General features: G+C 40.0%; 7 protein-coding genes and 1 pseudogene across 9 annotated transcripts; 4 read left to right on the top strand and 4 right to left on the bottom strand.

Moving 5' to 3' along the window:
• The first annotated feature begins 1,863 nt into the window (after window positions 1-1,863).
• Window positions 1,864-16,557, top strand: lifra (LIF receptor subunit alpha a). Its single transcript, XM_040050461.1, is given in 19 exon segments — window positions 1,864-2,383; window positions 6,211-6,430; window positions 6,596-6,732; window positions 7,050-7,203; window positions 7,418-7,696; window positions 7,853-7,982; window positions 8,888-9,030; window positions 9,164-9,312; window positions 9,468-9,621; window positions 9,872-9,936; window positions 10,239-10,286; window positions 10,288-10,471; window positions 10,706-10,891; window positions 11,823-11,924; window positions 12,082-12,228; window positions 12,407-12,544; window positions 12,738-12,831; window positions 12,965-13,031; window positions 13,180-16,557. Coding segments are annotated over 18 exon segments (2,976 nt in total). The 5' UTR covers window positions 1,864-2,383; window positions 6,211-6,321; the 3' UTR covers window positions 13,870-16,557.
• Window positions 16,558-16,823: 266 nt separating this feature from the next.
• spef2 (sperm flagellar 2) lies at window positions 16,824-30,851 on the top strand. The gene is made up of 39 exons (XM_040050460.1): window positions 16,824-17,230; window positions 17,488-17,590; window positions 17,690-17,942; window positions 18,132-18,290; window positions 18,473-18,616; window positions 18,719-18,795; window positions 18,935-19,145; window positions 19,328-19,516; window positions 20,523-20,710; window positions 21,591-21,762; window positions 21,988-22,210; window positions 22,349-22,422; window positions 22,566-22,629; window positions 22,749-22,789; window positions 23,009-23,112; window positions 23,247-23,494; window positions 23,611-23,680; window positions 23,769-23,923; window positions 24,080-24,265; window positions 24,420-24,553; window positions 24,806-24,933; window positions 25,078-25,216; window positions 25,343-25,480; window positions 25,570-25,715; window positions 25,830-25,895; window positions 25,980-26,058; window positions 26,298-26,357; window positions 26,455-26,578; window positions 26,654-26,779; window positions 26,951-27,089; window positions 27,422-27,494; window positions 27,600-27,756; window positions 27,857-27,963; window positions 28,097-28,279; window positions 28,528-28,620; window positions 28,975-29,145; window positions 29,224-29,433; window positions 29,890-30,012; window positions 30,596-30,851. The coding sequence occupies exons 1-39, from the start codon at window positions 17,173-17,175 to the stop codon at window positions 30,659-30,661; spliced, it is 5,181 nt and encodes a 1,726-aa protein (XP_039906394.1). The 5' UTR covers window positions 16,824-17,172; the 3' UTR covers window positions 30,662-30,851.
• A 3,998-nt stretch (window positions 30,852-34,849) lies between these two features.
• LOC120745710 (pyridoxal (pyridoxine, vitamin B6) phosphatase) lies at window positions 34,850-37,304 on the top strand. The gene is made up of 2 exons (XM_040050779.1): window positions 34,850-35,653; window positions 36,505-37,304. The coding sequence occupies exons 1-2, from the start codon at window positions 35,056-35,058 to the stop codon at window positions 36,849-36,851; spliced, it is 945 nt and encodes a 314-aa protein (XP_039906713.1). The 5' UTR covers window positions 34,850-35,055; the 3' UTR covers window positions 36,852-37,304.
• Window positions 37,305-37,990: 686 nt separating this feature from the next.
• Window positions 37,991-42,524, bottom strand: mrps36 (mitochondrial ribosomal protein S36). Its single transcript, XM_040050780.1, has 5 exons — window positions 42,221-42,524; window positions 41,875-41,960; window positions 38,912-38,975; window positions 38,579-38,781; window positions 37,991-38,228 (listed from the first exon to the last, which is right to left on the bottom strand). Exons 2-5 carry the CDS (start codon window positions 41,926-41,928, stop codon window positions 38,211-38,213), a joined length of 339 nt encoding a protein of 112 aa, XP_039906714.1. The 5' UTR covers window positions 41,929-41,960; window positions 42,221-42,524; the 3' UTR covers window positions 37,991-38,210.
• A 1,218-nt stretch (window positions 42,525-43,742) lies between these two features.
• On the bottom strand, window positions 43,743-47,594 carry LOC120745709 (betaine--homocysteine S-methyltransferase 1-like). 2 transcript variants are annotated; one of them, XR_005698694.1, is made up of 9 exons: window positions 47,467-47,594; window positions 46,317-46,449; window positions 46,038-46,150; window positions 45,729-45,920; window positions 45,438-45,585; window positions 44,737-44,919; window positions 44,309-44,537; window positions 43,961-44,193; window positions 43,743-43,895 (listed from the first exon to the last, which is right to left on the bottom strand). XR_005698694.1 is itself a non-coding variant. In XM_040050778.1 (8 exons), the coding sequence occupies exons 1-8, from the start codon at window positions 47,482-47,484 to the stop codon at window positions 44,016-44,018; spliced, it is 1,194 nt and encodes a 397-aa protein (XP_039906712.1). In that variant the 5' UTR covers window positions 47,485-47,594; the 3' UTR covers window positions 43,869-44,015. The 2 variants fall into 2 exon arrangements, 1 of the variants encoding a protein (XP_039906712.1); XM_040050778.1 differs by having other exon boundaries at window positions 43,869-44,193.
• A 119-nt stretch (window positions 47,595-47,713) lies between these two features.
• On the bottom strand, window positions 47,714-50,065 carry LOC120745896 (annotated as a pseudogene).
• An 11,032-nt stretch (window positions 50,066-61,097) lies between these two features.
• Window positions 61,098-73,167, top strand: LOC120745700 (LHFPL tetraspan subfamily member 2a protein-like). The gene is made up of 3 exons (XM_040050767.1): window positions 61,098-61,224; window positions 68,872-69,571; window positions 71,483-73,167. Exons 2-3 carry the CDS (start codon window positions 69,169-69,171, stop codon window positions 71,737-71,739), a joined length of 660 nt encoding a protein of 219 aa, XP_039906701.1. The 5' UTR covers window positions 61,098-61,224; window positions 68,872-69,168; the 3' UTR covers window positions 71,740-73,167.
• A 905-nt stretch (window positions 73,168-74,072) lies between these two features.
• On the bottom strand, window positions 74,073-83,748 carry LOC120745699 (secretory carrier-associated membrane protein 1-like). 2 transcript variants are annotated; one of them, XM_040050764.1, is made up of 9 exons: window positions 83,497-83,746; window positions 82,574-82,654; window positions 82,243-82,353; window positions 80,277-80,388; window positions 79,395-79,523; window positions 79,053-79,212; window positions 78,289-78,390; window positions 78,077-78,194; window positions 74,073-76,907 (listed from the first exon to the last, which is right to left on the bottom strand). In XM_040050764.1, exons 1-9 carry the CDS (start codon window positions 83,551-83,553, stop codon window positions 76,746-76,748), a joined length of 1,032 nt encoding a protein of 343 aa, XP_039906698.1. In that variant the 5' UTR covers window positions 83,554-83,746; the 3' UTR covers window positions 74,073-76,745. The 2 variants fall into 2 exon arrangements, with proteins under 2 accessions (XP_039906698.1, XP_039906699.1); XM_040050765.1 differs by lacking the exon at window positions 82,574-82,654 and having other exon boundaries at window positions 83,497-83,748.
• Window positions 83,749-123,271: the final 39,523 nt, after the last annotated feature.

The following is a 123,271-nucleotide window of genomic DNA, read 5'->3' as shown; positions in this document are numbered from 1 at the left end:
ATTCTCTAACAAGCATCCGGTCTTCCCCTCTTCCCATTTAAAGGTCGGACATAAGTAGCTGAAGCTTTAGCTCGTGTTTCAAAATGTCACCTCAGCTACATAGAGCCACTCAGTGCTTACTTCTTTGGTCACAGTGGTCACTGTATGACAGAGTAATGGCAGCTTTGCTGAGCGTAGGCTGAGAACAGGCAGACAACTGTTTCCCTGGATTCGGCAAAGGAAAATCTTATCAAAGGTTTTGATTGCCTTTTGTTCAAATAGTATGCATCTGTATGTACATATGAGCAGACATAAAAATGATAAGCTCATGCAATATAGTCTGCTACCTGGGGCAAAATGCTTACTGACAAAACATTGCAGCATATAAAAGGTTTATCAAACAAAGTTACATCTATTTAGGTAGGTGTGGTATTTTTCTAAGCTTTTTGTAATGTTTTGCTTGAGTAGTTGCTTTTTAGCTTAAAGCAGTGGTGGTTTGGTGTAATTTTGGCTTTGGCTCTCATTCATTTTTATTTTCGTCCTGGTCTCAGTTCTAGTGGGAACAACGATCCCTTTATATGATCTTTAAACGTCAGGATGTCTTTTGGTACATTTACAGGAGACAGATTAATAACTGTTACTCTTACTGTGAAAAGCATTTCTCATGTTCTGTTGGTGTGGGGAAAAATATTGTTGGAATCTGGAAACTTGTAACTATAATAATCTTATTCTTACTTTGTGTCATATAAAATAAAAACAAGGTTTAATTATTAACTCCCCTGGGCAAAGGACAAGTGCACTAGCCAAGACACATACAAACAAACCCTTGGGAGAAAACAAGCACCTAACTTTGCGTCTGTCAGTAACTGTTTGTATTATTTGTGACTTGTGAAATCCCTGAAGCACTAGACATGGGAAATGGGTGTTTGAATATTAATTGACATTTTAACAATTTGATGTACGACATGTTGGAGAAATAGTTGCATCACATCAGCAGCCAGTCCTGCATGATGTATGGAAGTACACTTGGATATTTTCCATGGCTTTCCCCTAAACGTGGCTTTACACAGCTGCACAGTGTGGTGGTGTGGATAGAGGCGCAGGCTCAAATACAATGGCTTGTGTTTCACTGATTGTTCATTTCTTTGGTCCCGCTGTATTAAAAAGCAATGACAGCTCTGCTGACTGCAGGCTGGAACACACGCAAAGATTGCCTCCACATTTGGCTAAAGATAATACTATCAGTCACAGGGCCTCGTTGCTCTTTCCAGTCTGTATTTGTAAGGTCATTTGTGCAAATGAACAAGGGCAGAAATCACACAACCACAAAGTATCTCCCATCGCCTGAGGCAGATTAAAGTGTAATTCATCATAATATTTATGTATATAGACAATAAGATTTTTGTAATATTTTGAGGTGTTTCTGTCCAAGCACAGGTAATTCTGTCTCTGTCTTCTTTTTCAGTTTAGTTTTCAGTTTTTGTTCAGTTTTATTTTGTCTTCTGGCCTTGATTGTAGCATCAATAAGAATCCACATAGCAATAACAGTTTATCTTCATACTTTTCTCAGTTCTTGTGTTTTAGTTTGACACTAGAGTTAAGAGTCAGTTATGGTGGCCCTGAAAGATCAAACACACTGCAACTTAGAAAAACACCAGCAAATAGAAAAATGCTGCAAAATACACAAAAAAAGAATGGAAATTAGCAGAAGTATGTTTTGGGCTGTGAGGGAGAAAATGATGCAAGTTAATTTGTGTTTTATTTGCATGGTTCATATAATACTGTAGATCCATGTTTGCTATGACTGCTAGCTTATCTCCCCAAAAACACTTCCTTTGTGTTTTGTGAGGCTTTTTATGAGCTTTTCTATGTTTTTTTTCTCTTTCTGTTGTGTTTTAATCAGTTCTGTTTTCCTTGCTTTTGCAGCAGTTTTCTTTTTTTGTGTGTGTTTTTTGTGCTTTTGACCTATCAAGGCCACTACAGTTAGTAGTATCAGTTAGTAATTGCCAAGTTTTAATAGGTCTCTGTGGACAAACATTTGTCATTTACTATAATCACAGATCAGTTACAATCTACAGCTTGTCAGACGCCGCATGTAAATTCCCAGATGGGCTCTCATGTATACATAGATGTACTGATTCTTGCCATGGACATGCCAGTAACTGTGTTTATGGCGCAGTCCCTAAAGTACCAGTAACTGGAGTACATCTCTCCTGTACTTTGGATTCTTAGAAATGGTAGCTTCATTTGACAGTCAGTCCTGCCTGTGGTATTTTGCGTGGGAGTATACCTGGACAATCTTCATGGCTTTTCAGAGCCTCTTTACGCAGCTGCATATACAGCCGGGAGCAAACTGTGGTGTGGAAAGAGGTGGCAAGCTTGAAGTCACGGTGTTGTCTTTGAGGTGAGTCTGTGCTTTCCTAAAATAGGGTTACTGCAGGCATACAGATGAGGTTTAGGCTTAGTTTTTAAGTAACAACATCCTTGTGGTTTTTGTTGTTTGTGGTCACATTCATCACTGCTCCAAAGACAAGAGCCAGAGCTCAGCAGAGAGGTATTGATTTGTGTGCTGATGTGCATTTTTAGCTATCAGTTTCTTGGATGAGATTTCCCAGAATGTACAGACCCCCCCCAAATGCCCTCACTTCCCATCAGTGCAGCCTGTTTAAAAAGAGAAATTGTTGTTGTTTTTGTCTTGTACCCTGAGGCTCAAAGAATTGTGTTGGGGCTTGTAAAACATTTCAACGTGGTGTGAAAATTTGGAAAAATAATCCTCAAAGAAAGGAGAATGCCCTCTCACGTGGGAAACCACAAAACATGGAATAAAACTGTTGTTTTGGTGCAAGCACAAAAATGTGTAATAGACTGACTCCACTCAGCTGTATTTATATTGAACAGTTCCTCTGAATTTCATGTGAAGTGCACTTTAATGGCAGGAACAAAACAGAAGATTTTTCAACTGCTATAGCCAGCTCTGCAGAAAGTCCCATTAAATAAATCACATTAATACTGCTGGGTTTAGTGTGCTTTTTGAATGCAGAAGAAGCAGCTGCTTAGAAAGGAAAATGCAATTGCTATGCATGCAGAAAGAGCTAGATTGATGACCGCGAGGTTTATTTATTCACGTGTCATGTCTAAATCACAGCCAACAAACAAACATGAAGATATCTGTAACTGCTTTAGGAGTCAAAAGAAAAAAACTGATGTTTAAATCCACTGACTGCTGGTCTACTGTGTAGATTGATGTTCCAGTTAATGACTGCCATAGCCTATAGCTTTAACAAAGAACTGTAGTGTTAAGAAACAAACACAAGGCTTTCAAGATTTGAAGCAGATTATAAATTTGTTCTAATTTATTCCCTCTGCCAGGATAAATAGAATCTTTTTCTTATCTTATTTTGAATCTGTCCTTGACACAAAAGAGTTATGAAATCCAGTAGCTCTCGTACTCTTGTTGTATTTGTTTGCAGTGGGCCACGTCATGAATTAATGAAACAGCCATCTAAAAATATATCAGCATGATGCTGCACGGTCATACTCAATGTCACTATGGAGTACTGATAGGATCACTTATTTGGCAACGAGGCTTAAGGTTTTGGCAGGAATTGTTTGCTCATCTATTTGAAACATGTTACGTTATTGCTGCAAAGGGCTTGGTTGTTTTTCAGAGGCGTATTTTTGTCAAGCTAGAGAGACGTTTGAGGCCTGCCCCAGCCTGTCTCGAGGGAAACCAGATGCACTGCAAATGTCAGTGATGGTTCAACACACAAGAACTGAGATTTATATGCGTACACAACCACATGCAGGTTCATCGGGGTTAAGACTCGATTATTCCGTCCCTGTGCACTGCGACACATTTTGTGTTAAATTATCTAACTTTAAGAAGAAAATCAGGCACCCAATGTACATCATACATGAGTCACGACTTAAAGTTTATGTTTGCAAATATTTTTATGTATTTAATCATATTTTAAAGGGGGTGCAAAAAATATTTTTGTTCTCACATGTTGTGAAATGATAAATGCCTGTCTCATTCTTCTTAAGCTGCTTCTGCCAGACAAACTGGCGGTTTTATCTAGCAGAATGAAGAAGCTGTTTGCTGTAGAGCTATCTAGAATACCAATTTATGTACTTGCATATTTGATAGCAATCTACAATAAGCTTTGGTCAGTGGGTGGAAAGATTCATGTCTGATTAGCTGAGAAAAAGAAAATCGTCACTCAAAGACAAATTTAGAAGCAGCAGAATGTGTCATACTCTGCAGCGCAGGCCTGTGTCTGCTCTGAGCCTGGTAGAGTGCAATGGGGATGTGAACATCACTCTTGATGACAGCACTGCTGTCAATTTTTCAATAGGGACTAGGAACGCTTGCCAGATCTATTAACAAAGCTGCTAAGTTGGCAACAGTGAAGTCCTATAAGTTACAGGGAGGTCAGGGGTCAAACTGAAATGTAATGTATTACACAATTTAACAAAAAAATAAAAAAGTAGAATTCAAAATCCCAAAAAGTTGCAGAGTATTTGAGTGCAGCTGTGGTTTACCATAACAGCTGTGAACGATTTGTGTGGTTTTAGAGGGCAGCCAAACAGACGGTGAGCAGGCCGAGGTGGTACAGATTTTTGACTGGCAGTACCTGTGGAAGGAGTTTTGTTGACATTAGAATTGAATACACTCTGACATTCCATTTAGTGAAAATAAATGTTTGGGTTGATATTTCCTTGGAAAAGAAAGCTCTGCGTGGTTGTACAAGTTATCTTCAGCTCGATCTACATTGCTGCCAGCTGCCTTTACATGCAAGTGTGTCTACTCAGCTTACATTACTTTCAATTAACCCAAGTCCTGGTAGGAATAGTTAAATGTGCTCGTCTATCATAGACTGTATATAAAAGTTGGACATAGGTTGGAGGTCTGTCTGTTTGTATAGAGATGAATGGAAAAATGACCCGTTGGCTCATTTTATCCATGATCTCAGTAAATACCTCCCCAGTGGTTTTATAGTCTCAGCCCCTAGTTTAAAGTTTTATTTAATACAACCTAAAGATCATTTATTAAATTGTTAGAATAAAAAAGGGGATAAAGCAGGGCGTACTTTAGGGTGGACCTGCTTTCTGATTCATAACTCACTTTGTGTGAGCACACATTGGCCCACAGTGGCTAAGTCGTAATGCCCACAAAGCTCAGCTCAAAGCCTCAAGACAGGACTAACTGGTAATGTTGCCATAGCTACATCAATCTTTTATATTGCACAATGATTTTAGTCAATGGCTTTAATCTGTAGGGTCAAGCAATGCAAGATTATATGTAGAGCACCTGTTAAATGCACAGAAAGTTCCAGCTGCATGGCATACATGTTCTTGTCTTGTCTGACCCACAGCTGTGGGGCTGTATGGTGCTGTGGATAACGTGTGCAAAAGATCCTCATTTCGAAACCGGGAGGAGACACAGAGTCAGCCTTGGGGCGTTCAAAGCTAGTATACTGGTAGTGCCGGTTCCAAGCCTGGGTAAGTGGGAGGTTTGTGTCAGGAAGGGCGTCAGGCATAAAGTCTGTGCCAAATCAAACATGCAGATACGTCCGGCAGCCAAAAGAACCTGCAATGCTGGTGCCACAGTTGTCTTTGTATCCAGTTTGCCTGTATCTTTCTGATTGTTCATAAGTCCGGTTGATAGGAGCAGTGTTAAATCAAAACCCTCCAAAACGGCTTAGAAAAAATAAAAAACTAGGACCTTTAAGAGGAGGACAAGTACAGGATAACCCAAATACCAGGAACAGGAGGATTTTCATAACCAGTGTGTGTGATGTGTGTGCTTAAACAGCTGCCACGGCGAAGTTTTTGGGGTTTTTTTTCTCCTTACGGTTGACTTTTCTTGGCAGTTGTACATCTGGCTTTGGCAAGAAGTAACATAAGAATGGCAGCTTGCAGTGAGGTATTGCAAAAATTGAAGTCAGTTCAACACATTGGTCCCCAGTGAACCCAGCAGTGACAGAAACAAACCTAAAGAACATTTCTTAAAAACACTGTGCGTGCCAGAATATTTTCATGGAAAAAACATTATGTTTACATGACTTCAACCCAGACAGCTTCACAGTGTCCCCAAGTAACTCCCGGTCATTAGCATTATTTTTTTTTTTCACAGCCAGGCTGTTATTTTCTTTTTTTTAATAATATCTATGTTTTTACATGATATATTTATCGTTGTTTTGAACTCTGTGCTTCTGGGTTTTTCCACAGGCCTTCCTCTGTATAGGTTTTGCCTCTCAGGATGTTTTAACACGGTAGTGTAGTGAAGAGGACCATCACTTCATCAGGATCTGTAAGCGGACGCTTGGCCAGTAGATAAAAATGGCTCACTTAAGTCTCACTCCCACCTCAAAGCTTATTAGCAGTGGCTTTGTCTGGCTCCTGTGGATTGTCCTGGGGTTTTCGACTTCACACACTCATGCAGATACTGGTAAGAACTGAAACACGTGAAGGAAACCTTAACTTTAATAAATCGGATATTCTGCTCTGCTGAATTCATCTAATGTTGAAGGTTTCTTTAATTCTAAGAAGCCATTTAGAGTTAAACTGTGTGTCCTATAATCACTAAACCCTGATGGAATTTTTTCCCCCCCAGGCCTTACAGTACCTCAGCGGGTGACGCTGTCTCCTAACTGGTACACACAGGAACTCTCCATATCCTGGTTGGGAGGAGGCGCGACGACCTTTGACCTCATCATTCTAAGAACTGAATTCAATGAAACTGTCTTCTATGTAAGAGCACTTCATTTTCTATGAACTTGTTTTGTCATGGGATTTTAAAGCAATTGTAGTAATTATGAGTGTAGGAAGATGTGCTGTACTGGTAACATTGTTTTGAAAATCATCTTTGGTATTTGTATAGTATTTTTTTTTTTTTCTTTTCAAAAGGGAATCGTTATCTTGTGCTGCATATTTTCCTGTAGTGATTGCTTTGATTTTACGTAAACTTTAGGTTTTGTGGGCACTAAGTAGGTGATTTCTTCTCTATGACAGTCGCAATATTTCACCAGTTACTTGTTTTAACTGTGCATTCTGTGTATGTTCTGTAGGAGACAGTCTCTCCGACAGTGAATAAGGTGAGTGGTCTGCACCAGTGGACGTGGACTTCAGTTAACCCCCTGGAGTGTACCTCCCTGTCAGTCAAAATCCGCTCAAGAGATGGGCACACTACAAGCGGATGGAGTCAGACTGAGACACTTCAAGGTCAGTGGCACGGATGTATATTATAGACCATCAGTAATTAGTTAAAACCTAAGTACCCAGTTAGTATCCTGTTGGCATGTTCTCATTAAGGCCTCATTCTTTTAAAATGTATACCTCCTGAAATATTTGCCTTGTGCATATCCGTGTCTTTTTACACCTTACTACTCTCTTAACTCAATTTTTTTATTCTCTCTCGATCTGTTTTCTATTTCAGGAAATGATCACCCCAATAGTGAGCAGAGAGTTAAGGTACTTCCCCAGGACAAAGTTTTACCTGTGGGGGCCAACATCACCTTCTGTTGCATTTTGGATGAAAGGATGGTCTTGGATAAGATAAAGTACGACGGGAACACCACGAGCGTGACACGACTGAGCAGGCGGACCTATTCCACTACAGTGTTTAATCTGGTGGCCTCTCGCCAGTCAGGGAGCAACATGCTTTGTTTGCCAGAAGACAGGGAAAAACTGTATGGAGCAGTTGTGTTTGTTGGATGTAAGATAAACACGTTTGAAATATGTTTAGATCTAATCTGGGTTAATGTTTTGGGCATGGCAGAAAAATGCATTCATTTATATCTTTTAATATTTACGACTCTAAAAATGTGACTGAGATTTTTTTTTTTTTTTATTTTTTTGCCCATATCCCCAGATCCACCACTGCCCACTGATTTTAAATGTGAGACTCATGACTTAAGATCAGCTGTGTGCCAGTGGGGTAAAGGACGAGACACTCACTTGTATGGCAGTCAACGAGGAACTCGCTACTTTGTGAACAACAGGTACGCAGTCTCACTCACAAAAGGGAACAGTAGAACTGTACAATCACTCATTCACAGAAAACATCTGCAGGTTCTAGAATACATGGACATTACAGGGAACCTTTACCTGTATTTTTCAAACAATCCTACATCCGTCCAAACCTGTCCAAACCGCATGTTGGATGTTTCTTTTTTGCCACCTAAAGCTTTTTATCCAGTGTGAGCACAAAAATGATTTGTCCGGTAGGTCACAGAAGCAAAAGGGTCCAACTGCAGTGCCTTAAACCTCTCTCCTCAGGCAAGAATAACATATATATAAAATGTACATGTGTGCTGCTCATCAACTAGCATTACCTGCATGATTATAGGCAGAACTTTTTCAGTGAAGAGCTGCGATGATGCTCTCCACAGTACCGTGCCAGCAGTTTTCTTCCAGATAAAAATGCTATGAACCCAGGATGGAAAGAAAACAGAAGATTGTTTTAAAAAATTAGATGTGAAAGCCCTTTCAGCTTTTATGTCCAAGACTTTGCTTTTAGCCATCATCGGGTCACACTTAGTTTGTATTTGAACAATGTGTTTATATTATTTATGACAGTTCCTCTGCCTTTCTCTAAAAATCCTGTTTTTTGTACGGGAAAAAAAAAAACTACTGGGAGAGGAAGACGAGAAATATAAAACACTTAGGCAAAGAGACCACTTGCCTCTGTGAGTCCATTTGATAGCAGATTGGCACACTTCCAAGCCTTTTACAGGAATAGCTTGAACGCTGGCCAAAATGTTTTTCATCCTGTGCCTTTTCTATATGTTAGAAAGACAATTTGAAGTGATTACATTTTATTGTGAATTGCTATACTTACAGCAAATCTAATTTTTTGTGCCTTTTTTTTGTGTGTGTTTTTTTTTTTTTTTTTTTTTTTTTTTAGGGACTGCAGTGAGGTCAACCAAGATGTGGGACAGAAAGAAGCAACCTGTACTTTAGACACATGGGAGGGTAACTGGACACTGGTAGCTAAGAATCTTCTCGGTCAGTACAGCCTCACGGACACTGCTGAACTCAGTCACAGAGGTAGGTGGCTCAACCTTAGCTTCTCACCATCACTGCATATACTCTTCTGGTAAAACAGACATATAGAAATCAAAAATATATAAAAAATACTTTTTTCCTTTTCTGATGTTGTTGAATCTTTCTTCCTCCTCAGTGTGTCCAGTGGCGCCAGATCTGCTGAGCATCGTTGCCGATGCCTGGAATGCCTCTTTGTCGTGGCGTTGGAAGTACGACAGTTATTCTTCCTTGGCACTTGTCTGCCAGGTTGAGATCACTGCAACAGAGGACGAAAAACTAATAAAGGTGAGAAGTCTGCGCTTGTGTATGTTGTGCAATATGCCAGACATCATCACTTTGATTCTTCTAGGACTGCTTCCTACCACATTGCCCTCAAGAAATGCGAGGTCATGTAGGATGTTTTCTCATTCGTACTTATAAAATCGAATGTCTGTTTCCAGCGTGTTTTCTCTGGTGTGGGTCTGAGGTCTGTGTTTCTGTCGGACCTGTATCCTGATGAGCACTACAGTGTTAAAGTCTGCTGCGGTGCCCAGCAGAATTTCTGGAAGTGGGGAAACTGGAGCAAACTGTCTTCCTTCAAAACTAAAACCTATGGTAAATTATTTATTTGTGGTATTGCTTATTTTGGCAGAATTAGGGATGCAAGTGTTTATTATTTCCTAATTTTATCAATCAGTAATTTTTTAGTGATTAATTGTTGGGTGTCTGCCTGAATTAATTCAACTTTAAGGAAATCTAGGAAGTAAATTTGTTGCTAAATACTGGATATTTGAAGTCTTCATTTCTATAGGACTAGAGTCTCTGAAATGTAACATAACGTTTGTATGTTTTTGACTTTTCTCAGTTCCCGATACCCCAGATGCTTGGATATGGTTGAACACAGATAACACCGGGAAGGTTGTTTGGAAGGTAATGTGTTGTTTGTTTTTTTTTTTTTTTTTTTTGTTTTTTTCTTCTTCATCTTTGACTTGAGCTGTTTTACATTTACATGGTCATTTTAGACAATTTGCTTTATGCATGTATAATTGGGAAGAGCACAGATTCATCATGTTGACTACAGCTATAATTCACAGACAAGTAACATGTGCATTTTCATTCGTTATCCCGTTTCGTTTTACCACTTTGACACAGGTCACTGTTTAACGTACCATGAAATGTACCCCAATAAGAAGAAAGCGATTTAATATAATTTCTTTCCTGATCTCCTTTAGCCTCTAACACGAAGACAGAGCCACGGTAAACTGACACAATATGAAGTTTTCCTTTGGAGTCCCTGAAGAAAATCGAGCACTTGCGCCGGCTGTAACCTTGCCACCGAATAATTGGTCCATGCCAGTCAACCTCACAGAAATCGCTTTCTTCAGCAATAACGGCAGCGTCGTAGCAAAAGTCACTGCAAGGAATGATGCGGGATCTTCTCCACCTGCAAGAGTACATTTGACAAGTATGTGAAAGTGGAGGGAGAGTGTGTGTGAGATGTTTATCTTATATTTCAACAGCACACTTGACCTAATGTGACATTGCTGGCAGCTTCTAAGGAGAACTTTCTGGTGTTTTAGCATCTGCTTTCACTCGTATAACATGCGTCGTTGTTGAAACCCTAAAGTAGCACTCTGTTGTGTAGAAACAGTGAATAGATGTGGCTTCTACATTGCTAAGCTTGTTTTCATCCTTCCAGGTGTGGAACCTCTTGCTGCGCCCAGGATAGTTTATACAGACCAAGGTTTTCCCCTGTTCTGGGAAAACAATGCCAATGCCACCTGTGGATATGTGGTAGAGTGGCTTGATGCCTTCTGCCCACAAGACTGCCCTGTAGAGTGGATTAAGTTGCCTGCTGGAACCACTAATGTTTCCATTGAGTCAGGTATGCAACAACTGTCAGTCTGTGAAAACGGAGCATTGATTTCAGTGGATTTTAGCACTGTGCTGTATGTGTTTTGATTGTTGGTACAAACTTTGTTGTCTTTCTGTTAGTATTATTCTTGACTGTGTATAGTAATTTCAGGTCTTTTCAGACACGGAATAGATAATATTGCTGTTTTCTAGTTTTCAGAGATGAGCCATTTTTATACTAACGTTCCTCATAGCTCCATTCAAAACAGCCAACAGCATTGATTGAAGGAGGCAAAATTACTAACAGTATTACTACAGTGTTACTACAGTATTATGTGTTGGCAATTATTAAAGTCTAACTGTATGTAATTGCTCACCTGATTGAAGTGAATTACACATCAAGTGTTTGCTTGCAATCAATCTCGTCTCTGTGTCTCTTGCAGGATAATTTGTTAAAGTTACTGCTCTTGTGCTAGATACACAACTCTCAATGTTTGTTACTGATGGATTCAGGAAGCTGCAACTATGTGATGAATTGTTAACTTGCTAATCTGACCTGTCACTGGTACTGTGACTGAAAGCATGTATCTCGTGGCAAAGGTTTGTTTAGGCATTCTCCAAAACATTGATATGTTTTAATGAGCTGGGAAACTCAAGATGTTGGAGGGACACCCGTGCAGTTGCAGTCTTGTGACTGCAAGTAGTCACTCTTGTGCTAAAAATGTTTGCGTAAAATGTGCTTGGCTCGAGGTTTATGGAAAAGTGGTCAGAGCGTGCATTCTGATATGGAGCGGTCACATTCAGATTAACAGGAGAGAGTACGCGTCAGAAAGAGGTTTAAGATATTAATACGATTTTCAGCTTACAACAACCTCAGTTACCTCAAATAACTCCACTGAAAAGGGCTGTCGAATTTTAAATTGTGTTGCATAACACACAATAATCTGTTTCTCTGTCATCAGCTACGTTCCAGCCAGGTGTGAGATACAACTTGTCCTTGTACAGCTGCTCCTCAGATGCCAGGGAACTGTTGAAGCGCTGGCAGGGATACACGCAGGAGCTGGGTAGGGATACCGCTGCACACTGAAAGCTTATCTTTAAAAAAACAAACAAACAAGCAAATAAACAAAAAAAATGGCGCTGTGTGTTTTAATCGCGGACAACTTTTCTCCTTCTCGCCATGCTCCTCCAACCTTTTCCCGCCTTTTGTGGTTTCCACAGTCCCTTCTGTTGCTTTGACTCTGTCAGCCAGTCAGCAGAACGCTGATATTCTTCTCACCTGGAAAGAGATTCCACTGGTGAACAGAAGAGGCTTCCTCCTGGGCTACAATATTTACAACAGCACTAGTTACCAGTTCAAACTACTAGGTATATTTATGATTCTCCTCCTGTTTAACCAATAAAACTGTTACAGTACGATACTTTAAAAGGACAAAGATCATGAATAATTATGATTTTGCAGTTCATCACAATGTGTGCATTTTGCTTCTGGTTAATACTTTTCTTCTTCTTTTCTCTCCTTACTCGTTCATTACCCTTTGAACAGAGAATGTGTCTGATCCAGAAACGATGAGCTACACAGCAAAGGGTTTCACTAAGGGGACCTTCAAATTTACTGTCAAGGCCTACACTGCAGCAGGGGAGAACACAGGCACCACTGCCACTGTAACAATAGAGCCCTACAGTACGTAAATATCTAGTTTTATTTATTATGTCAGTCTGTCAGCATTATTAAAGATTCTCATGTATGATGCATGCATTTATGTGTGTATGTGTGTATGTATGTATATATGTATCGATAGATAGCGTAATTTGTACTTAGATGTAGGTAAATTGGTAGTGTAGCATTTCTAATACTCTTTGTCCTATCCTGACAGCTGATTGGCTCATCTTGGAGATCTTGACTTCTTTGGGGCTTGTAACTTTATTACTGGCCATCGTCACTTTCACTTGCTACAAGAAAAGGAAGTGGTAAGACTGTTGTGCTGCTATTTTTGCTAGTCTTTGCAGAGCATCTTTTTTTTTTTTTTTTTTTTTTTTTTTTTAATTATTATTCGGGCACTTGATATTCTAAATGTTAAAATTAAAATTCTGCTCCTACCAGGGTAAAGAAGGCATTCTATCCAGATATTCCAGAGCCCAAGCTTCCCAGTGATTGGCCCAGGACACGGGTACAGTATTAGCTTAATCCAGTATGATCCTTAGAAACTTCCTTGTGCTTCCTTTGTGATTACAAAAGCTCATTCCCTGTTTTTTACGTGTTATTTTTTTTATGCTGTCTTGTGAAACAATATTTAACTGACTCTTTGTCTCTTTCAGGGTCCGTTGGACGTGAAGCCATCTCCCCACAGCATGGTGTGTGTTGTAGAAACACCTGAGTATGATTGTATTAAAGATATGCTTGTTGCCATTCCTGAGGAAGATGAGGATGATGCAGGGCAGGGAATAGGAGATGAATCAGTTGACACAGATGAACCAACGTCATTACGCTACTATAACCAAATGGTAGACGAGCGTCCCATAAGGCCACGTTTCCCAGACTCGTCTGCTTCTTCTATATCGTCTATGAGTTCAGCTCACACCGATGTGACATACACAGGGATCCAGACCTCAGGGTCTTCTTTGGTCCTCCAGCTGGATCCACAGGGTTCTTCCGAGTGCCACCAACCCCAGCTTGATCGGTCGGTCAGCTATGGAGGAGGAGGCTATCGACCTCAGATGCAACCTAGAGCCCCAAGTGATGACATGGACCTGCCTTCACCCGAGTCTTTCCTAGAGCCACAGGCTGCCTGTTCTGGGGGCTACAAGCCCCAGGGCTCCTGGCAGTTGGACTCCCCCGTGGATGCTGCAGAAATGGGCAGCCTGGCACCTTCACTGGGATCCCCTACCTCTGTTGCTTCCACTCAATTCCTTCTCCCGGATGGAGAGGAGAATACAGGGGAGAAACGACAGCTGTCGTCTTCAGCAGCATCCTGGCTCACAAACCTGCTGTCATCAACAAAACCATGAGATCATCTCTCTCTCAGTACTAGTCGCCAGGTCAGGGGGTTTAATGTGAAACTATTTTCATCATTACTGTTACCAGTGTCATGTATCGCAAGGCTAAGCCACATAGTCTAGCTAAATATCCCTTCTGATGTAGCACTACATGATTGTTGCATTTCGACAGCAGCAGTTAATAAGTCATTTTTTGACGTTTATGCCAAACACGTAGAAATGTGTCTTGTTATTTTCTCGTCCTTGGATTATGAATATAAATCTGTATATTTATAAATCAAAACATTTCTATCATGGCAGCAAAACTCCTCAAATGATTTGTTCATACCTCTCCTCTTTCTACCATACTATATATGCACCCTCTGGAGACCCGGTGTCTGATCTGTGACTTTGTGTGATGGGCATTTCCAAATGGCATTTCCTGTGTTTAGTGTGCTTACCTTTCTTTCTTCCTTTCTTTCTTTTGGTGATGTAAGCTTTACTACACTACAGAGAAAAACTGAATGCAACACAGCTTCAAACTTTATAATGGCACCTGAAAATACTTTATAAATACCTTTAGAAAAGGAGCAGTTTTAATTGTTCATGTCTTCTGCTGTTCCACCATTGGTTTAATCTTACCTGCTTTGAGACAGCTACAGGACTGAAGCTCAAGTCCTCTCACATGTGATTTACAGTTCACAAATAACTGTTGAAACAGGGAGATATCAGTGGAACTATGCACTTATTGATGAGAATCATCTTTAGTTTACACAGATGTGGGTGTGGTGCTTTGTATTATGGTCTGGAAATATATGGGTGATAAACCCATCGGATATACACTGTTATAAGCTAAAAACATGAATACAAAGTGATGTATTATAATGAACAAACACACTAATATGTAATGTTTTCTTGCCTTCTGTTTTGACTTCATTACCAGTAGAATTTATTTTTATTTTTTTATTTGGTTTTTTTGGGGGTTTTTTTGCCACGAAACGGATTTCACGGTCAGGCTGATACTTGTATTATCCTCCGAGATGATGATTGATATTATACATTTTTAACTGATGCGAGTTAGTTGGGTGGGTAATCAACGTTTTCAAAATTCAACGCTTCCAATGATTTGCACCATCAAATTTCACACATTGCCTTATTACTCCTAAATGTTGCTGTTAACAATGTCTTACGCTAATGTGATTCAGAATTGACTGAAAGTGCACTGTATTTCAGTATCTGGATCCCACCCACACTTTAGTTTAATGTACAGGAGATGTCATTTGTCATCAGTTTTAGTGAGTGCTATGGCTTCTCGGTGTGTCGGTGTGGATTGCGAAGATTTCTTTGGTTTCTTTAGAGAGTTCTGCACAAGAACTTGATATCATTTTGGTAGGCTGTGTTTATGTGTTTACTGTCTTTTGGTCTGCAGTACATTTAAACAAATGTTTTATAATAATATATATATATGCTGCCTTTTAAATTCTATGGTTAGATAAAGGGACCAAAGGAGAGAAATGATAGATAATGACTAGAAATGGTCATTGAATACAAATGAGTATAGAAAGCTTATAATTTGACACAATAAGCAAGATGTATTGTTTTCTTTTCTTCTTTTAGAGTCAGGCCAGGGCTTGCCCGCACGGCAGATGTGGTCTGTTGTTTCTCAGTGCCTCCAGCCAACAAGCTTTAAGCAAACCTACTGTGATGTGAATCATGACGTAAACGAACTTTAACTCTGTCTTCACAGACGAACTGATAACAGGCAGGCAGTCAGTCCTCTTTGACTACTGAGAAAATTGTATCCCCCCTTTCTTTCTCTCGGAAAACTGCTCTGAATTTTGATTTATGAGGCGACAGCTTGCATCAGTACTGAATAAGCCACTTTCAGTATAGGAGATCATAATCTTCCAAGATTATTTTAAAGAGGGGATGTAACTCTGAGTATTTAAACATGGCTGCATATTCTGTTCCTTCGAAGCTTGCTTTTTTTTTTTTTTTTTTAAACAAGCAGTGCTTCGAAGGTTATAAGTTACAGTGTGTTACAGGATTTATGTTGATTTTGATCAACAGACTGGCACCTTTTTATTGTCCTGGAAATCTTATTATTAATGCAACAAACTGTACATAAGTGTGATTTTCTGTTTTCCCCTTACTTTCTTGCAATACAAAATCTCCTGATGTTTTATATAAAATGGCATTATATTCCCTCTATTTAGTTAATGAGAGGAAAATTCAAACAGAGTCAGATTTGAAATATATATTTGTTGTATATAAAGTGAATAAGAATTGTGATCCTGTTTTTTCTTTTTCTTTTCTTTTCTTTTTTTTAAGCTTACTCCGCTTTGCATTGCTATCTTACCATAGGAGATTCGCTTTGCCAGACAAAGTGTATGTGAGGCTAGAGATCTCTTCATTGCAGCTGCAGACGAGCAATTTTTCTTTAAAGTTTCCGCTGTTTTCTGAGGTTCATCTTCATTTTTAATGAGTGTTTACACTGTAGAATTTTTGAATATGTGCTTTGTATACCAGTGTAAACTTGCTGCTTTACACATCTTCCTCGCTGGCCTCGGATGTCTTTGTGAAATTGATGCATGCTATCTAAAATATCACAACAAAACAGTGGCTTGTAAACTCCTCGTTTATGTTGCCATATGGCTTGGAAACTAACACTTAGTGTTCTGCATGACAACAGGACTGAAAGTATTGTGCATTTAAAAAAAGTACCTTATTTCAGGAAATTGTTCTTAAATTCGTGATATCTAGCAGATTATTTTATCCGTTCATTTTATTGAATGAAAACACTACATTTTGTCCGAGTGGAAAAAATAAATGTTAACACTACTAACACAAAATGGTATACTATTTGTTTCAATGCAATAAAATGACTTGTCTGGCTGTTAGTTTGTCGGCGTGGTTCTTTTTTTCCATATTTTTTTTTTTAATAAACATTTTAACCATAATCAACGTGCCCAGTGTGCTACTATTAAGTCCCCATTACAAGTTATTATTTTCCTTTAATGTCTGATGATGGTCGTGTAGCTAAAAATACTTTTGTCACTTTAGTATTAAGTAGCACAGGTTCTGGATCGGTTAGCAGTTATTAATTCTAGTTTTTAATTACACTTGTTTGTGAAATAAAAACTGATCCAGGGTAAGCTGTACTGAGGCGTTCTAATAACGCCACCGGTAATGTTGATAGGGCGCCATGGCAACGGTGTACCAGTGGGATATGCTCCGCTGTTTTTTCTGACGTTATCCTGGGGCTAAAATGTCATAGTCTTAGTAGCGTTAGGTGGTGTGTTGTCTGAGTATAAATGTAAGAGCTGAAAAAGTACGATGTCGGATATATTGTGCCGGTGGCTGAACCAGGAGCTCCAGCTGTCAAAGGCTGTAGGTAAGTTTGTCCAACGAACTAGCTGCTAGCTTAATGAAGCTAAAGTTCGGTATAGATGTTGTTATTAGCTCCTGGACGCTAAAAAGACAAAGGGCTAGTCCATCTATAAAGTCAACAATCCAAGGGATATTATTTCAAAGTTAATACACAATACTCATCAACACGTTAACTCATTAAGCCAATAGTTTGTCTGGACTGCTCAAAATATATTATACCAGTCTTTGTTTGGGTAAATGACTAAATGTTCATCTCTACAGAGCCAAAGACCATTGCCAAAGATTTCGCCAGTGGTTACCTAATGGGGGAAGTTTTGCATAAATATCAGCTGCAAAACGATTTCAATATGTTTATGAAGAAAGAGTAAGTTGCCCCTTTTTTCTGTCTCTTAGCTACAGGTGCTTAATTCTGCAGTTCATTTAAGGTGTTCATAATAAGTGTAAATCACACCTTTCGTTTTAGCACCTCTGTCTCCAAACTGAATAATTTTACCCGCCTTGAGCCTACTCTCCAATTACTTGGGATCTCCTTCGACATAAACACAGCCCAAGACCTAATTCAGGAGAAGCAGGGGGCTGCCACACGCCTCCTATACCAACTCTATGTCTCACTTGAGAAGAACAGGAAAGCAGAAATTAGTGGGACAATGATGGAAATTATGCAGCCAGCAGGATGTGCAAGCCTGCACAAAAAGGAGCATCAGATCTATTCTGACGTAAGAGGGCTGTTTGTTGAGTTTTGTATGTGGTTATTAGAGGCTTTTTTCCTTTTGAAGCAGGCTTGTTTTGATCGGTAAGAAACATATTTAGAGTTTAAAAATGTTTTGCTTTTTACGAATAATGAAAAATGAAATCATGATTTGGGCCCTTAGGTGTATTTTCAAGTGTTTTTTCCTTTCACATAGCGACTGCATCAGGTGGTGAAACGTGATACAGAATTGAAACTTCAGAAAATTTCCCAGCACTATGAGGAGAAATTCCAGCAGTTTGTGGTGACCCCTCCGATCGAGCAGAAGAGACAAGTCAAAGTCCAGGATGAGAAAAGACTGAAGAATATTGACAAGGTGCTGGAAGATTAAATAGAATATTAGCTTACTTAAATTGGTCTATAACTAAAACCCCTTTCCAAATTCTTTCTCATTCTCAGATGGCACACAGTATTTTCCTTTTGTACATTATCTTATATTATGCTATTGCAATAAATAAAGTTTGAGATACTTACTACTCTGAACTGTGTATGTTGCAGTTGCAGGCATTTCATCAGAAGCACAAAGGCATGACTTTTAACCAGACCACTTATATGCAGGTGCCTAAGCCACCTCCATACATTTCACAGCTCAGCCTAAAGAAGAGACAGCAGCAGCAGAAGCGCAAAGAACAGCAAGCACAGGTGTGATAGAGCTAAAAATACTGTAATAATTTCCTAACCCATAGAGGAAATTTCATTTTTGGTCTGTTGTCTCTTGGGTGTTATTGTGTTTTGTTCACATAGATAGTCCAGACTGAAATAGCCCAGTTTGAGACAAACAGGAACAGGAAGATGGTAATTACTGCTGGCTTATCATCAAGGTAAGAGAAAAGGAAAATATTTTATTTACGAACTAAGCATATTTTTAAATGTCTGTTTTAATGGACATTTGTTCCACTCTTAAATCTTTGCTACCATATAACTTTTTACATATGTTTTTTTTTTTTTTTCTATTTTTAGTGGTCAGTCCCCCATAGATTTTTCCCTTGGTAGCAGCAGTCAGGGCCGTGATTTGCTTGGACGTGGAAATAAGGTGATGTTACAGTCCAGCAACAGATACATACAAGAAATCCGAAAGAGGCTGGAGGAAAATGCTGTAGCTTGCAAGGAGAGAGAGAAAAGACAAGACAGATTCCTGGTGGAGCAGCTCAAGGTCCATGAAGCTCAGGAGGTGAAACATCTCGCTGAGAAATATTAATAGCCTTTGTTAGATATACTTAAAAAATCCAGTGGTTCTCAAATGTTTTTCCATCCCTCCTATTTTCTTTGACCTCAAATAGTCTGTTATTTGACTGTCATTTGTCATTTTAACCCCCAAATCAGCTAATTAGCCTCCTCTTCCCCACCCTTCAGGAGGCACGACGAGAGGAGCAACTGGTGAAGCGACTGACACGTCAGACTCAGCAGGAGCAGCGTTTGGCAACCCAGCTACTTCAGATACGTATGCAGAAGGAGGTCATCCGAGAGAACCGCCTGTTCAGAGAACAGCAGTACCAGCAGCGGAGAGAGAGAGACTTCCAGGAAGCTCTGGACAGGGAGGCGGTGAGATAGGATGATATATGAGGACGGATGTCTCACTGCTTTTGCTTTGTATTAGGCTTGGTCAGTAATAGTATTAATTGTCGAGTAGGGATAAAAATAAGAGGCCAGATTTACACAGGTTGTATTGCATCAATAGAATTTGTCATCTTGAAGAGAAACAGATGGACTTGAGAGGTATAGATAAAGGATATACTAAGAGTGTATGAATCATGTCCATTCAGTGGTCACAGATACACTACAGATGACAGATTTAGTGGAAAACAAATTAGTGATGTTCATGGTTCACTATGGTTTCAGTGTGAAAATATAGCTTTTTTGTTAATAGCGTATAATTATTAGCAGTGGTATAGATTTACAGGTTAACTGTTATCACTTTATAACATTATAAGTTTAATTGTCAACAAATCCCAATAAAAGACAAAAAGCAAATATGATGAAACAGTATGGGGGTGGAGCACTGTGGCACAGACGAATAAACGAAACCAGGCTTTGAATACATGAATACACAACAATGCTAAGTACTTTAATTACTGTTTTTTTTTTAATAGTTTTTATGGGATTTGATGACAGTGGCACGAACATAGAGTCACTTAACTAAATGTCAAATATTTTGTATGTTCTCACCATTTTGCGCTGGTTTTATCACTAATTTAATTTCTCAGCGAACATCAGAGGAGAATTTTGTGAAAACATTTTTCAAATTCAGCTGTTATTTACAGAAGAAATGTAGAAAATCATATAATTAAATGTACACAGAATCTCTTATAGGGTCTTTTTGTGCCTTTTTGTACACTAGGCAGTAGTAGTGATAAAATTCTCCTTTTTGTTATTTTTTGTCTTTGTCTTCAGAACTCTTTGTGAATAAAACTTAGTACTAAATTTTATGCAGTAAATGATGAAATGTAATATTTAGCATCTTCCCTAATTTCTTAAAAACACTGGTGATTAGCAGGAACCTTTATACCTTCTCCATTGATTCCCTCTTTCTGACTGGGGTCTCATATAGGCTCTGGCTCAGCAGGCTAAGTTGGATCGTGCAGAAGAGATCAAAAAGGAGCTTGAATTCTGTAACAGGATTGCTGTTGAGAGAACTCAAAGGAAATATAAGAAGCATTTTGAGAACTGCAGGGGCATTTTGGAGCAGATAATGGACTTGGCCACAAAGGTTGGAGAATATCGACTGCTCAATGGAAAGTACGTAACATAGTTGCTTTGTAAAGATGAAGTATAAATGCAGCAAATGGTGTTTGGTTTCAAAACAGACCTCTTGGTCATTTGATAAATGTGTGAAAATTCAAAAATGTGTTATGTATGTTTTCAGAGGGTACCACTAATAAGTTGCAGAAATATTTTTACATTGGCAACTTCATGATGTGAATAATTGGACTAAGGGTGAAAAGAGCACGTACTCTGCTCTATATACAGATTTAATTTGTTTAAATTAGAACACATTTTTTTTCTGAAAAAGTAACTGAAATAATTTGGGCACTTTTTAAAATATAGATTATATTTTATTTTAGTTTCTTTTTACTCAAAAACAATATAGAAAGTATTTTAGGAAAGTACTGACAAACTGAAATCTAACTGGAATTTTGAAGTTGTTTTTAATGTTAATGCTAAAGCACTGCACAGTATGGTGCAAATGCTGATGTGAGTTCAAACCTGTGAAAAAATACCAATATTGGAAACTGTCATTGTACAACTGACCAGTGGTCAAATAAAATCGGGCCATGTAAATGTCCAGACTGTCTTTTCTCATGCTCATCATGCCCCATATTTGCTTTTTTGATCTATCCGTCTATCTGCAATGCTGTATGTATGTTATACTAGGTTTTACATGTCTCATGTCCTGTGTCAGCGCTCCTACTCATGACCAGATTAAGCATCCCTGCAGAGTTTATTTACAGCATTTTCCACCTCAGTGAACATTGATTGACTAAATGAATACATTTAGACAACATTAAGAAACGTATTACGGTTGAATTAAGAGACTGGAGATTGTTCAGATTTATAGTCCATATCCAACCTCAGAATTCAAGCTTTGCCTCCTGTCATTTTCTGCTATGATGTCCAGTCGGATTCCAGAGAAGCTGATGAGAGAGTGGAAGGCATTGCTGTTCAGTGGTCTTCCACTTTACGAGCCAATAAAGGACCGCCAGCCAGGGTTTGGGTTCCGTGAACCACTAGACACTATAGAGCTTCAGAAGCAGGAGATACTCAACAACCAGGACTATGATGAATACACTGTGAGTTTGAAATATGAATGCAGTGTTTCAAACATATTTTGTATGCACATTTGCCTGCCCTTAGCTAACTTTTGTTGACGAGGTAACTTTATTTAGAATAAAAAGTGGCATTGTTTGAGCGATTGAGCTACATTTTTGACATTGAAGAAGTGTGTATCTAAATTCAAGTACCCGATGCTATCTGAATGCCTAAGGTCCTCTTTGTCTTTGACATACGTTTGTCAGAATATGATGGGTGAGTGGGGATGGCCAGAGGAAGCTGTGGAAGTGAAATTACCCGTGACCAACAATGATATTCTTGGGTACATTGTCCAACGACTGAGGAACGTTGTTGATCCACCCATCACTGAACCATCATCATCCCTGTTTCCACACTTTATCCTTAAGGCCTGTGTCCTTGGAAAGTTTTGCTCTGGCAAGACCACCTGCCTGTCCAAGATTGCTGAAGGCATGATATAAGAAATGCATATACAAACACAAAGTTAATCTCCACTTAAATCTTTACTTATATTATACTTGTATTATAAATGGATATTGGATATAATTGCATGGTTAGTTGTCACTGTATGTATTGTTTCTGCTTCAGCACATGGCATCTACGTCTTATCGACTGATACTTTGATTGAAGAGGCACTGAATGCTCACAAGAACGGAGAGAAGGTTAGTTAGAGACAGTAAAATGAGTACTGTAACTTTAGTAGCATCCATTGTTATTATAAATAGACTTTAAAAGATTTTTCACGGCAAACATTTCAGTTATTTCTGCTGTCATTTCAAACAATTATTTTGGACAAAATTAACAGGGCACAGCGCAGCAGCGTGAGGAAGACAATGAGCAACCTCTCGCAAACACATCAGTGAAATCTGGTGGGTTACTGAAGGTCTAATGATTTTATTCTACTCTGTTTTGTATTATACACGATGGTGTGTTTCTTTGCTTAGTATACAAAGCTGTTATCATCACTTCTTTTTTCATCTTTTTCCAGATCTTGAAAACCAAGAAGAAAATAGAGCTGGTAATGCAACAGTAAGTGCTGTTTGTGTACTGTATGTGTTGTATTTATCATCTTTGAATTTACTTATCATTTTTCTATTTACTTATACTACGTAACAGCCTATATCCATTTTATAACACCAATCTGCCTGAGGGAAATTGTTTTTGATCTTTGTTGTTAAAAAAAACAAATATATATTTGGAAAATCGAATGATTTGGAATTTGGGTAAAAGCTTTTCTTACTTTTCCAGCTTTCGAAGCGAGCCATACAAGGAGCTGCTGTGGAAAAAGAGCTGAGGAAAGGGAACACTATCCCTAATGAGCTGTTAGTGGACATTATAGTAGAGGCGATCAGGTGAGAAATGTTGAGGCCATTGTCTTAATTTTACCAGTAAATGTCACGTTGGTAATAGAAATCCAAATATTCATATACAAAATGAACAACAAATCACGCTCTACATAGTGAAATAATTATTGTATCTGCATTAGTCAGCTTCCATCTCAGTCAGGTTGGATTCTGGATGGATTCCCATATGACATCGCTCAGGCACATCTTCTAGAGAAAGCCCTTGGTGGAGATGTATCCTTAGAAAAGGAAGTTGTAAATAGCAGCAAGAACCTTGCTAAAGATCCCAATCCACCAAAACCTCCACCACCCCCTGCACCTGTGCTGGACCTGGTTTTGCTCCTGGATATCCCTGATGAGCATGCAATCAGTCGTGGATACACTAAAATGGGTTTGATAAACTCTTAGGAGCTTAAAAATGTATATTAAGATTCACCCAGAATTTAACTGTTAGGCTGTGTTTACATGAAACAAGTTAAATCTTAGTGTAATGTTTATATTGTGCAGATCTGGACGATGCTCCTAGAACCTCCCAGCATGCAGACAAGAATGTGTATTTGGCACAGATTGGACACAGGTACAAAAGAAGAAAATAGGGAGCTTAATTTGAAGGAATAACCTTTGTTCTGTGTCTGTTAATATCCAACATGATTTCTTCCCTTCAGGATAACAGCTTTTCAGGATACCTGGCCAAAACTGGAGAAATGGTTTGGCGAAAAGCAAAACATTTTGGTCCGTGTTGATGCAGATGTAGACGTTCAGGAGCTTTACAGTAGGGTGGAGTCTATCCTGCATCAAGCTATGTTGAAAACACAGGGAGGTGAGTGGTTGGTGTTTTGTAATTCAGCTCAATTTAGTGAACTTGGATTGTCATCGTCCTTGCCTATGCTTCCAGGATATTTATATAGTAAACTAAGTGTTGTAGATCACTTCTTCATAGCATTTACTTTCAAATTATGACATATTCTCTTATCAGCTTTTTCCAGTCCTCCTGTTGAAGATGCTGTACTAGACAGTGCAAAAGCTCCCAAGTTGTCCTCTTCAAGTGTACCTTCAAGTGTACCTTCAGGTGTAGACCAGCCTACAACTCTCACTGAAGAAACTATTGAGCCCACAGAGTCCTGCTCCAGCCTTAAAGAGGAAGAGGTCCAAAGTCTCAGAGGTGACTTGCTCAGTATTCTGCTAATTTAAACAATTGTGTGTGTCTTTTCACTGACTTGTTTTAGGTCATTTGATATTTTTGACAAATAAGTATTTTAGGGTGGTTTGGCACTAATTTGTGATTATTTACGTATTTTTTCTTGCTTTCTCAAAAGGGCCCAGTAGGAGTGCATCAGTATCCTCAGTGTGCAGTGTTAGCTGTCAAGGAGCCCCCAAAAACTCACCTAAGTCTAAGTCTTTCTGCCCCCGATCATCTGTCCAGCTCTATGTGAATGAGCCACTTCCTCCAGTATGATACGACCCTGTATACATTTGTTGTCTTCCCTGAAAGATTTAGTTTTGTTAGTTAGCGGATATGACTCCCTGGAGGTAACTATAGGGAGGCTTTATTACACAATTTAGTCCATGAGCAGTTTCAGAGTTAATGAGATTTATTAGATGAAATTCGTTGCTATATATCTTCTGCTGCATTAAAGAGTATTTTGTTTGGTTTTGTCTTTTTTTACTCTGTCCTCTCATACTTCCATTTGATCCTGTCTAGGAGATCCCAGAGTACCTGTGCTCATACTGGGGCACATTGTGCGATTCTTATGTAGACGGTGTAAAGACGGTGATGCAAGAGCTGCGCTTGCAACGCTCTGTTATCAACCATCACCTGTTTAATATTAGGTATTCTGCCAAGCCTTTGTTTAAACCTATAGGTCAGAAATGTTTTACAAATAAAAGATGAATTTTCATTGAAAACAATCATTTATGAAAACTGGTGCTATATTAATTTATTAATGTGCATTCTTTGGTTTTTGGTGTCTGCAGAGAGCATTACAAACATTATTTGGGGCGCCCAGACTTAAAGCAGGAGTTAGTGTCTCAATGGCAGAAGAACTTCAACAGCATACCCGATGATATGAAAGAAGATGAGGATACCAAAGAAGAGCTACATCTGAGATTGGATGTAAGACTTTACAATACAAAACAAAACAAATATTCCTAAAATCATGAAATTTGTATTAAAAACCAATAAAATAAACTTAAAATAAAAAAACATATATTTATGATTTAATGATTTGCGGGCATACAGGAGCTACGTGAACGTTTGTGGGACATTACTGACAAGCGTAAGGAGCAGGATGAGCAAGAGAGGGCTTCTCTCATGAGTGATGGTTGGTTGGAGGAGCACATTGTTGTTCTCGTCAACCACCACTCTATACTTACGCAGGTAACATTGTAGTTTTTGTTTTGGCTATGTCTCTTACATAAAATGTTTCTTAAATATCACCATAATCTTTGATTGTTAATGCTGTGTAGGTGGAGTTGAACCGCTTCCAGGAGACGCTCTGTATTCTCAGGGTCTACTATTTAAGCATGTGTGGACAGATGCTTCCCAAACCACTCTCAACTTTTTTTTATGTTCCTTTAATGGAAAACACAGAAAATAAGGATCAGGATGAGAGGCAAGATGTATATTATTATTAGCCACTCAGACATATTAATACATATTAATTAGTGAAATGATAGGATGCTAAATATTTACACATAATGAGCACAGAAAGTTTTTGTTTCATCAGAAGTGAACCACCAGGATCAAGTTTGTGCAATCTGGATGAAGGAGAGGACAAGAAGAAGTTACATTTGTAAGGGAGAAGCACACTTGCACTAGTTTTCATTGTTTGTTGTTCAGTCATAGAAACACTTCCCTGTTTTGTTTTTTTCTTTAGTACTCCACTCACCAGACATCCTGACGCCTCTGGAAGGGTGTCCAAGACAAAAGGCCAAGATCAGCCAGAACCTGTTCAAGTCAGATTTCCTGTCTCTCTTTATGTGCCCTTTATTTTTCAGCGTACACACACACACACACACACACACACACACACACACACACACACACACACACACACACACACACATAGACACATCTTGCTAATGTTAATGGATTTTAGATGCGGTTTGTGAATTTGTACCTTAACTTACATAAAAATGTTGATGTTATTGACCATTTCACTTTTTAAAAAATTTTTTTTTTTTTTTTATAATAGCCACCACACGAAAAACTGATATCTGGCTATGAGGAAGCACTCACAGCTATCAGCAATCTGGTAATGGTCTATGTATATTTCTAAAAAAATTCATGGAGGTATTTTTATGGAAGCATATACTTGATTTCTGAATGGAATGGATTATATATTTCTATAGGTGTCAGGAGAAACAGACCGGTCGGAGATAAAAGAGCAGGACGAGAAACTACCAGAGAAAGAAAAGGAGAAAGCCTCCACAAGTGAAAATAAAACCAACAAACAAAAGGAGTCATCCAAAAAAGGCATGTCTCATGTAGATTATTAATAAAGTCATAGTGGTGCCCACACAACTTTCACTGTTCATTTTGTTGCTCCAGATCAGTCATCCCTACCACAGACACCCAGCCAGGCAACAGCCGAGGAGAGAAACTCAGAGAAGCCTTATAATCCTAAAGTTAGAGAAAAATTGCACGGAGAATATTCAGCTGCAGTAACTCATGAGGGTATACACACACACACACACACACACACACACTAAGAGAGGCAGTGGTTTCTCTCTCTGTCTCTTATATCCATCTATTTATGCATTTTGAGTTGTGCACATACATGCAGATGTGTTGATGTATATATGGTTGTTGTGTCCCTCTGTTTGTGTGCATGTGCCTGCTTTCTAGAGGATGCGGTAAAGGCCCGCATTGCACTGGTGAAAGCTCATGGTCTGGTGATGGTACAGTCTCTGCAAAGCACAGCAGAAGAGATTTTTGGCAACATGGAGAAGTGGCTACACGAACGCTATCTTGCAGAAATGAAGAGGTATGGTACAGTGTGAGCATCAGCTTGAAACAGTCTTCAGATCTAGTAACCTGTCAGTGTAATTGCATTATCTAAGCCTCACAATTTGCAAAGGGTATCACCACACGTTTGCCCCTTGATGTAATTTTTATTTATTGTGCGACAAATGATTTTAGTATGTCATTGTTACCATAATGCTATACATGTATGTCAATAGGTGCTTTTGCCACTAAGATAAATGTTATACTAATGGTCAACTTTTTATACACTATTTTTGAATCAGAGAGATTTTCTGTCATAAATGGCATAAAAGAAATTCTTCATATTTTATGAGTCTTTCTTCTTTTCTTTAGCATTGACCAATTAACAGAAGTGGTTCACCACCATATAGAGACTGGTGCTAAGTTGAAGAATGAGCTGGTGTTGGTAAGTAATGACTTCTTTCTTATATATATATATATATATCACATTTTAATAAATTATTCCAGAAGAATCTGACACTTCCATCATTTTCCATATTCTATTCATCAGGAGTGTTCTGACTTCTATCTGAATGGAGACTGCCGTGTGGTTGCTAGCCCACTTCCCCCTCCCCGTCCACCTCCTTTGGAGAAACCCATGAGGTCCACCCCAACCATAGCTCAGCTAGAGTTACTGTACCAGCAGCTATACAGCATTTCTCCATCAGGTGCAAATTGGAGAGACAAGCTCTGGTGTGGAGCAATTAATTCTACAGTAATGTCTGTCAGTTAATCCATTATTTACTTCTCCTCCCTGCTGACTTTAAGGCTTCATGTCTACGTCTGGGTTCTTCAGTTTGCTCAAAGATATCATAACTACTAACATGGGCAAAGACACCTTGCCTGAGCCCTGGATGGACAAAAGTGAATCGCAGGTACAGAAACTTTTAGAGTTGAGTAATAATATGTGACAGTGTGGTTTAAAGACTGCAAAACATTTCTGCCTCATGTTGTTCTGTCATATTATGCAGATTTTGCAAACAGTGTTATTGTCTGTTCTGTTCCCAGTTGATGGAGATTGTGTCTTCATTGACGGACAGCTATGAGCTGGTAGACTGGCGTCGGTTTCTGCTCAGTGCTGCTCTTCCTTGGCCATTTCCTTTGTTAAGTCAGCTGCTGGATGTGCTACAACAGTTCAAGGCAGCAGATACTGGTGACACAGGCTATATAAATGAGGAGAACTACTTGAGAGTAAGTCCATTTGTTGCTTTGTTAACTGTAACATTTTAACTGATTTTTTAAAAGTCACATTAAATCATTCTACTCTAGATAAAGCTACCCTCACACTTTCTATGACCCTTCTTGTTCCGTGATCAGGCCTTGGTTTGAGTTATAATATCGCATTTAGACTGTATTATGTATTTGGTAGAGTATAAAATGAAATACATACCTCCCTAAAAGGAAGTGATTAAGTAGCTTTTCTGCCTCTTTGTCATCAGACAGAGTTGTGGTTCTCCACTGAAAGTGTCCAGACTGTTCCCGAGGACCCCTCTGAGCCTGTACCTTATGTGCGTCTGGCCAACCTTCGCAAGGTGACTTCCTATCAAGCCTAAAAACTTGGTTGGGTTGTTTCACTGCCACAGTGGTAAATTTAGATGGGCGTAGTGCACGATCAACATAAATGAAAAAAAAAAGACAAAAAACCCCCACAAAGTGTAAAAACATCAATGGTGCTATAGAGCATTTTCCAGCTTTTGAAATGTTACAATAAAAAATGCCATTTTGTTCATTTCCATATTGTAAAAATCATTAACCTACAACACAAAAGGGAGTGGATCCAGTCATTCTGATCATTTTCTAATTCTCCATCATCTTTTTTTCAGGTTAAATGAGCTGCAGTTAATAAATGAATTAACTGTAAAATGTGGTCTTTTTTCTTTCCTCAGTTCTTTTTCCACATGTTTGCAGACCACTCCTTCTCTCCCTCTCGATTGGATTATGTGTCCATGCTGAAGTACTTTGCTGCAGACCCCAACCCCACACAGGGCTTCATCCGAGCACTTAGCGTGGTCCTTGGTCAAAAACTCACGCATTCCTCACTGAGCCATCTTGTCAAAGTGAGTATGTAAAAGGAAAAGTATCATGCAAAATCACTGCATTACATTTCACATTATCATTGTGGGTTGTGTATTCAGTCTATGCCCATCATAGAAGAGAATGCAGACTTCTCCTCCTCTGAACTTGACTACAAGGAAGAAGGGGCTCTCAGTGCTTCAAGCATTTTGGGGGATGAGCAGGAAGTGTCGATTCCTGCTCTCCTTTCTGTCATCTGCCACAAAATCACTAAGATGGAAGACAAAAGCCACGTTCCCTCCGGCAGCCCGAATCAGAAGGAGCACACTGCGGTATGGATGCCTATGAGAGCTCAAACTGAGCATTTAGTAAATTTAATAAATAAAAATTACAACTAAAATAAATGAAGGATTAGATTAATTTGGAAAATGAATAAATGTAGAAAAATAGGTGAGGTCTTATCTCAGCAAGGCTTTATAATTTTTGTAAGTCCTACAAGATCACACACTTGTTACCTTCCAGGCACTATGTTTAGTCTTTTAATGGTACTATGATTGAGGTGCTGTCAAAATAAGATGGACCCCTGAAGAAAATCTCCAGTATAACAAACTGTCAGTTGTTGTATGTGTGTAATAGCAGAACTGAAGAACAGATGCATTTCCAAGGACAGGATTAGGAGCCATTAGGAGCAATGATAACAAAGCGTATCATGACCATGAGCATAAATAATAACCATAACACTAAGCACTTCTCTAATGATAATACTATTACTGTCTGCTGGCCTGCAGAACCTGGTGGAAGTATTCAGAGAGCTGGGATATGATCCTGAGGACCATGTCCCTTTTTCCATTCTCTCTCAGCATCCTTCTGTTCTGTCGCTGATGGAGAGTTGTACACACCACCAGCTTGTGGTAAGTTTCTACTTACTGACTCACCAGTATTGATCATAGTTTGTTTTTTACTCTGACCCATGGCTTCAGTGAGAGTCCAACATTGCATAACCTTTGTCCTCTCCTACACTGATCAGTCATGCCTACTTATCTACAGTTGTGGTTTACGTGCGCTCATCATGAGTTATTTAGAGCTCTTGATGATTTCTTTGAATTGTTCTTTTGCACAGTATACATCTTTAATTACTTTAAAAAAATGCAGTGCAAATACTTGGATTTTTAAAAAATTATTATTTTCTCTAATCACACAATTTCAAAAGTATGCAAACAGGCATACTCATATACGATATTTGCCTATTTTTCGCTTAGCAAGTTGCACCTTGACCAAATGACCAAATGCTTTTGATTACCATCAACAAGCTTCTGACATAATTCTGGCTGGATATTTGACAACTTTTCTTGGCAGAAACTTCATCCGCCCTGGAAAAAGAACACTTTAAAGAAATCATTAAATGCCCAAAATGATGATGGCTGTAAACTCAACTGTATATTTAACATAATGTGCAAATGTATTCTCACTGAGTATTCTCTCACTGTCCTTCAGAACATTCATGGAGTGTTACTGGACAGTCAGCATGGAGGAGAGACTAACAGCTCAAGACTTTCATAAAGGATAAGATAAAGACATAATTCTGGCCGCACTGTGAAGAACTCTAACTTGGGAAATGCACATGTGGATGCTTTTGAAGTGTTCTAATTACTTTAATGTTTAAAATGCTATGTTAATAGGTGTGCATCCATACACTGGTGTTGTACTACATATTTGAGATGGGAACAATAACATATGGTGGTGGATTGAACTTTCATGACTGAGGTGCTTCTTTTTTAATGAACTCTGTGCATTGTCCAGGATAATTCAGATGTCAAGCCTGACTTGTCCGTCACTTCCTACTGTGGCACCAACAACCCTATCATAGTTCATTCAGGATGTATAGGTTATGGTAGCAGCTTTCCACTTTTTTCATAAACGGAGAAGTATGAATAAATGATATTTCAACAAATAATGTAGATTGTTAGACAATTTGTTTTACTAAAGGCAAAAAAACATGTTATTATACCAATACTATGTTCTAATAATAGGACCTCTCTTTGTAAAAGGATGATTTTGCCAAGCATGAGGCATTTCTTGGTTTTATGGTGATAATCCATTTTGTTCTGCTGATATCTTCTGGAAATTTGTCCACTTGTCTTGATCATTACTCAGTTTAATAAGCTGCCTGGCTCATTAAATTGAACTTTTCCATAAGAAACTGTTTTAGCAGGAAGGTTTTTATTATCTGTTTCTAATGAAGGGGAATAATTTTGTTACCACATAATACAAACAGCACGGGTAATGTATTTTGGACTTTTTTTGCTTCTGGCTATCTCAGTCCTTTAGTCTGCCAAGATCCTGTTTGTCTGATTGGTGAGTAATGGCGTGTCCATCCATCCCTTTTCTTCCACAAATCCAATTCAGGCTGAAGCTTTTCCCAGCTGCCACAGAACAAGGCTTTTGGTACACCCTGTACAGGTCATCAGTCTGTCGCAGGGCTAACACATAGAGACATATTCACACCTACAGGCAATTTAAAATTACCAATTAACCTGACTCCATGCATGTCTTTGGACTGTGAGAGGAAGACAGAGTGCTTACACAGAGACAGGGAGAACATACACACTCCATACAGAAAGGCTTCAGGCTGGATTTAAACCCAGGACCTTCTTGCTGTAAGGTTAACTACCGTGCCACCAGAGTACACACACCAATATTTTGTTAAAAAATTGCATTACAGTATATTATATATAAGTTTATATATATATATATCTATATATAGATATATATATATAGATATATATATAGATATGTATGTACACTATTAGGTAAACCTTACGTTGATATAAAAACAGTGAAAGCACTGTTTTTTCCAAACAACAAACAAGATTTTTACTGAGCAGGTATTACACAAATTTTAGACGACTTGTTTACATATACAAAAATGACAGGAGACACTGCTGATAAAGTCTCAGGGATCTTAAAAATAAAACAAAAATGTATGCCCATTTAGTCTCTGTTAGACTTTCTTTGAGCATTCTTGAGTTAATGGTACTGTAAAATAGAAAGTCGTTGTAGCTTCCTCTCTCTTTGTCTCAGGGACAACTTTAATGACCTCTCAAACTTCAGGAGGTTCCTGTCCATCCGGTATGAAAGGCTGCTGGAGAGAGCAGGAGATAATAACTTTCCTTCAAGAGGAACACTGTGATATTACTGACCTTGATGCTTGTAACCCCTGTTCCTTCATCCTGGAACACAAACCCAGTACATCAGGGTTATTGTCATCCATTCAACCTTTACATTACCTCAGTAATATATCATAACAGTATATAGGTACTCTCCCAATAGCTCAATATAAATAAATCAGAGGCTCAAAAGGTTTTGTGACTTTTTATATGGTTTCTTGATTCTCTCCAGGTGTCCATTATATAACTTTCTATCCTGGCACTCTGAAGGGTCAGGATCCATCCAGTATCCTACATTCCAGTGATCAGTTCCCAACTTTCTGACCACTCAAACATCTGGGCTCAGGCAATGAACCTTTTTTATTCTTCACTGACTTCTACAATAAAGGTAATATCTGCACATCATCCCTGAACACTTAGTTGTCAGTAGCACTTTAGAAATACTAATATTATAATATCTAAGCATCGGATTTCAATAATACTTACTCTGTAGTAGTACTTTTAACTTACCTCAATTATCTCTTGATTTACTGAGATTTCTTTGTTATCTAAGATCAAAAACTGTTTCCATTAACAGACAGTCTAAATACTGTGCTGGTGGGAGGTCTTTTTCGTCCTTTCACTAATAACCAATTAGGACAGCTTTTACTGTCCATTCAGTGCTTTGTTGCCTTTTCTCTTTGTTGTCTAGCAGTTAAATTGCATTCATTTAAACAAGGAATATACAAGAAAATTAGAAAGCTGCTTTGGATTGTAGATGAACAAAGCAGAATCCTGGAATTTCAAAGTGCAGAGAAGAAAAACAAAACATAATAGTGATCAGAGTACATGGAACAAACATTAGTAATATATGTCCAAAATAATGTAATAAAAAAAAAAACCTTCTACTTTATCTTAAATTTTATGTTTTTCATTGCTGATTTAAGATGGAATTTCTGTATTTTGTACATTTTTACAGCAATTATTATGAAACCAAACCAAATTTACTACAGGTCACCTGCAGTGATAAAGAAACCAGCAAACATATAATGATTTTTAAACAGTAAAATTGTACAACAGAGGGAGTGGAAGTTAAACAATGATTAAAACATTGGAGAAGTTTAATCTCTGAAATCTAAATGTATGTATTTATTTTTCTTTAACTTATTAGAGGTCAAAAGATTAAGCTAGTTTGGACCTTTCTGCCGGCTCATGGTCTGTGAGAGAAAGGATGGACAGCGAGGCAGAAAGCAGCAGTCTCTGTGCATGAATCTGTTGTTGACTTTTAAGCAATCGTGAAGTTCAAATCTGGGATGTTTTTGTGTTAGAGCCCCACCTAGTGACGTGAGGTGAAGACTGCACTGAGAGTGAGCCACCTCTAGCAACTCATTAACAGAAATCTTATAACCACGTGTTGTTAAAATTATGTCTTTTAGGAGGTTTCTGCCATCTCATTATTAACGTTATTGCTGTTAGGAATACCTGTAACATTTTTCGTTCTCTGTTAATAATCATGAAGTTTCTTTTACGTCATAAGGATTATTTTGCTACTTTGTTTTTACTCTGGTATATTTCAGAGAGATATTATTATTGGCGTTATGAACAATTGGCCATGGCTTGGATACTTATCAGTAAAGAATAGAAGTTTCGTCCTCCTGGGTAAAGGCATCCAAAGTGTAGAACAGCACAAAAAATATAAAGAGCTTTATTAAATTTGCAGCGTTTGATTTGGTGTTGATTAGATATTTATTTATTAAGCTGCATTACACATTGTTTTTTTTTCTGTGTTTGTTGAAAAAAAATGGTAAAAAATAAAGGTAAAAATGAAGCAACACCCACTGGACACTTCATTAATTACACTTTGCTAGTACTAGATTGGACCCCCTTTTGAGACGACTTTAGCTTTGTGGCATGGTGCATTAACCTGCTGGAAGAAGTCATTATAAGGTGGGTGCACTTTAGGCATAAAAGGATAGACGTGGTAAGCAACAATACTCAGATAGGCTGTGGTGCTTGGATGATGCTTAATTTGTTTTAAGGGGCCCAAAGTGTACCAAGAAAATATCCCCCACACTGTGACACAACCAGTACCAGCCTGAACTGATGATACAAGGCAGACTGGAACCATGCTTTCATGCTGTTTATACCAAATTCTGACACTACCATCTGAATGCCATTAAGAAATAAAGGTTCATCAGACCAGGCAACTTATTTTAAACCACTTTTCATCCAATTTTGGAGGACCTGGGTGAATTTCAGCCTCAGTTTCCTGCAATTACCTGAGAGCAGTGGCAGCTGCAGTGGTCCTCAGATGCTGTGGCCCATTTTCTTCAAGGTTCAGTATGTTACCTTGGTTTTAATGAGTGATTATATAAAATGAAAAATAGGACCATTGTGCACAATGGATACTCCTTTAAAGTATTTTAATTGTGGTGCTCTATTTTCTCCCATAGTGATCTTTTGGTTTGGACTTTTTTTTTTAAATTTAATGCCATGTTTTGTCCATCAGCCGCCACGGGGGCGCAATTAAATTTTTAGAAGGCACTATTCTTATAATCGACGAATCCAATTGGCTCAACTTTTACAGTTTGATTGGTCAGTCTTGACAGCGTGGGCGTGGTTAGGTGTCAATGTTTTTGTGGCTCGCTCCGTGTATGTAACCGCACCAAGGACTCTGCAATGTGATTTCCTGACATTGATTTGTTTTCGTATCATTTAACACGCCGTCTTCACCGCATGATGTACCAGCTTTCGACGTGGGGGATCACTAGAAGGTGAAAGACGGAAGTAACCGAGGAAAAAGCCGGAATGGCAGGCGCCTTTGGCTTTAAAGGCTGCCAGAAAATTCGAGGACCTCAGATTAGAAATCTGCTTGAGGCGAAGGACTTCTTTCTCTTCGACTGCGACGGGGTCATATGGCACGGAGAGAACGCGATAACGGGCGCCGCGAAGGTGGTGAGCTCGCTGATCCGGCGCGGCAAAAACGTGGTGTTCGTCACCAACAATTGCACCAGGCCGCGGGAGAATTATGTGCACAAGTTCTACCGGCTGGGCTTTACCGACGTGATGCTGGAGCAGATCTTTAGCTCGTCGTACTGCTCGGCTCTCTACTTGAGAGACGTCGTCAAGGTCCCCGGCCAGGTGTTTGTCATCGGCTGCGACGGACTGCGCAGAGAGCTGCAAGAGGCAGGCATCCCCTGCGTGGAGGAGGCGGATGATCCGGACGCCACCATCTACGACTGCGCCCTGGCTCCGGACGTCAAGGCAGTGCTGGTTGGACATGATGACAAACTGACTTTTCTGAAACTGGCCAAAGCCTCCTGCTACCTGAAGGACCCGGAGTGTCTGTTCCTGGCCACCGACAACGACCCCTGGCACCCTCTGTCAGGTGGAAGGATACTACCAGGTATAATGGGGATGAGGTTTAATTACCACATAGTGTTGCTCATTCACGTCACGTTAAGATATTCGTTTTTCTGCCAGACATGGATAGATTGCTAAAATGGCTTAGCGGTCAAGGGACCAGGATGTCAAGAGGTCAGAGGGCCCTAAAATTACTTATTCTGCAAAAATAGCTGGGCTTGTGCATCACAGGTTTCTTTTCACATGTTCATCAGCATGAATATGCAGTGTCAGGACAGGTCTGCAGAGAACAAATGGCTAAAACAACAAGAGCTCCGGCTTGTTGCGTTATTTAAACTTTTTTTTTTGTTCACTGCACCACTCTTCAGGGGCCCACCACTGCACAGATACACACAGAATACACCTGGAAGCTTCACTGCAGTATATCTAACCCACAACCTGAGGCACAGCTACCTCCTGGCCTCAGGCTTGTATCAGTTTATCATAACTAGTTTGCAGAGTTTTAAGATAAGGTAGTAATTGGGTTACCCAGAGACCATAGGGTAAAAGATGCTGGTTCAACTCAAGCTCAGGGCTCTGGTGCATGTCATCAGTCCTCTCTGCCCTCATTTCCTCCTGATATGTTTAAGATTAAAAAAAAAAAGCCCAAAAAACATGTGAGAGCAGTTGTCAGTTTAGCTCACTCAGTAATCCATTTTAGATTCCACAAATCTGAAGGGTGATTTTTTTTATTTTTTTTCCCCAAAACAAGTGGCCCTCTGGAAAATATTTATGGCTTGTACCTACTGACTGAGCAGCTTATATGAGATGCGCAGAACTATTAATAGCATGCAGCTGGAAATGAAAGTGGTTGGTGGTGATTCAGTCATCTTTACTCCGCCTCTCCCCCTGCAGGTTCTGGCTCCCTCACAGCAGCCTTGGAGGTGGCCTCAGGACGCAAGGCCACTGTGATCGGAAAGCCCAGCCGCTTCATGTTCGAATGCATCTCCAGTCAGTTCAGAGGGGTGGATCCCGCCCAGTGCCTGATGGTCGGGGACCGCCTCGAGACGGACATGCTGTTCGGGTCCAACTGCGGCCTCGACACCATGCTCACTCTCACTGGTGTGTCTCAGATTGAGGAGGCCCAGGAGTACAGGAATAGTGACCAAACCACCAACCACAGCTTGGTGCCCGACTACGTGGTGGACACCATTGCTGATTTCTTACCGGCTTTTGAGGAACTGGACGAACAGAGCAACTGAAGAGTCTGTTGTCTCCTGTACAGAGCACAGATTGCTTCAAGTGCAATGTTGAGTCTTTAGTTTCTTAATAAATAAGAAGGCGCTGTTTATGTTGTGACCAAGACTGATTTAGGGCAAATAATTTCCATAATCACAGTAATCCAGTGCATACTTCAGTGTTTCTTCAAGTGTTGTGCTCATTTTGTGACTTGACAGTTTCTGTAGCTTTACGTGTTTATTATAATCTATGAATATACTGCAGTTTTGTGTTCACACAGATCATACCGTGTTTGATATTGAGTTTTAAACATCCAGAGGTATTTTTGTAAAGCCATGAATTGTTCTGAATTCATGTGTTTAGAAGCTGGCTGTTTAAAGTTTGTTGCCAAACAGGAGACATGTACTTACTAATGCTGAGTTATCTTCAAGTGTGCTTGCCTAGGTGTCACTTCTAATTATAATCACGAGAAGATTTTAAAAAAACTAACAGTGTGAGCTTTTCTCAGCTCTGGTAGAGACTAAGCTGACAATCTGCCAGGCAGACAGGTAAAGTGTTCATTCACTTCCGGCCTTTCTGTCATGTCTGTGCTACTTGTGCCAATATTCATCGGAGTAAACGGCTGAAACTCATAGCTAGAAAGCCAATAATGGTTGCCTATCATACTGCACTGTTGTGAACTTTCAGTGTTCTTAATGTTTACTATATAGAGCATGCCAGCAATGGTAACAATAAATACCTTAAATTAATTTTTTCTTGAAAAGAGTGGTGGCCTGTTACTAGAATTCCCTTTATGGTCTGCTTGTTTAGAATCTGCACAATCAAATTCCAACAATAAAATAATCCAACATTATTTTAATCCTTTAAATCCAGCCGTTCACATGAACTCAATGTACTTTCATGCAGCATTGTTGCCTCAACTACCTCACCAGCCTTTTAGCTCCAAAAACCATCAGTTCAAGTGCAGCGAGAGACATGGAAAGTCTGATTTCCTTCTGTATACTAGAGCCTCCTGCTTGGATTTTAGTCAGCAGGTAAAATTAGATAAATTGGACGAATAAAAAAGATGAGTTGATGATTTTGTTTTTAAACTAAAATTGATTAAAAACAAATCTTTGAGAAAAATATGCAATGCCAGGTGAATAAAGACAAACCAAGGAGCTAGTGTGCCTTTGCAGCGTGTTTTACAGTGAACATCTGTTTGTATGGAGTTCATATACACTTAAACAACTAACAATCAACATATATACATTTTAACAGGATCCATGTAATACTTTATTCTACATGTGGCATCGGGTTCTCTTGTGCTGAGGAACAGGATTAAAGACATACTGATCTTCAACATATAAGGACTTTGGCTGCAGTGATGGCATCACTTCATGTCACTCTGGTCCACCGCGCTGTGGCAAAGAAATGATATAGAATACAAATAAACACAAATACCAGCCAAAATATATACTTAAATACTCAAAACTTTTAGATTCTACTTGCAGTTTCTATAGCTAGTTATGCACCAGCAACAAGTTACAGTAAGTTTTCCTAAGTTCTCAATCAGTCCATACACTTAACCTTTGTACTTTTGAATCCTACTGCTACGAGTTTATGATCAGTCAAAGGTGGGTCATATACTGTTGCCAACTTTGCTTGACATTTGACATTTTTCCGTCTCTTTTGTTATTCCACTCTGCTCAATTTTAAAGAACCAAGTAGTTCTGTGTAAAAACTCTGGGTACAGTTAAGATTGCCTCACCTGGATGTAATCCATCTCATCTGCTGTTAACGGTCTCCTGCGGTACCTTGCAGGAAGTAGCTGAATAGAGGCCAGTGTGTCTGGCGTGCCTGGGATTGGTGTTAAAGGTGCATGCGGTCTTGATAACTGAGGCGATGCTGCAGCTGAAGTGGGAGCATTATGTTGAGGAAGGTTTAGTGCTAATGTTTTCAATGCCTCCTGGGCTAGAGGACGAAAAGAAAAAGAGTAACGTAATGAAATAATCACCAGGGAAGGCATTGTTAACGATTATATTTCTGATAAATGTGAACCTAAAAGAACACGTTCTTTCAGCTGGGAAAAACAAAGACTCACCATTAGGTCTGGGCAGGCCTTGTCTGTTGGGGAATTTGATCAGGGGAGTATGAGGCCGTATTGCCTGAGAAAACACAAAATCAAACAGCAGTCAGTTAAAGGGTAGGCATCCTGACATGACAACAAATTGACAGTAGTTTTTTTTGTCTCCCACACGTGCTAAAACAGAGTGAATGAGCTTTAAAACAAACACAACTGTTAGAAAAATATGATGAACAACACTAGGGTGAATTAAATTTTTTATTTATGTATGGTATGACTTGTGACAGTATTTTTGTAAAATCAGGCGCTCAACGTTAAGTTAATGTAGCCTTCTAACAGCAGTTGATAGGAATATACCACAAAACATGCAACAGAGCAAACATTATACAAAATACAAGTGCATCTAACACAGTGGTTCCCAAACTTTTTTTGCTGGGCCCCCCTTTGTTTTACAAGAAAAATGTTTGCTCCCCCCCCCACAAACACATCCTCCAACCATACACACCCATATTTTGTTTTCAAACTCCATTGCGGTTTATTTCACACCTCAATCAATCAGTAAACAAATAGGCAAATACAAGTAATCTGCAATAAATTACAGGTAGTAATAAAATAATCTCCAAACTCTTACGCTACGTCCACACCTACACTGGTATTTTTGAAAATGCAGCTGTTTCTATGCGTTTGGACCTATTCGTCCACACGTAAACGCCGTTTCGAATCACCGAAAATCTCTGTTTTCGGTGATTCGAAAATCTCCGCCTCTGCCTATGGTGTGATTATTTTACGTGTGGTTGTTTTTTTCCTGTGTAATAATATTCAACATTGCTATCAATACATTTCTCAAAAAAATCCTCTCTGTGCAAAATGGGTTCAAAAACATAAACAACTTTGAGATACTGTTAGTCTGTGATTTGAACCAGGGAAACAAATCGTGGCAGGATCGCTCTAACTTTACTGTATAAAGAGCTAATATCTCCAAAATGTCAGGAGTAGTTATTTATTACAAGAAGTGTTTGTGAACTAAAAATCAAGAATGTGGGATACTGTTTGTCCATGATTTGAAGAGCCCAGCACGTGCTCCCAACGCAAGGGAAACTAATTCTGTCGCAGAGACCTACCTCGGCACTTGTGCAGGTGAAGCCAAAGGCAGGGCTCTTGGAATGAAATTGGAATGAAGTTGGTTTGGAAACATATTTGGCGATGCTTCATCTCTTGCTTTGCATTTGTGTGGGAGCCCCGTCAAAAACCTGTCAATTATGCTAGCAGTGTCCAAGCGTTCTTTTTTTCTTTTCATACCGCGCCCCCCCCTGCAATGGCTCAGCGCCCCCCTCAGGAGGCAGGCCCCACACTTTGGGAGCCTCTGATCTAACAGATCAACCCATTAAAGTAGTGTACTGTATCAGTATACCCATCTTTTAAGTGCTTTTTGGTACAAACAACAGTCTATAGTGACAGAGTCTCAGTTGTTTGTTATAATCAGACAAATTAGCATTATAGTAACAATGACAATAATAATAATAATAACAATAAATGGATATATTATAAATATAAATAATATAATAATCAAATACTTTGTTAAGATACCTTCACAGGGAATCATTATGTATTCTGCCTATAGTTTTGTCTTCAACAAGTCAAATATAACTAAACTGTGTTGAGGTCAAATGACTGACTTGTCCACAGCAGTTTATTTTGCGACATGGTTTGGTTATCTGTGCACTCGTACTGTGAACTGCTGTCCAGTCAACAACAGCATAAATCTGATTTTCTGCCTCATGGCACTGGATTTCATGATTGAGTGCCACTGAGTCTCAGTACCTGTGTTTCATGTGTCTCTTCTCTTTAGTGTTATCTTGCGTTTCTGTTCTCCACAGTGGCAAATGATTTGGACTTTGGAGTGAACCCTCTGTACAGGCTCTAGATGTTGGATGTTGTGAAGAGGTTTTTCCTCACCGTTAACAAATCATCCACCTCGTCCATACAAGTCAAGACCTTACTCATGTTGCTAACAGTTTATTGTGCTGAATCATTGACTTAGACTGGATTTGTTTTGTTTCTGCAGATGGTAAGGGTGGCCTGCTTCCCTTGCACTGAGAGCTCCTTTGACAGCAAGTTGCAGGTTCACAACAACAACTTTGAAACTTTTTAAGTTTCACACATGAAATCAACTCTGAATTTTTTTAATTTATGAATAAATTAAAAAGGTATAGTCCACACTTGTCCAAGAAACAGCTTTTGAATGAACTGCGCAGTTACTTATGATTGTTATATATGTTATATAACTATAACTCCAATCTGTGAAAGATATTTCCTGACATCGGGAGTTAGGCATTTTAGCGGCCTAACTGCAGCTAAAATGCAGTAATTCTGATCCGCATTAGTTATGAAAGAACAGACAAGCAGTCATCACAAACGTACTGTTACAAACATTTATTCGGTACAAAGAGCATAAATTTAGTGGCTAAATGCAAATTAAAAATTTGTAAAGACTATTTCTGTTTTCCTGACATCACAGATCGCTCATATCCTCCAGTAATTGAAAAACGATTAAAATTAGTCTATTAGTAGGAAATAAGCACTGCTGGTACATTTCCTTAATACTCTGCTGGGCTACTGTGGTACAAAGATCTGTCTTTAACCGACATATAGGCCTCCCTGTGCACCGTTTTATGCCATACTCAGCCATAGCAAGACTGACAACTAAAACAACTAATATTACACCTACCTTAAGTTTTAATTAATTGATTAAAAGGCCGCTCTCACAACGTGACTAAACGATATTGATGTGTCCTGTGCGGTTTATGAACAAGGACACTAACAAGGGTATGACGGGTCTTTGCCACCTCAAGAGGCCGCAAGATATAAAGTAGTTTACTGTTCGGAACAGCGGGAAAAGCAGCGTTTTACTTTATAAGCTCTAAATCAGGAGGCAACACAAACAAACCCGGAGAAATTAACATTTAAGTAGTTAACGTTACCTGAACAACTCGAGCGACGGGAGCTGCCATTTTGGAGCTGACTTTACTCCCCATGACGACCTCTCGGGTTTACTTCCGGTTTGAAGCTGCAGAAAGAAAGAAAAACACGCAAAAACACCACATGATGGCGCTATCGACGGCGAGCCCGTAAGACAGAAAGGGTTCAGCGAATGACATTATAACAACGGCGCAGGAGGTAATGTGAAAGTCATAGTAGACAAATAGCAATACATGTTTATGGGAAGAGTGTTTAATTTTTAGGTAAGATTTGGTCGTTAACATACATTTTGAGTGGAAGGTTGAAGTGCATTAGCGATAAATGCACTGTTATCATGCTACACCTTACCTCTAGCTGTGTCTTTAACCCTCTGTCTATGATAGCAGGTGGCCGGTAGATGTGTTGTCAGCGACTGTCCTGTTAGGTCAGGCCATGTTACAGTCTTCGTTAGCCGTCTCCTGTAAAAGAACATGAAAAACTGTATCACTAAAAACCTCCAGCCCGCTCTAAAGTAAAATTATCCGATCTCTGATAAGGCCCAGAACACCATTACTGTTGTCAAAGCGACAAAATTGATTGAATATTGTCGTATGATAAGGGAAATGTCAACACAAGGCTCCTGTTAGGTAACGGCAAAAATATCTATCTTTAATTTCACACTCCCTTGAAGAAAACGGATAACCTCGTCACGTGGGCTGTGCTCGCTCAATCACAAGCGAGATAAGGAACAGAGCTCTTTTATTTGTGAAAATATGTCACCAGGAGCAATATCGCTTTTTCCTTCGTGCCGCGTTGCACATACTGTAGTATTTGTAGTATAATATCTATATAAAAGCCAGATTACACAGCAATTAGGTTATTAATATTGCTGTTCCTTAATAGTTGGTGCTCATAAGAGAGGAAAACCCAGCACATATTGGGTATCTGACTTTTTTTCTCTCTCTTCTCATAGTTTATATGTCTCAGCAGTTCTCTTAATAAAACGTATTAACATCTTTCATTACAGGCCTTCTGGAAAACAATGTGCAAATGCTGTTAAAACCACAGGCATCTGGTTTAGAATGCAGACTTTCTGATGATGGGAAAACATAAATAATAGCTTGTAATGGGGTAAATAGACAAATTCATGTTGATTAAATCTCAGTAGATTGTTGATATGTTTCTTCTTTTTCTTTTGACTGCAACCTTTAGGGGTCACAACAGCAGATTATCTCACTCCATATGACCCTATCCCTAGCATTCTCCTCTGTTGCGCTTACCCTCTGCATAACATCCTTCATTATAGTCAGAAACTTTCTCTATGGGCTGCCTCTTTTCCTCGTGCCTGGCAGCTCCATATTCAACATCCTTTTTCCATGTCTATATATAAATATATATTTATATATATATATAAAGAAAATAACACTGTCAGATCCTATTTTCCAATTAAGCTTTGTCAAATTAATTAATGGGAAAGATGAGAACAGTTTAATGATGGGTAATAAAAACCATGACCAACCGTGAGACTAGGAAGTTTCCAATCCTTTCTGGTATGTTCTAAAGTCATCTTGTGCTTACTGTAGACATATACTCAGGTGTTATGTTGGTAAACATTAACTATGCTTTGAGTAACAGGCCTACAGTTAATCAGAGAGTTCAACTGAGTTCACTGTTTATTCTCATTGCAGGAATAAACCATAGATAGCATAAATCTCACTAATTTTAGCCTCATTATTTAATGACAGGTCTTATAGCATTGAACAATGACTCTATTATAACACTTTTAACTCTGCTTTGCAGATTATTTGTGGATGCATAGACACAAGTAGTAGACACAGAATATATGTGTACACCGCCCATCATCAGAAAGAAACTGAGAAGAAACAAACGATTTGTATTTTATCTTTTTTATTAGATATTAAACAAAGTGGTCCAGGGTCGGAGAAACCAAACTGGTCACTTTTACTGGGTTTACTGGGTCAGCTCCCACTTTTGAGATGCTGTGGCCCCAGTTTTACAGTCTAAAGATACACATAACAGTGCTAATGTCATGACAACTGACACTATGTTTGTTAGATGAAGCACTGTATATAGATACTATGGACTGCTGCACATCAGTAGCTCTGTACACAGCTGTCGGCTGCTGAGTCTGAAACAGACTGACTCAGTGGGTTTTTGATTTGTCGAACAGCTGTTCGAGTTCTTCTTTAGAGGTTGCCTCTTTCTGCTGCATCAGATCAGCATGGCCCTTGGTAACACCCCAAGAATCAGGAAGAGACATGGAGGGACACTGGGGACGACCGGAGGCTGGCTTCAGGTTCTCCCAGTAATCCCGTCGGGCTCTAAAAGTCAACAGACATAAAAAAACAAGAGTGATTACTGGTAGTAAACAGCGAATATGTCATATTTCACAAAGTATTTTTAAGTATTAGAATTAATAGTTGCTTCTGTTCTGACCTGGCTCTAACCCAAGGCTTGGTGTGCATTTCCAGACCAGCACCCCAGGAGCCATGTTTCTCTGATGCACTTGGAAGGAAGCCTCTCTCAGGTGCCAGTTCCTCTGCTATAGCCCTAATGTGATAAGCCTCAAAGCCACAGCAGCCACCAATGAAGCGAATGCCAGCATTGTAAGCTTCTCTGGCATACTTGTGCATGTCCCAGCGAGTCAGAATCCTGGGCTCCAGGCCTGAAAGAGAGAAAAAAAATTATGCGCATTTAAATTACAGTTTTGTAGTTTGTGGTGAAAGTTTGCTGTTCTGTGTTGGCTGGCTGAACTTTCTGCAATGCAGTGTAGCATATTCACCAGCAGAGGGCATATATAAGGACAGTGCGTATCCAGAACAGTTGGAATGGCAGATTTATAATACAAGACAGTATCTCGTTACCGAAGGGGAACTCTGGCAGGTCGATAAATCCCTGGCAGTTGCAGTCAGGAGTGTGGTATGCCAGCGGCTGAACCATGTAGTGAGCCTTCAGACCAGCCTTCTCCACTCCCTCCTTCATCTGCTTCACGGTCTCCACACAGGTCATGGGGTCAAAGTGACAGTTGACTCCCACAATCTGGGCACCTGTAGAACAAAATACACCACATGCAGTAACATGAACTGTGTGTGAGAGTGTAAGAAAATACATGGCTGACACCTAATCAACTGTGGTTTGCAGTTGTGGGTATAAGGTCTTTGAATGTATTTGTGTTTAGTGGGAACATTTTTGTGCATGTTACTGAATAAAATAAATCGGCCACTGTACAGGCTCATCCCAGAAAAAAAAAGGAAATCCTAACAGAAGAAAACCAAGTACAGGTATCATATGCCATTTTTATTCCTTATAAATTAGTTACACTATGGTGGCACAGATGCTGAAGTTTTGTTCATTTTTACTGTTCAATAAATTGCTGTCGGGCCAATAGTCACTCACCCTTGTCGTAGAAATACACCAAGTGACCTCACATGAATGTAAAGTTATATAAACCTCAGTTGAAAAGAAGTCTTGAACTTTTTAGTGTCTGATAAGGCTCACAGGGAGACAGTCTGTAATTCTTTTCTGCTGAAACAACATAAAAATTGACAAAGATAACTGTACTCACCGGCTTTGACCAGTCTGACTGCACACTCTCCGGGTGAGACACCGTGCATGTCCCCCTTTGGTCCAATACACAGAGAAGCAGCCACAGGCTTCCCTGTCTCCTTCATCACCTCCACAGCCCACACGGCCTCTTCAACATGCTCAAAGTACTAAAGGACAAAAGCATTGAAGCTCAAACAAAACTTCTCTCAGCAAGTAAGAAACACTCAAAACTGGTTCAATGGCAGTTTTACACCTTTGGAATCCTCCAGAAAAAGTTTTTAAAAAATGCCAAAGCGTTCGGTGTAGCTACCTCAGCAATCAGGAAGTCCACATTTTTCTTGATGAACACATCCAACTGTTTTCTGAAGATGGCCTTCACATCTGCCTTGCTCTTGCAGCTCAGGTAAGATGGAGTTTGGGACACTCCTCCAGCAACAAGAGCATCACCCTCATTGGCAACCTCACGGGCTAAATCACAGGCAGCCTCATTGATCTGAGCTCCCTGTAGAATGAAGCAAAAAAAACCAACTAATAATCAAAGAGACTCTTCAAATACACATTTAAAATATTTTTGTTTTGATAAAGAATGAAACTTGCTGTAATTTCCCTTTTAACTTACAGTCAGTTTGAGGTTGTTGCCTCTGTTCTCAAGTTTGTCATCACTGGCGTAGAATGTAAAGGTCTGCATAACGTTGGACCCGGCTCTCAGGAACTCCCTGTGCAGCTGTCGCACTGAAAATCATCAAGTGGTTGCATCATAGGACAAACGCTGTGCCAAAGCAATCTAAAATGTAACATACACTGCCAGGTATTTACAGGCAGACCCAGCAATGGATAATGGAAATCCCATTTTAAGATGTAACGGAGTGGCAGTTTTGGTACAGCACTATGTTCTTACCTGCATCAGGGTACTGTACAGAAGCTTCAGGCGTCCATGGTCCGGCCTTTACGTACCCCCTCTTCTCCAGAGCAAACACAAATCCTCCATCACCAATCACCACCTCACCAGCATTGAGACGTTCAAGGATGCCCTGTGGAAACAGAGGGATCCATGGACACGCTTAACCTGTGCTCAGTGGATCATTTTGCAAATATCACTGTGGAGCCAGTAAAGCCAAAGAAATTGCAAACTGTATATTTTAAAGAAACTTGTAATCGATATCAGCTTATACACAGTTAAATCAATTGTCTGGCCTTGTGGATTGCAGATTCTTATATCCTGTACCACATCTGTCTTCCCACGCTGAAAGTTTGTTTTTAAAGGTTTGTTCCTTTAAAAAAGCTCAAAAAATCCTGTAAGAGTTGCAAAAATCAAAATCAAATAATATTTTGAAGTAAGTCTTGTTATTTTTAATCTACAGGAAAAAGTCAAAACCTAGGGTAATATCAAAGGAGACTGCAAGTGAACTGAGCAAACACATTGAGTGTTCCCAATATAAGATGAATGCTTAATGAAGAAAATGTTTTTTATAATCCACATTTTATGAAATCTTATTTTTAAATGGCAAAAAATCCAAACTATCTCATTAATTATGTGCTACTTTGCATAAATCCCTGCTACAGATTGAATAAACACCTAACTGTGTGTTTTGCACACATCTTTAGTGTAGCAATAGAAGCAAAATCGGCTAAAATATTAAAACTGACCAGTGGATAATATAAATATAAACATGCTTGCAGTGTGACACTCTAAGATTTTTTTTTAAAGCTACCATTATTCCGTATACAAATTAAAAATGGAATAAATAAAATGAGCTTCATTGGTCTTTCTGTATGCCTAATAGCATCAAGAAGGTTCAGTGGTCTGAGAAATGACCTGATATTCTACACAGAATACACACCACTCAAAAAGACTACCATAAACATGCAGTATGATACCCCAGCCTCACAACCTTTCACCCACATTTAACTTACAGCGTGAGATGGGCGCAGAAATCTCAGACAGAAATACTAACCCCACCGTGGATCATTATGATTGCTATAATAATTTCACAAAACTAACTTTTCACAGCATAACCCTACCTCTGGACAAAAAAGTCTGCACATACCTTTTTTGCTGGTGCCATAATTTCACAGCTGTGTGGACCCCTGACTGCTCAGACCTCGAGATGCTGAAGTGACAGTAGAGTGGGGCAGAGGGCCAGATTAAATCTCTCTGAAGAAGGGGAGTGTTCTAAGTAAGAGCTGCTCTGATTGGCAAGGGAAAGGTTATGCAACTCTTTGAATGAGAGTATTGTGAATGTGCGATACTAGTTTGGTCCGGATTAGATGGTTCTTGGTGTTGTTGTTGGATTCCCTCCCAGTTTTTGGCCTTTTGTTTTCAACCTGATAGCAGGCAGGCATTAAAAGAAAAACAAAAAAACAGTCAAACACTAGATCACTTCACATATGTCTGCATGGGTGAAATTTGTAACAGACATTTTTGAGTAGTTTGATTTGTTGCAGCAGTCCAAGCACATGCTTCACAAAAACAACACGAAGCCATAAAGTGAAGTAAAAAACTCAGGTTTATTGTTTTGGGGGTTTTACAGTTTAACACTCTACAGTCGGAGCATTGCTGTTACAAGTGCTTTTCATCGTCTAACTGAACTGGGAAAGACCTCACTCATCTCCCCCCCCCTGTCTCTCTGTTGTTGACTGACTGGAGGGAAAGGTGCATTGATTTTCTTTATAATCTCATCCTCATGCAGTGGACTTGGACTTCTGCACCTCCAGCACATGCCTCATTTCCTGGCTGGTGGTGGCCTCTTTGTGCTGAAGCAGTTCAGCATCACCCTTGGTCACACCCCAGCCTTCTGGTGTGGACATCGATGCGGATTTGGGGCGACCGGATGCAGGCAAGATCTTCTCCCAGTATTCACGACGGGACCTAGAAAAAAAAGGGCAGGTTAGGAGACAGACACTAAAGAATTTTATTGCTACAATTGTATGAATCTGTCTAATCGTTTAAAATCCTTTACCTGGCTCTGACCCAAGGTTTGGTGTGCATCTCCAGACCACTACCCCACATTCCATGTTTCTCGGATCCAGCGGGTATTATGCCTCTTTCAGGGGCCAGTTCCTGTGCCAAAGCCCTGATGTGATAGGGCTCAAAACCACAGCAGCCACCAATGAATCGGATGCCAGCCTTGTATGCCTCCCTGGCATACTTATGCACGTCCCAGCAGGTTAGGATTCTGGGTTCCAGGGCTGAGAGGAGAGGGGATAAGAGGATGTGAAATGATGGCCACTGCAAGATAGCCTGCTTTTTTCTTTTTTAAATATGCACAAAAAATATTTTACCGAAGGGGAACTCTGGCAGATCAATGAATCCCTGACGGTTGCAGTCAGGAGTGTGGAATGCCAGCGGCTGAACCATGTAGTGAGCCTTCAGACCAGCCTTGTCCACTCCCTCTTTCATCAGCTTCACGGTCTCCACGCAGGTCATGGGGTCAAAGTGGCAGTTGACTCCCACAATTTGGGCACCTGCAAAACAAGGGGGGATTTGATTATTTTTGCCTTTAAGTAAAAGGAAGAAAAAGAAAACTTATGACTATAAATTTGCGTACCAGCCTTCACCACATTAAAAAAATATTTGTGTTTTGTTGCTAGTTCCTTTTGAACTTACAGTCAATTTGAGGTTGTTGCCTCTGTTCTTAAGTTTGTCATCACTGGCGTAGAATTAAAGGTCTGCATAACGTTGGACCCGGCTCTCAGGAACTCCCTGTGCAGCTGTCGCACTGAAAGCATACATTGTCGCGTTAAAGTTAAAACTTTAGTGAGTTTAGGTGTGGATGATGCATAGGAGACTCAGCATGTAGGAGTGTTGGCTGTCTTACTGGCATCGGGGTATGTGACATTAGCCTCGGGTGTCAATGGTCAAACCTTCACGTACCCCCTTTTCTTTGGGGGTACAATGAAGGCCATTGGAAATCCCATTTTAAGATGCAACAGAGTTGCAGTTTTGGTACAGTAGTATGTTCTTACCTGCATCGGGGTACTGTACAGTAGCTTCGGGGGACCATGGTCCGGCCTTCACGTACCCCCTCTTCTCCAGAGCAAACACAAATCCTCCATCACCAATCACCACCTCACCAGCATTGAGACGTTCAAGGATGCCCTGTGGAAACGGTGGGATCCATGGACACACTTAACCTGTGCTCAGTGGATCATTTTGTCTATGGATTTTTGTACATTTATGAATGTGGAGTAGCTTATTCTACATTTTTAAAAATAATGACAAAGAACACACAAAGATGGTTCCATATATAATGTACTGTGGTTGAGAAATTAGTTATCTCTGTGTGCAATGACAATTTTATGATTCTGTAAGTATTGCTGTTTAAGTACAAAGGTGTAAAGATAAAAAAGCAATTTTTAGCTTGAGATTCTCCAGCACTGAGTGCTCCAGTCTGGATATTTCACAGACCACATGCTCACACATGCATGAAACATGCACTGGCAACATTTCCTTTACAGCACCACAGTCCACTAACCAGCTCTGCATATTGCACTTGGTGTGTAAAACAACACACAGTGGAGCATAGTGTGCAGAGGGTTTATTTTACCTTCTTCACAGGTGCCATGTTCCCCGTTCTAGCTGTAGCACAAAGCACTTTGTAACAGCGAACCCCTCTTTAGGCCTGAAGAGTGCCTGAGATCCCTGCGTCGCTCTTTTTATACTGTTGCAGGTCCAGGAGGATTTTAAGTTTGAACCAAATTCATGCCAAATTGCCCCATGTTTGTTTGGAAATTGCATAACAAAGTCAACAATTAACTGGGTTGAGTAAAACAGGGAAAGAGAATGAAAGGGAAATCTGCCTGTGTAATGATTATAGCAGCAGGCTAAACCTTCACATTAATTCACTCCCGTTTGTCCCAAGCATTTTTTTCTTGTTCATGTTTTTATTTTTCTATTTTTTTGCTTTTATTTTCCGCAGACCGCAGAGATTGTCTTATCACGTAAGCGCGAGAGCATATGCCTATACTTCTGCTTTTGACATAATTTTTCTCAGGGTTTACCTTGAGCATGCAAATGCATTTACGTGTTTGCAACCTCATGTGTTTGTGTGAGTGTGCGCATGTTTGTAACAGCATGCATTTGTGTCCTCAAAGACCTAGCTTTGGGATGTCACAAATTTAGTCTGTCCTGGTTTTTGGAAGCTTCACACATTTGAACATTTGTTAGTGCCGAGACTCACAACATATAGTACTGTAAATGTTTGCAGCTCAAGCCCCAGTGCAGTGCTCATGTAGGCATGCATGCATGCATGTATAGAACTAGAACAACTAGTTTATGAAACAGTTTATTTCCACACAGTGAGTGGGGAAATATTTTGATAATCATTGTCTAGAGATTCGATGACTTCTGGCACTTTAACAATAATAATGTAGTTATTTTTTCTGTTTTAGATCATGCAGCTAAATAGGGAAATAACAGATTAATTGTATTTCGAATGATAATAGATTAGGTTGCTTTGATCGTGCTGTCTGGAATGGAAAAAAGCTGATATATATATACAGAAAAATTTTAGAGGTAATACAATTTTTTCCAAATAATACATTTTGCTGGATTTGGGGGGTAATGTGTACTAAATGATGCACAAAGTTGTATTGAACCTGTGGGCGTATTTTGGTAGGAGCTGCAAATAAATGTATGCATACCTCCCTGTTAGTCATCAGACTGAAGCTCATTTCTTCTCTAAGTCGTCTTATTTTGGGGGTTTAAAATGGCTATATTTAGAAAAAGCTTACCACAAGATGTAGAAGTTTGACTTGCAAACATGACACCTAAATGAACCCTCTGAACTACTTCTCTCAGACACAAGACTTTAGGTACACTTTTATTGAACCTTAGTTCAGTTCACGTGTTTGTATATTTGTGTCTAAGGGCAAAAATAATTTCAGTGCACTGCTGAGATACCGATTCAGGCAGCAGGTCTCCCAGGTGAAACCTTTAAATTTCTAGCTACACGTGCACCAGAGAAAGTGCTGCTTACCGTGCCCACTGACTATGTAGCGTAATATTTCAAGGACACATGAAGCTTGGAATAATTACAAAATGTTTTGCATTCATCTGATTTTTTACATCTTATTTTTCTTTTCACCTCCTCCTTATTAATTAAGGGGCTCCTGCTCTCCTCTCTTTGTTCATTTTTGATCCCATCCAAGAACAACAGCTACATCAAGCTTTACTAGTGATCTAAATATGTAATGAATATCTATGATATCCAATTTCTTCTGAATTATTCCAGCTATCCCAGTCGGAGTATTGAACACTGACCAGCAGGTGAACAGACTAACATTGTCCTCTCGTAAACACAACTAGTTCTTTCAGGCTGAGGCTGAAACTGAGGCCATTCATGGAGTTTCTGTAACAGAAAGCTGACGGTGAAAGAGGGACCAGGGACTGATTGGTGAGTAGAGGGGAGGAACTCTTGACAGTTGGCTTGAGCTGGATGGGTTCAGAGGTGAGGAGAGGAGGTGAGTCTGAAGTGAGGCAAAAAAGTTCATATTTGATGTATGAGAGCTGACGAAGAGATCGAACGAGCTTGGCTCATACTGATAAAACTGTGGTTAACTATTGACTCCTGACAAACTGATAACGTCTTGAATTTGTCACATGCTACTTTGGTCAGGTGGCCACACAAATATAAAAGAGAAAAGCTGACTCAACACGGGAAAATGTTACTCTTGAGATGAGCGTTTGTTTTTGGAATGGCAACTGCAATATTGTAAGTTATGTTATTGATTATTATTGATAATCTTGTTCTCCTTTTTTTGGTCTACAAGTCATAGCACATTGATTATTTTCCTGCCAGTATTATCTGTGTTGTTTCACTATCTTGTAACTGGTTATTGAGGGACACCCTGCCTGTGCTGCTGTAACCCCCTGTTTACCTCCTCCCCTTCCTCTGGTCCAATCACAATTCAAGCTGAAGAAGACGTCCAGCTGAAATTGTATTGAGACAGTCAACGCAAAAGAGGGAGTGCATTGTGTGACCGAATAATCTCACTCATGTATTTGTAGTTTTTTTCTTCTTATTTTGTAATTATGTTTAATAAATTTGTAAGAGATTGCATTGTGTTTAGTCATTAATGATTCTCATTCTACATTGTAACTCCACTTTTAGACACAAGAGGGCAGAAGGGTGCTCTTTTCTTGGTAACAGCGATGGCCCAGTACTATATGAGAGGTTCTGATACGAGACACAAGAGGTCACTCAGTGTTTGCTCCATTTTAGAAAGATGTGAATGTTATATTTTCCAGCTGAAAACTCTCAGGACAATTTGGACTTAAATGACAGTGTTTGTAAAACAGGGATTTTAGGGAATCCTGAAACTGTGAAACTCTACATGTCACGTCTGTGTGTATTTCTTATGGGAAAATGGTGACAGAATTCAAGGGACACCTTGACACTCAAGACAACTGTCTATTTTCCCACCATATTTACCTGTTCCTGCACCTGATTATTAAAGGACCTGATTATTAAAGGACCATGGGGAAGACTAAATTCATGATCCCTCCTATGCATAAGTCATAAGATTATAATGTCACCTGAGGTGCCATTTCTGCCAGTGTGGCAAACAGGTGCTGTCCCACATGCAGGTTTCGTAATACTGCATTGAATGTTCAGGCTATTTTGCTGCAAAAAGCAAAGTATGAGATCTAACTGGTAATGCATGTTGATAATTACGACGCTGTTATGAGGAGCTGTTTACTTTTCTTCTTTTTTTTCTTTTTTTTAAATCAAAACCAATATTTAATGGTTGTAATGGTTTTACATGGTTAATTAAATTCCAACAGCTTCAGAATGACGTCTCCATTTTAATTTCACTACAGTAAATTTAAATCATCATCCAATTTATGTTTTCATGTTAAAACACACTAAAATATTATTAAAACACAATTTCTGGAGAAAAACATCAGTTATCACACAAAAGTCATCTATCTATCTATCTATCTATCTATCTATCTATCTACAGGGTGGGCCATTTATATGGATACACCGTAATAACATGGTAATGGTTGGTGATATTAAAGTCCTGTTTGTGGCACATTAGTATATGTGAGGGGGCAAACTCCTCAAAATGGGTGGTGACCATGGTGGCCATTTAGAAGTCGGCCATCTTAGATACAACTTTTGTTTTTTCAATAGGAAGAGGGCCATGTGACACATCAAACTTATTGGTAATGTCACAAGAAAAACAATGGTGTGCTTGGTTTCAACGTAACTTTATTCTTTCATGAGTTATTTACAAGTTTCTCTTTGTTCACAGCCATTGACATGTCGCAGAGGTTAACACGTGAGGAGCGGATCGAAATTGTGTTGATATCTGGTGAACACAGTAACCGGGTCATTGCAGCAGATTTCAATGCAAGACACCTAGCCGGACAGTCCTGATCCTGAAGGACACCCAGAAGAGACTGGTCCCATCCAACGACCGACAATAACCTGCCTCAGTACCACCTGTCAGGCATCATAGCGGCTAAGATGAACAGGCATATGACACAATAAATGAGCGGGGCACAGAAAGGGATTGGGAAGAATACCAGAGGCGGAAAACACCAGCTACTGGTAAACCGAGCAGTCAGCCGAGACTGCAAGACTAGGCTGACCAACCTGTGCACTGCCTGGATTGACTACAAGAAGGCCTATGACTCAATGCCCCACACCTGGAATGCCTAGAACTATACAAGATCAAAAGGACCCTAAGACCCTTCATCAGGAACTCAATGGGAATGTGGCGTACAACACTAGAGGCCAACTTCAAGCCCATAGCACAAGTCAGTATCAAATGCGGGATCTACCAAGGAGATGCTCTGTCCACACTGCTGTTCTGCATAGGCCTGAACCCCCTCAGTGAGATCATTAACAAGACTGGAGTCTAGGATGAGGCAGCGAACATCCAGGAATACATAGGAAGATGGCCCCAACCGACAGCGTGCTCAGTGAATACCTCAGGCAGCAGAAACCCAAGACAGCCGTAGTGATAGATGTAGCGGTTCCAAATGACAGCAACATCAGGAAGAAGGAACACGAGAAGCTTGAGGAATACCAAGGACTCAGAAAAGAGCTGGAGAAGATGTGGAGGATGAAGGTAACAGTGGTCCCAGTGGTAACTGGAGCACTCAGTGCGGTGACTCCCAAACTAGGCGACATCTGTGATCTCTGTCCAGAAGAGCGCAGTCCTAGAAACAGCTAAGATACTGCACAGATACTGTCAAGCTCCCAGGTCTCTGGTAGAGGACTCGAGCTTGAAGGATAGACTGCCTGCAGGGCCGAGAGGGATATATGTTGTTTGTATTTATTTTATTTGTTAAGGATTAATGATCATTTCTTAACTGTTAAATGTGTCATTCAAAATTCTGTATAAACACTTAACAGGGAATTCTTGGCCCTGTGATTTCATGAAGTATGAACTGCCTGTATGGGTTAAAGTAAAGACAGAGTGAGCTTACAGTTCACTGTAATATAGCTGTTGCAGGGCTTTTCATTATCTTCTTCTTTTTATTACCCCTTAGTGTGTACTCTCTCTGTGTCTCTAGGTTTACGGTAACTTATCTTTTAACTTTCCCTCTAATCTCACCACAAAGTGCCATAGAATGACAGCAGGAATCGCTCAAAACTAATGAGCACTGGGAAATATGTCATAAAATTATTAGCTGAGAAAAACAATAAATTCTGGCTTAGTATAGCTTGAATATTATTGTCTGTATGGATTTTAGTATGAAAGAAACAGTTAAAGGATAATGAAAAACAATGCAAACGATTAGCCCTGTTTGTGCATTTCTTATTTGTTTTCTAGCAACCGCAGATGTGGTGTTCAAACACAATTCATGAAGTCACCTCCAGGAGCTGTATTTCTTTTGGCAAAGCAGACAGCAGAGTGAAGCACTGTTAGGTTTGAATGCTCAATGGGATTTTGCGTCTGGAGATACTGCAATGTTTCACTTCTGTCCTTGTGACTGTGGGACGTTTGGTTTGCTGAGATGAGTAAAACTTGGATAAGCAGCAAGTCAAAAATTTGAAAAAGAAAAATCTCCTCAAAATGACCAAATAAGATGATTTAGTTTATGCACTGGTGTTCAAATGTATGAGTCAGACACAGATTGAATGTCTGTTTTTGTTTTTAGATAAAATGAGAATGTAATTATCCATCAGGGTAAAATGAGTCTTTGGCCACAGCGGGGACATGAGAGCGTTTTCTTCTCTGCAAAGTCGTCATCACTTCTTTTCTGTTTTTACATGAGCCAAAATCTTGTGTCACCTCTATGTCATATTTTATTTATGTCTTTGTCTCTGACCTCATTTCCAACATCAAACTGTATGCTGCTGGGAAACACCGCTAAACAAAACTGAATGATGTGTTCTCCTTTTTTCTAAATGCCAGGTCGTTGACCACACTGTCGCCTGCTGTATGTTTATGTTTACCTCACTAAACCTTCAATTAACTGGATTTTTTCCTAAAGGACTGGCTGGATGGAGAAAAAAAAACATTAGTCTTTTTGCTACAGTTACATTTTTGTTTACAGTATTTAAGATCTCATTGTTACTATGAAAGTAAAGCTTCACTTGTAAGATCAGCTGATCAAGGGGAAATGAGTGTTAACATGTTGTTCCCTTAGTCTGTAAGTCTGACATGTTACAGCCTGAAAATATATCTCATCATCTCTTGAAGCCCCAGAGAGTCCTACGGGGTAAGTTATTCCCCTCTAAAGTCTGAAGATATATGCAACATGCCATGTAAAAAGTAACGTTGTCATATGACTATAAAAGCAGAAGTTTGGGGAGTTTGCTGCACTGAAAAATTAAGTCTTGTTTTAATGCAATGCCACAATTTTCCCAGGAGTGCATGACCCTGTAAATTCACCCTAATGTCAGACCATGCAATGCTCTGAGAAACGGCAAAACATCAAATACCTGCATCTCAGACTCTACGGGCCTCAGTTATCATGTTAATTATTACATTTTACGACTTTTCAAAGTTGCAGTCCTTGCAGTTATTGAGTCAGCCATAAACTCCTCTGCACACCAAAGTATTCTATAGTCAAATGTGAAGCCATCTGTCTGACAGCTGGACTGAAAGTGGATCATGCAACAGGACAGTGATTGCAAACACAGGAGCAAATCAACAACAGAATCATTGAACAAAAAAAGAAAAAGAATCAAGGTGTTGCAATCACAAAGGGCAGACTTCAACCTGATTGAAGTGCTGTGGCATAAACTTAAGAGAGCTGCGCATCAACGAATGCCCGGAGACCTCAATGAACTGAAACAACGTTGCAAAGAAGAGTGGGGGAACATTCCTCGACAGTAATGCAAGAGGCAGATAAAATCATTGAGAAATGTTTTGCATGTTCTGCAGTCCTGTGACTGCAGACAGTCCTGTGAAAGCTTTCTTTTTCATATGACTGTATTCACAATTTAATGACAGATAATGTAATACATTCAGTACCAATGTGCATGAGGATTTACTACAAATGCTCGCTTGTATTTGGTATATTTACTGGTATATTTGCAAGTAATTATAATTAACATGCATAATTAACTTATAAAGGAATCCTAGGAATTTGTTTTTACAAAACCTTTCAAGTTGTTTCCACTATAACACAATATAAATCATGAAGTTGTGGATTAATAGATACAATTTTCATAGTTTTGTGCCATTTTACAACCTTAAATGAGATGAGAAATTGTCAGATTTAGGGTGAAGGATAGACAAACACTGTCCTCAGTGGGGTAAACAAATAAAACATGTGCAAAGCAGGTTATACTTATGCAATTTCATAATAACCAGCTACTGTGGTGGTCCTGGATTTTTGACTCAGTTTTGTGTAATTTCCAGTTGATTCCTATTGTTTGTTAGTATCTTCTGTTTATCTTCTGTTTGTTTCGTGTCTTTAAGATTCTTAGTCTTCATTTTTTGTTACGCTGTATTCTGTTTGGTGTTTTCACTTGTGATTTATCTTGGATTCCTTTCTCCTCCTCCTTTACTTAAGTCTAGCATCCCTCATATTGTGTTGTAAGAGTCTTTGTCTCTGTTGTTGTGAGTTGAGGTGTTCCTCTGTAATGTTGCTTTCTGTTTTGATTTGATAGGCATTTGTCTCTTGTTTTAACTTTCCCAGGTCTGTGTGTAGTTTCCCGGATGTCTCCACTCTGCCCCAATTACCCTTTGTCTTTTGTCAGATTTGAGCCAGTTTACCCTTGCGTTGTGTGTTTTGCTGTTGGCCCCGTGCCATTTTGGACCTTTCTGAATTCAACCTCAGTAAACGTTGATTTTCTTTTGTTACCTCTGTCTGTTTCCAGCAATTGGGTCCAGCTTCCTGCTACACATCATGGCAGCAACATGAACAAAACCTGTATCGACATAAAGTCAGCTTCTTATAAGAAACTTAAAAACCACCAGTTATGTCTAGATTTTTCAGATTCTAGCAAGATTTACGCATTGATAGTTTTAGAAAGAGTGCAGCTATATATTAAAAGCCCTACTGCAATTAACACAAATATACCAGGCAGCCGTGATTTTCACACACACCCACATACAAATCTGTAAACACATGCACCAGGAATGGCATCATCATAACTTCCTCCCCACAGTCACTAACCATCAAACCCACTCATCTTTCCCAGTGTCTCCCAAGTCCTGTCTGCATTTCCCATGGAGTTACCCAGCAGCTAAGAACGTCTTCCTATGTCATGACCACACGTCTCTATTTACAGACTTTTCTGCCTCCCACAGTGTTCTCACCAAGATGAGACACACAAACAGCACTGGTGTGGAAAGAGGAAGTTCTGAAGGCAGGGCAACCCAAATGATACAGTGGCTCGGCTGCAGCGCAGAACTGTGGCACTGTGTGAGTGAGGAGACAAACTGTAAAGTGTGAGTCTGTGAAGAGTGCCACGAGGGCGGCAGCTCTTTAAAAAAAAAAAAAAAAAAAGCTCCCACTGCATCACTCCAGAGACGAAATGAAAGCTGGAGTTAGCAGGCCTGGAAGAGGAGTTTCTTGGCTTTATTTTTTCATTAGGTTTTGTGTATGGCTTGTTCAAAATGTATGCAACAGGAATGCAGCGGAAAACAGTGTGGTCGTCACAAACACCCAAAATATAGAAAGAAAACCCAAACAGTATATATCATAGTGACACATGTAATACTAGAACATACAAACTGGACTGTGTCAAGACTGTATGTCGTCTTTTCTTACTAAAATGAGAAGCTTTAGAGCTTTTGTCTTATAGTGAATAAGAAGGGTGTATGACAAATAAGACAAAAAACGCAATCCCGTGAAATTAAAAAGATTTAAGTTGAAGTCAGTGTTATCAAACAGTGTAAAGTGGCTTGAAGCTTGAGACTACAGCAGTCATCTTAAGGCGCTTTCTATCATAAGTTGAACTTAACAACACTGGGGAGGAATAGCTCATCTGTAACAGACAGCAAATTCAAGCAAAACTACTCTGAAGGAGAGGCAGCAATCTGCTGTAACCAGCTTGCAGCTGGGGGGAAAGAAAAGGCAGAAAAGAGGAGAACAACGAGCCCGCTGAATGCATAAACTACAGGAGAGAGCAGGCAAAACTTAATAAAGATCAGTGATGGTATTTAAACTACATGTGCAGTGCACTGTGGGAGGTCGCACACTGTAAAAAAACACCCAACAACAACCCAACAAACAAACCAAAAAAATCCAACAGGAACAAAAGAAAAGAAAATGTTCTGGTAATTTTCTGTTACTATGTGCAACTTTCCTTAAATGTTTCCTTAAATGGTAAATGATAACATTCATTGTATAAAACATACAGAGAAATTAAAACTGAAACTACATTCTCTTTCTCTTTTCTCTTTCTTTTGGTTATTTTTATTTTAATTGTGATTTTAATTGTGCCTGTTGCAGCAGTGGTTCAGGGTTCACAGCTATACAGTATGTAGGCCATAATAATGATGATGATGATGATGCGCCTTTCTGATGAGCAACAGACTTACAATCAAACATGCATATGTATTTTAAACATCATTAGACACACCAGAAATCAGTACAGGGATCTGAGAAAAAATGGCTATGACAGCATAAGCCTGTTTTTACAAACACACTTATAAAGGAATTTAACTTTCAGTACACAACACTATCGGTGCACAACACACAGTCCTTTAAAAACACCCTGCAGTGCATTTGTTCCTTTTATAATTTTCGCAGAGTGAAGGTCTTCCTCAAGTTTTAGCAGTTTGATTATACCTCACTGTCATAACATGTTTAAGAGTGGCTCGTGGCTCTAGGTCAAACTACTCTCAACATGCAGAGGGAAGCTTTTAAGGCTCTTCTGGTGCCTTAAATGTCTGGTAGTCAAGGCTATCTTAAGTTATACGTTGATGCCAACCTGATCCAATCTATGCAAAACCATTCACAAGCATCATCCGTTGAGGTTCTCAGTCTTCCAGTTCAGTCATGTTAAGTCTAAAGTACTCAAATCAAAGGCAACTAAACTTCTTTCAGGTTGTTGAAGATGTTTAGTCTCTTATCTGAAAGGCATCTTCAACTCAGAAAAAGCTTGAAGAAAACATATACAAGAATCTAAAAGGAGTCCAGCTGCCATCAGCTCAAGCGCTTTAAACCATTTATAAACATTCAAATCACAAACCCTTACTCCTTAAAGATTTTGGTAACAATGTTATGCATTTAAAGAAATATTTGATAAAAATGATTAAAACAGTTATCGTGGTCTCATAAAAGCCAGTTTAAAACCTTTTGTTTTTCTGTTTTTTTGTTTACACAGTGTTTTATTAAACTAAACCAACAGCTCCTGGTTTTAGCTCCATATTTGGCAAACTGGTTTCAGGATGATATCTTGTTGCTGAACTGTTGCGTTAAAGTCAAAATCCAAATCACAAGTCATCACAAGCAAAGTGTTTATCTGTTGTCAGCTTTTTAAGGAGAACTTCTTATTCTCATGTACAGCTCCATATAGTTTCCCTTTTTAATAATTCCTTATCTTTTTCATACTCAGCCTCAGTGCTGCCACCCAGCTTATCCTCTCATCCTGTGTCTTAAACCACTTTAGCAGCTCTCTTTCTTTCTTCTTATTGGCCCCTCCTCATAAACAAAAGCTTTGAACAGCTGCTGCTGTAATCACAGCCAGAGCTGTGTGTCTGCGAGGCCAATATTAGGTATATCGCTCTGTTTTTGTAACATCATACAGAGGCAACACCAAAAAAAAGGCTTTTGACTCACATGGATTACTCAAACGTATGTTGACCTCAACATAAAAAGCATGAACGGCGCACTTTAAGTATGTGAGGCAAAATTGTTTTTTCATAATGATAATATTTATCCAGGACTATTTCATTGGTCAGACTGAACATAAATAATCAAATATCCCAGTAAAATAACATTATGTAAAATGATATCTCACCTAAATATACGCAATATATGATATGTCTACACTTATGTGTTTTTAGCAGTACCCATTAAGATTTAAAAAACTGAATTTCATTGCACAGACAAAAAAGGAGTGCGTAGATCGTTCTCGACGCGTTTAATTGAAGAGCTGAGAATACGAACATCCAGGAAATAGTAATTTTTTTTCTAATCATCGCTACAACTTTTCGTCTACTTTCTCTGTGGCACACGGCAGGGGTGGGGGATGGGAGCGAGAGGGGGAGGCGAGAGAGGGGCGTAAACGGGGGGAGAAAGGATGGCGTCAGATGGTAGCGGGGCGGGTTTGTGGGAGGGAGAAGGAGAGAGTCCCGAAGAAAGGAGTGAATGAGTGCTTGGAAAGCTGGGCTGCCCCGGGAAACGAAGCAGTGTTTCAAAACTTCTCCGCTTTTCGACTTCGGTAAGTAGAAGAGTTTGTAGCAATGACACAGCTTTTGGCCGGCAGATGTGAATCTCACTGCTGAAAATGCCATTAAAGCACAGCTGTAAATCAATCGCTGCTCAGCCTAACGTTCATGTGTCAGCTGATTTCTTTCGTCGGAAAGCTTTTCATTGATTATTCGCAGCTGTACGTTTTTGGAGTTCGCATGCTTCGCTGAGTTGTAATACACAGGCATGTTGCCACTTTAAGACTTCTTGGAGGATTGTGCGTTAAGACCGCATTTATTCAAAGAGTGAACTATCTGCACTTGCAGCTGGCTCCGTGTTCTGATACAGCATGTGGCAGCGGTTGAAAACGTCAATATTTTAATGGTTTTCACCTCTTTATCTGTATTTCGCACATGTCCGCACAGCAGCCCTTTGTCCCCTTCCCTTTCCACCACAACCCCGTGTCCTTGAAGTGCGGTGCAGGGTGGAGGTCCATCTTTGGAAAGCCACCCAGGGAGTAATATTCTCTCTGCCTGACACACTGTTGCACTGTGAGGGGAAGTGGTGCTACATCATAAACCAAACAAATCAAGAAACATCTGCAGTGTTTACTCAAGCTGACATCAAGAACAAACTTTAGCAATAATAATGACAAAAGTGGGTTATGACTAACTTTCAGTGAGGACTTCTCATTGTGACTCATATCCAATGATCAGTACTGCATTTTTTGCACTTACACGTACAATGTTCAACAAATTCCAGTGACCTTTTAAAAGATTATGTAGTTCTGCCGTAATTTCCTTCAGTGTGATTGCTCTAGCCTGCCCTCTTTTCCTATGAGTGAGTTTTGACAAGCGCAAACTTGTTAGGTGTCATTGAATGGAGCAATGTGCTGATGATAGCCAAGGGAGATGTCTTTTTCTTTGCTTTTTTTTTCGGTGAAAATACAAGCTGTGCTTCTAGTGAATGCAGGAAATATCGTAAGTCATATTTATTTATTGAGGTTTTTATCAGGCTGTGATAAAACTAGTTTTTAACATAAGCATAAGTGATGAGTCAGGGTCACGATTGACAGACTTCTAATTATTGTAGATAAAACCATTATTATATCCAGTTACGCCACACAGTTCTTCACATTGTTGCTGTCCTTTAGATTTTGCTTCCTTCTGGGAGACTCCTGTTCTCTACTGAGTGTGATTGTAAACTGTCCTTCATGCATTCTTTGATATGTAAACCTTTAGAGGCAGCCACAGCTGGATACTCAAGTTATTTATGGAACTCTTTTCATAGACTAACATAGTTGTGTTGTGTGGCCTTTTTTGTTTTTACCTCCTTGTAATTATTGTTTTCGTCCGTGTGTTTTGATACATTTCTCATTGCTAACTGAATGTAAATCTCAGAGTGTGAATGCAGTGAGAGGAAATGTCACATACATATACAAACAAGGATTTGAAGGGATTTTAGTATTTAAATCCTTTCCAAATGGATATATTAGTGTTTATAGTAGTTTTATAGAATACAAATCTAATTAACATGCCAAAGCTCTTATGATCTTTTAAGGAAAGGAAAAAATAGAAAAGAAAGGAATAGATTGTGTGTATGTCAATCATCCTTTCAGAAACAAACTGGAGAGCGGGACGGCTGAAGGGGTAGAGCCAGCCCGCGTCATGCATGTCTTTGTGTAAGTGAAATGTGAGGGTCACTTACTGACTTTGTGCATCACAAACTGTGAGGCTACAACAGAGTTTGCATGGGGAGTGAGAGGCCGGGGTGTTGCACAGATTGAATAGGTTAGGGGCCATGGCGACCTGTTTTTGAGAGTGAAGAAGTGCATTCTGGGCCAACGGTGGCATGTCTTGGAGAGGTAGAGTGAGTAAGGGGGGGGAATGGTGTCGGCATGGCTTTGTGTTGCCTTTGTTGAGTTGAATTCTACCAGATGAAGACGGCTGATTTTTCTTCTGTTTTTTGGCACATCCACACACACACATGCGCACAAATGAGCCTGGCTGATACTTTTCTGTGGGGAAGTCATGTGTTTGTTTTTTTTTTTTGATGCGATTATAGCCAGGTTGAGTGAGCACAGGCTGGGACAGTTTATGATTGTGTATTTGTGTTTGTTTGTCAGTGAAGTGGGATCTATTGTTATGGCATGATGTTGGAGGGCTTCTCGCTGTTGACTTATTGTTTACATTTTTGGGCCCCTCTATTGTCATCGAAACCTTAGGTCCAGTGGTTGTATATGAAAGTTAGAACTGCTGGCGTTTGTTCATCAGCGGTAATAGTCTTCTGCAGCTTGAAATGTTTTATTGTGTTTAATCTGGGCCTGCAAAATAAATCTAACTCACTCTGGAGCGCTAAACATGCATTTGATGGTGGCCATCACTCAGTGGCAGACTTTATGAGACACAAATTGTGGTAAATGCCTATCCATGGGAAACATTTTCTCCTCCTGCAGCTCTTTCATTCCGCTCTTTATGGAGGGCAGCAAAAGCAGCAGCTCACATGGTTATGGTTAGCAAGAGAGAATTCTTGATGAGAACAGCTCTTGTTTCATAATATCTGGGACAATTGAGCAAGTAAACCAAAGAAATCAAACTTATCTTTGCGCTTATTGTCTTTTATGCTTGGTATGCCTTGTGTGACGCACTCTTGGGTGCTCTCTGCTCTCTTGTTGAAGCACACACTGCAGTAAGGTGGATGGTTAATCCCCTGAGTCTATAAGTTTAGGTGTGGCAATCAAAGGACTAGGTAAAACGTATTAATTCTGTTTGCAACATCTCCTCTTATTTTTCATTCTTAATTTTTCGTTTAAACAGCTGACATTTGCGATGGTAAACATGGTCTTGGTTTCACAAGTTTGTTGGAGGTGAAGAGAGCGTGGCGTTGATGTGTTTTTGTTCAGCAGATAAAAATGAGCAGTGATAAAAGTTTACAAGTCTACACTGAAGGCCACAAGTGATGATGAGTCTTGATGAAGCACCAAGAAGCTTTTATTAATAATGTACTGGAATTAATTGGGAAAATAAAGACATGCGGTTAATATATTTTTTCCGGCGTGGGTGGTGGATGCGTTGCTCCATTCTCACTTGCGTCATATGGAGCTCAGCTGCTTGCATTCTTTTATGGTAGAAGGACACGTTTGATCCCGCCCAACTCTGACTGGCATCAAACTGCTTTAGTATCATATTTATTTTTCATTTTCCTAATTTGTGATGATGCAGACAGAAAGTTTTATCATTTGAGTGTGCTTGCTGTTCACATATTGTATGAGCCCTTGTGTTGCCCTAAAGATAGTGAGTCAGCCTTTTATGAGGCCCTTACTTCCAGAGGAGCAGCGCAGAGCAGAGCTCGACTTAGGGCTTATGGTTTAGGTTATGAAAAATTTGCTACTGGGGGATCTCTATCCAAATTAATGGGGGGGGGTCATCTGCTGTGGGCGGCTGATCTACCAGCTCAAACATGCTTTTCTAAACAGGCTCATCACAGAAAAACAATAGCATTTTCATTGTCTCTCACATCTTCAATGAATGGACTTTGTTTCCCATTTTAAGGGCTGTGTCTATCCTCCCTTTACCAAATAATCTGGGTCAGCATGCTTTAGATCTCTTAACCACCCACCTTCAGTCCTCATTCACTTTTCACCCTTCAGAACAGACTACAGTGGCCTGCACTCATTACCTCAGCACCTTGGCATGATACCAGCACTGTTGCTGATATCTCAGACCAATTAACTCCTCAGCGGCTTCCTCTAACGGCTAGCTGACTGACCCACATATGTATCTGCTGCTTTATCTGGGGCTTGGAGTCAAACGGACATTTCGTTTCATTAGTAGAAACTTTACTGGGCATACAAACTGCTTGGACAACAGGTTTCATGTCTAACCTGTGGTCCACATGGCTGGCTGTTGGCCCACAGACTGCATTTTTTGTAAATTCCATGAGAGAAAGTTTGTCTCGTAGCAGCAAGGAGACTGTTCATGTTGGCTTGTTGAATGAAGTATTAGAAGGCTGTGTGTAAGTTGGCTCGGGGCCCTCTCTACATGCTTGTAATGCTGTGCAGCAGGCTTGGTTTGTGTCAGGACAGGAGAGCAGCGTGGGATAAAGCAGGTCGAGATCAGATCCAGAACCACATTACCGCTGAACATCTTTCATCCTGTTGCATATCTACCGTAACATCAAACTCTGCATCAGGGAGGATTCATGAAAGAGTCTCCACGGTCTGTCGGTGTTGGGGATGATGCATATGAGAGCGACTCCACAAGCACAGAGAGAACTGCAGTAACAAAGATCTGCCTGTTTCAAGATATGTATCTATCAAAAGCAACAGGGAAGCAAAGGCCTCTCACCCACAGCGCCTTGATCACCGGGTTATGAATAAGTCATAATTCTGAGTGTCTGATGTGCCGTTAAGTGTAAAATACTCCTCCCCAGTGCTCATATAAACACACAGAAAATCTTGACCTTGCTGAGGAAGTGCTGTTCAAGCGCTTTCCCAGAACAACCACCAAACAAGCGGAAAGTATTCATCAATTTCAGGATGTAGTGACCTTTATGCTCTCTCAACAATACTGCAGTAAGCACTCTTATGCACAGAATGTGCATATATATACATGCATACATCCACAGACTCAGGCAAATGCCTATCAACAAGTTGGTACTAATGAGTTACTGCAAAAGTTTCTTGCAGATTAATTTGTATGCTCTCTACATTTTTGAGTTAAATACAAGCATAGATAATACTTCAAAATACTTGGTCCTAATAAAAGTGTAACATTAACTTTTTAAGGCTTAATTCTGACAGCACTCTTTGAGACTAGAGAGCGGAAGACGAGCTGTGAGTGAAGAGGTTTCCTGTAGTAGCTGAGAGAGATCACACGGTGCCTGCTGACTGCCTCGACGAGGTATGTTTTGTAGGCTCCATCTCTGTACAGAGCTGCTAATTTGTGGGCATTGTAGTCTTAACAGAGAGCACCATGCTCAGGCTGGATGGGTTATAATCAGCTGCAAACAGACGGCTCAAACTCCAGAGGAACTAAAAGTGTAGACTGTGTAGCCAAAAACAAAAGCTCATGCAAACAAATGTACGCACATGGTTATGTGCGCTTGAAAGAGCCACATTAACACGCATTGATTTTCTCACAATGCACACGCACTTAAAAACAACATTTCTGTATTGTAATGATTTCTATAAATAGAGCTAAAAAGTTGCCTGTGCGGTGAGTGCTGTTGTGTGATATGACTGCCAAATGGAAACTGTGATAACAATAAGGAGCCATTGTGTGTGAAGAGGCCTGGAACAATCTCAAGGACTGTAATAGAATAGGGCACTCCCTAAACCATCCTCAAACACATAAACACACTTCAAATACCTGCTTATATTGTTCTCTGTCTTTTCTTTACAGCTACAATTCCCTGAAATTCGGATTCACAGCTCATTCAGACACACTGTGTTTAGATGGGTAGTTTGACAGGTCATCCTCACAATGCATGAGTGAATCTCTAAAACGTTTGCACAGACACTGATGCTTCCTGTTTGCTTCCTGTTTATTTCTGCCATTTCCTTATGGGGCTGAAAACGACCAGTGATGTTGGCGGATCTTCTTCATCTCTACTCAGCCCAGTTGTAATTGAAATGCACTCCCTCTGTTTAACCTCCCTCTGGGTAATTATTTGTAGACGGTGTATTTTAGCTGGAATTTTGTGTGATCTCTAATTAGTGTGTGAGATAGTAGTAAGAGAATAAAGTTCAAGTGTCCCGAAGCACTAAAATTCTGCTCAAGCACAAGCAGACGAGATGAGATTTAACTAGGAATCTTTAAGACGGCTTCACCGTCCAAGTAAAATCAAAGCAGACTTGTGCACAAGCTACAAACACATCCTGCCATGACTTTCAAACACAACAGGGGACTGCAGACATGACTGAATCCCCCTGAACTGAATCACGGCTTAACCGTTCCAAATCTCATACCTGCTACTCAAATGTCGTCATGCTTCGACTTTGTTGTTATGATCTGGTTAATCCTGACTTCACGTGATTCAGTGTAGGGGTAACAGATAATACTTGGTCTGGAAATTCCTGAAGTGTTTTGCCTTGAAATGACTTGGATCGTGACAGATGTGGTGTAATGATTTATCGCCTTTAATTGAGGCTGGATGGTTGATTATGTGATTCCTGGTGCTGTACTTGGAGTATTCCTGGCAGGTCACCAGAGTGACTTACAGCTCTTAATTAATTTTTTTTTGTGCTGAACTTTTCATCACTGGCAAAATGACACATTCAGCAAGAATTAGAGCAATAACATTGACTCCTATTAGTTAAACAAGCCTCTCCTCCCTTCTATGTGAAAGTTATGGCTCTATAAAGTGCCTGACTAATGGTTTCTCATAACTGATACAGACGGGAGAACCCCTTCTGTCTTAACTCCAGTGGTGCCAAGCTGTGCCAAAAATATTCGTTTGGTTTTATGGTTCCAGATTTTGAGATCTCTGAAATATCTCCCACTCCCTTTGTACAAAAGACATGAATTTTTTTTTTAGTTCTTTGCTTTTGCAGAACTAGAAAATGAATGAAGGTTTAGTTAGTTTAGTTTATTTTTTACAAAATCTTTAAATATTGTCTGGGGGAATGCACAGACACAGGTTTCCCTTGGATCTACCAGTGAGATCTGCCAAGATAGTGAAGATAACACATCCTGCATATTTTTCTGTATGTATCATGCAGCTGGTTCATGACATCAGAGGGTTTCCAAGAAACTTCATTGCTCCCCTAAGACCAAGGATGCGTCGAGGCCAATCTGGTCACAGCAAGTAAATCATAATGCAGCAACAGTGCCATTGATTGTTGGGACTTCTGCCCATTGCACGAATACAGATTTTATTTCTGTTGAATAAAGAACAAAGAAATGCATTTTGCTTTGCTAAGCTTAATGAAAGCCAGTAACTAATGCTGATGTACATTCATTTATTCAGGCTGTAATTTAAGCAGTGAACTGAAGGATCCCATTGATGTCGTGTCTGCCTGTGACAGCGGCGAGGATATGGCACATTATATTGTGTGATTCTATCAGTGGTTCCATAGTGTAGTGGTTTACACATTTCCCAAGTGAAAGATTCATGGTTTGATTCCAGGAGGAGACACAAATTCCTCGGGGGTTGCATCAGGAAAGGCATCTGGCCAAAAATAAAATCTACCAAATCAAAAATGTGGAGCCACCCACTTTAGTGAATACTGAAAGTGGCTTTTGTTTGATTCTGTCAAATGTGGCATGCTGTAACAGAGTTTTGTACTGCTCTGCGCTAACACCTGCTTAGTGGCAAAACACACAGTTTCTATCCCATTGCAGATAAAATCAACCAGCCAGATGTCTACCATGAGTAAAACGAGGACAGAATAAACTCTGCATTGTGATTCATCATGACTGTTCTAGCACACACTGGGAAGTTTGCCTTATTACACACTCATAACAAGCTGTTTGTGACTTTAAAGTAGCGCTTTGGGAGTAGGTTTTTGGTAAGGATGAATGTTTGATGACAGAGGGTACAAATTGGACACTGTTTGTCATCTGGAAAGCCTAAGGAGGAGCGTGATGATTCATAGTTGCTGGAGAATCATTTGTAGATGTTTCTTACACCCTGTCCTTGTTGTGTTGCTGACTTCAGTGTGTCTCTGTTCATTTAGGCTTGCTGTTCAGGCGGTATCATGACTAAAGGAAGCTGATTTGGTGCGCTGTTGCCATTTGGGATGTCTGAAGCCAAACATTACCTCAAAGAGGAAGAAGGCAAAGAAGAGGTGAGAGAAGGGACAACATCTGCTCTGAGAGGATAAGATCAGCAGCCCATCTGGATCTGCGCAGGGAACCTAACAGACCTTTCTCTTTCTAAGGAAGGAAACTGAAACTCTCCAATAGCTTAAAGGGCTTCAAGAATTTTTATTAAGTTTTTCATCATTGTTTTTTACCTTCTCTGAGCTAAAGCCATGTGCCATGTTATTGTAACATGCCGTTCCATGCTGTGGACCCTACTCAGCATTGTAGTGGCCTTTGCTGAGCTCATCGCATTCATGAGCCCGGATTGGTTGCTGGGATCGCCTCGGAATGACACCAGCGGGACCAGGGCAGGAGTGGACTCAGAGTACCGGCCATCTCTCGGCCTTTACAACCGCTGCCTTCGTATTGGGACCTCGCAGGTGAACTGTGGGCCTTATGCCACGACATTTGGAGAAGTGGCCAGCGGCTTCTGGCAGGCTGCCATGTTGTTTCTGGCAGCGGGGACATTAGTGCTTGGGTGTGTGGCCTTTATCTCCATCTTCAGCCTGTGTTTTCAGAGCATCCTGAAGAAGAGCATATTCAACATCTGTGGACTGCTTCAGGCTGTTGCAGGTAAATTGTGAATCTGTATGTATGTGTTAAGTATCTTTGTTACAGAAAGTAATCATGTGCCCCCTCCCACCTTCATATATATGTAAACTATGCTCTGAGGACAGCTTCCACTAAATTGAAATGTTTTTTATTTTATGACATAAATAAATTATAGTATGAAAGGGCATATATAATAAAGTTGCTGGAGTAAAACCAGTTACCAGTCAGATTAAGGGGTCACCCCAGAGTATACTAGTATGTAGTCTACTGTTTACAAAATATCAATGAAAACTGATTTCAGAAATTACATATCTAAGTTTTTTTTTTAGGTTTTTATCTCATAGTATACAAAATGAAAATAAATATAGATTAATTTTTTTTTTTTTTTTTTAAAAAGACACAAACTGAAATCATGTTCTATTAAATAATAATAATAATAAAAAACTGAAACTAAAAATTGGGACCATAAACTCACCATAAAAGGGTTTTTGTGAGATCAGGACATCTTTTTGTAACCATGTAAGTCGCCCTCTGCTGGCCATTTCTAGCCTTCTTTTTTTTAAAAAGAAACTTAAATACGGGGGGGAATTACAATTCCCTATGTTTTCTCAGTGAAAAACATTTTTTTTAAGTGTTCATATTTATTGGTCGTTATGATTTATACAAATATGACACAAATAGATGGTAAATGGTCTGTATTTGTATAGCGCTTTACTCAGTCCCTATGGACCCCAAAGCACTTTACACAGTCAGTCATCCACACATTCACACACACATTCACACACTGGTGATGGCAAGCTACATTGTAGCCACAGCTGCCCTGGGGGGCCCCAGAGGCGTGGCTGCTGGACACTGGCACCACCAGGCCCTCTGACCACTGGAGCTGGGGCTCGAACCGGCAACCTTCCAATTACAAGGCAAACTGCCAACTCTTGAGCAACGACCGCCCGTGAAAGATGAAGATGAAGAATAGTTGTTGGATAGGTGGCAGAAATCATACCTCAATCCAGCAAATGGCAATAAAAATAAACAATTAATATACTATAACACAGTCAGGTGTCAAATAAAGTAGTAAAATAACAACATTATAAACAGAAGGAGTTATTAAAAAGACCAGTCTCAACCAAGACAGATTCATTTTTGAGTCCAGACACAAAGTTTCTGAGTTTCCGTATATATTTACTCTTAGAAAAATAACAAGCCTGCAAACCAACCCTCCATAATTGTTTATTGAATTTAGGGTTGCAGTGGGCTTGAACTTATTATAGCTGACTTGCCATGAGGCTACAAACATACAACAAATACATGAATATAAGTTGTTTTGTTTTTTTTTTTTTTTTTTCATTGCCATGAATCTACTGGGTTCATTCACCATTAATACTAGATGTTGTATGTTACAGGAACTGATTTCAAGAATAGCAGTGCTGAATCATGGTCAAATTCAAGAAACTGAGGAGCTGCATATCACTTGCTCCAGAGCTATTGCTAATATGCCAGTATAGCGTCTATCACATCAAGTCTGTGCAAGCAAGGCTGTTCGAGCTCAGTTTTGAAATCATGCCATAGTCTGTAAGGAATGTCAGTACTGCTTTTGTGTTGGCAAGTTACAACATCTGACTTTACAACATCTGATGTTCATCATACTTTCCCAAGTTTATTAATCTTACCACTGTATATTTTGCAATGAATCACACAGGCGGGTTTGACTGCCCAGCTTTATTGAGTAGGTAGTCTGTAATTACGTGATATCACCACTGAGGATGAGGGTCAAAGGAGTTCTCTCCACCCATTACAAATCAGCTCGTCAGCTGAAAAATTGGTGTTGTCTTTAGCAAAGTTGACTCACTATTCTCCCACCTGCACTGCGATTTGTTCAAACCTTCAGCTCTGACATGACTAAACCCCTCATATCATCACCTGCTCTTCCTCCAGGCCTGTTACTGATGGTCGGCCTCATGCTGTACCCTGCTGGTTGGGGTTCAGAGAAGGTGAAGTTCTACTGTGGCGCCGATGCGTTGCCGTTTCGACCATTTAATTGTTCACTTGGCTGGGCGTTCTACACAGCGATAGGAGGAACGCTAGCAACCTTCCTGTGTGCCGTTCTGTCTGCACAGGCCGAGATCGCTACTTCCAGCGATAAAGTTCAGGAGGAGATTGAGGATGGGAAAAGTCTGATCTGCCTGCTCTGAGCCTTTAGAAAACCTGGGAAGCTGCAGAAGATCACCCACGGTGTAATTTCTCTGATGTGGACTACAACTTCGTGGAGGGAGGACAGATGTTTCTCAGTGGGGATTTTCTTCCCCCCTCGTGATAGTCTGGATAAAATCAGCTGATTGTTGTAAACGGCCTTAATAACGCCCCCCCGACTTTTTAAAAAAAAATTACTCTCTTGTGATGGAGACTACCTGATGAGCAGTTGAAAAGGGAATAAAATGCTTCCCCCCTTTTAGAACTTCAGTTTAAAAATCTCTGGTAAAGCTGGAGAAGGAGGAATACTTATATACTTATAAGTTTTTTTTAAATTTTTTGCTGGAATAGCAGGAGGTTAGTGAAATAAATTGGATTGGCAGTGGATAGGTTTTTAGATTTAACATGTTAAAAACGGCCAGAAAGCCAGTTTATTTGTTTTAACCATCATTATGTTCATTCATAGGGTTCGATCACTAACCACTACCAGATTCAACAACTCAAACACCCAGCAACGTTCTTGTACAAATATTTTATTAATAATAATGCTTGAGTAAAGAAAATCTGTACTTTTGCCACTTCTGGTGATAGACATTAACTTGAGGTTTCTTAAATGCCTATGTGCTCTGATTCTGTAGTAGCAGGACATTGAGACTCTTTTTAAACGCTTTAAGTTGAAAATCACCACAGAAGGGATTTTTAGTTTCAAAGGGAGCTCCTCCTGTTTAACTGATTGTGTAGCTTAATAACCGTTTGTGTGTGCGTATGCAGAAACAAACAAAAGAAAACAGAGCTCTGCCAGATGTTTCATTGTGTGTGGCTTCGTGACGGGCTAAAGCAGCAAGATAAAGCAGGTGGTTTATCATGAAATACCGTATGACATGCAGAAAGCCATAAACACAAGTCTGGCTTTGTGAAGGTGCCCAAAAGGAAAAGATAAGGATTGAAAAAACCTCCCACTGGGTCATTACACTTCATTCCCACTCGTGAGTGATTTGGACACTTTTGCAAAGCTGATTAAAGTGAACCTCCATCGCAGTTTGATGGTTTTCCAATTGGAACCTATTTTATTTTGCACTCGGCCTTTAAATCATTTCACATTGCTGCATATTGTATTAATTTCTAATTCATCCATTTAAATGTTTCTGTATATGTTAGGATTCATGTGATGGAGTGCTTTTATTCATTGTAGATGTGCAATAATTCCATTAGTGTTGTTTTCTGAGAGCAAGTAGGCAGAATGAAAGTGAACTTGTGATATGGATTTACATCCAAACACATAGTATGACTGTGATTAAATATATACTGTCTGCTATTTTTGTTACATTAACAAAAGAGTATAAGTGGAACACTGTATGAGGCTTCGTGTATGAGAGGGTGATATATCTGAGGACAGAGAACCCGTGCTTAAATAAAGCAGGACTTCTTTACTCTGTGTTAGAAATGTGTAAACTCTGTTTCTACTGTGCCAAGACTTCCTGATGAAACACTGACCCCTGGAGACGGACGGTGGACATTAGCTCATAACAGTGTTAAAAGAGGCTTGTGAGGTAAATCTGAAGTGATATGAGATGATTAACAAGTTTGTTTGTTTGTTTTTTACTGGCAATTTTTAAATTTTATATTAAATCCATTTGTTTAACTTTTGAAAATCTCGTGAATCTTTTCATCTCTAAGCATGTATGTATGATACCCTGCAAACTGTGTCACGGGCTTCAGAGTCTAAGTGGTTCTTAAACTTTTTTTAGTATGCCACCAAAAAGAAGTAATTTGTATTCAAACATGACCAGTAAAATAAATAAATGAATGGATGTATGAATAAAAGAAATTGTCATGATAATGAGCCTACAGTCTTGCAAATGGTAGAGCAAGTTTTAGTTAGCTGAGTGACATCTGTAGCACATCTGCTTCAAGGTTTAATGTGTCGTATGCTCAGAGATTATCTTCTGCATACTTTGGTTCATTATAACAAGCGGTTACAACCAAGATGTGAGAGTTACTGTTGCCTTTGGTCACACTGCTTCAAGCTGAATCATTCTCCACTGACCTCTGCATGCATCAGCACAATCTTTGCCTAGAGAACTACGGCTCACAGATTATTTTCTCTTTTTCAGTCCATCCTCTGTAAACCTTAGAGATGGTTGTGTGGGAAATTCCCAGTAAAACGGCAGTTTCTGAAATTCCGAGACCATCTTTCCTTCCTCATTTTGACACAGGTTAAATTTGAGCAGATACTCTTCTCCATGGTTATTCTTAATGCTTTTTTTTTTTTTTTTTTTTTTTTTAAATCACAGCAAGAGGATAAATTTGTAATTATATAACAAATCCACAATCATTTCTTTGAAATTTTATTTCATGTTAATACCATAAATATACAAAACTCAAACTATTTCACATGCGACAAAGGCCAGACAAGAGTGCATTACTTCTTTTTACACGTGATTTGATAATGGGGATCGATTTTTCAACTTTACAAAATATACAAGTGTCCCTTTCTGGATGAGTTTTTTCTCTTTTTCTCTGATTCAGTGAAATAACATAGTCACAGGTCCAAAACACAGTTTTGTGTTGGCAAACTTCAAACACATTGTTCTGTACTGCTGACCAGCTCATCAAATACATCAAGAAATTACCCACTCCAGCATGGCTTTGTAAAACAACTGTTTGAAACTATAGATAGATGGGACTCATGTGGGTGTATGTAAGGAAAAAGAATACCTCAAAATAAAACATGGAAAGGGATCACACCACAAACTGAGATTTGAAAACAAATCTGTATGGACATTTGGTAGATTTCTCACAGCTTTTCAGGACATAGAATAACACTTGAGGGAGCTTATTTTATTTTTTTTTCCTCTTTCATACCGACCATAAACACACATCCTCGTACGACAAGCACACCTCTTGCAAGGTCAAGTTGCAAAGTCATTAAACACTTTAAAAAAGAAAACTTTAAATCTAGCTGATGCTATGACAGTGTCATTAAAAAACCCACACAAACCAAAAAGGAAACAAAATGCAAACAGTTTAAATTACACCATAAATAAAAACATTTTTTCTCTTGCGCTACGTTCAACATAAAACAAGAAATGTGCAATGAATTTCGATGAAATTACGTCCAAATCAAAAGAATACTGCAGAGATCTAGGCTTATTCTTTCAGGACAAATTACCGAGCCTCAGCTAGCTAACACTGACAGCATTTCGTCCACGATAAAGTTCAGGCTATACATTTTTAATAACAGTAGTGCCAGTTATCACCCGTCTTCTGCCATGCACATCTTCACACACTCACCAACATCATGAGAGGTGCTAAAGCACAAAGAAAAAAAAATAAAGAAACCCACATCCATATTTCACATCAGTGACAGTAGTCTGTACAACTTGGTGCTGGATAACACTGTTATTATTGTAGATAAATTAGTGTATCATAGTGACGGCACCCAAAGTCCAATCTTCTGTTATATTAATGCTTATTTTGGCTATAAAACTTCAAATGCCAGTAATTCACTACTGACCGAGGAAAACAAAAATGGAGTGTTAGCCTATGTAGTGTACATATACACGGTGTCAATGTTTTTTTTACAAGTTTATGTATGCAGGTTAATCTCAGGAAAAATGATAGCTTTATCACTTTATCCAGAACTGTGGACAGTGATTCTTCTGTGAGAAAAGGCAGGTCTGATCCCTATGAATGGTACGCATCCTTTTCAATAGGAAACACGACAGCGGGAGGCCACGACTGAGCGCCTCTGAGATTCATAGCAGCGTTAGTTTTCGAGTATGAGGAGCTACAAAAACAACCGAGGGCCACACAGTTTTTGCGTTAATACACACATAAGGGGGAAAAAAAAAGCTAATATTCAATTTTCATTCCCCTTTTCCCTCCAATTTTCTTCTCTTAACCGTCATCTTCTGTCAGGCAGCCACCGAGACATGCAAACAGCCCTCACAGCAAAACCGAGGGAGAATAAGTAGGCAGACATTCACCGAAAACCAGCTCCTTGTAGCTGGGACCAAAAGGAAGTGGGAAGAATGACTTTGCCAAAGACTTAGCTACCTTGGGTGTGCTAAACATGCATGCCGCTATCATGCTGTCAAATCTAGAGATGCTGACCCAGCCCACGTTGTCAATCAAAGTAGCACACAGAGCAGGAAAAAAATGGCTCACCTGGCAGGTGTTGTTTGGGGGGGGGGCAGGTCCTTATATAAGAACATACAGACATTTTCCTATTCTTGTGATTTTTTTGTTTTGTTTTGTTTTTTTACTATAACAAGAATGGTACTTGTCTCACAACAAAAGCACAGATATAGGACAAGGTACCATTTACCTTTCAGAGCTTAATGACGGAGCACTGGATTATATTAAAAAAAAAAAGAAGAAGAAGAAAGAAATCAGAGCCACAATTTTCTTGGAGTGAAGCAGACATTCGCACAGAGGCCCAGCCACTTTCAGTATACGGGCAAGAAAACCAAACTATGTGCAAAACACCACGGTCAGATCACTTTTCATTTATCAGGCAGGAAGCTGTTTCGGGGTCATCACCCTCACAGAAATAAGGTATGGTCGAGCTGCGACCTTTACCTGACCTAGGATCACCTCGAGGGGACAGACGAACAAGGAGAGTAAAGGAGTGCGCAAGCGTGTGCGATGAAATCTCACACAGTCGGAGCACACCTTGAGTCACTTGCTGGATGTTTTGTGGGATGTGAGCAGATAGTCACCTGACTGAAAAGCTGACCTGGTGGATGCAGCAGAGCTGATATATGATTTAAAGTGAAGATGGACAACTCCGATCGTTTTTTCCGTTATTTTGCTTCACACTTTTTAAGCAAAGTGTGTCGGTGCAGGGCAAGCATTCACAAATATTATCAATTTGATCCGAGGACCAGCAGGGCCAGAGTTGTGCATCTCCATTTTTTCTGTGTGTGTGTGTGTGTGTGTGTTTAAGTATATGCGTGTGTGTGTGTGTGTTTAAATGAGCACTGAGCACGTGTACCACATCTGTTTATGGATGAGCTTTGAAGGCCCCGCGAGCAGCGTTGGATGCAGCATTGGCTGCAGCGTTGGCAGCTGCAGTCTGAACGGTCTTGTTAGACATGACCCCGGTCGCAAACTCTTGCTGGGCTTTCTCAAAACTAGCACCGGTGGTGCGATAGAGCGCGTGCACCTGTGGAAAGAAGACAAGGAATTAGTTGCAATCAATTTATTTGGTTTAAATTTACCAAAAGAACTGCAGCACAGCACGATAGGAAAGATGTTTCTCTTCCTGTCCAGTCATAGCACTGATTCTTCTTGGAATACAGCACTATTCTTATTTCTAACACACTACAAGATGATGTAGACCAGGGGTGTCAAACATAAGGGGCCAGAATGGGCTGGGAAAAAAAATACAATCTGGTCCACCGGACAGCTCTGGAGAATGTGGAGAGTGGCATTAATTTCAGATTTTTTTTTAAAAACACCAGCAAAGTAAAAACTCTCTGATCTTTCACTATAAACTAAAAAAAGATTTTAAAGAGACTTTTCTGCAAATTGATAAAAACTTTTGAAATTTTGTTGATTTAACAGTCAAAAAAGCAGTTTTGTAACAGATTTGTTTCATTTACTACAAGAACATTTTTTTTATCAAATAGAAAAACTGAGTCACACTGTGGAGACTGCACTTCTTTTTCTTTGTTCTAAGCTATCACAAGGATTAAATTTATAGTGAGAGAAAGGAGGAGATACACTACTAAAGGGCCAACTTAGGATCATAGTGGGCTGTAGTTTTAGATCCCTAGTTTAGATGTTTCCCTCTTTTCTGTCCACTTAAGTCCTCGTAGAAGCAAGTCTTCTTTATTGGCAGCCATCCTGGCAACATTTGCGGGCACTTATTCCAAGCTAATAAAACCAAAGCCCCAATTAAAATGAATGGAGAACGAGCCATAACTTTAATTTCGGAGGTCAACTTCACATAAAAACTGAATTGGTTGAATCTTCATTTACATTTGATTTGGTGACTTTGCCCAAAATGCGAAATACAGAACATCATGACCTCGTTTAGGTTGCAATCCAGAGAGCAGATATTATAGAGTACACTACCCTAACTCTTTACTACAGTTACAAGTAGATCTGTCTGCCACTGCCCAACTGGCTCTCATATTTCCCGCTTCAGCTGTCGATTTGCTCGGCACTCCTGCCATCTTTGGCATTCCAAAATTCTCCCACTGATTTCTCAGAGTGCCACATCTCACTTTTGAAGCGTCTCTATGTCCTCTCCCCAATATTGTCACAGCAAAACCTTTTACTAATAATATCCTTTGTCACAGTAAGGATGCCGTCTTTGTGTTGTGTTACCTTTTTAAACATAATGAGGGAGCCCACAGACAGAGCAGTAAAGAGGGCTGCGATGAGTAACATGATGATTCCTACAGGGATACTGGTGTTCAGGCCAGTTAGAGCTGCGATCCAACCACTGGCAAGACAAAGGAAAAAACCAAGATGACAATGTGATCTTCAGTGCACACTGATCTACGGTGCCTGGATCAGCTCAAGTACAAAATACTCACCATGTTCCCCAACCAGTGATGCCAATGGTTTGTAGAACGTGAACTCCAAACTGACAGATGTAGACGAAGAAGAAGACAAAGAAGCGGAACGAACTGTCGCTCCTACGGTGGAAAAAAAAGAAACGGTAAGAGAGCAATGTGGAGGGAATAAAGTCAAACTGTGCCACTAGTTCATCCTCCATTAAACATTAATTACTTAATCCTTCCCTCATTCTCTCAAAGCCTTTATGCGTGAAATAGTCGAGTGCACGGTAAGAACATGGCAAAGTCAGCTGCCCAACTCTTTTTACCAGTTTCATATTTGGAACACTATTAACTTTATCTTAAGTTAATTTATGTGTGTTAAAAGGAAGGTGCACATCTGTTCAGTTTTTATAGAAGCTGAGAGTTTGTGATGTTTGAGAAATGCTGTGTGAGCTTGTTCTTCTGGGCACACAGGTTTTCTGTAAGGGGACTTTAAATCCCTGAGCTGCTCCTTTAAGAAGAAGACAGGCAGTAAGTGTTTTTATTTAAGATAGCCTTGATCGGCCACAGACACAGGAGATAAAGCAGAAATGATTTTGGAGAACATACCTGTAGCTCTGTGTTCACCTAGACCTACTCTCCTAATCTCTTTTTTTGGTGTCTTTTTCCAACCTTCCTGTGTATACAATTTATTGTATTTCAACTATAAAAACGGAACCCACATATTTATAGAGACTTGGACCCCAAATATCAGTGGAAAGGCAGTGTTTTTCTTTTTGGCTTTTCATGTTTCAGCTTACCTGAAAGCCCCGTAAAGCGGTCTGTACCAGCAGACGAAAGAACATGGGGTAAAAAGCAGAAACCAGAGCATAGCCAGGCCAAAATCTACGCCACGAGTTGGATCCACACAGAACCAGGCCAAACAGCCAAACATGTTCACAAAGAGCGTGCCTGCATGGACTGATAAACAAAGATGACAAAGAACCTCAGATTAAACCTAAACTTATACTAAGCAACATTTTCTATACAGATTCTTGTGAATGACCAAACGTTTGATGTTTCTTAGGTAACTTGCATCATTAACCACTTGATGTGGTTAATTTAGAAAGAAATTGATGAGGTGTGCTAAATAGTACACTTACACATCCAAAGGTTGTACATAATCTTTACAGTCTTCTGGAACTCTACAGGGATGTCCACTGCAATGTCGTGGTAAAAACATGGACCAACAGGGAACTTCTCCGGTAGTGGAGGCCAGTTGTTCTTCCGCCCTGCGTGGAGAAACGAAGCAGTGGTTGGATGTTGAGCTTTTTCATCTGAAGCTAAAATATTATTAAATATACTAACAGATTTGTTTGCAAGAATCTTAACAAGGCAGAAAAAAATACGTTACAAGTTATTATCACCACGGACATTATCCTACAATTAGTAAATGTGAATAAAGTATGAGTGTTTCATTCAGTCTATTCAATTCTACTTCAATTAGATTTGTCCTATGTACATTTAAACATGAACATGCACTATAACATTATGCCTTCTTAATTCAAATACAGAGAAATACTTTCTTTTACGTTTTAAAACTGTGTTTGTCAATCACCATTTATTTATTTTATGCAACTTGTATTAAATCTCCAATTTTGTAAATCAGACATTCACTAAGATATATAGCTTGTGTGTCGCTTTCACTCCCATCCTGCACCACACGCACATACACATGCACTCACACACATGCACTCACACACAGCAACACACTTTGGTCCATTTGATCAACTGGACATTTTTTGGCACAGTGCAAAACTTAAACTGGAACATTTCCTGTTCCATACTTGTGTAAAACTGTACCTGCACAGAATTAAAATGCTCTTCACAAATTGTGCGCCACGCCCGATATGTTAGTGTCAAGGTAAGAAGTCAACTTTTAGATCAGCGCTGTTGCTAGTCCAGCTCTGAGTGGGACCCAGAATTCAGACTTTGAGGTTGAAGCGTGCGAGTGATTCAAATGGGTAACTGATGGACTGACTGACCTCCGACGGCTCCGTGGGACTGTAACTCTCTCTCTCGACGATCGAGCTCTGCTGCTTTCTTCTCCAGCTCTTCCTGCCTTCTCAACAACTCAGCCTGAGCACGCGCTTGGTCCTGAGACAAACACAGATGTGATCTTAAAGCTCACAATCCAACATCTGACAGAGGTCCAGTATGACGTGAAGTCCAATGATGTAAGTAAAGGTTTTGTCACTCAGGGAAAGCTCAGACATGTTAGTTTAACAAGGGAAAATACGGGCTCTGATTTTAAAACGTATCAACAACTGCAGTTCACTCACTTGCCTCTAACAGCTAGTTCTATACAACTCTAAAGTGATGCTACAGGTGGAAAAGGGTCATTGAATGGATCCACACTATTCAAGACAGTGACATAAAAGGGTGCAGGAAACATTAAATGAAAAGGCAGTACCTCATTACGCCGCTGATGGGCCATCAGAAATCAGATAAGTATATGAAGAACAAGAGGAAAGGACAGAGTGTTGTAGTGTTGCAGGTATGGGGACAGTTGCACATTTTTGGTTCTTTTTCAATTTTGATCACCTTTAACACATAGAGCCCAAAGTCTAGGTTCTCTGGGACTCGCTAGCCACCTTTAACTCTTCTTTTTTGTACACAGGGATCTACAGAGATAGCTAAAAAAAGGATATTTGAACACTGCTGCTTTTGCTAGTCTGCAACAGAAATGCTGGTTAACTAAAGCGACCCACCATAGAAAGCAGCGCCTCTCTCTTTCTCTGATGGGAAATTGTAAACAAGCAGGTGGGAAATGAGACAGACAGCTGCGCAAACTAGTGTGAGTTTGCAGCCCACTCGTATCTAGGCTGTGTCGAGAGCTTATAACCACTTGATTGGAAAAATGTACAACTACATTCTGCACAGACATGTAAGGAAAGACGTCTGCTGTTGGAGAGACTGCTAACATTAGCCCATGTTTTCAAACGTATCCAGCACTGTGTGTAAGATGTGCAAAGTACCACTTATTCAGCAAGATTAAAAATACTACTTATTTTCAAAGAATGTGATTAACTGTTTAAAGTAGCTCTTAAAAACATAAGCAGTATTTCTATTAATAATGTTTAAGTTCTACAGTCCTAGTTGACTCCCTTGAGTTTTTTCTCAGACCAGTAAATTAATCTTTCTGAAAAGTCTTTAGTCTGTGGAAACTTCAACATCTTCCCTCTAAAGTGCATTTTAGCTGCTTTGACTGTAAATTCAGGTTCATCCCGTTGCTTCTGTCAGCAATAAAATCAAAGATTAATGTCAGAGTTAGAGTTCCCTTGGGATCCGTATAAACCCCAATAACAAAACCTCCACCATTCTTCACAGATAAAATTTGAGACTGAAAAAACAACGCCATCAAGCCAAAATTTTCTTTGATTTTTTTGCGTCCTTCTGGACCTTCTGTTAATGAGTATCCTCAGCGGTTTGTATCTAGTGCTGAACTTGCTCCAGTTAAATAAACAAGACAAGACGTGATGGATGTAACAGGACAAGAATAGACAGGAATTTTGCAATGATCTACACATTTGTGTCCAGCTGTTGATGTCCACCTCTGTCTGACAGATTTTTCTCTCTTATCTACCTCACTTGCACTCTGACTCTCTTTACTTGTCATACTAACAAAAAACTCCATCTCTTCATCAACTCCAAGCTAGACATTAACTGATGTTAACACACTGCTTCCCAAGAAATGTTTCACAGCCATGTTTTCAATTACTTTTCAGCACTTGCACATTGGGCACTGTGTGTTTAATGGCTATAACACACTCACGGCTCTTTTTATATTATTAACTTAGTAGAAAAATGAGAAAAAACATAGTGCGACTAACCAAATATGTTTAGTTTGAATTGCAAATGACAAAAACATGTTGACAACCTAACTGAAACAAAAAAATGAGAAGAAAACTGGATGTGAAACATGTATATGAATGCTCCTGTGTGTTTTACCTGAGTCTGTTGCTGTGAGTAAGCTGGCGGCTCTTCTGTGGGCTTCATGATGGCAGGCTGTGTGTTCTGGGAAGGTGCTGGAGTAGATTTGGGGGTGTTTCTTGGGGCTGCCTGTAATCCAGCAGAGATTCTCTATGTTAATATTTGTGCAAGCTTTAAGAAAAAGTGTAATTAGGCCACAGTCATATTTTGTCACTGAAATCCTCTGTGACTGAGAGGAGGAGGAGAGAAAGAGGATGAGGGTAAGGGATAAAAACGAGGTCACTGACTAAGAAGCACATAAACGCATGCATGCACACTACTCATCAATGAAGTTGCCCGTAAAGCTGACCGTTCTGGCGTCTGTGAAGGGGTTATACTCCTCCAGACCACCAGGAGGGGCAGATCGTGTCACCTGGGTCACCGAAGGATCCTACAGGGCAGAGAGGTCCACATAGGAATTTAGGGAGTTAAAACTAAAACTGCAAGACCAAAAGCTTCATTCACAAGATGCCGTTAGACGGTCTTTAGTTTCTGAAAATCAGCGGTGAGAAGTTTACATAAACAACATGTAAATGTCTCACTTTAATGATGGTATTCTACTAATATTAAGGCTTTCCACCATGTTTTGTGAAAAGCTAAAAACGCGCAAGTTTAAACACCCTGATAAACACAGCTTCAAGTAAAGGGGACTCAACAGTTGCTTGAAATTAAAGCCTTAAGATTTCTGGAAGCGTGTGGTTTATAAAAGGTGGAATAAAATACAAGCTGTAGCAGAAATTAATAGCTTGTTCCCTTGCTTAACATCGAAAACAGATGTACAGTGTCTGTGTTTCCAAAATATTAGTCTACATGACTGCAAAGGCAGCCAAATGTTTGCTGGATACTGTGAAAGTACATAACACACTGTGATATGAGCACAAAAATGCACCTGTCCTAAGCTAGCCACCCGGTAAACTGTCCATCAAGCTAGCAGTGGCCAGCGAGTGTTTACAGACGGTGGGCAGAGCTAATGCTATCCAGCTAGCTAACGTTGACATAATGTGTCTTTGTTCTCAAATGACATAATTCCTTTAAATTCGTTTACAATAGATATCCCCAGCAACAGTGAATTGTGACCATGTAATTATTCGGCACTCCCTCTACAAAACTATCGAGGAATCAAATTTGATGATTAGCTCATTCTGCAAGCAGGGATGCTAAAGTGAGATTGGCCTCAGTGGGTTTTCAAGCGTATACTAGCTTGCTTGCTTGCTAGCTAGCCGTGTCAGCTACCTGAAAAGGATTGCTGAAATCCGGGTCTGCGAACGGGTTGCTGTCGAAATCGGACATTGTGTAGCCTTTCTAACAAGAGTTTCCTGTGTGCGGGAACTCCCCGATTCTCCAGGGAAGACTCAGGTCCTTTGATTTGACTGCTTCTCTCTGCCGCCTGCAGTCTTCTCCGCCTCCTGCTGATGGAGACCCCTTGATTAGCAAGTTAGCCAGTAGCACAAAAATGGCAGGAGAAGAGAGGATGCGTGATTAACAGAACGGTCTACGTCACAGTTTCAGCACCGCGGACAGCATGATGCCCGGGCAGGTGCGCTACCTCTGAACACAAATGTGCAGAGCACTGCACGACACACCTCTGGTGTATTGTATTGTTATGTACTGTATTTGTGTGTTGGACTGTGTGTGAGTATTTGAGACTTAAACATGGAAGATTACAAGTTCACATGTTGCATTCAGTCTCCGTATTTCCAGAGTACAATGTGCAAAACATACTACATGAGAGTTTACTGACCACAAAGGTCATCCAGTCCTCAAACTATACGCAAAAGCTACTGCCTGCCTTTATGGCAATTTGTTGTATTTGTGTGATGTTATGTAAGTATACAGATGTTTACTTACTGTCTGCAGAACACAGGATCCATCTGCATCATGCTGAACTGATACAAATTCTCTGACTAATAATATAAGGAAAATCTCACTCTTACATTGTAGACTCCATATCATGGATTACTGTACTTAACCCATTGGAGCATCTATTTGAATCGGATGATGATAGTTTAATTATATGTTTCTTTCTGTGTGTGCGTACTCTCCTACGTTTTGCACATATGCATTAAAATGGATGCTCCATCCATCCATCCATCCATCCATCCATCCATATTTATCATTTTCTGGGTTGTGGTGAGGCTGGAGCCTATCCTGGTTGTCATGGAGCTGAGAGGTGGGATACAAAATTTGCCCTGGACAGTTAGTCTGTCACAGACTCAGGCCCAAGCCAGGCAGTGGATTTAAACCCAAGACCTTTTTGGTGTGAGGCAACAATGCTAACCGCCTCATCACATGCAACAAGTCTTTTTCACTTATTAAAAAAATTGTAAAACTTTGACCCACTACAACATTGGTGTTTATCTTATTATCTGTAAATAATTAATAACTAAGAATGATCCAAAGAAACCGACCTTTTGCTTTTATTTCAAGTGCACCTTACTTTTCTAATTTCTTCCACACTGAATTACATTTTCAGTAATGCTATGTTGCTTTCAATGCAGTACTTTGAAATTAGTTATTACTTTTAAGCTCTCAAGATTATTTTCATAGCGTGCCCATATCCACATAGCCATACAATAAGTTCTTTCTATAAATTATTTCTATACAATTAGTTTTTATTAATTATTTTTTTTTCAGTTGCCAAACAAAGAAGTCAACCTAAACTTGTGGGGCTGCTTTTACTTGTGTTTTACAATTTCCACCTTTGTAAGATGTAATGGCCAAATCTTTCATTCGGTGTACTGATGAGAATGTCTTCCCAAATTAAAACTTCACCGCCTCAGCGCAAAAGTGGAACTAAAAGGCAAAACCTGCACACCCGGGCTAATGTGAGACAAGAAAAGATTTTTTTCTTACATCATCCTTGTGATCATTCAGTAAACTACAATATTTGAGCTCCTGTAGGTCAAATACCAACGCAATCTCCTCCACTTGATGATTATGATGATTACGTTAATGATGATAATGATGATGAGGATGGTGATATATGGAAGTGTCTGCTGCTCACTTGGTCGCTTGTGCCTGTGTGAAAGAAGTAGAGAGGAAAACCTAGACTGCCTTTTTCATGATAAGTAACAGTGACCTCTTTATCTGGAGCAATCCCAGACAATTTACTGGAAATCATTTTATCTCTCTTGTCCACATATAAGAAGTATCAGCCCCCCTGAGAGCTCCTGTGGTGTGTGTGCGTGTGTGATTTTCTTCACTGGCTTCAAGATTCAGTTATATGTCAAAAATGCCCACTTGGGGGAGCTACGATCCAAAAGGTCTCTTCAACCCCGTTTTGCAGAATCCTTTCTCATTTTCCATCAATTTATTTTCATTCAAACCAAGGGTGACCATGTGAAGAACATCAGATCAGTTGACAGCCTGTAAATGTGATTTAAACATTTAAGCACCATTTACCCAGATTAAGTTTCAATTGAAGAACAAATGCTATTAGGTTGAAATCTTACAGTATGTTGTAAATGATGGTGGTTAAAATATTCCCTTTTCACTGTTTGAATTCAGCTGCTCATTTTTAAACAAAGGCAGCACGTTTCTTTAGTTTTATGGCTGCTTATCATACAACCGTTACATGAAACTAATGGGTTTTTGTTAATAAGCAGCTAAACATTTTCATGGCAAGTTAATGTGCTTTTTTGCTTTATATACTGTACCTATATAATGTTTGTGTGGATGAACTCTAGATAAACACAAAGTGAGAATTCATTACAATTCAACTTCAGTACACACACGCGCACACACATAAATGAGCATCGGTTCCTCCCCTAATCTTGTATTAATGGACCCAATCACAGAGTCTATGAATAATCAATGGCCAGTGGTCTGCAACCGCAGTGCTGAGACCTTGAGTGAAACTGAATTTTCCTAATAAGACACACACACACACACACCCACACACACACATACAATCACACCTTGTGGACCTAATAAGCTCTAATGCTCTGTGGGTTGAAAATACGTCACATGGTTTGTTTGCTGTAGAATGTGAAAGATAAACATGCTGTGCCAGGATGTGCAAACTGTGTGCATGGACGTACTCTATATGTGTGTACAGGGGAGGAAAAAGGTGTGAAAAGAGGGATCTGTCTGTCCTTGTCCACTTGTCCACTGGCCCTCTAATGCTGCTTTCCATAGATGACTCTGTGAGGAAACAACCACTTTGGCTAATAGCTGCTACATTAGTCTCTTAACCAGCTGGTCATGGCCATTTAGAAATGTTCATTAGGTCGCAGACCAGAGTGGATAGGTGAGATAGTTCACTCCACACTGTTGACTGTAGAAAGACAGGAAAGGAGACAGAGAAAGAGGAGAGAGAGAGAGCGAGGAGAAGGGCGGACAAACAGACGGTGAGGAAGAAACAGAAGCAATTTACTGGCCAACATGACGACCAAGTGTAAAAAGCCACAGATGCAATTATCGTCATATTGCTCTGAATAAGAACCTTGTGCATAATTAGATCTCATTAAGGTCTATGAGTGTTATTTTAGGGCTCTGAAAGGTTGGATAAGCAGCACTTGATATTATGGCTTATTAATGCCGCAACATCTGGTGCCATTCTGGCAATGGCCTGACAATGTCTAAAGGGGCTGAAAAAATTCAGTATTCAACTGATGTTGTGACTAGATGGTAAAATACAATGCACGATCTGTTATGCTTATCCAAATATAGGGCTGGAGATATACTGTATATAGATATAGGGTATTATGGCTTTATGTATGCTGTGTGTATGCATGCGAGTTTGTTTGTGCTGATGACCAGTCAGAACACATTACACACCGCAGAGGGAAACAGCCCTCTGTCGCCGGAAAAGCGATTGATTCTCCATTTCCATATTAATGAGCAGATTTGTTAAGAGCCTGCAGGAGTGGGAGAAAATAACAGGGTCTTCATAGGGCACGACATTTATAAATAAAGCTGATGCAGAGAAAAATGGAAATTAAACCTTTTAGTTTAATAAATTTGAGGCGTCCGCAGCAAAGCGAGCGATTTGCATTTCCATTTGTGGCCAAATAATGAGAGTGCGGGTCCATGATGAGGCTGCTAGTGCTTCTTTTGGGTCTCAGGCAGTGAGACAATCACTCCAGCGTGCAGCCCTCCACATCAATGTCATTAGCTCAGGCCTGTTAACTCTGCTACTTGGCTTTCTAAGATTATTTGGTGAACTAGAGATTCCTATTGTCGCTTCGAGTGAGGAATAGAAATGGCGTCAAAGTAAAATTCATTCACTTCTGTATCTACAGCATTCCCCACCTTGGACGTGTCTATATATTCCCTTAAATATTCAACTGTGTCTATACATGCAGACATAACTTTAAAGTGATATTTTGTTGTTCTAAAACAACTTTGTCAGAAATTGTAGCTTTCCTTCGTTCTGCCATTCTCATAAACACTCGCACCTAGATGCACACCCACATGTGTCTGCACACACACGCACACACACACACACACAAAGCATCACTGATTGAATTTATTGGGGAATGGATGTTGACTAGACCACTCCAAGTAGGCTAGATTGTTGTTGTTCCCAGATTGACAGACAGACCCAGAGCGGCTGATTGAAAGTGCCTTTTAGCTTGCTCTCACTGTATATTTGATTTGGCAAAATGGAAGGGGAGTCCAGTCTTTTCCCAGGATGCAAACACAAGTCCCTGTGTTTGTGTGAGAGTATGTGTGTGTGTTTGTGTATTTATGTGCGCTCTGCGTACGTTGACTAGTGGATGCTTTTGTAAATGCTGCATAAAATGTACCCTTTCAGGTATTAATTGAATAATGCAAGCACTCCCCTTGTCAGCCATCAAGTGAGCCACTTTCTCGGTGGCCTGTGCCGTTCTCTTTGCCTGTGAATTGACTAGATTTATCTGTGTTGTTCCAGTCAATGGATGCCATTTATTCCAAATATTTGACATAAACATGCAAAGAGCAGAGGCGTGCACTCATAAAATAAGCTTCTAGACTGTTGTTTTACAGCCCAAAGAGACAGAGGGCTCTCGGCCTATCGAATCATGTGGAGCTCTTGCTGAGCCAACAGCGTGTTAAAGTTCTTTTTCAACCAATGATGTGATGAAAAGGAACAATTGCTGCCATAAAAAAGAGGAGAAAGGAGAACGGGAAGAAGGAGAAAAAGAACATGACGAGAGAGACTGAGTTCTTTGGTGGTGCCAGTGCGCAGCTGGAAAGAGCTGTGCAGTGTCCTGCTAAATATGCATAGTTATTTTCCATGCCTTTAATGGGACACATCTCATTGAGTGCCTTATGTCTGCTTCCAAACTGTAAAAGATATTTAGCTTCACACCTGCAGGAAATTCCCCGTAATAAAGACAATATTGGCAGAGTCTTTGCTGAATCTGCTCGATGCTTCCTAATGGCAGTCAGACAACTTCTGTGTTAATGCAGCTTGTAAGAAATGAAAATTTAAGTTGCATTTAACTTGTATCTTTGCATGAAAAGGATGTGGAATTGATTGTGATTAATCAGGGTAGCCATTTATTTCTATACAGCATTTTTTTTTTTCAAATATAGAAATTCCCCTTAGATTTTGTCTGTATTGCTTTTATAGATTGGACGTGTGTGTGTGTGTGTGTGTTGCCAAACAGTGAGGTTCGATTTGCTGATTTAGCACCTCTCTAATTTTCTGCACGGTAATATTTGCCTTAACCTACCTGCCATCTGTTTTTATTATCCAGGTGAATATGTTTGTCTAAGGATATCAATAATCATAAACAAAGCAATGACTCTTTCACCTCTCCCCGTATAGTCCTCACAGTACCTCTGTCTGCCTCTCACACGAGGCTGCTCTCGCTTCATGATCTGCCTCCATGCAGTCTACATATTTCAGTGTGTAATTGGTGAAAATCAAACATTTTCAATCCCAGTTTCAGTCAGTCAGTCAGTCAGTCAGTCACACACATACAGTACATAACTGCACACACATGAATTCACATACACTGTGCCCGTGGCTCTCATGCCTTGACAGAGTGTGTGCTCTCCTATTACAGACAGTAATTACCGTCAGTCACCCTGTGTGTCCATAACAAGCCAGCATAATGCCCTAATCAGGCCTGGATTAATCTAACCCTCTCTCTAATCACTCTAAAAGTGATTTATATTGTTTTTCCTGTTCGGAACAAATGAAATCTGTAGCCTAAATTAATACTGGCTTTTCATCACTGGGAAGCTAAAAAGCCAGTAACCGTCACATTCTTGTCATTAAGACTGCATCTGTGGAGAGATGTACACACACACACACACACACATACACACACACACACACACACACACACACACACACACACACACACACACACACATACACATACTCACAGTCATGCATGCATATTTAGGTTGGAAAGAAAAAATATATAATACAATATTTCATTAACTAAGCATACTAATAACATTAGCGTTTTGTAGAAAGGCTCTCAGCCGCACTAAATGGGGTCATCAGAACAACAACAAAAATTTTTATTGCTGCTGTTTCATATTACACGTTCTTCTTTGATTTAATAATTTCTATTAGAAAATGGCTGCTGATGAATTACACTTAGACTGGAGAGATGCATCGGGCTTTTTTAGCATTAACTTTCTGAGACGTGAACTACGCGCACAGAGTTTATTGGTCAGCCTAATGTATGTGGGCACAGGTATAATTTTGCACTGTAGTACACGTAAAATGTTTTTTTATCCATCTTCCAATTACTCTGATGAAAAATGCTCTATATCATTCTGTACAAGCTGTTTGTTAAATTGTATCAACCACAATCTTGCAATTTCTTGGTCTCTAGCTTTCATTTTAGATAGCATGCCTCTTGTTTTGGTCCATGCCTCCTACTTTGTTTCATTTCCATTGTTTAAACAAATCAATTCCAACCCTGACTCACTTCCCACTGTTTTTCATTATGAAGAACGAAGGCCGGACACGAATCGTAACAGAACCTTGAAATTTCCTGCTCACCATTCAGTTTGTGCTCAGAATACAAACCAACTCACAAGATGCACATTTAACAAATGCAAATTGTGAGCCAATCTAGTTGAGCTATCTGGGCTCCTGCTTCCATATTCATTTCCTACACCCCACTGTTCACAAACTCAAGAAACAGTCCTGGGGTTAACCTGAAAGGGATCGGAAATGAAGATCTGACAGTGTCCACTATCTCGCTCTTTTTTTTTTTCCGTCTCCTTTATCTCTTTCTTTTCCACACCGTCTCTCACCTTTGCTCCTCTCTCCTTCCTCCCCTCTCCCCCTCTCCTTCCCTCGGTCCCCTCTCCCCTGTTCTCTTCATGCTGTGTAATTCTCATCTTACACACTCTGTTGCTCTGGACTATGAATAATGCATGGTGTGTGAGAAATCCTCAATCTCATGCTTGGCTCCCAGCGAGCATTACGGAGCTTGCATCTCTATTACGGAGATGAATAGGAGAGAAGGGAATATCACATAGGATACGGTCTAACTTCATTGTTTGTTTTCAGCATTATAGCCCCAATCTGGGATTTCTTTTAAGTACATATGAATTATGTATATGAGTGTACAAGGGTAGCTTGTTGATGAAAATTAATATTGTCAAAACCTTCATAAATCACTGTATTGTCCCTGCACTCTTCTCCAGTGTCACAATACAAATAAATATATACAAGAAGAAATGTTTGCAGCTTCTCAGCAGATTTAAAATTCATGTGTGTGCACGCTGCCAGCTATTGAAAAAAAATCATTTATTTGTCCTAATGAAATTTTATAGAGAACTGCTTTAAAATCCATCCAGCAAAGCTATAAAAAGCAACACCATAACAATTTCGCAGTGTGTGTTTTAGTTCTGTTGGGTCTTTGCTTTCGCTCCCTCTCTTTTTGATTTGATTTTATGGAAATGACAAGATGGCAGGGAACAGAAGCGAAAATGCATTTCTAAATACAAGAGCTTTGTTGGATGCGTGTCCACAAGGATCCCTCTCTGTCTCTCCATTGCAATTTGTTTACAGCCGAAATACGGCAAATGCTGATAACAAAAACGAGATCCGGTTACCGCTGTCAGAGAAGAAAAAAGGCTCAACACTTTAACAATGGGTCAGCTTAAAATTCTTTTATGTTACCATATGGTGTCATCGCGCTAGGAGCAAATGACTGCTTGAACCTTTCCATGGATTTTATGGGAAGTATAAACCTAGTGAAGTGGTAGTGTTATGCCACCCGTGATGTGAACTTTCAACATTTCCAGCAGTTTTACAAGCTTTTTTTCACGTCCTTCTGCAGTCTTTTTAAATAGTTTACTTTTCGCAATGATGACAACACGGAGAGGATGCTTATACACTAAATTGTTCAATAAAAAAACAAATGAAAAACATTTGGTTCAGTCCGACAACCTTCCTGCTTCTGAGATAGGCTTATGTATACGTTATATGTGCTTCGGTGTGTGTGTGTGAGCTATGCTGCGACACAAACCTATGTTTTATGGGGTGTGTACATGTGATAAAAGCACTCAAGAGTTAAAGTGCTTTTCTACCATGCTCAAAGCCATGTGTCAGCACTAGACCACTAAATCCACACCATTCCCTTGAACAGTTTCCCTTCCTCTGATAGTCTATCATTCCTTTGTTTCAGGTGGCTGGCCACTGTGGCTGACAGGGCCAAGTCCTTGAGGAGATCATGTGTCTGTGGAAAGTACAGGACAAGCACTGATGTTTGAGCTTTCAAACCAGTGTCCCCGGTGTTGCCTATTTCCCTCTGCCTTCACTGCATCTCACATACAATGTCTCTATGACAGAGCGCCGTGGCTTGGCAAGTATTTGTGATTCGCGATTTTGCATCGTTTGAGTCCTCTGAGGCGTTGTACACGGTGCAGGAGATAATATACCATCTGTGTCATCCATTCTTTCTCTGTGTACATTTCACCCATCTTTTTATCTTCCATCTTTATGTTCTGCATTATCTAGTATTATACATCATTTGTAGGGATAAAAACCTCCCTATTATTCCATAGAGCTGAAATCTTACAGAAATATGCCTCCCATTTTGGTAGACATGGCTTACTCTTTCGTCTTTTTCATACCCATTTTGGATGAACCCCTGATGAATCACGCTAATGACCTAGGCCCTGTGCTGCAGCACTGCTCTGAAATTAATATAGTAGAAATGGAGATATAGGGCAAATAGATGAGAATAGGAACCCGATATTCACTCTTGGGTACTACGTGCTCGGGCAGAGACACACACATACATGCACTCGCATATACAGCACACAGAGCCTGACAGGCAGGCTATTATCCCCCAGCCTGCGCTGCTGTAATTGGCTATCGCTTTTTACAAATGTGGCTCCGTCTGACTCGCATATCAGCTCGCGTCTCATCAACTGTGTAGGGGTCACCATGTCCGTGCTTGTGTGTGGCGGTGCATGTGTCTGTATATGTGCGAGTATATATGTAGGGGTCACTGGTGTGCCAATCCCTCTCATGTCTTCATTTCACACACTCATTTATGTCCATGCTAAACGAGCCAACGGATGCTAAGTGTGTCTGTGGCGGGCTCCTCTTTAGCAGTGCCGGAGTATTTAGCCATTAGGGCTGCTAATAGCATCAAGATCATTCTCACACTGGCTAGGTGATGATGAAATATTAGCTTAGCTCAGGGTGCCATTAGTTAGTCTGGGATTGCCTTGGAGGTCAGATTCCTCTTATTTCACACACGCGCATAGATCAAACCCAGTTATTAACTGAATGCGCAGATTAATTTCTTAATTTTATCACATTGTGAAAAAGCATGTTTCAAAGCCTACTGCAGCTTTAATACAAAGCTTTCCTTTCGTTTGCTCTTCGACCAAACTGTTGAATTATTAAATGTGTCCTTTTATCTGCTCAAATTGCCCTGATGTACTTTTTATGGAGTTTTTATCCTTTATTTGATAGTTGACAAAGTGGAGGGAGAAACTATAGCTGGAATTATACAGAGGGCATTAATTAGTGAGGACGTTTGTACACATTTTAAAACTGTATGTTCCCATTTTCAATTTACCTTTAGTCCAGCTGTGTCTGTAATGTTATTTTTTTAGAGGTAAAAACACAAACATTAGTCATCACGCTTTACACCACAAGTATTGTAAATGCAAATATACAGCTAAGATTAAATTCATGCGTCCTGATAGAACTAATGAAAAAGTTTTCTTTGGACTTTTTTTTTTGCATTTCTTAGAGTTTTCATGCACAAAATCTTCAGTAAAATTATAGTTTAAACATTACATTTACATTTCCCGAATATAATGCAATTAAAGTGTGAATTGTTTCTTGATTTTAGATCTATGTTTGAATATTTCCAGAGGCAAATTGGGTCTCAGACATAGAAACAAGTATCATATGTCTGTCTATGTACAGTAAGATTACCTTTATGATATTTACATCTCTAAAGCTTTTCTGTATTATGACATAATTTATATATTCATTGTACACTGGGAGACTATCCCAGCTGTCATAGGTCACCAGTCTGTCACAGGGCTAACACACAAAACCATTCACGCTCACATTCACACCAACAACAAAGTATCATCAGTTAATCTAACCCCCCACATGCCTTTGTAGTGTGAGCGGAAGCTGGAGTACACAGAGAGATCCCATGCAATTAGATGCATGTTTGAACTCAGGTAAATTCACTACCTGGGCCCATGTCCTCATTTTAGGTTTGACAGCATTTTAGTAGGTAAAGGTGAATGCTTGGACATGAATTGAGCTGCGTTTTGGGGGAGGCCTCGAAGGGGACTGGCGACAGCTCCGGGGCCTGGCAGATCCCCATGCACTAAATAGAAGTGAAGAAGTTAAAGAATTGAAAAGGGGCAGGGAGGTTGGGGCACGTAAACGAGAATGAACAGTTTTCAGAACTGGGGGAACCTAAATAGATGAGAACCAGAAGGAGCGTGCTTGGAGGCGTGGTCCCGCTCCTGAAATTCCGATACATAATGTCCAATTAAATAAGCATGTAATAGTTCTAATAACTGAGTGTGCTTACATGCTGATTTGCATGTATTTACAGCACATTGCTTTTTTGTGCTATCACACACTTACCTGTTTATGTGACTGATAAATATTCATAACATTATGTGCTTTTTTTATGTTTAACTGTATGGATAAAGCAAATTAAATCACATAATCCTGAGTGAGGCTGACTGTAAATATTGTTTGAGTGTACATTGTCAATTATAAACGCTGCAGCATTTCAAAATATTCAGCTGAATAAAAACAACAGGATCACAGAATCTCATCATGTGTATAACCTTTCACTTAGTCTGGTATCCCCTGTCATGTGACAGACCCAGTAAAAGCAACAACTATATTATATATAATATAAAGTATTCACAGACATGTTGCTGTTGATGTGTTTGCCCCTTGTGTGTGGCACATACAGCATAGAATCTATTTTATGCATAGATTAATGGACACAAAACACAATTTACACTGGGTTAAATGGCTTTCACACAGACTTAATTGTACAGTGTGAGATGTTTTATGGTGTATGAAAAGGGAAGATTAGAGAAGGAGACAACGGAAATGACTGACTTGTGTTTGAACTCTCGGCACCAGCGCACCACAGGTTTGGAGTTGTACTTTAAGAAGAGTCCCTAAAGCCACACCATAATTACTTTCCCACTAGGCAGGGCTCTGGAGCTGAAATTACATCACACATAATGGGGCTGATTTAAACCTATATTCGAGAAGCCAACTGCTTGCCTATCATATTCTTGCACCTTGTTAATCCTTAACCAATGAATTAACCCTCATTACCAGCAATGGAATATAGATGAACACTCTCTCTTCCCCTGTCTTGCTCTGAATCGTCTTCCTTCTATCCCATTCTTAGCCTCCATCTAGTTTCCTGTGATGGGGGACGTCTGGGGTCAGTGATTCGGTCCCGTGTCGCCCCTGATAGTTCTTCCTGCATTCAGATTATTCTGACCTTAGATCAGCCCTATCGGCTGACCGTTAAAGCACTTTAAACCCCAACCTATCCAAAAGCCAGCTGCTCCCCTCAGAGTCAAGATTGCCTCATATCTCTCAGCTTGTTTGTCTATCTGTGTCTGTCTCATATGAACAGAGTGAACAGTGCGACTAAAAGAAGGAGCCCATGAGCAAATGCTCTTCACAATGCTTCAATTTCACATGACAAAGTAGAGACAGAGGGCTGAGCGCTGGTGTGAGATGAGCTTTATGCTCAGGTGTCATTTAAACCTGGCCTCCTCTAGACTGTAAATAACATGCCTCAGCTCCACTTTGCACACAGTTCTTTGAGGAGAGGCCGGTGTTCATGCACGTATGTGACTGTGTGGTTTTTACCCACCTTCAGGTATTTTTTTTTTTCATAAAGCACACAAATCAATCCAGCTCCAAGAATTTGATCTTATCATGAATAGCTGAGCTTGACTTTGTTGTCTCAAAATCCAATATTCTTTTGGGTAAGAATCTATTGGATCAATGATTTATTACCCATGGTGTAACAGAGCTGTTCTCTAATGACTGTGTTTGATTGACACCTGACACTCACTCACTGTTCACTGCAACCAGTCTTTCAGATCACAGACAAGAAGCTTCAGATCACTAGAACAAGCATGTGGACGACATTTCATTACCATATTTACAGAAGAGATCATATATAAAATTTAAAAGCTCTGAATTTGTGAGTTCTGTTTTTCTTCACATAGTTGTGTTGCAATTCAATTCAATTTTATTTATATAGCGCCAAATCACAACAAAAGTCGCCTCAAGGCGCTTTATATTGTACAGTAGATCGCACAATAATAGATACAGTATTTACTCTATTTTCTTTTTTCTTTCTTTCTTTTTTTGTATTTATTTTACCCATGCATCCTGTGAGAGGCAGTATGCCTGTGCTTGTGCATTCAGATGAACATCCGGTCTTATTGTGTGTGACCTCCGTCTCTCAGGCTGTTTGCTGTCTCGGATAACATTTTGACATTCCAGTCTCCTCTCTCAGACACTGCGATACCTCGGACCGAGGGTGGATGGGGGGCCCAGTGATAAGGCTTCACTCACAATTAGCAGGCAGGAGCAGGGAGGCGAGAGGGGGAAATTGAACTGTCAGGAGAGAGAAGAGGAGAGAGGAGGAGTGGAAGAGAGAAGAGGCCGAGATAGAGGGGAGGGGAGAAGGGGAGGGTGACCCCATCCTGCAAAATGGAGCCCGTCATAATTTGTTCATTTGGTGCCCATCAGGCTCTACCTTCCCTCTCTAACACTGCTCTGCTGACCTCCCTCCCTGTGTTTCGCCCTCTCCCACCTCTTCTCTCTTCATGCTCTCATCTTCTGTATCACCTTCTTGCTTACCTTCGCTTGTCGTGGCATTTGCTTCTTGTTGGTACTATTGTGCTCACTTTTGCCATCCTCGCACTGCTATTAGCAACATTATTCTTATTAAATGCATCAACTGGCTATTTAAGGAAAAATTACCCAGAAGAGAAAAAGAGCTAAGAAGACCAAGGCCTGTGCCTGCCCTGTCTCTCCGGAGGACGCGGTGGATGGTAATGCTAATGTTAAATAAGCAGAGAGGCTTTTAGCAGCTCTGTATTTAAATGTCAAATGCTGATGGGCCCTAATGAGGTAATACTGCTGAGTGCAATTAGCCTGCTAGCTGCAGAAGACTATTCACATCAACACAAGTAGACTCACACATGTAGCAGCATGTATACTCATATACACACTGTGTGCTGAGTGGAGAAAACAACTGCCACTTTAAGTGGAAATAAAGGTTGCTTTTAAAACGTGATCATTGTTGAAGTATGTTGATGTAAAGGATATTTTTAGGCACTGATTAAATATGAAAGCATAAAACTTATTAAAACTGAATTCCCACACATGTAATCTTGCTTTTGTTTCTTAGCTTGTTGTACTAAAATGTTTCTTTATAGCTTCTTTCTTCTACAAGTTATTTGTTTAGGCTAAAGGTTTAACTGAGAATTCAGCAAAGATTTTCATCTCTTAAAATTTGATCTCTCACTCTGTACACAGGACAATATGTGTGAATTGGTATGTGTCAGCTAAAGTGTGGTCAGTGCGTGTGTGTGTGTGTGTGTGTGACAGAGAGGATACAGGTGTTGTTAGCAAGCTCTGAAGGTGACTGCTGGTCTCATCCATCAAACAGGCTTTCCTCGGGCTGATCCCTAATGGATCCCCTCAATCAGAGCCGCTCACTGTCACTCGCAGTGCAACAAAATGAGAAATCAGGCAACTGGTCGCACAGCCAAGGTTGGGAGTCATATAAAGGGGACAAAGTGATAAAGACCAGCTCGTGTCCAGCCTGTTGATTAGTATTGAGTGATCTCAGCCTTCCAGTCGGTCATGGCGGAAGCAGGACATCAATCTGGACAAAGCTAGTTCTTTAACAACTATAATTCAGCTGTGCATTCACTATATCCAAACCTGCAAACAAGACTTCATTGTGAAGTAATTTGTTGACTATGCATTAGTGGATATATATTAGTCTGTACCTTTAAAAAAAAAAGAATTCCACTTTAGTCCTTCAAATGAGCTTATTTTAATAAATCAGTGTAATGTGATAACAGGCTACAGGCTGAATATGCCAGTGGTTTTGATTTTATCTAGTCCAAAGTACAGCTACTGGTTTAAAGGAAATGATAAATGGGCTAAATCCTCTCTGTATGTTGAAGAATAGTATCAGGCTAATGTAGTTAAAAGTTTCAACACACTTCACTTTGCTGTAGGCCATTAGAATCTACAAAGGGAGGACAGATTCAAAACAGTGCATTTACCTTATTCTTCTGTGTCCAAGCTTCCTCTTATATTAAATGCTGGTTCTGTCTTCTCTTCATGGTGATTTGATTTGAGAAGCTAATATCCTGAAAGCCCCTTCTTACTGTATGCCTCCAAGTACTCATTCTCCCAACTTTAAAAGCACCAAACCTTTATTATTGAAAAGGCCTGTATTTGGTTTTAGGGTCTAACAAAATTGTGTACCACATTTTCCTCCTTGAACACAGAATGAAAAGGGTTTGAGTGCTATCCGAGCGAAATAGATTTATTATACAGCATGTCTGTGTTTGACTACTAAATAGACAAGAAGGAAAGAAGATGTTTCATAGAAATATGAATGTACAGTGAAGTAATCCCACTAAAAGCTCTCAAAACTGCCCACTTTTAGTCCCACTAGACTTGTAGTCTCTACAAACCATATAGGACTTTCAGACCCTGTAAACTGCCTGCAAACTGTTTGTTCAGACGCTCAAGGCTGGATAAACAGCTAGTCAAAGCTGAGAAATGCCCCAGGTTCACTTTGTCTCTTGGAGTCAGTAAATTGTGTTTTTAAATTAAAGCACAAATATTTAATTACCCACAAATTAACAGATATTCTGGTAAGAACAACTGGTTATTTACTGCATTCTTAGGTGGAATATATTGATACTATGTCTAACCTGTGTATAGCTAATGCAGCTGACTGACCCTATATAAGGAGCAGGAAAAATAGGCTGCCATTAGGGACTGTTTCAGTGTAATTAACCAAGTTAGTCTATATGCTTATTGTGTACACCTTTAATTCTAAAATGTAAGGCTCCTTTAAAAAAATCCAATTCACTGGTCATTATTTGCACGCACAATTTCAAGCTTGTGAGACAAACACGAGCAGGTAATTCAAAGTGTCATAAAAAACGACCTGTGGTGTCTGTTTTTGAAGAACACCACAGGAGAGAGAGAAAATGCTTCCCGTTTTATTTGTTTTCATGTTTTGAAATAACTAATAGTGGTAGTAAGTCATATCCATTCCATTCATTCTTATTGCAGACAGATACTCGCCGGTCAACATGCACGCTGATATTAATTTTGGTAGCAATATTGATCTGGAGGCCTGCACACAGTCATACATACAGCTGTCCGGTGGTGGGCTTACCAATCACCATAAGTCAGTGTCAAGCTGGGAACACCAGGGGTGGTGTGGGCACCCTTCAAAAATTAATCAGAGAGATTTAATGCAGCCCTTGTCTCGGCTATTTCTGGACTTCACACAGTCCTCACGTGTATACAGTCTTGATATTGTATCATATAGTCCGACTAGAAAAAGGGCTCCTCTTTTGAAGAAAAATCTAATGGGAATTAAGTTTTAGAGTGGGATTACATTTGGCCAAAAACTGATTTCTGAAAGCATAAAAGGTTCTGCACCAGCAATGACAGATTATTTAAGAGGACAGCTGCTTTACATCTGTTTGAAGTTTTCCTACTTGCTTGCTGCTTCTTTGTTTTACCCTCTATGTTCTCTTTCTGTCTCTTAAGCTGGGGAAAGCTCTTTGACTACATTCCATGATTATCATACAGATAGGATCATATCCCATTGATTTTATGCAGATGATCACCTTTCTGTGTATGCAGGGCTGACGGTGGTAGTAATTTACAGAAGAAAATCAATTACCCTTTTCGTCTGCAGGAGTAATTGTTTATTATTTTCCTATTAGACAAACTGTGTTGATCAATGTTATGGAAGGATTGCCCATGAATATTATCAACATAAATAGATTTGCCTTCGACATTAGTACTAGTCTTCCTTTAATGACCTGTACAATGACAAACCAATGCCACAGGCTGAGATTTAGCCGCTAACTATGTGATGGATTCGTGTGTGTGTTCAGTGTGTGCTCACGTTCTCTGTTTCTTGGTCTAAATAATTCTCAGATTTTAAAAAGGACCGTTAACCATTCTGAAACTATTTGTAGGCCTTAAATTGACCTCTTTGTTCAGGGATATATCGTGAAACAACTGTATTCAAAATACTAAGCACAGGATCCTGTTGTTTCACAAATCTGGTGTTGATGTGAATAGTCATTGGTTCCCTTGGCTCTGTCCACAGGCTCTCTGCCTGCATATGTGTGGATTGATCTAGACACAAACTAATCACTATTACTCACTGAAGTAATTGGCCCAGCCCGGATCACAGAGTAGCAACCGATCGACTGGTCCAGGGATCAATTCTTTGATCAGAGGAGGTGGCAGCAGAAAGAAGGGAAGCAGAGGCAGGAGGAGGAATGTTTTCTAATGTGGCAGATCAATCTGGCTGAACGGCACAGTTTCTGGGTGTGTTCTAGTCCACCTATCACATTCAAAATGGTAACCATGTTAACTTTGCAGCTTAACTGCATTTCATCAGCTGCAGTGTGCAGCATGCAGAATTCAGAGGTCAGAATCACAAGTCTATCCGAGATTGCATGGTGACATCTTCTGCAACCAACAATCTACTTCTCAGGTTGAACACAAATGTCACAGATTAAGGAAAATAAAAATGCAAACTGTCTTAAAGTTAAACCAATATCTTGGAAATCGAAGATAGACCTATGTATCAAACAGATAATATTAGAGTAATCAGGAGCAGGCAACAGAGACCGAGCTCTTTGGTGTTTCATCATATCTGCTTCCAAATGTTTATAAAAAAAGCTGTACAATTTACCTTGACTCCCTTATGAAAATCCACATGACCCAGATGTTTGCAGGCAGCCCAATAATTTACTTTAAAATTCAAATTCAAGAGTATTAATTTTCTTAATAAATTATTAGTTGATGTTGACATATTTTGCTTTTTTATCTTTATAAAAACAAAATAAAAGTACATTAATCAAGAATAACAATTAGAAACAAGATAATCATTAGGTTCACTGACTGTATATACAACATAATGTTTGCAGTGCTGTTCAAAGGCATGCCTCTATCAGCTTTAGTAAGAGTCACTTTCATTTTTAAATGTAAGATGATATATGGATTTCAAAGATAAAGCCCATTATTACTACACTATAAAGTGAAAACAAACAAACATGCAGAGACCAGGAGAGAAATGTGGTTCCTTAACTGCAATTGCTGGCGACCGAGCAACTCTGATAACACAAAAAAGCACCGGGATAACACTCCTAACATTTGGCCTCAGTCGCTGCATTCCCCTGATCCGCCTATTTCATGGGCAGAGCAGGTGGTCCTAATATTTCATGCGTTCAATGTGTTTGCAACCCTTATCCCCCCCACTCTGGCCTCTTGTTTATTCCTCATCCCACGAGAGCCCATTTCTCTTTCATTCGTGCTGGTCCTGCTTTTAGGAGGTTCCTGCTCGGCCAGACAGAACGCTGAGCACAGTTCCGGAGCGCTGGCCTCTTCTCACCATTCTCATCTCAGCGTCTCCCCTCGACGCTGCTCCTGTGTCGCTTTCTCCTCAACTCCATCTCCTTCTACCGCCCTTCTCGCCCCTTTCTTCTTTCCTCTTTCTTATCCTTCTCCTGTCCCTTTTCTCCTTCCCTCTTTCTTTCCCTCTCACTGTGGTTGTTGATTGGGTGTCTGAGTGCTTGTGGCAGCTGTGTGTTGTGTGTAATAGAGCAGAGAGGCTAGTCTGAATACAGCGATGGGAGAATTTGTTTATGTGAGAGATGCATAGATGGAGACAGGTCTCCAGACGCTGCGGGCTCTCTCTTGCTGTCATCCCGCATTCAGGCCCTGACAGGAGATCTGAGATGGCCAAATATGCTAGACGCTCTCCCCAAATCCCCAAGCTGCACCTCGCAATCCAACCGATGTGTGTTTGTGTTTATTCAGATTTGACAGAATGATTCTGTGTGTGAATGTGTGTATGTGAAGTGTGGTCATGTGTTTCTAGGATGGCATGCTTGATCAGATTCCCCTGCCACAGGCTCAGTCCAGAGTCCATTACCACTGAGCGACAGAGGGGAAAAAGTCTACCAGCTATTCTCTTTTTATCCCATCCCAGTGATCTCTTTCTCTTTCTGATATGTTAAGGCTGTTCAGCGGTGCAAGGATTCAGCATCCATTGCTTCTCTGAGATACACATCCCGCTCAAACAGCTCATTTAGTATTTTCATTCCTCTCTTTTTGTTGCACTTGTAGTTGCATTTGTATCTCATGTTTGCAGCAGTTTGTCCAAGTTAGACGTGTCACTTCACCCTCGCATCTTTAGGGACTCTTTGCTTTGTCTTTGTGTCACCATGATATGTTACAATTTGTTATTTAAGTCAAGTGTTTAAATTGAATAACCCCTGTGTTTTGGTTCATACGGGGCTTACTTTGCCCACTGAAGGACTATAACACAGCAGTACACTGTTTGGTCTGGCACAGCCCTGACTGTTGCACTCTTCTACCTAAATGAAGACAAACTCATGTATTGGAATAATATGCTTAGAGGAAAGACTCTAAACCGCAATTAATGAAGACTGAACCTGAAGTGGCTCTTTGGCTGTTGTTGCCATTAGAATCTATGCTTCCATCAATGCAGCTTGACTAAAACGCATAGGCTGCATTCTGAGAGCAACCCGACTCGGCACGTTGTGGCCTTTTAACTACCTTCAGCAATTTGATGCTCCTTAATTATCCAACCCCCCCCCCCCCACCACTGCCTTGCTGCCATCTTTCCGCTCAGCTGCAGAAACGGTGCGTTTGCTTACCAGCTCTGCCTTGCCTAAGTGTTCGCCTGCATGTAAATTAATCTTGATTCACTTTCCCCTGCCCTGCTGAGTGCTACAAATTACCCTATAGCAACGAAACAGCACAAGTGAAAAAAGCCAAATCACTGCACTTGATAGGCTGTTGCTCCTGTGCTTTATGCCATTACATTAGAGCTACATAATGAATGCTCTCTTGTGAAAAGTAGTGTGTTGTAGCTTTTTAATTCATCATGAATAGGGAATGTTTGTGCATCTCTCTCACTGTGTCTGCCTGCTTGTGTTTCTCCGGAAGAAGCTTTAATAAGGGGTGGAGGCGGGGGGTGTGCTTGCTGGGTAACCACTAAGCGTACATTCACTCACATTGCCCCCCACACCTCACGTCAGCATCCATCATTCCATTTACAGGAGCTTGACAAAATTAGATGCCTTTGTGCCGTAGTCGCTCTAATTGGCCGAGGAAGAGAAACAGGCTTTTGACACAAACACAGGCAACACATTCACTTACCACAGCACTTGTCTCTCTGTGGATGTTAATGTGGAGGAGGTTTAGGTTTTAATTCACCAGAACAGAATTGGCTTCAGCTTGAGTGCTTCGTTTTCTGCCCTGACGGCTCTTCACAAATTTCCCTGCCGTCTTTTATTGCTTTTAAACCTTAGTTTTATGGGGGGGTATTCTGATGGATGTTCACTGTACTCTACTTAGTTTCTTATGAATGTCTCCTTTAAGAAGTCACTCTTTGTTCTGTCGTCTTGAACAAAAGTAATTTTTATTTGCTGTGTTTGATCTTAGCCTATTAGTCAAATATTTTGCTGCATATGATATAACCTTGACTATTGACAAAGCAAGGACACTCACTGTGGGTATGTTCTTGTGTGTGTGTGTGTCTGTGTGTGTCTGTGCATTTGTGCATTTGTGTGTGTAAATCAATGACAGTGAATGGGAGGAACCCCTCTACAAACCCTCATCTTTCATCCTGAATAACCGATATCATAAACAGACGCTACTCATCAATCTCACCTGTGTTCCCGATACAAAGATGGGAGGCAGGCCTATTTCCCTCTCTTTCTGCAGACCTGATGACATTTACTAAATTGCTCTGTGTGTATTTGTGTATATATCTATATGTGTATATAGATATATACAGTAATTGCACAGAGCACTCTGGCTGTGAGAGTGTGGTTATGTGAGTGTGCTGTGTGTTTTCGTCCTTGGCAACATTTGTGGAAACTTGATGCTGTCTCTTTGTGTTTCACTATTATTGTAGATCAGTTTAAGTTGAGCGGACAGTTTTGGTAAGTGAGCTTTGCCTTTTTATTGGTGGTGTTGGAAACCCTGCAGCTCTGTAAGCGTCCACAGAGGGGCAGTGCAGCAATTTGCAGCTGCTGTGGACCAGGAGAGAAAATAAAATAAAAGTGTGGATAAATCAGCAAAACCAGCACACATGAAGAAGAGGTAAAGATTGAATTATGTTTAATGATGTCATTTGGAGAGGAGTGTGCTATATTATAACAAATGATAAAAGCGTGTTTTAATGAGTAGTCATAAAGACTCGGTAGACAGTCCTATTCAATGGGCCTCTTAGCTTGCAAGGTTCCTCAGGGCTGAAAAAGATCAAAGTGACTTTGGGACAATTATTGCATGTGTGTTTATTATTACTCCAATTCCATGCCAAATTGAGTGTGTTGTAAGTATGTGTGTGTAGCCCAAGGTCATGGTAAACATTGTACATCTCTAGCCTTAGGCAATAGTGATAATGCTTGGATAAATAATAGATGAAGTATATAAATCTATTACCAGAACAAGGCCGATAAAGACATTTATCCCTCTGAAAGGGGGATTACCAAACAGACACACTGTGTGTCTGAGTGCATGAATTCAACTGTCTGTTTTATACTTTGAAGCAGGCAGGAGAGATGAACCGATTTTCAAAAATCACAGCACATTTGAAATGCCCACAACTGCCTTCAAGCTTTATTAGTGCTCCTCTTTGATAAAACATTTTTTGGTTAGTTTTAACTAAAATAAAAAAAAGAAGAAAGTTTGACTGTGATTAAAAGACTCTTTCACTGAAATGTTTCAGGTTTAAATGGTGCTTAATGAAGTGTTTTTGAGCCAACTGTTCCTTTCTGAACTAAAACTAAACAAAGTTCCCACCAACTGCAAAGCAAAGAGTGCCACAACAATTAGTTGGTAACAATTAAATATCATTATGTTATAATTAATCTGCACACAATTCATTAAATACTAATTCCATATGAAAATTGGGGGGAGAAGAATGCCATCAATACGCTGCTTTAATCAACATGTGATTGACAGCATGCTGAAATGGAAAGTTTCTGAATAGGATGAGACACCCTCTCTCTCGCTCTCTCTGTATATGTGCGCTTGTCAGTGAGTGCAAAGTGGATCATCTTAAGTGTGTAAAGAAAAACTCCCCTCTGTCTGTTGATGGTAATTAAGTTCCCTCCCTGTGGGGTTGCTGCTGTGGCCAGGTTGGAGGAGACGGGTGGGAGGCATGATCTTGCTAATTGTTGTACATGAGAGCCTGTTTTGGCTCCTGTGTATGTTCATGAACTGTGAAACTGAATGGAGCCATATGACTACAGGTCACACCCTGAGTGCCGTTGCTAAGATACAGCATCTGAAGCATCATGGAGGGGTGGTACTTGGGTACTCCATCTTCAGCCCCCCCAAAACCTCCATCCTGCTTCCTCCCCCCATGTCCTCCCTGTGCCACTTCCCCCTGGGGTTTGGCTGAATGGGCTGGGCTGACAGGGGCTGAATGGTTTGGGGTGACAGAGGGTGGTGTCCTATTTGTCCCTAAATGCTTCTCTATAGACCCCTGATAATAGACTGGCTGCCTATTCCCCTCCCCGCCTGCCCCACCAAACCTCCGGTGCTTCATCCACCACCTTCACCCACTCTGTCTCTGTCTCCTTGTCTCATTGTCTCCCCCCTCATCCTCTCTGTCTCGTTTTCCTCCCTATCATGTCTCCTTCTCTTTCTATCTTTTTCTCTGTCTCTCTTTTTCTTTTATCTTCCTGCTGCTTCACTTCTTCAGGCATGGCGATGTTGGGCTCAGTTATTCGCTGCTGTTTGTTATATTGCTGGTGCTCAAGTGTTGGTGGTGCACAGGGAGAGGGTCAGTGCCTATTATTCACCTCTCCAGCTCCTCTACATTGTCCGTCCACTCCAGCTCTGTCAGCGTTACTTGGAGCTTCTTTTGATGCTGCTGGTCTTTCATGCTTTGTTTGGGGACATAGCTGAGGATATCTTTTGATGACTACGGGCCTGTTAGTCAAGCTGTATGGTAAATGAGAGCAAGCAAGGAAGGGTCTTTTAAAAGATTCATCTGTGAGATGAAAAAATACAGCAATGAAAGCGATGCAAAAATAAAAAGGGGGAAAAAAAACAACCCACAATGATCGAGTGTCTTTCTGTATTCACCACACATTCAAAAGGATAGTACACTGAAGAGGTCACCGCCTGCATCTGGATCGCCATCTGCTTAGTGACTGCATCACTGTGCTTTCACAGTGGGGGAAAAAAAATCTGTTTACTAATTTGAATGTGCATCCTTGATTTTGTGTGAGTCTGTATGTATTTGTGTTTATAAGTATGTGTGTATCTACGCGTGAGCTTGCATGCCTGTATTAGGGGTCAGGAGTGAAGATGTTACCCTCTGGTCATTCATCACAAGCATGACACACTCTCCCCTGCGCTCTGGTACGCAGAGGCAATGTTTTATAAAAGAATAACACGTCAGCGGGCACCCACCGGCCATCCATTACCACTCTGTGCAACCTGCAAAGACGTAAAATGGGCCCATAGATTTCATGCATTTTTCTGGCTGCAATACGTGTTTGGTACATATGGAAAACCACTCACTGTCCTATATGTTCATTAACTTGTAGGATATTCAACTGATAAAGAAATGTTGGGGTTGTGTTGTCCTGCAAAGACAAACTAAACAAAGTCTTCCTCTTACACCCTGTACAAGGGTCATCACTCATCTTGCTGACAGCAGCTGCTACTGTTACTACTTCTGTATTTGCATTCACACAAATGTTCAAATTGCCATCATGTTTAATAGCAAATAATGTAAACAAACTGACTGTGTAAATATTTTGGAAGGCACGTTGTATTTAGCTCCAAATTCACCAAATTGTGGTGAAATATATTCTGTTCAGCCTCAAAAGTGAAACCAATAACAGGCTTAGTAAAAAACATTGCACGACAAAACAACAACTGTGTTGTCATGCAATGTTCTGTTGGGAAACCTGGTCACCTGGATGTTACTATATTAGGAAAGTGGCGTATCGTTTTTGTGTAATACATTATTGATTAAAAAAATACTAATCCAATAGAGCAGTTGGGAAAATGCCTATGTGCAAGACAAAGAAAGACACAAACATGTTTCAGGCAGACAGCACACAATTGAAATTATTGATTTATTACAATAACACCGTTACAGCTGGCTCAAAAGTCCACAACACAAGGCAAAACACAACACCAGTTTAGTCTCTAATCAGCGTCATTTATTAGCAAAATCATGCAACAAATAAAGGGGTCCAATGTGATGGCTAGGTGCAAGGCAGGGGAAGAGAGTGAGGATAAGGACACTGAAACAGACCCCGGGGCATGTACTTCACAGATAACCTGACCTGTAGTAACATTTAGTTTAACATACATATTTTTTTAATCCCCATATAAACCAACCAGCAAACCAACCAACAAACCAAAAATGTCCCTTTGGTTGTTTCTGGGCTGGTAGCGGCTGTCATTGTTCAGCTGTGTACCCAAATACAGGATTCAGGAAACAGGAATACATTTTGTAAAAATCAGCTTTATTTTTATTCTGGAATACAAATAGTTCAAAACATTTGCAGACTACAGAGTCTGATCACCAGAAACACAGGACAAGGTGACACACAGCTATGGGAAACAAAGGACGAGGGGAGACTCAGAGAATATGTACAACTCTAGAAAATAAGACAAACGACGTAAAATCTAACACAAGACAGAGAAAACAATTATCAGCATAAAACAGGAAGAGGGGCACAACTGAAATATGGAAACAAGACTAACCTGACACAGCTAAACAGGGAGACAAGAAACAGACAAACATAGACAAGACTATAAAGAAAAAACATACAGATGAGACTAGAACAGAACGAAATACAAACGAGAGCTAACTAAATATTACAGAGACCCACCCTAAACATAACCTAAGATCTAAGACTTAGACTGCAAACTAAAAGCAGAGACCACTGGAAGATATAAATGACGTAAGGGCAAAATATGCATTGCAATCAAGAAAGTGTCTGCCTTATAAGCTACAGAACTCACAAAATGATTATTTAAAGATCAACAATGTCAAAACAATCAAAAAACATCACATCATCAATAGTGGCTTTATAGTGTAGTGGAAAGATTGCTGGTTTCATTCCAGCCAGAGACACAAATCCCTTTCAGGGTTGTGTTAGGAAGGGCATCCTGTAAACTCAGCTAAATCAAACGTGCACAGTTGCCTGCTATGATGATCCCCTGTGACAAGTGACCAGCCAAAAGTAGCTTTACACATCAGTCTGTAAGGTGGTGTGTGGGCGTGGTTATCTTTGAGTGTAATATATGAGAAAAACCTTTCCGTATTATGAGGCAGAATTCAGTCATCTCCTCAAAGCCAGGACAGGAAGAAACCTCAGTCAAATCCACACTCACAGAGGGTGATAACCATCTATGACTGGGAGGGGAAACAGGAAAAGGAAGAAAGGAAAGAAAAGCACTTTAATGGTTCCATCTTCAGACTTGATATCAATCAATTTTCTTTTACACCAGAAAGAAAGGCAAATGCTAAGCCGTTCCTTTAAAGGTTTGAGTCACACAGTGAAGCACGTTGCTTTCTTTTTCTCAGACTTCAGTAATGCAAGTTGTATGTTTTGTTGGTGATGTAAACAATTACAAACATCACCACTGTTAAATACAAGTCTTTAAAGGCTGTCTGATATACAGCTATGAAAAAGAAAGTACACCGTCTTTCATTTCTAAGGTTTTAGATATCAGTCCAAAATAAAAAAAACTGAAAAACTAAAAAGCTATGGTTGGTTTGGAAGGTTTGCCATTAGAAAGCCTCATTTTTCGAAAAAAGAACTAAGTGGCACAAACAAGCCACAAGACCTGGAATAATGTCCTTTGGACCGATGAGACTAAAGTGGACCAAAGTACACAGAACCACAACTGAAACCACAACCAAAAAGCAAACACAGCATCACAGTGCTATTCTGTGTACCAAAGTATTCTAGAATCTAAGATCTAAAACAGAAGGGCTGAAAAAGAAAATAGTCAAGGTGTTGCAATGGCCCAGTCATAGTTCAGACCTCAAACCAACTCCAATACCTTGGTGAGAGTTTAAGGGAGCTGTGCATAAATGAATGCCCACAAATCTCAATGAACTGAACACAACTTGTAAAGAAGAAGGGGCCCAAATTCCTCCACAATGGTGTGAAAGACTGAAAACGTACTTCAAGTTATTGCTGCTAAAAGTGGCTCTACAAACCATTTAATCATTACTGTACTTAGTTTTGATGCATTTTTTCTGCATTTTTAGGGGCTTTTTTGGTAATGTTTTTTAATAAATAATGGCATGGTGTAATATTAAGACCTGGAAAGCAGCAGATAGTCTTTTTTACTATGTCCTGATATATCAAATCGTAGGATTGAAAGAGGATGTGCTTTACTTTTAACATGATTGTTTTTGAAATTTTAGCAGGATTTGGTTTTGTATTTTTCTTTTTCGGGTAGAGATCATTTCCTTTTGTTTGCATTTGCATTGCAGTTTGTGCCTTTGGGCCATCAGTATTTTGTATGTGACAGCTTGTGCTGTGTAAGACAGAACAAGTTGAGGACGATTTGAGTTATAGAGCTCTTAGACCAGTTTATGAGGACTATTATCTCTCAGTTAGTTTCGGTTTTATGTGCATTTTCTCTGGGCTGGCCTGGAACCATCAATTTAATGCTTTCATAAAGCAAGGTTAGATAGCACTGAATCAAACAGAACACTCGCTGACACTCTCCTCTGCTTTAGAGCTAAAGTCACAAAGAGGAGACGAGAGAAGAAGATGAGGAGAGGCGATGAAAGGTGGAGAGACAGTTTTATGATGTCTTTTTAAAGCCAATTTACAATAAAAGTTTTGTTTCAAGCTGCAATAACAATTGAAAATGTAGTCACACGCTGAATCCCAAACAAATATATTTCCCCTTGTCCATCCGAGTGTCTGTTGCACGGACACTTTATTGTCTGACATGACTCTGTGTTCATGCATCAGACAGGCTTATGTGTTTTGTGGGGCAACCATTTCTGTGGTGCTTATTGCCTGTTTTATAGCAGGCCATTCCTTTCCTGATGTTGGTCTATCACCTGCTGTTTCCTGTCAGCAGTCAGAGAGACAAAGACTTTCTAGTTAGTCCAAACATGTACGCGCTATTCACTGGAAAACAAATAACAAGCAGGGATCGTTACGGGTTGAAACTGAGTATAGTGCTTATGGACACCACAGAGTTTTTCAAGCAGGCATTCAATAAGACTCTGATTCCATTTCAGCTCATTTATGAGTTGTGCGTGTGACTCTGTGTATTTGTGTGTAATCCATCTACTCTAGTGTGACAACTTAATTTTCAATGCTGGTGGAGGCACAGCAGGCAGAGGAGAGGGAATGGATGGAGAAAAGAGGAAAAGGAGAAATGAAGAAAGAGTTGAAAGAAATGCTAAAGGTAGTGGTTACAGTTTTGTTGCTTTGTTGGTGTGAGCTGTGAGTCTGAGAACGCCGTGCCAGCACTCTCTGACAGGGAAGAGGAGATTTATCATTTGTCAGTGGTACCTTAACCCTGACAGAACCCGAACAGAGAATCCCCCTGACACACACACACACACACACACACTCACACACAAACACAGATGTACCCTGATGTGTTGACTGCGTCTGTGTTGTGACAGGCATGGTGGAGCAGGCTGCGGGGTCTTTTGTCTGGCGTTGACGAGCATGTCATTAGCAGAGACGAGGAGAGACACAGGGCCTCATCAGTATTTAAATAGTCTGACATCTCTGCCACCACATTTCTGCAGGGGCTTGCTGCTATCCACTTCCATTTTTCCAGCTCTCTTCTTTTTCCTCTCGTCCTTTTCCTTAACTTCTATCCATCCATCGTCTTCTTTCACTGCTGTTCTGTCAATTGCATTTTCTTGTTTTTAAATCAGCGACTGGGAGACTTATTCACTTTCTTTTCTTTGTTTTGTCTCAGTGTGTGTTGGGATTTGTCACAGAGTGTTACCTGCTGTGTCTGACTACCTGGTGTAAAGTATTAGATTCTCTTTACTTTGGCTGCGCCCAGTGAGTTTTGGCTCTTGTGAAATGTAGCCTGTCACCATGCAAAAGTCTAAAAATTTTCTGCTAATATTCCATAAAAAGTCTGTTTTTTTCTGGGCTTCTACTTTGCAGATGGAGCTCTCATCGCAGCGTTTGAACGATACTGACAGTCGTGCTCACGTATAAACTACTTATTACAACCGTGAGTGCAAAGGAGTACTCAAATCTACAGGAGAAAAGAAAAAAAAAAGAGCACAAGTCAGGACTGGCTTAATTGTGACTCTGATTTGAATGAAAAAGCACCTTTATAAAAGGGCCATTGGAGGCTGAGAGGTAAAAGGTTTTACCTTTAACAAGAGCTGCACTAAAACAACTCTGAACCTGAAGAGGTGCGCTCTCAAACGCATGTATAAAGCCCTTTGTACGTGTCTGCTTTGAATGTGCGCACCACACACAAACACACACACACCGGGGTGATTTATTCCAAGCACAGGGCAGGTAAATTGAAGCAGGCCTTTCAGGTTGGTTTTCAGCTCCAGGTCTAATGAGAGCAGCGTTTCCCGTCTCTCCAAACAATGCGCTCCTGTCTCTTAAGAGCCCTTCCACCCGCCTGCAGCCTAGCCACTCTACATTAGATCTGTGGCCTGCAGCAGCCACTACAGTGAAAGGCCTCAGGCTCTGAAATGGCTGTTTGATTCTCTCCCTGCTTTGCCTCTAAATGAATGATTTATTGGCTGTCAATGAGGAGGCCAAGCGTAATGGACAAAAGCAGCACTGCAGAGCCCCAGTCAAGAGGATGTTGTTGTGGATGTTCTCTTTGAGGATCTCCCTGCCTCAGTCTGAAACTGTAATGAAGAGTAAACAACCTTGCTACTGCTAGACCAAAGGTAGTTGGGCGACATTAGGAAGTGCATGACTTCAAGTTGAATGTTGACATCTTGCACCTTTAACTCTAATAGAAACATTTTTCAAAAAGAATTAATTCAGTTTTAAAGAACGGGCTCAGGAAATGTTATTCATCGTCACAGTGCTGGAGGAGTGTTTCTTCTTAAACTGCCACCAGTTGGGTAACATTTTTTATTGTTGTGTTACTCCATTTGGCCCACAATTTGAGTTAAAATTTCAGTTTCTATGTCTCAAATGGTTCTTTATAAATACCGTAGGTTTCCAAGCCACAGATGCGGTGCATCGTAGGCTATCAGATATAGCATTGACTCCTTCTGTCAGCACAGGGCTTCAATCAATTAACACTGCTGAGTAACCTACCACACACACTGTGACTAGAGTGGCCACAGGCGGCATGGAGACGTGTTATTTAAAATCCCCGCTGCTTTTGTTCCCGTAAAAGGGGACATTAACACCCGCTCGTCCTTTGGCCTCTGCTTGTCATCCAAACGGCTAATTTCTGCAGATCCCTCTAATCTCCCAGGAGAGACGGCGGGGCTCAGAGCCAGCAGGGACGAGGGCCTCAGAGGCTGGCCGCAAGAATAGAGAGTCAATGGGTGCTTTTAGAATTGACGTTCTAAAACGTGCCTTTGTTTGCATCATGCTCCCTGGTGTCCCGCCTTTCTGCAGTTCTAATGATAAGTGACAGGCCATTAATTGAAGCTCTTTAGGAAGCCATCATCAGACACACGTCTGATCCTTCCCCACTGAGGCCAGGAGAGCAGCATTGTAGGGTGGTAGATGAGGAAGTTGTTGGCTTAGGTAGTTTAATGTCTTTGGTTTTATTGGTGCTAGTAAATCAGTTGTTAGAAAGGAGAAAAAAAACAAGGATATTATTGGCTGTAAAATACTCTTATTTCTCTTCTGCCTAACAACTGATCGCTTGTTTGAGCGAGCAAAAGTGGATCAATTAGAATTTAATTTCTGTAATTTAAAAAATGTGATGCTTAATGCAAGCCGCATGTATAATGGTCTATTTTAAAAGACCATTGCCACAAATCAAGGACGCCTTTAAGTAATGCTGCAGTAAAACTTTTATTTGTTTTCATGATTGCTTCTTTTTTCTTCTTCTTCTTCTTTACTAAACAAAGTGAAAAGTCTTGTCTCGTGTCAAGGTCTTTTGTTGTTTTAATGAATTTTGAAAGAAACAAGAAAATAGAGAATTAGTAAAGAGGTAAATACTCCCTTATGCTGTGCAGCAGGCCAGAAGTACCTCGCGTTCTGCCGTCTTTACTTTCAGACATAATATATTACATTCATAAAACACTGTGTGGAGCCATCAACTGTTTTTATTTTGTTTCGAGTGTGCACTGCCACTATGAACTTCAGTCTTCAGCCTCTCAACATGACATTCTTCAGAAAAAATAAACAACAGGAGCGTTTCACGCTGTAGCGGTGGCCTACAGTAATTTGGGCAAATGCTTCTACTGCTGATGTAGAGATGATAAAAAATATTCCTTATATAGTCTTACCGAGCTCATGATATGAATATAAGAAGAGGAACATTGCAAAGTAATTGTCTACATATCGTGATAAAAACATTAATTTAAGGGCACCACATGCACCACAAGTAATACTAGAACTGGGATTCAGAGGGAAGACAAGAGAACATAACAAGATGTTTCATGTCAGCTTCTTTATTCTTCTCCCGTGGATCCGTTAGCTGCTGTAAAGCGTAAGCTAACTCAGCTTTGCAATTGAATCTTGTCATTTTTTTCTGTCTCTGAGCTGAGGACAAACATAAAAAAATATCTTAATAAATTAAAAGTACTGAAAATACACACAAACTATGTTATCACAATAATATCTTAGACACATTAGGTTCTGTTGGTTGGTTCTTTGCTTTTCTTTGCCCACAAAGAAATCAATATGAATATAAACCACGTGAGAATTAGAGTACAGAATAAATGGCAAACATTATAAAACATTCTATTAAATAGAGACTGATTCAAATAATTGCAAACAAAATCTTCTTTTTTAAAAATACCTTACAAACAAAAAAAGACCAATCTCACCTCCTGTTTGATCATGTCATAATCTACAAGGTCAAAACCATCACTGGCCAAAAGAAGAACTGAAACCTCATTGAATTTATTCTACATCCCGAAGTCCAGTCATCCAGCTACAGTTCATTCCCCCACTAACCAATTTACCATCTGTGCATCTCTCCATCTTCTCCCTAAAACAGGGAAGGAAACAGTTGTCGCTGTTTGGGTTTTAGGGCTAAATGATGTCGCTAATCGCCTGCTTTTAGTGGAGCTGATTTATGGATGGGACATGAATTGTTATAGGCTGACTTATATATATGTGTGTGTGTTTGGGTAGGTGTCAGAGAGGCAGCCTGTGCGATAGGCTAAATAGTCCTATTATTTATTGTCTCAGAGCGGCCTCTCTGAACGGAAGAGCGGCTCTCCAAATTGAAATATAGCTGAGTTTACCCTTCTGATTACCACAGTAGTTTACTCCCAGAGCCCAAGGAGATCATTAAACAATGGCCGCCACCAGCAACTCAGCACCCCATTATGGTCCAGGATAAATGCTCAGACTGAGACATAGCTAACCCGGCTGACGGACAATAAGTGTTCCTCTAAGGCATCATTTTTCCCCTTAAAACTGCAGCAGTTGTTGCCTCAACCGAAGCTGGCATCACAACAGCAATGTGCCTTGACGGATATAGATTTCTACCAGAAAGATTCATTGTTTTCTAGATGAGAAAAGGCACTCTAAATCCAGCTAATGCGAGGCGTTATTCTGAGAGTAAACTGGCCAGCTAATGTTGTGACAAGCTCTGTAATTGTTTGAAAATTCTAACAAGATGATTAAAATATGGTAATGGATTATGAACAAACAATGAGCAACAAATGAGCACTTTACTTTCCTTATCATTGTCCAACTGAATGAGCTTAATAGATGCTATTGCATTGAGCCACCAAGACCAGAGACTTGGCACTGAGGGAACTTGTAAAGTTAAAAAATGAAAACAATTATATTGATGATGCAAAGCCTTCTTTTTGTGAGTATTATCAGGATAAAGCAGGAGCATTAAAGAGTTAAGAAAGTGGCAAGTGTGTCGATGTGAGGAAAAATAGGTTATCACAGTGGAACCACATCTCATTCCATCCCAGCCATCACCATCATCCAGCATTTCCACAACGACCTTTGCTGGCGTGATGATGGCCGGGGTTGCAGGCTGAGTCCTTCACACGCTGCTGCTCTGATTACTGCAACATCTGTAACATAAACAGTGGAGCAGGACATCAGCACAGCAGACCTAACAGCCATGACAATGAAGTGACAGTGTCAGCTCAAGACAAGATGACAATGATGTTTCTGTCTCAGTGTGTTGATTATGCATTGTTCGGTGTGTCTCATGGAGCTCGAATCTGTTCTGAATAAATGGGGAATGAAGCTCCAGCGTACACCATGGCAGCTTTTTATGTCACAAAATTAAACCTTGACCTATGATTACTTCTATGATTAATAGGAACTGCACAAAAACATTTCTGAAAGGACCGTGGCGCTGGCTGGTTTATGCTGCAACATGTTACCCCCAGAGATGTCTGAGGCTTTATTAGAAATTAGTATGTATGTCGGTACACAAGTCAGCCAGGAACGGCTGGAGAATCATCACCAGTAATAATCAGCCTTATTCGATAATAGCAGGATAAGAGAAAAATAGGCTTGCATACTGCTGAAACTGGAGCTAATATGATGAGCTGACTCTGGAGAGGAATAATATCGAACAGCTGAATGGAAGGCAAAAGCTCTGTAAAACTGCCCAAACAAAGACACTGTTTATGAAGTTTGTTGCCACCAGCTGCTAATTAAACTATATTTAAATCTTAATAATAAAAAATAGCTGGATGATCTATAATTGCTGTGCTGTTTAACATGCACACAGGTCTGTGAGGAAAAGGAGCAAGTTTCTTCTGTTGAGCGGCTCTACATTTCTCCCATGTAGCAGGCTGTTTTTGTGGCTGTTGTTGCTGTCTGTCCTAACACATTTACCTTAAGCCATCAGCACTCATTAAATGCCTGCTGGTGCAGGGAAACAAAAGGCTGCCCGGCGAGGCAATATGCGCCTCTGACACGTCAGCCAATCCCCAGACGGTCCGCAGAGCCTGGCTGCGCCACGGAATTCTCAAACATATTTTTCTAATTTATGGATGGATAATAAATCAACATTAAGGCTTGGACAACGAGTTATACATCAGAGGGAGATGGCTGCAAACTGGGCCACAATGCAGCAGAGGAGACCAGGCGCACATCTGCACTAAAGTCACGCTGTGTACGTGTGTCTGGGTGTGATTACATGTAAATATGTACGTCTCTTCCCTGCCAGACTCACTTTAATTTCAACCTTTAACTTGGTGGAGATGCAAACATTTTTTAATGTCACTGCTTAGAGGTGGCGAGTATGAATATTATGAATCGGGAATAAGACCATTAGGATTTACTACTGGAGGGATGGTGCTTTAAATGCTTCATAAAATTTAACACTATGAAATATGCACGCGTTTGCATTTTAATGTCCATTTATTGGCCTTTCACTGACGTGGTAGGTCACTGCTGCTATGCTGCACCTATAGCCCTGCATTTAGTAGCCAGGACTTGGGAAGGAAACTCATGTCCTACTACCACACGAACATGAGTTTTCTTGAGTGTCATCAAGAAAGCATAATTACTGTTTCAAAATGAAATTAGTTGCAGGTCTTCTACAAATACCCCTGGCATGCATCTGTAATCTGCCATAGCAGATTGGTGGCATGGTTTAAGTATGCTTTGATGTTGTTTCTTTAAACCTGTCAAGAATAACTAATATTATTAGTCTAGGTACACATTTTCATTTAATATATTTTTTGATATAGACTTTAAAAGCTTAAAAGCAAGCCTATCTTGGTGATTAAATAGCCAATGACTGCAATTTCAGTGAAAATTATCACTACAGTCGATTCATTAGTTTCTTTAAACAGGGACAGGGTGCAAAAAATATGTCCAGTATACAGACAGTCATCAGTACCTAAAACCTGGAGTAGACATAGTTGACGTGTGAACACATTTTTGGACTTTATCTCCTTGACTTTCATGTCACCATCACAGTGCTGCTGGTAAATTTGTTTGTTGCTGCTGGCACTCGCTCGCTGTTTTCGCTCTCACTCTGTTCAGCGTTTGATGTATCATGTGGATAAGCTAGAGCTCCACTCTAAAATTATTAGACCTAATCATTCATTAACCTCTATTACACTGATAGGAGGGTAAACCTAACGCCTGATTACATTCTCAGAGTATGTGTGTACAAGTTGGTGTGTTTATGTCTGAGTGTGCATATATACATTATATTTATGATGAATACGTAAGTGTGAGGGATGCAACTTATGCATTTCTCCACATACTGGACATGTCTTTATTGTTTTGGTTAACAAACTATTTCTCTCTCTCTCTTAGTGTGTGTGTGTGTGTGTGTGTGTGTGTGTGTGTGTGTGTGTGTGTGTGTGTGTGTGTGTGTGTGCATGCATGTGCAGTGGATAAGGTTTGTCATTCATTAGAGTGGAGCACAATCAGAGCTAAACTAGCCATGGCGGCCTGACTCATTATAAGCTGAAGGTTTATTTAAAATCTCACACTGCCTCATTCCCAATCCACTCACCGCCATATGCATACAGTAATTACACAAGTGAGGAGGAGGAGAAGGTTAGTGAGCTGCTGCTGTGTGTGAGAGAGAGAGGAAGAGAGAGAGCGAGCACACAAGCCTGTGTGTATGATTATTTTTCATTCCATGTTTCGCCTGAGTTCTGCCCCTATAACTGAGGATCTAATCAATCTGCCGGCTATTAAGTTTGTTAATTGATAATGCATACTAATTAGGCCTGGCTCCGTTACCACAGCGACGACGGGAAGGTGATTGTAGGCAGGAGTCCAAATGGACTTTTAAAGCAGAGAGTGTGAGGTAGAAGCCATCATGCCAGCACATGTGCACACACATGCTCATGGACTGACCCCTGCAAGCTGAATAGATCTGTGAGCATTTGTGTAATGTTGTTATGAAAGAAATACTTTATTTCAGCCTATTTTGAAACATTTATTTCACAAATAATTTACAGAACAAACTGTTGTGGAGGAATGTGAATATACATATGGACTATTTTGGGAGGATCTCTATGTCAACAGTTGTTGCTTCTAATCGGATAACATATTAGCAGTTTCTTTTCATATTACCTTTACCTTATTGATCCGTTCCAACACCACGCGGCAATGTTTATTTATGTCACCAAACTAGAGTTTTTTCATTGCATTTAAACACTATTTAAAGGTTTATAATATGTACCTACTATGTACTTATCAATTATCAATATTTCATAGCATTATAAATCATTAATATTATTGCTCAGAAAACTATTCTTGTTATTTAAGTTAGGTCTCCATCAGCTTGTTTTTTTGTCTTTATCCATCACAGAGATAGATATTATGACATATATAATACAATGTTATAGTGTTTACATATGAATTTAAGCTACTATTCATCTTAAAATTACTGCACATATTCGCAATTTGTATAAAAACCAAATGATGATGCTTTAAGAGCATTTTGATTTTTAAAAAACTTTTTTTAATAATAGAATTATTAGTAGTCTTTTTTATACTGCAATATTGCCACTTCTACTTAGGTGAAGCATCTTAATAATTCATCCATCACTGTTAATAACTGATGTGTTACTACAGCACATTTATTAATCATTTATTACCAACAATATTCCAAACGTAATTATCAAATAATGACAAACACCAGCCAAAGTTTTAAATTTAATCTGGCAACCCCAAATCTGTTCTTATTAATAGCTTTTGACTCATCTATAAATCACACCCAGGGAGTGATTAATTTAGAGTTAATAAAGTCGAGTTTAAAATTCATGTTAGAGGATATCTTTCAGTGGTTTCTGAAGACAGTCAATGCAAACATTGGAAAATAAATCAAATGTAAATGAAAGCTTATATTTAAAATTTCCACTATTTTGCAGACCACAGTTGCACAGAAAAACAAAAACAAAGGTTCATGCAGCAGTAGTGTATTCAGGGTCCATGCATGCTTTACTGTTTGTTTAGCTCACTGCCTCTCCATTTGTTTAGGTATCATATTTGTGAATACGGTGTGAGCACACACTCAGACACAGGCACATGCACACATGCACACAAACCATTCATCACCTGCCCAAGACTCTGAATTATCTCTGCGCTTCAAGGTCAAGGAGATGCAGCAGGTAAATTGAAGTCTGAGAGGTCAGCAGGGTTTGATCTCTCTGTTCTACCCAATCCGAGCGATGAAGACAGGAATAGACCGATGCTTTCATTGTTTAAATGTTGATGATTAGAGACATTTCCTTACTTAATCTTTAATGGGACTTATCTCTCTTCAGCCACTTCTTAGCCCATTTCCTCTGACCCTTGTTTCTTTCCACCACCCAGCAAGAAGCAGTTTCTCACCTCTGCACATATTTCACACAGAATACAGCTGTCACTGTTCCTCAAACACTTCTGCCTTATTGACATGGTGAGGGTTTCCAGTGTGTGCGAAAGTTCAGCACACACAATTACATTGTCTGATTTTCTGTTTGTAATCTGCTTGGTTGTTATTGTGCAGAGGAGGATATTACCCTCATTACCTCATGATGAAGAGCTCAGTAGATGGTCATATCACTGATTTATCCTGCCCGCTTTGTCTGTGTGACTGATGGCGTTGTACTCACAGGCCAATCCCTCATCAAACTGCACAGTCACTGACAGCTTAGGATTTATAAATGAAGCAAACATTTTCAGGACAATTGAATCACCTTCACAAAACACTTTAATTGAGTCATCTGTATCTTTTGACTTCCTGTTTTTTTAATCTAAACATATCACAACTTTGTTAAAACGAATAAAACTCTGCTATGCCTCCAAATTTGTTTTACTTTGCATCTTTTTCTTGCTGCCTCTCATTACCTTCCTTTGCTCTGTGGATCTCCAAATGTGCATGTGTTGCACGTGTTGTGTGTGTGTGTGTGTGTGTGTGTGTGTGTGTGTGTGTGTGTGTAGTCATTGAGCACATGGCTGCATGCACGTGTTTATTTGTTTCTCTGGGGGCACTGCATGCATGGGTGTGTGTGGTGTGTGTGTGTGTGTTTGTGCATGCTCATATATGTGTGTGCGTGTGCGAGTGTGCTCGTATGGGGCAGAGCAGCCAGCTGGGTTGGAGGGGTAATAAAGAAGGAGAATCAATAGGCCATGCAGTAGAGCCAAGGTGCTGCCATTTATCACACCGCCTCCCTGACTTCCATCATTCATCATGCCCAATGAGGCAGCAAATAGGAAAATGACTATTTGTATCAAACACATCTGCACTCATCCACTGAGGTATTTTATTCCCATTAACTCAAAGAGTAGAATACGCCAGTTTCAGCTGCTGCTGCTGTTGTTGCTGCTGTTTGTGTGTGTGTGATTCTATTTGTTCAGGCTTGTAGTTGTAGATTCATTGGGAACACATTCATGGCTGCTGTTGTTTTTTCCCTGGGAAAAAAAGAAGAAAAAAACAAAACAAAACAGAATGTGTGCTGTGAGCCCTCCAATCCCTGAGTTGATGTGTTTAGTCTCTATCTCCCTCTCTTCCCCTCACTTGACTGTCTCCCTCCTATTATCCACATTCTTTCTTGTTTCAAAACCTTCCTCTTTCTGCACCCATGGAGTGATGGGGCGAATAATATCATGGCGCCGAGAAGCCATTACATTAAGCTTGCCTTTCATTTTCACCTATAAATTAGCAACGACACTGGTCTGCCCAGGGGTTGAGGTGTATATCTGTATGTGTGCATAGCCTGTAGTACTGTGGGGTGTAGAGGGGTGGACTGTGGTCATTATGGTCTAATATCCCATGAAATGGTGAAATTATTATGCAGCCTATTTTATGAGCTGCCTGTGAATATTAAAGAAGGATATTTTGTGTGCTATCCCTCACATAAATCATTGTGATTGGGTTTGTTTTTGGCTTGCGTTCGTCTTTGCTCTTCAAACTCAATCAAAATGTTTCTTTCTTTGAATAAGCGGATGTTAGCCAACAACCTCAATGTGTAAACTCTTTAAGAGCTAAAAAACAACAACCATTGTTTACCCTTTGGGGAAGATTAAAAAACAAAATAATACTCGTGGAAATGTGAAGTTCAGCAACAAATTGTATCCACAACTATCTTTTTTAAGCCATTTATCCCAAAGCATCATAGTTCAAACATTAAAAGACAGCACTTCACTGAGAAATGTTAATGAGCTTGCTTTCTTCTTCTTCTTTTTTTCTTTTACATTTCATGGACCAAACAATTAATTACAAAACGTATCTGAAGGTTAATGGAAAATAAATACAATCTATAGTCCCAGCCCTTCATCAAAAACAACAAACAATTCACGTCTACAATCATTTGCAAACATGTGCGCAGAAGGAAAAGGGGGGGGGGCTGGTAACAACAGTACCTGCACGCATTAACCTGCCATTATTCTTGTAACAAAGTCTGGACTGTGAGAATGGACGCTGCTCATAAACACAAGCATGCAGATATGCACAAAAGCATACTTTACATTGCAAGATAAGGGACAATCTTCTTTGCTGCAGCTTTGAAGGAGAACGTAATGTACCAAGGTCACTTAACACATCTATCTCTCAGACATTCATCAGTGCTCTTAGCGTCCCTCTTTACTGCTTTCTGATATACGGCTCTCAGTGGGCTAAAGCCCTTACACGAGGACACACACTCCACCAGCACTATTACCAGCCAGGTGGATCCTTCATGTAATATTCAATCTAAAGTACATCACAGTGTTGGAGAGTCCCACTAACTAACCTCTATTTTTTTGTATTTACATTTTCAGTCACTGATAAAAGCAATGTTTATAATTATGTTAATGTGTGTGAAAAGGGTATTTCCTCTTATTGTAGTGATTATTATATTTAATATTTGATATGCTCGAGGTGGACTGTGTAAGAGGCAACTAGGGTTAACATCATTACCTGCTCACAGCCTCATAATCATTACTGATTGGACAAATTTCTAAAATTACCTTCTTTATTACCAATTACATAGAACACTTAGCTTTCTCAATATCAATCAGCACACTGTGATAATGCATAATTAAGTCTCGCAGACCAATCTGGATGAATTATCTAATATAAACCTAATGACAAAATCAAAGGCTTCTTAATAAAACCCTTGAAGCCATATTGTTTGTTAACTGATTGAAACTGGAAAAGATAACTGTGGCCCATCTAATGCTTAATAAATCAGTGCAGAGGCATAAAGCAAATTCCTCCACAGACCACAAATACATAATCTCATGCACCCTATTGCTCTACTACTGCGTATTTATGTTGGATTAGATATCAAACAAAAACATTTTTTTAATATTTAAATACTATTTTTTATTTTATTTTTTTTACTAAACAAGGATTGCTTCAACATTTCCCCTACAGGGAACCGTAAAGCTCATGTAACCACCTCAAACACCGAGCGCTTCTGGAGCGCACAAGGAGACGTGACCGTGCCCTGCGCACCCCCACCCAGCTTCCTCTGGGAGCTGAGGCAAAGTCACCGACCGCAAGGGGATGGCTTTCAGATTCATAAAATTCATAGAATTTTTCACAAATGGATGAACACAATTTCCTCCCAATTTCCTCATTATGCAAATATGCAAAATATCAAATCTAGACCAATTAGGGGCAGCCACAGCTTCAAATTTACCGGTTTAAGCCGTAATTGCAGAAACCCTCAAATAATTACGCGGCTAATTGGGAATATTTGTGACAGATACAACAAATTCTCCCCACAAATTACATTTCACCCGAGGAAACACCGCGCCCCTGTGAAATCCTATTGAGGTCTAATTTCTCTTACATAATGAAAGGAACTGAAAACTTGTTATCACATTTGAGCACTACGCAGCTTGGTAATGTGGAATGATCAAATAAATTAAACTGAAATTCATACATATTTCTCTAATCTCTTTCAAAGGCACTTTATTTGTATAGGAAATAACTCCAGGTCGTTCCACTATGAGTAATAAGAGACAGTTAGAGAGCATGAGCACTAAGGAGAGGCAGGGTGCATGTAGGACGTTGTCATTTCCAGACGCGTGAGGGAAAATCACGCAGTCACCTTCAAAACTTCAGCAATTTTTACTGGAGTTTCTGCATCCGGGAGCCTCTGGTTTGTCTTCTGGCTACCTGGGGTCTATCAAGTCCTCGCAGGTGACCCCCTGTAACTGT

Source organism: Simochromis diagramma, unplaced genomic scaffold (assembly GCF_900408965.1).
Source record: "Simochromis diagramma unplaced genomic scaffold, fSimDia1.1 OVJJ01000131.1, whole genome shotgun sequence".
Classification (NCBI taxonomy): Eukaryota; Metazoa; Chordata; class Actinopteri; order Cichliformes; family Cichlidae; genus Simochromis; species Simochromis diagramma.
The sequence above is the reverse complement of the archived record's forward strand: the minus strand, read 5'-3'. Positions and strand labels throughout refer to the sequence as shown.

Bases quoted from the DNA above. Each gene is read 5' to 3' on its own strand.
- spef2 (XM_040050460.1), top strand. From the start codon at position 17,173: ATGTCGGATATATTGTGCCGGTGGCTGAACCAGGAGCTCCAGCTGTCA. The intron at 18,617-18,718 runs GTGTGATAGAGC...TTGTTCACATAG, and splicing joins GCAAAGAACAGCAAGCACAG to ATAGTCCAGACTGAAATAGC. The intron at 25,896-25,979 runs GTAAGGGAGAAG...TTTTTTCTTTAG, and splicing joins GACAAGAAGAAGTTACATTT to TACTCCACTCACCAGACATC.
- LOC120745710 (XM_040050779.1), top strand. From the start codon at position 35,056: ATGGCAGGCGCCTTTGGCTTTAAAGGCTGCCAGAAAATTCGAGGACCT. The intron at 35,654-36,504 runs GTATAATGGGGA...CTCCCCCTGCAG, and splicing joins AGGTGGAAGGATACTACCAG to GTTCTGGCTCCCTCACAGCA.
- mrps36 (XM_040050780.1), bottom strand. From the start codon at position 41,928: ATGGGGAGTAAAGTCAGCTCCAAAATGGCAGCTCCCGTCGCTCGAGTT. The intron at 38,976-41,874 runs GTAACGTTAACT...GTGTTTTCTCAG, and splicing joins CCGTCGCTCGAGTTGTTCAG to GCAATACGGCCTCATACTCC. The intron at 38,782-38,911 runs GTGAGTCTTTGT...TTCGTCCTCTAG, and splicing joins AGGCCTGCCCAGACCTAATG to CCCAGGAGGCATTGAAAACA.
- LOC120745709 (XM_040050778.1), bottom strand. The intron at 45,586-45,728 runs GTAGCTACACCG...TTTGTCCTTTAG, and splicing joins TGGACTTCCTGATTGCTGAG to TACTTTGAGCATGTTGAAGA. The intron at 44,920-45,437 runs GTGAGTACAGTT...TTTGTTCTACAG, and splicing joins AGTCAGACTGGTCAAAGCCG to GTGCCCAGATTGTGGGAGTC.
- LOC120745700 (XM_040050767.1), top strand. From the start codon at position 69,169: ATGTGCCATGTTATTGTAACATGCCGTTCCATGCTGTGGACCCTACTC. The intron at 69,572-71,482 runs GTAAATTGTGAA...CTCTTCCTCCAG, and splicing joins ACTGCTTCAGGCTGTTGCAG to GCCTGTTACTGATGGTCGGC.
- LOC120745699 (XM_040050764.1), bottom strand. From the start codon at position 83,553: ATGTCCGATTTCGACAGCAACCCGTTCGCAGACCCGGATTTCAGCAAT. The intron at 82,354-82,573 runs GTCAGCTTTACG...GCTGGATTACAG, and splicing joins CCTTCACAGACGCCAGAACG to GCAGCCCCAAGAAACACCCC. The intron at 79,213-79,394 runs GTAAGTGTACTA...TTTGTTTATCAG, and splicing joins TATGTACAACCTTTGGATGT to TCCATGCAGGCACGCTCTTT.